This window comes from Onychomys torridus, chromosome 4, assembly GCF_903995425.1.
Source record: "Onychomys torridus chromosome 4, mOncTor1.1, whole genome shotgun sequence".
Classification (NCBI taxonomy): Eukaryota; Metazoa; Chordata; class Mammalia; order Rodentia; family Cricetidae; genus Onychomys; species Onychomys torridus.
The window spans coordinates 136,333,436-136,475,841 of NC_050446.1; the positions used below are offsets into that span (position 1 = coordinate 136,333,436).

The window sequence follows — 142,406 nt, forward strand, 5'->3', positions numbered from 1 at the left end:
CCCTGCTCCTGCATGCATGCCCCAGTTAACCCTGTGGACCCAGTCACACCCCTTCCTAGCCATGCCTCTGTAATGCTACCATGCTCTTTACTGGCCATGTCCAGCTTCCTCCTGTGTCCAGCCCAGGCCTTGGAGTCACCTATTTTGGGTGCTTTATGTGGAGTACCATGCAACAATACACTCCAATTTTTCATTCTCTTTTAGTCAAGCTGAGGATTAGACCTCGGGTCTCTCACATGCTGAGCTACTCTTTTATACCCAGCAAAGATAGCATCACTATATTTTATACCCAGTGTCTTAGAGTTTCTATTGCTGTGGTAAAACAACATGACCAAAATCAGCTTAAGGAGGAAAGAGTTTATTTCATCTTATACTTCTAGGTAACAATTCATCACTAAGGGAAATCAGAGCAGTAACTTAGGAAGCTGGGACCACCCACATCAATTGTCAATCAAGAAAGTGCACCACAGGCTTGCCCATAAAGTTAGTGTCATAATTGTATACCTAATGGAGATAGCATCACCTCATAATCCTATATCTAGCAAGGCTATCTTTTGAAAAGCAAAGATAAAGTAATCCTTTTCTATTTTTTGTTTCACTTTTTAAAACAAGATTCAAATTGTAGCCAGACTGACCTCAAACTGGGTATGATCCTCCTCATCCTCTGGATACTGGGATTGGAGGCATGTGCTACACTTGGCACAATGACGACTTTTTCTAATATTAAAAAATGTAAATAGGGCCGGAATAGAGTTCAGTGATAGATGTATGAGGGCACAGGTTTGATCTCCAGCATTGGAAGAAAAAGGTTAAATGACGATCTATTACTAGTAGACTTGTACTAAAGGAACAGTTAAGGCAATCCATCATATCATATACAGAGAAGGTATAAATTGGGATGTACACAACCCAAGGAAGACCTGAAAAGATTTGAAATGTTCACCAAAAGCCTTAAAGCAACCACTGACAAGAAAATGAAGGTGACAACATGGGATTGCAGTATAAAGAGGCAGAAGAGAAAACAGTAGAAAGGTGGGCACAGGGGACAAATGGGGAATAAACAGATGGAAGGTTGAAGTCTAACAAGATCACATATAGAAATGATTTAAATGTAGAAAAGCAGGCTGGAAAGATGGCTCAGGAGTTAAGAGCACTTGTTGCGGGCTACACAGTGAGACTCTGTGTCAAAAACAACCCCTCTAGTGACAAATATGGCTTACATCTGTAATCTCAGCTCTTAGGGTTGCAGCAAGGTGAACTTGAAGACAACCTGGGTTACAGAGAGAGTTCCAGGTATGCTGGGCTACACTTTTTCTCAAAAACAAAACAAATAAAGTAAATGTTTGTTCACTCCAATTAGAGAAGCATCAACAACAGACCTGTGAAACCACCCCTCTCTCCATGAGGGAATGCCCAATTTTGGTAGAATCTCATGTGGTTGTCATAGCTGCTCTGCATTTGGACAGGAATGGTCATGTCAAGCTTAGAGAAAATAGTTAAACTACACATTAAGATACAGGGTGGTAACAGCACCCTGATCTATGTAAACAGTCCCATGGAATCTGTTAAAGAAAAATACTCAGGAAATTCAACCAGGTTGCAGAATTCAAGACCATGGAAATAGCAGCGTATTTCTATATACCAACAAAAAACTTGTAGACATTTGCAACTATTCAAAACTGCACTTAGGGGCTGGAGAGATGATGGCTTAGAGGTTAGGAGTGCTGCTTGCTCTTCCAAAGGTCCTGAGTTCAATTCCCAGCAACCACGTGGTGGCTCACAACCATCTGTAATGAGATCTGGTGCCCTCTTCTGGCCTGCGGGGATATGTGCAGACAGAACACTGTATACATATAAACAAATAAATCATCTTTAAAAAAAAAACTGCACTTAGGTATAAATCTAAAAATATGCATTAAGAACATGGATGCTAGAAGTTATACTCTGTGGAAATTGAAGAGCTAGACATTTACTGCTGAAAAACCCAAGAGTAACCATATAGTCTATTAAAATCCAGGAAATTTTTGTTGTAGATACAAACTTAATCTACACTTAATGGAAAGACAAACTTGAATAGCTATGAGTTTGATAAGAGACTGTCAGCAGTAAAGGTGCCTGCCAGCTAGCCTGGTGACCTAAATTCAATCTCTAGTTTCCACTTGGTAGAAGGAGAAAACTGATTCCCACAAGTGTTCCTCTGTGCTCCATACATGCCCATGGTACATGCATATTGACATACACTCACACTAAATAAATATATTTTATTAGTTTGATAAGAGACTAAAATGGAAAGAATGTAGTATTAGGGAAGAAATAGTTATATAGATTAATGAAACAGAGCAGAGAGCTAAGACCAGTTCCACAAGCAAGGTCAGTGAACTACACAAAGGTGTAAAACCAACTCAGTGGAGATGACCCTTCCAACAATGGGCAGTGGAAGGGAATCACAACATAAACCTTGACTCTTCCATGAAGCTTCATTTATAGGACAGTGAAGGTAAGTCAGATGTAGAGTCTAAAGTCACAAGCCTTTTGGAGAAGGAGGAGAAAGGAGGAGGAGGAGGAGGAGAAATATAATAATAATAATAATAACAATAATAATAATAATAATAATAACAATAGTGAAGGCAAAACTCTTCAGAATCTAAGGTTAGGTTCTTCTTAGGTGTGATACTGATGTCCAGATTTACTTTTAAAAATGGTGAGCTGTCCAGGACAGGCTCCAAAGCTACACAGAGAAACCCTGTCTTAAGAAACGCCCCCCCCCCCAAAAAAAAAGGTTGAGCTGGGTAGCTATGTTTGTTGAAGGACATCAGCTGTGAAATGTGTGATTTGGGCAGAGATTGAAGTCATGGCTGGTCCAGAAACTGATGGCCAATTACAATTCACTGGTATTAAAAAGTATTTCAACTCTTAGAGTCTCACAGGTAGGATGAATTATGTGCTGGTCACATATGGAGGCATTTTTTGTTGGTCTTATACTTTAAGTTAAGGCCTAAAAAACTCCAGCTGTGAAAGCAACATAAATGGACTTTGAAATGTCTGACCTCATGTTAAGTCCCATGCCTGAAGAAGCTGATGTCAACTCACCATGTAATACTCAGTTTGTACAATAAATTATGAAGCTGGAAAAAATTGGTGAACCGGGGGACTTGAAGACATGGCTCAGTGCTTAAGAGCACGTATTGCTCTTCACAGCACCTGAGTTTGGATCCCAGTATCTATGTCAGGTGGCTGTCTCCCAACCACCTGTAACTCCAGCCTCAGGGGATCTGATGTCCTCTGGTCTCCACAGACAGGTACCACCATGTCTGGCTTTCTCCTAAAATGAGATGCACCAAGAGCAGTGGCTTTATTCTCAATGTGAGATGACTTTGAGAAGGTGAACAGCAGGATAGAAGGACAGGGAAATCATCTGGCATGAGAAGGAAAACCTCACTGCTGGGCTTCCTGTCTCAGCACTTGGGAAGCAAGTGGATCTCTGTGAATGTGAAGCTAGCCTGGTGTACATAGGGTGTTCCAGGCCATCCATAGCTACATAGTGAAACCCTGTCTAAAAAAAATAATAATAATAACAAAACTGATGACTGAGAATCAAGAATTCCAACATGATAAATCACATTTGCCATGAAAGCAGCCAACACAGGGTTAACATTCCTTTCAGATAAATACTATATGTTAAAGTAGTAATAACCCAGGCTTGAGGTCTAACTGTGCGTGACCTTGGGCAGCTCTTCATTCCTTTCCAGAGAATCTTAAACAAAACCTTCCTGTAGCTGAAGTTTTCCTGGTCCTGCCTGGCCCACAGTCAGAACAAATCTCTCTCACCCACCAGTCGTGTAGCTGCTCGGACCCAGTCAAACACACAGAGATTTATATTACTTATAAACTGTATGGTTGTGGCAGGCTGCTTGCTATCTGTTCTTATATGTTAAATTAACCCATTTTCTATAAATCTATACCTTGCCATGTGGCTTGTGGCTTACCAGTATTTTACATCATGCTTCTCTTTGTGGCGGCTGGCAGCGTCTCCTAACACAGCCTTCTTCCACCCAGCATTCTTGTCCTGCCTACACTATCCTTCCCCTGGCTACTGGCCAATCAGTGTTTAATTTATCAATCAATCATAGCAACATATATTCACAGCATACAGGACATCCCACAACACCTTCCTGTGTCCCTGTGGGGCTAGACTTTTACCTTATCAAATGTAATCCTGACAGGTACCCCTCAGAACCACCCAGCAATCTCACTTAGGTTTCCTAGCAACCCTTAAAAACAGTAACTTCAGGGTTGGGGATTTAGCTCAGTGGTAGAGCACTTGCCTAGCAAGCACAAGGCCCTGGGTTCAGTCCTCAGCTCCACAAACCCCCAGTAACTTCAAATCTAACAAAATCCTATGAATGGATTGTAACAACAACGAGCTGCAACCCCTCTTTTGATCACACCATACTCTCCTGTGTGTCTGTCTTCTGTGCCTCTCCTGTTCTCCTAACTAACCTGCTGAAGCCTACATTAAAACACCTTTTTGTTTTGTTTTGAATACATCCTGACCAAAGTTTCCCCTCCCTTCACTCCTCCCAAACCACCCCCCAATTCACTTCTCCTCTGCTTCCCTTCAGGAAAGAGGAGGCATCCCAGGATATCCATTGAACATGGCATAACAATATACAATTAATTAAGACTAGGCACAACCCTCATATCAAGGTTGGGCAAGGCAACTCAGGAGGAGGAAGCGGGTCCTACGAGCAGATGAAAGGGTCAGAGACACCCCACTCCCACTGTTAGGAGTCCCACAAAAACTCCAAGCTAACAACCCTAACATATATGCAGAGGACCTAGCTCAGACCCATGTAGGCTCCAGGATTGCACTTCATTGTTTGTGAGCCCCTATGAGCCCCTGCTTAGTTGATATCTATAGGCCTGTTCTCCTGGTGTCCTCAACTCTTCTGGATCCTATACTTCTTCATTCCCCTCTTCTGTGGGGTTCCCCAAGCTCCAAGGGGAGGGACCTGATGGAGATCTCCAATTTGGGCTCTCTCTATGCCTAATGTTTGATTGTGGGTCTTTGCATCTGCTCCCATCCATCAGCTGATGGCAGAAGCCTCTCTGATAATGATTGTGCTAGCCACTGATCTATAAGTCTCTAAGAATATCATAAGGAATCATTTTATTGGTTTTTTTTTTTCTATTATAGGTCTCTGGGCTATCCAGCCTCCTGTCCCTGGTTATCCAGGCAGTGTAGGGCATGGGCTCCCTCTTTCGGTGTGGGCCTCAAATTAGAGCAGTCATTGGTTGGCCACTCCTTTAAGTTCCGCACCGCCATTGCCCCAGCACATCTTGCAGGCGGGACAGATTGTAGGTCATAAGTTGAACCTGAAAGAGAGAAAGTGGGGAATAGCCAGCCTTGAATGCGTTGGCACAGGAGACAACTTTCTGAACAGAACACTGATAACACAGATGCTAAGATCAACAATTAGTAAATGGAATCTCACGAAACTGAAAAGCTTCTGTAAGATAAAGGACTTAGTCAAAAGGACAAAATGGAAGCCTGAACAATGGGGAAAGATTTTCACCAACCCCACATCTGACAGATGGCTAATATCCAAACTATATAAAGAACTCAAGAAACTAGATATCAAGAAAACAAATAATGCAATTTTTAAAATGGGGTACAGATCTAAACAGAATTCTCAATAGAGGAAACTCAAGTCGCTGAAAAACACTTAAATGTTCAACATCCTCAGCTATTAGAGAGATGCAAATCCAGACTACTTTAAAACACCTTTTAAGGGCCAGTGAGATGGCTCATCAGGTAACAGCCGCAAACATAACAACCTAAGTTTGATTCCTAGTACTCACACATGGGAGAAGAGGGGAATCAGTTCCCACAAGTTGTCCTCTGACCCTTCATAAACATAATGTGGCACATAAATTCCTGTAACACAAATATTCATCAATGTATGAGTAAGTGGATAAATAAGTACAATAAAAAAATTTTTTAAAATATATACAACCAGTCCTGAAATCCTTTTTAGCATTGAAGCCATCAATCCCAATATAGCCTCAGTTGAGGTCCCTGAAAATCTAGAACTCCTTACACTGCTGTGGAGAGCAGTGGGGAGATGTATCTCCTGACAAGTCAAATGAGCTTCTTCCTGTGTTGGGAGAATGGGCTGTGTTTCTAGGGTATCTATGTTGCATTGGTCTTGATTTGTTGCTGCCTATGGAGGTTTGGCTGTGCCTTCCCTGAACCTGCTCAGTTTCTCTGTTTGAGTGTATTGTGCCTGTGTGTGAACATGTGTGGGTATGTGTTCACTTGTTTGCATATACATGTGTATAGGAATTGGAACTCTACTCTGACCGAATGGCAACCATGGCTGCTTGACAAAGTTCTAGCATTTTGGCTTTGTGGATCAAAATTTTCCAGCACCCTTTTCTTTTCTTTTCTTTTCTTTCTTTTTTTGGGGGGAGCGGGGGGAGCTGAGCTGAGGATCGAACCCAGGGCAGCACTCTACCACTGAGCTAAATTCCCAGCCTATTTTCATTTTTAAATTAGTCTCACTAATAGGTTTTCTGTCTCCTGAAAATAGGTTTCTCTGCCAATGCAGTAAACCAGATCAAGCTGAATTGAAAAAGTATAACAGGGTTGGAGAGATGGCTCAGAGGTTAAGAGCACTGGCTGCTCTTCCAGAGGTCATGAGTTCAATTCCCAGCAACCATATGGTGGCTCACAACTATCTGTAATGAAATCTGGCGCCCTCTTCTGGTGTGTAGGCATATATGCAGACAGAACAGTGTATACATAATAAATAAATAAATCTTTAAGAAGAAAAAGTATAACAGCAGATTTATCTGAGCAAAGCAACTCCCAGGTGGGTTCTCCAGTCCCATAGATGGAGCCTGGAGAAGCCACATGCCCAAACTAAAGCAGGGATATTATATAGGTTGTAGGTGAGGGGTAATGACATGTCTACCACAAGCTGGGTTTGTGTCCAAGTATGGTCAAAAGCTGAATGCTTTAGGTGGGGACTTGGGTGGCTGGCAACTTCAGAGGAGGGGCTGCCACAGCCGCCAAGAATGTGGAACTGGGCTTTTTGGTTGTTGTAGTTTAGCAGCAGTGAGAATGAGTCACACTGTGCAACAAACCCACACTGAAGGTTTATTGAAAGGGTGGGAAGAGAGGAGGGCTCCTGGAGGCCTGCCTCTGAACAGGAAGTGGCAGAGAAGGGGGGGGGGGGATGGGCAAAGCTTGCTTTTAAAGGGGGCCTAGCACATGCCTTTAGAGACTGAACAACACGTGCACATAGATTATATAATGACGTACAGCTATATGACCCTGGGCTGGCTAGGCATCTGCCTGAATACTGATAACACATGTATGCAGGAGGTGTTCTTAGTGGCTACAGCTGGGGGGTAGGCCAGGTAATGCCAGGAAGTGATAACATGTCTCCTTTTGTTTACTATTTTAAAAAGTGAGTTAGGGATAACAAGTGGGGCAGGAAATGAGGGTGCTGGCTTCTTGAAACTGTTTCCTGTTGACTTTATGGGCACCAGTCATCTTTGGGGGACTTGAGAAAGCTGGGGCGCTGGCCACGTCCTGGGGTAGCTGGTTGTTTCACTGCTCTCTGGGCTTTATGGATCCAGTGTTGCTTGGACCTGGCAAGATGCTGTTCCAGGTGAATCCAAGATGACTCCCTGGAGCTCACAAGAATTCTTAAGTTTACAAAAAGAGATAAGTTTTAGACACATTAAAAAACAACCAAAGGGAATTTAAAATCCTGAGCTGTGGCTATGATAAAATAGTGGTATAGTATAATGGTAGTACTCTGCCAGAGCTAGATTAACAAACAGTTTGTCAGAATTCTGTCAGTTTGTTAGTGTTAAAGTTATGGACAGTAACATAGCAAGAAAGAGGGATCTGGAACATGTTTCATTCTTTTATATATTTTAAAACACGTTTTCCTTATCACCAATTAAGCTTTCCTATCTTCACATAAACAAATCTTAAAGCACCCATTCCTTTCCATCACCTCGGCATCACCCTGACACCCAGAAGACACAGGTGGTCGTTTGCTGAGGGCAGGCAGTAGTAAAAAAATTACATTGAAATCTATTCTGTGAGTCTCCTTTTTGAGTCTGCAGTGTGAGGTGTTTCTTACCACTGGGCACATTTGATAGTCTTTATGCTTCCAGCTCTGTGGCTAATGGTTGGTAGTCCTGTAACAACAGCTTGTAGCTGGAGTTTTCCTGCCTGCCCATAGTCAGGACAAACCTCTCTCACCTGCCAGTCCCGCAGCTGCTCAGACCCAACCAAGTAAACACACAAAGACTTATATTACTTATATACTGTATGGCCATGGCAGGCTTCTTGCTAACTGTTCTTATACCTTAAATCAACCCATTTCTGTTCATCTATAAGTTGCCACGTGGCTCGTGGCTTACCTGTATCTTAACATCTTCTCATGGCAGCGGCTGGCAGTGTCTCTCTGCCTCAGCCTTCTACTTCCCAGAATTCTCTTCTCTGTTTGTCCCACCTATACTTCCTGCCTGGATACTGGCCAGTCATCATTTTATTTATTTCCACAGCAATAGCTAATTAGTTTAATTACAGGTTTTAAATATGTCACTGGAGATACATAGAGAGGAGATGGAAGAAGCAGATTAGTAGAGATGGGAGAACAAAGAGAGGGGTCAGGAAGGAAAGTATATGAGGTTCCCAATCTGGTAAAGTTGAGTATGGTTGTAGGGTGAAGACTCATTCTTCTCGAATTGGAGACAATGTAGTTGATCTCTGGGTCCTTAAGGGAGCAGGACCCAGTTGGGGTTGCTGTGTATGAAGAAAATTTATCTTGAGGTGAGAGGGGAGGGTTTGAGGTAGAATAAGTGAATCCAATGAGGAAGGCCCTCAAGCTTAGCAGCTGTGGCGTTTACAAGAATTACCTTGAAGGGCCCTGCCATTTACAGGAAAGGGGTAAGAGGTGCTGGTCTGGAGGAGAGAGAAGGGCCTGATCCTTAATGTTGATTGGGGATGGACAGGGGTTGGCACATGGCTGGGGTAGGGAGTGGTCAGTAAAGTTCCACAGGAAAGGATGGAGATGATAGAGCAAGGGGATGAGTAGGTGATCAGGGAGAGGTGAGGGTTTGGATGGGAGGCCAGGAGTTAGAACTGGACTCCCATGCATGAGTTCGAATGGTGCAATTGAAAGGGTCGCTTGGGGAGAAAGAACTAGAGACAAGAGCTTTACCCAGTCAAGGTGAAGTTCCTCTGGCATTTTAACCTGTGTGTGTTTTTAAGGAGTGGTTAGTTCATCCTGTCTTTCCTGAGGACTGAGGGTGACATGGAATATGAAAATGACAAGGGATGCTGAGAGCTTTAGATAAGGTTTGGGAAATCTGGGAGGTGAATTCAGGACCGTTGTCTGACTAGAGGAGGCAGGGATTCCAGATCAGGGGATAATCTCCTGGAGAAGGAGGTCAGAGACTTGTTAGTGATTGGGAATACCTCCACCCAGCCTGAGAATATGTCCACTAAGACTGGAGGTACTTAACGCATCTGTCTGTCTGTGGGCATGTGGGTCAAGTTGCCAGTCAGTTCCTGAGAAGGAGCCCCTGGCATGGTGGGTGGGAAAAGGAGGGCCGTGATATCTGGAGTTAGGGTCTGACATTTGGCAAATTTTATAAGAGGCAAGTGCAAATTTTATAAGAAATGCAAGTGCTCAGGGGTGAGCTGCAGGTGGGCCTTGACAAAGTGTGACAGGGCTTGGCTATTAGGATGAAAGAGCTAGTGTAGACAGGATGGAATTTGTTGAGTGTCAGGGGGGTGATGGTGGAGATGTGGATTGTAGTGTATGGATTCCCTGCAGTGGGTGAGGTGAGTGTGGGCCTTGGAGGGCTGCTGCTCTAGCTGCCTCATTGACTCAGTTATTTCCCTTAGAGGTGATGGAGCTGTCAGTCTGATGAGACCAGCAGTGAATAATTCCTACAGCTTTGGGGAGATTGAAGGCTTTTGCATGGTCATAATTTGACCTGAGTTAGTTATGGATCCCTCTTTTGTTGTAAGAAGCCCACGCTCTTTCCAGATGGCAGTGTGGGACAGGAGGTTATGAAAAGCATATTTGGAGTCTGTGTAAACGTTTAGGGATTGTCCTTGTGCCAATTGGAAGGCACGGGTGAGGGCCATTAGCTCAGCCTGTTGGTTAGTAGTATGTGCAGGTTATGCCTGTGCTTCAACCACCCTAGTATCTGACACAATGGCATAGCCTGCTTTTCAGGCCCCCTCATGTAGAAAAAGAGCTGCCATCTGTGGACCAGGTGTAGATGGCCTGGGGAGTGTGCCCTCCTGTGTGTGTGAGGGGTGGGGCAGTAGTTCCTCTAGGGTTTCAGTGCAGGAATGAGATGGGGAGTGGTCAGTGTTGGATGGAGTAAGAAGATTTGGGAAACTGAGGGATGGGAAAGGTTGGAAGGTAAGTGTGGAGATTTGGGAAACTGAGGGCAGATTTGGGAAACTGAGGATGGGAAAGGTTGGAAGGTAAGTGTGGAGATTTGGGAAACTGAGGGAGGGAAAGATTGGAAGGTAAGTGTGGCATCTTCCACTCGTGCTGCCTGGAGAGAAGGAACCGGGAAGGAGGTAGAGTTGGTAAGACTTTATAAGTTAGGAAATGGGACAGGTTGTGGGAGGAGCAGACAGTGGTGGGTGACCCAAAGTGTAGTTTTTTTATTCACAAATGAAGAGCTCAGCAGCTGCTAAAGCATGTATGCAGGGTGCCCATTCCTGGGTGGTGAACTCTAGTTTCTTTGACACGTATGCTACAGGTGCAAAGGAAGGTCCCAGATGGTGACCTAAGAACCCAAGGGTGTATTCCTCTTCTTCTGTTACATGGAGGGAGAAGGGACAAGTTAGGTCTGGGAGATAAAGTGCTGGGGTCTAGAGGAGGGCCTGTTGGAGCTTCTGAAAGGGTTTAGTAATGGGACTGATGAGGGGTTCATGTTGGGGCCAAGGGCTGCCTCATATAGGGATGGGCAAGGAGGGTAAAAGAGGGGATCTGGAAAGGTAAGACGCCAGCTATTGCTAGAAACAGTAAAATCTCTTTAGTAGAGAGGACTGCAAGAGACTAGATTTGTGGGTTGGGATAATGTTTAGTCCCAAGTAGGTGGCCTGAGGAATGGACGGTTGGACCTTGGAAGGTGAAACTCTATAGCCCTGCTGGACAAGAAATTTAGAAGGGCAGAGGTGTTAGTTTGGCTAATTTGTAGGGACAGGTTACAAAGGAGATTTGGGGAGAGACAGAGAGTAGGTCAGAAGCTTGGGCCTGGAAAAATAAGTATGGAGAGGTGAGTGTCAGGGTCAGTCCAGGTGAAATCAAAGATATTTTGAGACTGAGTGCTGAGAGGGATAGAAAAGAAAGCATCCTAGAGATCCAGAACTAAGAAATGGGGGGTTCCTGAAGGGATAGTGAGGAGGAGTGTATAAGGGTTAGGTACCACAGGATAGAGGGTGACCACTGTACAATTAATGAGCCAGAGGTCTTGAATCAGGCGGTAGGTCCCATTAGGGTTTTTTGTTTGTTTGTTTGTTTGTTTGTTTTTTGGTTTTTTGAGACAGGGTTTCTCTGTGTAGCTTTGCTCCTTTTCTGGAGCTCACGTGGTAGCCCAGGTTGGCCTCGAACTCACGGAGATCTGCCTGGCTCTGCCTCCCGAGTGCTGGGATTAAAGGCGTGTGCCACTACCGCCCGGCCCCCATTAGGTTTCTTAACTGCAAATATAGGGATGTTAAAAGGAGAAGATGTAGGGCAAAGTAGTTTTTTTCTTAGAAGGTCAGAAATGGTAAGTCCCCTAAGGCTCTGGAGTAAGAGTAAGTACTGGGCTTGGGTAATGTACTGGGTAGGGTCCTATAATTGGACGATAATGGGGGAATGGTGTCTAGCAACAGAGAAGTTTTGGGTGTCCCAGACTTGGAGGTCCACCTGGGAGGCTGGTAGAGGAAATGATATGTTGGAACCAGTGGGTTGGGTGACTAGGAGGAGGAGGAGAGGGGCTGCTGGAGACTCTGGGGTCAGGCAAATAGGGGGAGCAAAAGAAATAGAAGCTCCCACTTTGGCTAAAAGGTCCCTTCCCAGTAAGGGCACAGGACAAGCTGATACAATCAAAAATGAATGGGTGAGAGGAATACTCCTAAAAATGCAATTGAGTGTGGGGATCTTGGATGAGCCCCCAAATGTTGTGCCCAGATTGCGACCCCCAGAAAGACCACCAAAGACGAGCATGCTGAAATGCAAAAGTTTAATTTGGGATATCCAAAAGCATATCTAAAAGCAGTAAAAGCCTAAGCAGGGACTTCATCCAATACATCCAACACTGTGGAAGCTGGAGGAAGTGCCCACCTCTCTGCAAGCTCAGTTTTTAAAGGCAAAACCCATAAGATTACATCATTTAGGGATGCTAGTATGGGTACAATTCTGATTGGCTTGCTTCTAGGGGCTTTCTAGAAATCATGGCTTAATCTTACTTCTAAGGGGTTGGTTACCCACCACCATTTCTCATTGGCTGTCCTCAGATGGGGACATTTCTATAGTCAATTACCCTGGAAACCAGGGAGGACATTCCATAGTCTGTCTGGCAGTCATTACCTCGTGACTACCTTGTGACTTTGTACTTTTTACACTTCCTGGTTTCTGGAATCTGGACTGACTGATTTCAGTAACTTGTGGCCTATTCCAGTAACTCATGGCCTGTACCTAAAAGGAGAAATTTTAGGCCTTAGTTTTAGGGTAAAAGCATTTTGGTCTTATTTCTAAGATGGCTCATTTTGGTCTCATAATTTAATAATCAAGATTTATAAATTTCTAATGTCTACTCAGGTTCACAGTAATATTTGTCTAGTTTTGTCTTTGCTTACTTTTAAGCTTTAGCTATTAGAAAAACTAAGCCATATAAGAAACTGCAATATTCTACAGTAGAATGATCCCCCAAGAAAGTACCTTTCCCAAGGTCAGGCATTTAGACAAAACCCCTCATTCTCTCAGGGGCTTGAAGAAAATTCCTGCTTGCTAAAAAGGGAGACATTCTTATCTCTGGCAAGAGGAACTTCTGGCCCTTCTACCATCATGACTGGTGCCCATTAGCTTGTCAAGGTCAATACTAGCTTCCTTAATTTCTGGTCACAAGCCGCACCCCAGTTCACATGCTCTCTTTCTCCCATTTAAGTCTTTGTGAAATTATAGAGTATAAAAAGGTGTAGCCTTTTTTCAATAAAGGGGCAGTCATCCTAATTTACCCTCAGATCATGCTGAAGAGCCCAGGAATATGGAAAATTGTTTGCCTATAGCCTATATGCATATTCTAGGGGTATTTGGGCTGATAGCTGCTTTAAACAAGCTACCCGTCCCTTTGCCCTACATTCTCCCCAGATACAGGAAAAGCAGTTAAAACAGGCTCATGGATTTGTAAACATCTTGAACACCCATCAGAGGTTGTAAATCCCAACTCCAATGGTGGAGGGGGGATGTACTCCCCAGTGATCATAAATCCTGACTCCAGGATGAACTTCCCAGAGGCTGTAAATCCTGACCCTATTAGGGTCCACGCATCACCCCACAAAAGACCACCACTTATGTCTGTAAAAGCAAGAATGTTTCTTTCTTGCTTATGGCCCCTTCTCAGGGTCACAGAGCCAGATACCTGCCTGTGGCCCTAACTAGTTAGATGTTTTTGTACCCTGCAGTGATGAAATAAAGTTGCTCTTGTTAATAGTCTTTGTTGGTCTGATTCCCATTATTTGCATAACCCCAAGACCTAACAGTGTCAGTCCCCTCCTTCCCCCACTGACTCCACATCTCCTGTTTGGGACCTGAACCCTGTTGGAACTGCCACCCACTAATAGATGGAGCCTCTTCCAAGTCTGGGTTCTTGAGGAATAAGTCTTGTTATCAAGATACAAAACAGTCCCAGTTCCCCAAGCTGTTCCATGTGCTGCCTCTTACCCTTGTCCCAGCCTGGCCACCCTGATCTTCCTTCTGTTCTCAGAGTATCACCTTACACAGCTACTCCATGACAGACTCTGGAGGGCCTGGCCTTACAAACATGGCTGTCACCCATATTGTGACCATGAACAGATGTAGTGACCTTGGGCCATTTCCTAGGCCGGGCAGTTCTGAATGAATCCACATCATTTCCTCATGACAGTGCTTCTCAGAGCGTACCTTATTGCTTTTTCCAATCCTCCAGCTTTTTGTTTTGTTTTGTTTTTATTTTTGTTTTTCAAGACAGGTTTCTCTGTGTAGCTTTGCTCCTTTCCTGAAACTCGCTTTGGAGACCAGGCTGGCCTCGAACTCACAGAGATCGGCCTGCCTCTGCCTCCCAAGTGCTGGGATTACAGGCGTGCGCCACCACCGCCCCGCCTCCTCCAGCTTTTTATAGCACTGGGAAACTGCTTGCTTAGGTGCTGGCCTGAGTAGGGCCACAAACCGCTTTGATAGCTCAATCTCTACTCTCAGGAGCCCATTACCCCCTCAGACAAAGCTAGCTCTGGCTGTTGCTGGGTGAGTGGTGTCTCTCTAGGTCATTTGAGAAGTGCTTGTTTTACTAAGTGGATCAGTGTTTTGTTTGCTGCCTGTTATGTCTTTGTGGCCCAGTTGCTCTGCATCCTGTTTCATCTGACATACAGCACTGGTATGTACTGAAGAACAACACACTACACTCAGTTTTCCTGTCCTCTTAGGCTCTGATTTGTTCAGGAATAAAGAACTCAGGCAGCTTTGCTTCTCTTGTATCCAGGTTATCAGGCTTCACAGGGCTAAGAGATGGCCACAAGTCTCTTGAGGGGCATAGGTGCAAGCATGCCTGTGAGGCCTGGTATCTTTTGTTAGCTTTGTCCAACAATGGTACAAAGCCTGGCAGCTATGAGGGCAGCAGTAGCCAGCCTGAGCAGTAATGAAGCCTGCACCCTGACAGAGGTCAGACCCTCTATTGCACCAGGCTTATGTGGAGGCACACACAAAGTCCTTTGTTCCCTGGAGCTTCATTTCTGGTAAGTAAATGTTTCTGTCCTGTCGTCCTCCCAACCAGTAGTCACATGGCAAAAGGGAGCAGAAGAGCCATGACATGGCTGTCCCAGGATGGTGTGCTGTAGCTCTGGGCTTTCATACACTTCCTTCATTTCTCATTTCCTCTACCATGAGCACCAAGGACTTCACAAACTTACAAGGAGCATTTATTTATTTATTTATTTATTTATTTAACTTGTTTCACTATGTAACCCTGCTAGTCTTGAATTCCTGTCTTCCTACCACACCCAGGCTCACAAGTGCTGGGATTATAGATAACACCACCACACCACACCTGGTGAGCTTGTATCCTATTAATTTTTCCTGGGAAGATATGGACATGTCTATTCACCCCAGATAGGGCACTTCTGACACAACAAAGAAACAGTCCCACCAAAGTCCAACCTCGTCAACTGATGAATTGATCAAGCCTACTTGGAGCATGAGTGACCCCAAAGCAGCCACATCACTGCAAAGTCTCGAATTGTGGATGGTGACCTCAAAGAAGCTACATTATGGAGTCCTACCTTCAGTTAACTTTCTACTTCCCATTTACTCTAGCATTACCCACTTGTAGCTGGGGGAGAGCAGGGACTATCAGCACCATGACCATGAAGCTGACTATCCTTGTATGATGTTCAGTTGCTATGGCTACCAGGCCAAGTTCATCTGTACTCTAAGATGGCATAATGTTATGCCCAGAAGAGAAAGTAGATACAAACTTTTCAAACAATCCAAAAATGCTAACAGTACTGTTTTTGAGACAGGCTTCACTATGCAACCTGGCCTGAAACTCAGGGACCTGCCTGCCTATGAAGCATGCGCCACCACACCCTCCTGTAAACAAGTTTTGGTGAATGTCTGATGCCTTTGGGAATCGTCCAGTTTACTAACAAGTAAAAAAACAAAACAAAGAACAACCAATAAATGTATTCTACTTAAAAGATAAGATTAAATATGGTTGGATCTGAAATGTCTCCCACAAGTTCAAGTGTTTGAATACTTGGTCCTCAGTTGGTGGTGCTGTTCTGGGAGCTAATAAAACCTTTAAAATAGGGGAACTAGCTGACTGACACCAGGCACCAAGTGGGGGAAGGTAGCTTTGAGGGTTACAGCCCAGCTGTGCTTCAGGTCCTGAGCAATGCTTCTTAATTTACTAAGATGTGAACAAGACATGTCACAAGCTCCCACTGTCAACAAGTGTTCCAGTCTCTGTAATGGACTGAATCCCCCTGAAACTGTTAAGCATTCTGTCACAACAATGAGAAAGGCAAATATGTAAGCGTATACCAAACATTACTAGCTGTCTTCTGGATGTAAAATTATGGCTGGACTCCATCCCCAACTTTTGCTAAGAGCCATATAGATGTGTGCTGCTGCAGGGAGCAGGTTTGAGGTCTAGTACTTACCAGCTGCTTTCCCAATGGTTGCTGTCCTTGATATGACTAGAGATCTGCCTTCTCTGCTTTACAGGTCATAGAGCCAGGCTAGAGCCAATGTCTACTGCTTTCCCTAGGACACAGGTACTATTGCTTGCTTGTTACGGGACTTGGTAATGCATGTCCTGGCTGCTGTTGTCAGGGCTCTAGAATGGGCAGAGGGCACCACTGTACACTGGGGGCCCTAACAGCTCTTTTCATTTCCTCTTAATCTGCCTTGTCAGGTGTGCCACATAACCCTGCAATAGGTTTCACAGTTTTGGGGTGGACACAAGTGACATAATGCAGTCACAGTACACATGTAGGATCAAGTTAAAATGGGAGCTGGGGTGATGGTACTGAGGCTGAAGAACTGCTGTGAATTTGAAGCTATATAGAGGGGATATCTCAAAACAAAAAGGTGACATGGCTTTCAGAGGCTTTTTTGGAGAGGGAGTTACTGTCAGCCTCCAAGTCCCAGCAAACACTGCACCAGCTGGGTCCAGGTCAGGATCTTCCTGCCAAGTTCTTGCTGCACTGGGTACCTATGTGGAGATATAGCAGCCGGATTTAGGTCCAAGTCTTACCAGCAGGTGGCAGTCAAGGGCATGGCTACATGCAGGCAACCTGGGCCACCAGAGTCGTCGCTCCGCAACCAGCTTTGTGAGCAAAAAAGGAAAAGCTTTTTCCTTTTAAAAAGCTAGCAGTGAAAGGCTGGACTCTACACCCAACACCTGTGCATTCCAAATCCACTACTTCCTGCTCCAACACAGGTTGCCTTCAGTAACACCCTCAGGCTTCCTGCAATCCCATACACATGCAGTCAGGGATCTACATACGTTGCCTGCCAGCACATTACTCTCTGGATCCAACACAGGGACTAGGGCTGCTAGTTCAGAAGAGGATGCTTTTGCCTGCACCTGTGACAACCAGGGGCAAGGCTGAGTGAAGAGAGAGACAAGAACTCTGTAGATATTTATTCTACTTCAAGTAACAAAACCTATGAAGTCCTGTGTTTAAATGGACAGTGATATAACACTCTGCAATACAAAATACAATGTACAGAAATTTCTATGAAGTAAACCTAAAGAAACACACTTGATTTTTATGCTTTTGCATTTAAGTTAGAAAATTTTACTTTATGTTAAAAAAAAAAAAAAAACCCTTCACATCTTATTAGATGTTGAAACTGACACTTTAATGTAATTTAACCTACTGGCATTTGGTTTATAATAGCAAATATCCCAAATTGCTATATTTTCCATGTCTTCTCAACTTAAAAAATTGTGCTATAAAGTGAAGGAAAAAATCTGTAATGTGAAAAAAAATCTGTAGTGATGTACAATGAAATAAGACTCCAAAGAACAAACGAAGCTCTCTAATTCTCTATCTGAAAAGGTAAGTTTATGAAAATATAAAAGGAACTATCAAACATATTTGCACAGTCAAATAAGTTAGCCGATCTTCTCAGCATCTTCAGAGGGGCTTTAGGACAGCAGCAGAGCAGCCTTTCATGAAGCAGTCTGTTTCACCATCCTCCTCCTCTCTTCCAGATTTGGTACAACGTTGCCCTGTCCCAGTGAGAAGCTTCCAAACCCATCCTGTCTGGGGTCTGTGACTCTGCAGAGAGCTACTCAGAGGACAGCATTGGGCAATGCTTTTTCGGATTGACTCCTGCCTCTTCCCTCTTAAGCTACTCTGAACTGCTTTGCTTCTTTCTTTAGGCTGATAAATTTGAACATTTAAAAATAAATTGTTATTTAAAATGTAACAATTTTCACTAGGATGGATTACTTCTAATTATGTTCTGAAAAAAACTTCTAAAGTGATGCATTGTGGGGAGCCAGGCCTAGGAAGACTGTTCTCCCACCATAGCAAGCATACCCCCAGCTCACCCCTCAACAGTGCTCTCTTTCCAGGACAGCACTGAGCCCCTGACAGGTCTGGGTATCTGGAAGCAGAGATGGCAGCACAGGAAAGCTAGCTCTACAGTCCACTGAAATTCCCTTAAAACTTACACCAGTCAAGTTATTGGAAAAGATAACTTTATAATCTGAAAAAAAGCAATATGCTTTTGTAGATATTTTCCCATTTCTGTAATTTTAAATGGAAATATTAAGTTATTAAAAAAAACATCAGAATTGTAAAGTTGGGAAATTTTGTAACAAACCATTATACACAAAATTACAGTAATTCCTGAAGTCCAGAATATTATATCCTGCATCTAAGTTCATAGCTATTTCAAAAACTCTTTGCTCAACACATTTTATGCACTTGGCTTTTAAAGGGGTCTTTGCCAGGCTGAGCCTATATTAACAATAGCTGACACGAGGTCTTTGTCCTCACCAGCCCCGAGTGCAATGGCCTCTAGGCCTGGGCTGCGGCAGGGCCCCCATCTGAGGTCCTGGCCTCAGACTTCAGGTCCCGAGGGCTCTCTCTGCTCTTGCTGCGATCCTTCCGGTCCCGGTCCCGGTCCCGGTCCCGGTCCCTGTCTCGGGCTCTCTCACGGTCCCTGTCTCGGTCTCTGCTCCGGGACCTGTCACGGTCTCGCCGCCTTTCCCGGTCACGGTCACGATTCCTGCTTCTCTCGCGGTTCCGGTCCCACTCCTTAGCCCGGTCGGTGTCTCGCTCCCTGTCCCTGTTGGAGCTCCTATCCCTGCCTTTGTCCCACTCCCGATGCCGGTCCCACTCCCGGCTCCTCTCCCAGTCTCTTTCTCGACTCCAGTTTCTGCCTCTCTCTCGCTCTCGCCTCCGATCCTCAAATGCCCGGCCCTGCCGATTCTCCAACCCTGGAGCTTCAGGCTCATCCAGAGGCTTTTCTTTAGGTCCTGCTTCAAACCGCTCCCTCTGTCTCCCTTCAAAAGCCAGGTTCCTATACTCATGGCCTTTGCCTTCTCGGAACTCCGATGTGGCCCACTGCCCGTCAGCCTCAGGGCCCTGCCCAGGCCCAGCACTGGAGGGCAGGCTAGTGGCTGGGCCTGCCTCATCCCATCGGTCCTTCCTATGCTGAGGAGGGTGGCTTGGTAGCTCCAGCAGGGGCCGAGGGGGAGGCTTCACAGGCTGTGAAGACGGGCCTTGAAAGTGAAATCGAGAAGGTGGCTGTTCATTTTTCTCAACAAAGGGTGCAGGCCCCCTTGGTCCTCCATATGGCAGAGGAGCCGCTGCCCTCTGACCTGCAAACCGTGGCGGTGAGTTCACCCTCTGCTCTTCGAACTGCTGGGGCTGAACACCCCGGGGGCCAGGCATGAAACCTGGTGCTTGGCCCCTTGGCCCTTCAAATTGGCCAGGGTGAGGGCCCCGGGAAGTTTCGAACTGACTAGGATGGGGCCCACGTGGGCCCACAAAATGGCCAGGAGGTGGTCCCCTTTGGCCCCCAAACTGAGATGGTGGAGGTCCTCCACGGGGCCCTTTCATCTGAGTCAGCAATGGCCGTCTCTGGCCTCCAAACTGGAAGGGTGCCCTGTTACCCATGAACTGGGCTTGATCTGGTCCTTCACATTGAGCAGGGGCACCTGTCATCTCGTTGTATGGAGTGTCCTGGAATTCCCTCTTCTCCCCATGTGGATCTTTGCGTTCTTCAAATTGAGCGGGTGCCCCTCCTCTGGGCCCACCAAGATAAGAAGGTGAGAGTCCCCTGTTGTCCCCATAGGGAGGTGGTCCATGTTGCCCAGAGAATAAGGAAGGGATTGGTGGCTTCTGAACCCCAAATCTGGCAGGTGGAGGGCCTCTTGGTCCATCATTGTTAGGAACAATAGTCTCTTCTGAAAATGGAGGGACTGGCCCCCTAGGTCCTGGGAAACTAGGGCCATGATGTCCTGACATCCCAAAATTGCGTGGTAAAGGTTCACGCTGGCCAGGAAACTGGGGCTGAGGGCCTCCGCCCCTCTGCCCAGGTTGGGGGAATGGAGTAGTGCCCTCACCAGGCCTGAGCTGTGGCTCTCTGCTGTCCTCAGTATCAGCTACTGGGCTATCACTCTTCCCAGCAGACTGAGCACCCCGAGGGTCCTCGTATTGGGATGAGCCAAGAGATGTTTCCTTAGACAGAAACACGGGCCCTGGAAAAGGCTCCCTGGCCCCAGAACTAAAATTCTGTGCTTCAGGTTGCAAAGGGAAGCTGGGTGAAAAGGTGGTGCTAGGGGGTGTGGGCAGCAGCACTCTGCGGGGTGCGGCTGGCCTGGCTGTGCCATCACCAGCAGTAAAGTGACTGCTGTCCAGGGGCAATGAGACAGGGTTACCAGGGTGCTCACACTTCTGGATATCATGTTCGGTTCTCAACACAGCATTTTCACCCGTAGCCCAGGGGTTAGCCACTGACTCCTTGGCTTCGGGAGTCAGCCCAGGGCCCTGGACTACTGCAGTCCCAGCAGCAGGAGTCTCCCTGGCAGGCAGGGTGCCTTGTGAGCCAGGTGTGCTTCCCGTGGAGGCCCTGGGAAGAGGTTCGTTCTCAATGTTCTCAGCAGCCAGCCTCCTGGCCTGCCTTGGATCCCTACTCTGTCTCGAGTCTAAATTGTGGTTGGCACCCAGGGCTCCATGACTTGGGTCAGGGGCCTGCTGCTCCTGAGAGAACAGGTCTGTCTTGGCCAGGGAAGACTTGGGAGGTGGTGACATCAATGCATCTGACACAGAGAAGTGTGCCATGGAGACACCAACAGCAGCCCTCTGCTGCCTAAGGGCTTCTTCTTGCTCCTCCAGCTGCCTCTTTTGCTCTTCAATCTGCTTATTTAGCTCTTCTAACATTTTCTGTTGCTCTACTAGAGAGGCATTAGTGGCATCGGTGGTAAAGTCAGCAGGCCTCTCCGTGGAGCTGACTTTCACACACATCCGATTGGGCAGGTCATCAATGGTCACTTTAGCTTCTTCTAAGATGGTCTCATCTTCTGGATCATAAGCCACCTCTTCCTTCTCAGCTGTCTCAGGGGCATTTTCCACGTCATGGTGCCTCCCTGGCTCTGTAAGCAGGGTATGAAAGGCACGTTCAGGGTTGTACTCTTCTTCTGGATCATAGGGCCTGTCATCTTCTTCCTCTTCCTCCACAGCCTTGTCTTTTGAGAACTGACCGAACTGTTGAACAATTGGATCCAACAAAGGAGCTGCTGACATGGCATCCTCCCCCTTGGCCTTGGAATCCTGATGTGGAGACAGGGTAGATCCAACAGATTCTTTGGTGGAGGGTTCAAATGATTTCTTTTTCCCAAACAGAGTCTGCAGAATGTGCTCCAGAGGCGAAGCTGTTTTTGAAGTAGCAGAAATGACAGGGGAAGCTGTAGTGGTGATCACTGCTGATGTGGTGGGTGCAGTGACAGTGCTGGTGGACCCTGGCTTGAGGGATGACAGTATTTTCAGTACTGGGGGTTCAGGAAGAGGAGGAGGGGGTGGAGGAGAACCAGGGGGTGTAGTGCTGTTGGCAGCTGTATCTGCAGAGTGCAGATGGTACTTGGGAGGCTTCTTCTCAGATGACAAAGCTGTAGTTACTTTGGGATAGACTGAAGTTTCTACTTCTTCCTGTTGGACTCGGATCCGCTTTTCATCTGTCTTGTCTAACTCTCCAGCACTTGAAGGACGTTTGACTTTCTGACATATTACTAGCCCAAGAATTATATTTGGACGTGGTGATTCAAGACCTAGAAAACAAAATTTTTTACAAATTTTAGAATCTAAGCCTAGCTTTCACCCTTCAGAGGTAACTTTCACTGATGGGGAACTTCAATAGGCAGAGGAAGAAACTCTGTGGTAAGATAAAATCCCAAGTTTAAGAAGCTTATTATAGAAGGCCAAGGGATTGGAGTCTTTGAATGTACCATCATACCCACCTAGTAGTCTGAAAGGGACCCATGACAGATTAGCACCCCATCAGAAACCACAAAACAAGAACTCAAGTCATGAGCAAACCTATCTCACATTAGAATTTATGCTATGTCTTTCCAGTTGCTAAAATGCCAAAGCTATAGAAGAGGTGAGAGAGACAGGCAGCTACTGGCTGTTGGAACATTTGACTGGGAGGGTTGGCAAACAATGTTTTTTTGAGATAGGGTTTTGTGTAGCCCTGGATGTCCTAGAACTCATTCTGTAGACCAGACTAGCCTTGAACTCACAAAGATCTGCCTATTCCTGCCTCCTGAGGGCAAAATGTTTTAAAAGTCTCAGCTATGCTCTCCCATTCACCTCCACTGCACATCAGGAGACAGCAGCCCCCTTTTAGCTTTAACATATGAGCTGCATATGTTAAATATACTAAGCTGGCATATAGTTAGGGACCAATTAAATTCAAGCTATAATAACCAATGACAGTGAATTTAGTGTTTGGTGTCAGAACTATAGTAATGAGAAAACAAAGCTCAATTTAAAACAAAATTCGTTGACATTCATGTATCACATTTCTACTAAGCTGTGAATGAATGGTAGGCACAGGGCATTTGCAAATGGTGGTAAAGCACATACCCCAGGGAGGAAGCCCTAGGGAGATTCGGGGCACACTGCTTTTAAAGGCAAGGACCTCTCTAAAACAGTGTGGCAAACCGTCTTGGGAGTGCAGGCAGTGTCCTAAGTGCTGCTTCCCACTCCTCAGTGTGGAACAAAGCAAGAATGGAAGTCCAGGTCACAAAACTTGTAACTTGGAGCAGCAGGAGAGAGTGACATGGCGTCAAGAGTACAAATGCAAAATGAAACAAGCTGTCTACTTGACCATACTGTTCAACTCACTGTTTTAAAAATACATTCATATTATAATCTTTATGCAATTAAATCACTATCAAAGATTTTACTTGTGTTTCAAGCTACTGTAAACAATTGCTTTTAGACAATGTAATGTTAGTTCTAAGGGTGTTATAATTCCTAAATTCCAGTAAGGCTTACTGGGCCAGCCACTGAGAGCTGGCTACCCAGCCCCCACACCTAGCCCTCCTCCCACCTCCAGGAATCTGAGCCATCCTACTGTTTCCTGGAGGGATATACAAAAACTGAGATAGGGCTGTAATTGCCTAGTGTATCAGAGAAAGAGCTAGGCAGTAGAAAAAAATAAAATAAACCCCCTAAAAAACCTAGAGAGCAGGCAGATCCTACTGAACACTCAGAATGTGTGAAGGCAAGTTCTTTATCTAAGAAGAAACTAAGAGAATTTTAAACTTAAAACAGGAGTTGCTATTTACTTCCTGGGTATTATATGGCTTGTTAAGATCTATAGTTTGGACTAATTGTTAAACCAATTTTTTTTTTTTTTTTTTTTTTTTAGCCTTCTGGACAAATCTGTATAAAATGGCTAGAGCTTACAAGTTTAAATTATGAAAACTTTTTGGAACATTTGGGCCTCAAGTTTTATTGGACAGCTCTGTAAGCCAGGCCTTTTCTAGAATCTGACACTAGGAGGCTGGCTGGGGATGTGAGGTTGTGGGTTGTGGAGGGACATGGTGCTAAGGGCTGGAGGCCCTGGTATGAAGGGGCAGGGTAGGCAGCTTAATGTGGACCACTAGTCCTCCAGAGGGGGTTATATCGCCTCATTCTAGGAAGGACTTCCAGACCACCAAGTGCAGGTGATGGGCCCTCCACTGCAACCAAGACTCAGAACAGGGTCCAGGGTATTCATTGGAATTAATATGTCCCACCACAGCAGGATGCTCCAGCAATCATAGTAAGCTGGTAGTTGTGTTAGTGTTTATGGTGGTTTTGAGCACAGCAGGCTGCCTAGAATGGCATCTTACCAGCAGCTGTTTCTAATCACCTGGCCATCCTGTATGCATACTGCAGGGCTCCACACACTGGTCCAATTTCTGGCTAACCTCCCCCAGAATGCACAGCCCTGTCCTGAAACAACCCCTATTGCCTGCTTCATGTATACCTACAACTACATAAAGACCCACAGGGAACGGTGGCTCATATGTATTATCTGCTCAGGAGTCTGAGAGCAGGAAGATCTCCATGAGTTCAAGGTCAACTTAGATTATATGGTGACTTCCAGGCCAGCCTGGGCCAAAACCAAACAAGAAAAAACAAACAAACAAAAAACAAAACCCAACCCAACTGGAAGCAGCAGCATCTTGTGAATAATCAAATTCAATTATCTGTCTTGGGCCTTGGAAATATCTTCACTGAGGAGTGAGGGCCATGTCCCAAAGTTAATGATGCTGCTCCATTATGTATACAAGATATGCCATAGAAGAGGAAATGTTAATGAAGGTCAAAGGCCCCAAGCCCCCATCTCTACCCCACACCTCCAGGAGGGGCAGTGGAGATCCAGGTTTCTTGGGGTTCAATTTCCAGGCTTGCTGCATTTCATCAGCCATTAGGTTAAGAATTCAGCTCCCCAGAGTGTGGGATGTATGGCCTGAGAAGCAATGGTCACCCCAGCTGAAGTGCAGATGGGGGGGGGGGTCCACAAAAGCCAGCACTAGACAGGATGGCAGTCACTTACTCATCACCCTCTTTGGGACTTTTATGAGGCTGTCAATTCACACAACTACACAAAACAAGCACTGGGAGACTGACATACCAGATGCAGTTAAAATGTGCTGTTCAACTAGAAGGGAAACATTGTTTAATGTGTATGAAAGCAAGCCCTTTAAGCTCCACATCTGTCCTTGTTTTCAAGGTGCAAATGTCTTTCTAGCCCTTGGACTCAGTGGTATCAGACAGGAAGAGAAACCAGACAAGGGTGCACCTGAAGAAGTGTGCTAGTTAATCTCTCAGGACCTGTATCTAGACGTGTTATCAACAGAGTCTGAAGATGTGGCTGAAGACAACCACCCGCTTCTACAGACAGTGGGGAGGTGGTGCATGTTAGTGTTCCCGTTTATTAACAGAATCACCCCAAAGTAGATTCCCACTGACCTCACACCTATCAAATTGACATCTCTATTCCCAAATCTAACAGTATGTTCAACATGTTCAAGATGAGAACCTTTTTATGGTTTGAATCTGTCAAAACAAAATGTGCACGCCTGCTGGATCAGAAACTGTGTATGACTTGGACACACTTGGCAAATATGAGGGGAACTGTATACTCCCCAACCCACCTGGCACACACACACTCACGCACATGTCCTCCCTCCTCGACAGACGCTGTAAGACCAGGGTAAAGCCACTGCACCCTGTGCATGCTTGGGGTAACAAGGTGCTGTCCATCTTCTTCCAGGTTCCCAAGTACAAAGGACACCACGGAGCATGCCAGTCTGCATGCTCTCTGCTGTGCACCATTTGGCAGGATACTGGGAGCCCTTGTACTACCAGAAGAGAGTTATGTTGGCTTACAAGGAGCAGAGGTAGACCTAGGGCAAGTGGCCTTAGCTACCACATGGTTCCAAGTCAAACAAACAATGACCAGTTTCCATGACATATTTTTATTGATTTAGATAGACAAAGTAGTACATTCCATTCAATACTGTATTTGACTTTGATTACAGTTTCTGTGCAAAGCTTTGATACACACACACAAGAAAACTGGAGTGCTTACCTGCTAATATTTCAAAGCATAAAACTTTTCCAGCTAATTGAACTGTTTAAAGAAAACACAAAGACACTGGTGTGTAACACTTCCTGAGGAATGTGTTCTATGTGTAGAGGCATGCCCTTCCCCTCAGAGCCCCTGAGGGTGATTTGGGGAGGAGACTGACTGCATGCTGAATACAACAGGGAGTACAACAGGCACCAACTGACACCAAACAAAGTGCCCTTGGTTTTCTCCAGCCTGGCAGTGGGCCCTGATGAATATATTGGTGGGTACATTGGTTTCAGACTCAGTGTTGTCAGGGCCAAGTAGAATGCAAGGGTTCCCTGTAACTAAACTAGTCTCACTCCCTTGACTAAGGCCACAAGCCATCTGAGAACCTGTTGGTGGCTTTAAGATAGCATCTAAACTAGTGTGGAGAAGATGGACAGCGGAGTCAGAGAGACCTAGGTTTTTTAGCTATCCTTTGAAATAATCAAAAGGTATAATCTAGGTATAAACATCAGTGTCTGATAGACTAAGACCAGACAGCATTCTTGTAGAAAACCATTAAAAAGCACAAGGACACTAGAGTCATTAAGAAACCCAGCAGCTCTGGATGTACTGACTGGGTATGTGAAACACATATGCTAGGCCAAGAACCAAATGCTGGCTGTAAGTGTTCTGAAGGTGTAGCCTAAGTACTTTTGAGGTCTCATCATCCTTCAAAGTAAGAACAGAGCTCAAGAAGCCAATGTCTGAAAATCTTTGGCTCTGAGTTCAGTTGGAGAGGACCACCTGTGGTTCCATGTGTAGAAAATGGGGTACATAGACAAGTGGGTCACTTTCCTGCAAGGCCATCTCTACTCCTATCATGATCAGATTCTGAACACACACTACATAGGGCTGACTCTGGTCATGAGGACATGTTAGCCCCTGCTATGAGGACAGCGCTGCACCATTCACAGTCAAGGCAAAGCCTTTGGATTGAAAGGCTTTGGGTATGCAGACCCAAGCCCCAGTAATTTCCTAGGTATGTGACCCCCAGCTTGCTGGGCAGCTGGTACTCAGACGGGGCCATTGGTCAGCTGAGGGGGACAGAGCTACTACCTGTAGATGGCCCAAAGTGTCCAGAGCTTCTAGGAAGATTACATGCTATAAGGACAGGGAAAAACAAGCCAGGAACAAGGCTCCAGCCCAGCTGCACACACATATAGAGCACACGCACACGTGTACACACACACACACACACACACACACACACACACACACACGCACACACGCACACACGTACACACCCCTACACCTAGAAAATGCCAAGTCAAGCCATCAGTACATAGGTCCAGCCACAAGCCTGGCCTAGGCCAAGGCTGTTTGCACTGACAGTGTGCAAATACCACACACATGTAACTGTGGCAATGGTATAATTAAAAACTATATTTCAGTCCTTAAGTTAAAAAAAAAAAAAAACTTTAGAAGTTTATGGGTAGTATTTTGTTACTTTTCTAAATTCTTATTTTAGCAAGACACATTTATGATGTACTGTGGAGGGAACCTATCTTTTGAGTGTGCCCTTCAGTGTCATGGCCTCAACAAGTGTGCCCTTCTACTTGGGCAGCCACTGAATGTGAGTCTGGGTGGTCAGTGTCCATCTCTTAATGGACCCGTCATCTTAGAAGCACAGTGTGGCCTTGCCCTGTCCCAGCTGGCTATTCTACAACTCTGAACCCAGATGACTGTGCAGCCACAATTGATGGTGCCATTCCTGTGGCAGTTTCCTCCTGGGAACCTTATCCAAGTTCTATTTGGTTAAGGGTCCCATGTACCCCAATGCCCACGTACTCTGCAAGCTCCATGTACTCCCAACAGTCTGTTCTCATTTGGCAATGCTGAGAAGGAGATGGGGTAGAGAGAATATAAATGATGAAGTGCTGCTTTTGTTTTTAAGTAAACTGGAGGTAAGAGATATAACTCACACTTCTGCAATAAATGGTGTACTTTTCCACCTGAGAGGAGGGTGTCCAGGGGCAATACCTACCCTCACTACAAACACCACCTGTGGACACTAACTCCTAACCGCCAGCTGAGACATCTAAGCAACCGGCCGCTCTTCAAACAGGTGCCAAGGGTCAGCAGCTTCTGGATCTTCACTTCCAGGAGAACTGGATACCTTTCCCCATGGTCATGGAATATGCTGGCCAGAGCTCTTCACATGGCTGTCATCGAACACTTCCAGGGCACTTCCTGCCATCCACAGTGGCAGTTTTGTTTTTTTGTTTTTTGTTTTTTAATCCCCAATATGGCTTCACAGAACACACTAAAACACTTTGCTTTTGAAATGTGCTGAGCACTAAAATCACCTATTGCATCGTGCCCATTAACATTTGACCCCTGAATTATGACACCGACCAATACCTTAATGTGCACATATTTTGAAACTGCAGGCACAGGAAACCCATGCCATGAACTAGGAACAGGCTGTAGTTGGCAGTGCTTTGGGCAATGGGCTTTGGCCTTTAGCATCCCAGCAAGTTTAGGTGTAGTGCAAGTAGTGTGGAATAACAGGGCTTTGGGCATGCATCAGCTACCTCTATGACAGTATTTTAAAGAATATTTAGCACATGTCAAACCCACTGGCTTTTAGGTTAAGACTAATCCTCTGGGGACATAATGACCAAAGAGACCAATTTAGGAACCTAGTGCAAATTCCCTAATTGAAGCCATGAAAACTCCTTGAAGGCACTTAGCAGAGTTGGACATCACTGGACCAGACCCCTCCATGTCATCTGAACCCCAGTTTGTGTTTCTTTATAGGTAATCTGCTAAGCAATGTTTCAATAGGAAAGAGCAAATCTAGATAGTTTGAAAAGATAAAAGAACTTACTATAATATGTGCAGTGACCGAAAAGCAGTCATTTTGAGATGCTTCTCTAATGATACTGTTACAGGACCCCTTAGGAATCAGGTCCTGTGGAGAAGCACCTTAGAATGGAAGAGGCCAGCTCACTTTGAGCATAGTGGCAACAGTAACAGCATCCCTCTTTCTAGAGTATAAGGCACCCTGGATCCAGGCAAGCCCTGTCTTTCCTCTGGGTCTGGTTCTTGATAGTGGCATTTGAACAGCTTCCTGGTCTGAGGCAGCAAACAATTTGGTTGTAAGTACTTAGTCAATTTTCACAAGAACTGAGATAAGTTTTAGAGCCATGTGCCCACATCTCAGAGAACAGATTCTCCTGCCATGCATGGTTTCACTGGTTGTCCTAATCTAGTTCCTTAGAGTTTAGGCCAGGTGGCAGATGTCCCTGTGACAACCTGATGTCAGTGTAGAGGACTATGTGAGGACTGGCTGTGCCTATACCTCCCAGAAACTGGGTGCTTACCTGGGCCCTCAAAGGGCAAGAGTTTGGATGGCACAGGGTCCTTAGCACTCAGTGGAATCAGGTACAGGTCCTTGACATGCCTGTTGTTATTAGCTACAACCCCAAAGCGGCCACGGCTGCTAAAATAGGAGTAGAGAGAGATGTAGGCAACTTCCTCCTCCTCTGTGGCGGGGTGGAAGCGGATCAGACAGAGCTCCTGTAAGGCAAACAGAGCACAGGGAAGCATGCACCTGAGCTGCCCTGAACAGCCCTCCTTCAGATGCAGACCCGAAGACACACTGCCTAGCAGTTCTGACTGTCAGATCTATTGCCTACACTTACATCAAGGGTAAAAAACAAAGGTTCTGGTTCGACTGGTGGGCTAAAACCACCTCCACTCCCAGGACCTTCAGTGAGCCACTGTGTATAGTTGTCAGCTTAGGTGTCTGACACCAAGTAAGCTTCCACTCTTCATGTGACGGGTTCACAGCACACAGGACACACCAGCAGCAGGAGCCATCTGGGTGTCTCCACACTAGAAAGCCAGTCTGAATGCTTTACCTCCTCTTGTGAGCACAGTCCAAACTACGGACCACTTTCAAAATAAACCTCACACACTTCACCTGCAGCTGACTTGAGGATTTTAGGAAGCCTAAGCCTGTGTATGAAGTAACACAGTGTGCCTGAGCCAGGACACCTCCAAGTTCTTACCTTCTTTTCCCTTAGTCATGAAAGAGGGAAGCAAAGCCTGTGTATTTACTAAAATTTGAATGCATTCACACCATTATGATCAATTAGAAACAAACTCCTATCGCTACTAGTCAAGTATACCTTTACATGTTTATGTACTTATAAACATTTTCAACATCTAGTAAGTTATAGGCTGATGTTTCAAGCCTTAGCCCAATAAAATGGGAAGTTAAAACAAAAATTAAGCAAACACAATTTCCCACTGTTGCAGAGACCACACTGTGAGCAGGTACCTTGGACACCGATGACTTGAGCTTGCCAACATAATCCCAAACTGTCTTTGGGGCAATCCTTCCACCGATGTGGATGGTGTCAGGCAAATCCTACAGAAGAAGAACACGAAGTCAACATCAGAAGCTGCAGTCTTTAGAGATTGACACAATTAATTCCAAAACACTAGATCACACAGTAAAGCCATCACTGTAGCTAGAGTTTTCCTGGTCCTGCCTGGCCCACGGTCAGAACAAATCTCTCTCACCCACCAGTCCCACAGCTGCTCAGACCCAACCAAGTAAACACACAGAGACTTATATTGCTTATATACAGAACATCCCACAGCACATCACCACTTTAGAAAGTGTCACCTAAAGCCAGAATAAGAGACAACTACTTCTTCCCAAGGATATTATGTTCCGAAACTGAGGCAGGTCACATATGTGGAAATAACCCACCTAAGCAGGGAACTGGGATGCCTGACTTCTGATCCACATTTATGTCTTTGGCCATACAATATAAGAGCAGCATGAATCTGATTTCTCCAAGACACACCAACATGCTCACATACCCAGAAGAGAAGGAGAAAGGGGAGAAGAAAGAGGGGGGTGGGGAATTTCTTGGTTCTAACCTCACTGAGATAATCCAAACACCCAGAGACAGGATATGCCTTAGTGACAAATTTTGCTACACTCTGCATATTAATAAATCCTTTCCAAATCGTGCTGAGTCGAGACAAGAAGAGGGTTGTATCTCCTTCTGGTGGGGATCGTGATTCTGAAATGCTGTGAAACCAAACCATAAAAAAAGGTCACTTTCTTTTTGTACAATGGATAATTCGAAGTATGGCAACTTAATACTTGGGAGCAAAAGAGATCCCCAAGGTTGGTGGCTTTCCTTACCAAGCAACTATTTAAGTCATAATGATTTAGAGATTTGGTCAAGAAAATAAGTTGATCAGGAACAAATAAGAATGGCCATAAGTTAAAAACTTCATACTCAAGACCTGAATGACCCCAAATTAATAATTAGGCATCCAAGAAATGGAGCATTTCTAAGATAATAAAGCCAGGTTTCTGATCAATGTAATCACTACCTTTCCTCGTCAGTCTAAAGCAAGAGTTTGAGGTTTTCTCAGACCCCATCCTAAAAACACACCTCGTATTTGGTGATGGTGGTATTGACAGGTATCTTGAGTCAGGAGAGGAGGATGGCTTAGCCAGTATGGACTTAGGCACCACTGCAGGAGTCAAAGCAGGCTTTAGTATGTCCAGTTTGGTTTCTGGTGTGTGGGAGTTGTCCAGGTGGGCTGCCATGGAGGCTGTGACTGTGCATGACCCACTCAGGGCGGTCCTGGGATCTCGGCCAGACACTGTGACTGTGGTAACCACCCCACTCCCACCAGAGGCAGAGCAGGAAGAGAGGCCATCCAGTGGGGAGGGCTCAGGATGGCCATCACCTGGAGGCCCAGGGAAACATTTTCTCTCCTGGTTCAGACTAGATATACTCTCCAGTTCTGGCTCAGAGGCATTTTCAGTCAGTGTCTCTGCAATTCCTTCATCAGCAGTGTTAGAAACTGGATCAGATGGAGGGCTGTCATGCCTGGGCTTCAAGTCTTCTTTCTTAGCAGAAGCTGAAAGCTTTTGCTTTTTAGGAGCTGGTTCATCCTCCGATGACGGAACCTGACCTGAAGAGTATGAGGTATGAGAAGGACGCATTCAAGAGCACAGCTCCATCACAAGTAGGGAATGGTTTCTTACATTAATCAAAAGCAACTGAGGCACAGCTACATACACACCAGAAAAGCACTCTGTCTAAATGTGGCTTGAATACTGCTACATTTAGAAGAGTAATTTTAAACAAAATCCAATTTAGTCTCATTTTCCAAAGTTTCAGGCCCTAGATTATGCTCACCTGTACATATTTTACAGTTTAAATCAAAAAGATGAGCCCGATGCTGACTTGTCGTATCCTTTAGCATGCTGCTGAAGACATCGAGAAGAGGCGTCATGCTCTTTTCAGGCGCAGCTCTTACTGATTCTTGTTGTTCCTACAATTGAAATCAAGTAGGTCTTGCTTTTGTCGTTTTCTTGAGACAATGTCTTGAAATGTATGTAGCAGATGATGACCCTGAAACTCCTGAACCTCCTGCTTCCATCCAGCGCAGTGTTCGCAGCCTTCCTTTATGCTGCCACCCGTTAATACCTTCTCTCCTGCTGTGGTGACCCTCAACTCTAAAGTTTTTTGTTGGTACTTAACTATAATTTTGTTACTGTTATGAATTCTAATGTAAATGTCTGATATGCAGGCCATTTGATATGTGATCCTTGTGAAAGGATCATTCTACCCTCAAAGAGCTCACAACCCACAGGTTGAGAACCACTGATCTTGAATAGAAAGTGCTGGGATTACAGGTTAAGTGCTAACATGCTTGGCTCAAATAGCTAATTTCCTTTCCAAAATCCAATCCATCTCTAAGTTAATAGCACAAATGGCAAAGAACCAATGGAGAGCCAAGTGTGCTGCCTGGAGGTGGAAGCAGGTGGATCTCTGAGTTCAGGGCCACCCAGGTCTACAGAATAAGTTCCAAAAAACAAAACAAAAAACAAGACAAAACAAGACAAAACAAAACAAAACAAAAAAAAAAAAAGGAGAAAAAGCCCACCAAGACAGGTCTATAATCCCCCCAATTCCAGAGGTAAAAGTTTTAGGCCAGACAGAAAAGTTGCATCAAAAACTAAAAGAACCCAAATTATCCCAACAAATAGCAGCACTTGGAAGACACTGCACCATGCATGCATATACACTTGTTTAAAGGTCAATGACTTGCTCAGCGTCTTAGGACACCTGAAAGCAGTTAAGAGATGTTAGTCTTAGTCTCCGTGCAAACACTGGACACCCCAAATGCTCACTTCTGAATCTGACACCGGTGGAGAATCTTCCATGTCAGGAATAGGTTCTGGCTTAGCAGTGTTCTTCTTGCTTTCATTAAGCAACTTAGTCCTGGACTCTATCACCTACAATAAGGAAGATAAAAATGAAGGCTTTAGCTGTTGGTTCCATGGAGAAATAATATCCATCCATCCTACGAATAGCTTATTAATGAGTCTAGAAAAATGAAACCTCCAGGGTCTCAGACAACCATCCTCAACACTCACCGATTTTGTAGGCTTCTCTGTCCACATGGAAAGTTCTTTAGACACAAGTTCTTCAGGCTTCATTCTGACAAGTTTTGCCAAGGAGATTTCTTCTCGAAGAACTCGATGGAAGAGCCCCTATTTTTTTAAAAAAAAAAAAAAAAAGCACGTTTTATTTCCTCATCCATAAACCTTTAGTGTTATCCTTTGCTCTGGATCAATATGAAGAAACAAAGCAGCACAACAGAAATCAGATGGACCCTGAATACTCCAAGAACTCAACCACACACCCTGCAGAGTGCTCTCTCCACCTACATGCAGCAGCCTCTTTGGAGTAGGCAATAGTAAATCTGAGAGAAGACTTCAAGGCCATCTGCAGATTCTATGCCTTCTCGGGATCACAACTCATATACACAACCTGGAATATAGGTTAAAAAGTTGGAAGCCAGGACAGAGAGGTGGCACATACCTGGGAAGCAGAAGCACAAGACTGCTTCAAAAATAGTATTTAGAAGGCCAGACTGTACACACCTTTAATCCTAGCACTGGGATTTGAGTTTGAGGCCAACCAGAGAGCTACATAGTGAGACCCTGCTCTACCCCCACCCCCTACCCCCTGCAAAAGTTAGAAATAAAGGCAGGAATATATCACTTCTACCATGGAATTGCAGACCATGGCAATGTAGCCAAGACACTTGATTCTTGTTCCAAAATACAGGGACTGTGTGTTCAGAGTCTAGAGATCATAAACAGCCCCAGCAGCAGAAAGCGAGTCACCATGCTAGGCAAGGCTGAGAACCGCAAGGGGTGGCCCATATCACGTGGCTGAGGAAGAAAGGTAAGGCAGAAAAGGTTGCCTGATCCCAGATGTGGCGGCACACACCTTTAATCCCAGCACTTCTTACGCAGAAGCAAGTGGATCTCTTAAGAGTTTGAGGCCAGCCTGGTCTACAAAGCAAGACCCAGGCCAGCTAAAGATACGGCAAGATGTTGTCCCAAAAACAAAAACAACAATAAAAAAACAACAAAGGTCCACCAGACATGCCTGAAAATTGGGATGAAAAACTTTAATCTTAGGGTGGTGGACATGTGATTTGGAGAGGGGTTATAAAATCTGTTTAACTCCAATTCTGGCAGAGAAAATGATGACCCACAAAGACAGAAAGGACACTCCAAATGCTATTTGGTATGTCACTGTAAAGCTAAAGAAATGAATGTAGGGCTCTGTTCTGGGTCAAGAAGTCTCAACACCTAGTTGGGGGCACACAGACCTGATTCTTAGGATCCTTAAGGTTGAACATGATGCTGCGATATTTGCTCTTATAACGATTATCAGTAACCTGGAACAAGTTAAACATCTCCTTCTCAATGTGGAGGGCAATTTTTCCTACTTCATTTTCTGTCATTATTAAGTCATCGCTGTCATTGACTCTGAATAGAATGAAAAGAGGAATTACATAAACTGGGGGCACTTGCCTAGTGAGGAAATCCAGAATACTATCATCAATGCTATATCTGCAAGAGTGACATGTACAATGGCCCACCTTTTCCACAAAATCTCTTTCAAGGAGCGTCTTATATTTTGCCGAATTTGTGAATTGGGCTGTGATGGGGCTGGGCTCACAGGCCCAAGACGTCCTGGGGCTGGAGAGGCTGCAGGGACATTGGCAGACATTGGCTTCCTGATAACTCCTACCACAGCAGGAGAGCCAGGCAACTTTTTGGAAGCAGCTATCACAGGTGATGGTCCTGTCTGCCTGGCAGAAGTGCCTGAAGGGGTAGCTGATGAGGGCCATGGCCTCTTGGGGATAGTACCCTTGAAGCCTGAGGGCAGCTTCTTAATGGCTGGTTTGGCTCCTGCCACATTAGCATAAGGAGGAAGCTTCTTTGGAACAAGATTTCTAGGTGAAGTCTGTCTGCCCATCAGGGAGCCTGGAGGAACCATCTTCTTTGGGACTGCAGCTGCTGCCACTGTTCTGTCCTCCATTCTCCTGTCTTCCTTCATGGCTAGAAAGCAGAATGCAGACACTGTGAAATACAGGCAACACATAAAAACTCCACGTTGACATTATGTCCACTCTGGAAATAGTCAGTCAACCTAGGCATTAGTCAGATACATTTGCAGGTTTTTAAGATCTTGAAACTCAGAAAGGTTTTCCATAGTATTTTATGGTGGTAATTATTCTTTATTTCAGAAAGAAAAGGCTTTAGTGTATTAAACCTTTCACTTCAAACAAACCAATTATCAAAGGTCCAACTAATCACTAGCTAAGCTGTAAAACTAAAAGATGAGCTTTCCATCAAAATAGGGCAGATTTTTATTAACAAGTCAAGGTGTTTCTGTATGAACTTGAATTCCTTCCCCCAACTCCCCCCCATGCACACACCCTGACAGAGTTTCTCTGTGTAGCTTGGAGCCTGTCCAGGAACTAGTTCTGTAGACCAGGCTGGCCTCAAACTCACAGAGATTTGCCTGCCTCTGCCTCGTGAGTGTGCCACCAATGCCAAGCTAAAAAAAAAACAAAAATCTTTTCAAGGGGAAAATCAAACTCTCCTCTATGAACAGCTAACTCTAAGGGTCCTGGAGGTTGATACCTTCCTGTCAGCACAGGGAATACACATTACTTCATGACTTTGCAGGAGTTCACTGGAGACAGTTGATAAAAATATAGACTGGTGATGTTTGCAATATAGGGAAGATCAGCCAACCTATTTGCATACAACTCGGATGCCAAAATAGAAGACTCCAGTGGCTGTCTATTCCTAAGGACTCTCAGCTCTCAGAGTATTTAGCATTTTACCTGCATGTCTGCACAGTTTATGTGAAAGGTAATTAGCACAGACTTTTTCTTCGGGGAAGGCCAGGGAAGCAATGAGCATCAGATGCCAAAAGTAGTGATACCCGTTTATACAGGTTTCCACCCCTAACACTGCCTTTAATTAGGTCAGCATGGTAAAATGACAACCTGGTGTTTTAAATGCTTCTTATATGCTAAGTCAAAGAGCTTTGGCTTGCACCAAAGCTTTTACACGTCAGTGGGCAATCAGCTTAATAATAAATACTGCATCAAGGGCTCACAAAATGTCTCAGCAAGTAAAGGTACTTGCTGTCAAGCCTTAGTTCAGTCCACAGAATAGTGAAAGGAATAGACACCCATCTCCTGCCAACACACACACTTTCCCCAAGTCCTGAGTTAGATCAGTGGATCAGTGCCACAGCCTGGGTCATAGAACTGCATGCTTGTCCAACACGATGACCAGCAGCCTAAGTGGTCAAACAAGGTAAGGAAATGTTTGTGAACATGTGGCTCAGGAGTGGCATCTTTCCATGCAAGGAACAAGCACCTTTGAGATGGCTCATTTAGACAGGCAATCAACACTGTGCTGGCAAAACCAACTTAAAGGGGGCAGTTCCAGCCATCCCTGAAGCATAATTTCAAGACCATAGATGATTACTTTCCACCTTCTGCTCCCAGTAACCATTTCCAATATATCAGGAAGCCCAGAGAGCTCAGGGAAGATCAGAGATCCCACATACAAAGAAAGCTCACTTCAACAAGCTCCTCCAGGTGTCAAGGGGTCCCACCAAACCCTGCCAGAACTGGCTGCCAATGTACCACAGCCATATGACTATTTACAAAGTGGCATTTAAAACCTAGAAGATGCAAGCCTTGCATTTCATGTGAAACCCTTCCAACTTCATCCCCAATGGCCCTTTGCTGCAAGTAATCTCTGTGCTCAGAAGAATGCCAAACCCTAGCCTTCAAAGCACTTTAGGGGCTTTGCAGAGTTGTCACATCTATCCAAAACTGCATCTCTTAACACTAGATGAGGATAGAAAATATCCACAGGCAGATTTGTACAAAACAGAAATTAGGAGCACACTCTGAACAATGGAATGTACTTTTTTTGTTGCTGTTTTGTTTTTGGAGATAGGGTTTCTCAGTGTAGTTTTGGTACCTGTCCTGGATCTCACCCTGTAGACCAAGCTGGCCTCGAACACAGAGAGATCCGCCTGGCTCTGCCTCCTGAGTGCTGGATTAAAGGTGTGTGCCACTACCACCTGGCTCAGAATATACTTTTTTTTAACTGTATTTTTACAATACAGTGTATAATTGTTTATTAGAAGAGAGCACATTCTGAGCCAAGAAGTACAACCATACTTCCCATAGATCAAAGTCAACATCCGAGGACTCTGCAGTGGTAGTCTTATTTCTAACTCTGAGCTCCAGGGATATTCAACAATTCACGTGTATGTCTGGTTGCTGGGTTATATGGAAGAAAAAAAGTAAGTACAGACTCCTTTGAGAAAGGGCCAATGAAGGAATGAGCACTCAGAAAAGTAAAGACCAAGTGCTACATGAAATGTTGACACTGGCCAGGGGTATAATAAATGTGTATTCGATTGCCAGCCCTTTAGGCCAGCTGCAAGAGTGAAGTGGTAACAAAAGCAAGATCTAAAACCAGCTGCAACACATTGCTAAAACCTCAACAAAGCCCCTCCACATAGCAGTAATATGGCCTGAAGCATTTCAGTGATGTTTTTGTTTCTGGTTACAAATGTGGTCTTCAAAGCCACGGTTCCACAACAGACCCAATCTCTCTTTTGGTCTGACTGCACTCTGGTTATTCTTAACACTCCCAGGACACACCTGATGACCTAAGAGCAGACAAATCTGAATACCATCCATCACTAAATGTAGTTCTCTAACCATCACTCTACAGTCTTGCAGCTCCAGTGGCTTTTGCCCATTAAAGGCCAAATCATCAGGACACTTTAGCAACACTTCCAGGAGTGTGTATAAGGTCATGTTATGTAATTATAAATTGGCAGATACATCTCATAAATGATGGATGTAACTAACCATTTGCCTACCAGCATCCTGACACACCAAGCCCTCTTCTATTCTGGAGGGTATAAGTAGGAAAGCAGTGGTGTTGACTTAGGAGTAGTAACTGCTGCAATGCCAACAACGGGGATTCACTTTCACTTTTGAATAAATGAATTTTTAAATCCTTACTCCATTCCCTTTCCTGACCCCTGGGTTCAAAACCAGTGCCTTGTATGTACTAGGCAAATATTCTATCATCAAGCCACTTCAGCCCCAGAATTCACTTTCAGCTTCATACTGTATACACTAAATAGCTGTAACCAAAGGGAGACCTATCTTACAAATTGTGTGCTTTCTTTGCTGGCTAACAAGAGCCATACCTGGTGCCACTAGGCAAAGGGCAATACGGGGTTCCCATCCACATGCCCACCCCACTAGCTGAGCCATTTTGCTAGTATCCTCCTCTGCCCTCTTGTGGGGTAAGAAGGTATTGACCAACATTGAGTAGGAGGGGAAGGCGTTTCCAGCGCTGTCGACCAGTATTCTAGGTGAACTGCTGCCAAGACCACTTCTTGTTTGTAATGGAAACTAAGCTGCTTCAAGTTTGATGGAGTATACAAGTAAACTGCTCTGCACGGATCACAACAGCTAAACTACTCGTCACACCATGGGTTCACTAGAAAGGATAAAGCACTTTTGGCCACCAGATGGCAGCAATGACCCACAAAGGAGGGAAGGAGAAAGAATTGGGGGACAAACCCTGTTCATGTGCTCACCAAGCAGAACCCTGAAACCGCATGGAAGTTGAAGCCTAACCACAGGAAGCAGGGTCCACACACAAGACAGGGGTCCAAATCTACAGAGTGCCAACCACCCCACTTTGCCTGTTGACTGCCCTTACAGGGGCTGCTATAGCTTGTCCCCAAGCAGGTATTTCACCTCCAGTACTCTAAAGGGAACTGCTGTGAGGAGTGACCATAACCAGCACCAAGTTTAATTATGCTCCTCAGATGTGGAAAACATAACACAGGGTTTCCCATTGTTTTGCTCACCTCTTCCCAGGGAAGAGGCAGTAGCAATGAAAATGTTTTGGGGGTTATCCCTAAACATGGTTAAGTATTTTCAAATAACCAAGGCCTCATACACATGCCTATAATCTCATGGTTCAGGAGGCTGAGGCAGGACTGTGGGAGAGGTAGCCAGGGCCATGGTATTGAGACCATTTAAAAAACAAGTTTTTTTAAACACAGGTAGTGATTTACTTTTATGTAAGAAAATGAGACCTGGACAAAAGCAGCACAGGCTATATCAGAGATGCTCCTCTGATGCCCACTGCGACTACAATGACCCTGTAGAGGTCCACATCCAACTGCTATGTTCTAAGGATGAAAACCAAGATTTTCTTACTGATGTCCAGTATTTGACTTCCATCTTAATGTAGAAACCAACTCTAAGAAACTTGCAAATTATCTTAACCATTTCACATAGTATCTTGAAAATTTTAACTTAAATCATGTTGGGTTGGTAATGTTAATTGCATACATTATGTTAGTGGCTGGAATGCAGTTGAAGGCCATGTGGGTGTGTTCTGTCTGCCCAGCTATGTGGGAGCTGAGCTGCCGTCTCTTGATTTCTCCAAACACAGGCGCTGATGACTTCAGCAAAGTTCATTTTTAACCATTATTTCTTTGTACCTAAATTGTTTACTGAAACTAACAAGGCAGGAACATGTTAAAACAATTCATGTGCCTTCCTTGGACCCACTAGACCTAAAGGGTCCAAAGCTGGAGGCACAGTGGAGAACCAGGCGAAGAGAATGCAACCAGTTACCTTAGGTTCTTGCTGAGCTCTTCCAGGTTTGTGGCAAATCAATGTTGCTCAGTAGCAAAGAATCTGATCTTCTACATTTACTAACTTTTGGACACTAAGTATGTTAACTATGTGCATGTTGGTGTGTAGCAAAAGCATTTTAACATTTTATGCAAATATACTAATGAGGAATCGTGGTAGGGCATCTTCAGAGGTGACCTTTGTACTCTTGACATCAGCAATGCAATCAAAAGGATTTTTCTTGGAGTGTTAACCCTTGGATCCACAGCTCCTTAAGTTTACAGGAATGTAATTCAGAGAGGTGAAGGACACACAGGGACAGCTGTAAGACAGACTGTAGTATTCTTAGGGGCTCACTTGGCAAGTTTGTGCTATGATCCAATTTTTAACAATAGTTTTTTTTTTTTTTTAAGATTTATACAATGCAAAATGATTTAAAGTACCAAAAAGATCTGACAACTCAGTCTCAGCTCTGTGTATATTAGAAAATAGCTGCCAAGTTTAACCCCTCAGTGCCAATTTTGTTTGGGAGAGGCTTGGTTTAAATGTGCAAAGCTGCTCCCTATCCCCATTTTATTGCCACTGACTCTGGAGACAAATAAACGGCTCATACCGCTGATAAAACACAGGCCCACCCTTAGGTTTATGTTTCTAGTATCTTCCACATACTACAGAGGATTGGTTCCTTCATGATCCCATGAAATGTGCTTCTGGAGCCCACACCTTGAGATAACCTGGTTAAAACCTATGTTCTCCCTGTTCCATCTACTACCCAACCTGGTTGCCTGTGCAGGATGCATCCATCAACAAGGAAAACATTTCCGCATGGGTAGGATGCAGTCAATCCCCAGGACTTGGGTTTATAGGACTTTGGGGTTTTCCATTAAATCCCCACAGCCAGATGCAGTGTTGTTATGTCAATATCTATTCAAACACCTAGTGTTTTAAGTCACTTGATGAGCCATTTAGTGAGTCCAAAATACTACTGTGCATACAAGTATAAATACAAAATTGTTTCAAAACTAAAACCAGGAATATTTTAGCCAAGTGTTCAGCCCCCTTCCCTCCCCTGACAATAGGAGGTATCAGTGGAAATAAAGAAACACAGAAGGAAACAAAAAAGGATAACAGCAATATTAGGATTTGGGGAACTTTAAAAATGACAATTGTTTCTACAATTTAAGGAAATTGTACAGATATTCTAGAAAAAAATTATCAGAGGAACAACTGTTCGTGAAATTGAATCACCTGCATGTAGAGGAATGGCTTCCTGTGCAGGGCAGCATGGTGCCTGCCTGTATCCACTCAAGAAGGCAGCAGCAGGTCACAGCTCTGCCATGCAGTCTTCTCACAGTGTACATGGTGAACATCCATTCAGAAGATTGTAGGAAGTGTTCCCAGCACTGGTTTCACTTTGAACCCCACCTCCCCACCCCCTCATTTGTGTTCTGCACACAGGCAGTGGGAGACAGGGCCAGAGTCCTTGGGTCAGTTGCACAGTACCTTCCCACTGTGCAGGGGAAGAGGGGTCAAAGGGGACAGGCCCTGTTTGGACAGCAAGAGGCAGAGAGGGACACTGTTCCTCATTGATGACACCACTCTCTTCTCAATGTTTGGAAGATAACATTTATGGGATAAAGAGAAAAAAACAGAAGCAACTGGTTCAGAAATATGTCCTGATGCATGCTGTATTTTGAATGCCGGTCAATTTTGAGATGCTGGTATGTTGGGGAGATTATAATCAGTTAACTTGACCCACGTTCCTGCTCCTGGAGCCCATCAGCTCCACTAAAGAGCCAATGTGTAAGACAAGAAAAAGAACCTCTGAGCATAGAAACTGGTCATCAGCCAGACAATAGCTGCACACACCTTTAGTCCCAGCACTCACGAGGCAAGTGGATCTCTGAGTTCAAGGCCAGCCTGGTCTACAGAGTGAGTTCCAGGACAGCCAAGGCTACACAGAGAAACCCTGTCTCAAAACAAAACAAAAATAAAAATAAACTAATCACCTTGTTGACCCCTGGGGAAGCCTTCCATCTCTCCCAATCTCATGGAAGGGATACAGAAGACAGTACTCAGATTTCAGGCCCACTATACTCCATCTTCCTCACCAATATCCTCTCGCCAGGGCACAGGACCGTCTATGACGCCACATACTTACCAGGGTCTGAAACTGAAACTAAGAAACTGCTTCTAAAGTGAGAGACCCTGAGTCAGAAGTTCAAGAGCAGCTTTTCCATCCTGGGCACACAAATAAGGATGAACCGAGTTGTAATCACTCTTCAGCCCCCAAGTTTCTATCCTTTCTTGTCAGGTCTACAGACACTTAAAGCACTTGAGCCCTACACTCGGTGGCCCCCCCTCTCTGAGAGGTGGTACTTGACTCTAAGTCTACTTATTAGTTCATTACGTTGCTGCTGTAGAGCTGCTGTGATGGAGAGAACCCCTGAGACATGTCATCTGCAAATATAAAGCTCACTACTCATAGTGCAGTGGGGTAGGCTAATTTACTCCTCCTCCTGGGTCTTTTACATTCCTTTCCCTCCCACCTACCCTACAGTCAGGTTCTCACTCTGCAATCCCAGCTAGCCTCAAACTCACAATCCTCACCTCAATTTCTCTTATGTTAGAACTCTAGGTCTACAACACCATGCATAACTGCATTCTCATTTTGTGAACCTACCTGCAAGAGGTCTCTCCCTTAGTTATCCTGCTGAAAGGCTAATAAGAAATGTACCATGGAGCCGGGTGGTGGTGGTGCACACCTTTAATCCCAGCACTCAGGAGGCAGAGGCAGGCGGATCTCTGTGAGTTCGAGGCCAGCCTGGGCTACAGAGCGAGTTCCAGGAAAGGCGCAAAGCCACCCAGAGAAACCCTGTCTCGAAAAACCAAAAAAAAAAAAAAAAAAAAAGAAAGAAAGAAATGTACCATGTTTATACTTATGGCATTCAGGGCTCTCTATCCTGACACTTTAAAAAGGGTACAAAATGCATTAATGGGGGTGACTTACAGAGTAGTGCTTACCTAGTTAGGCATGAAGTTCTGGGTTTGACCCCCAGCACCATATGCCTATAACCCCAGCACTCAGGAAGTGAAGATAGAAAGATCAGAAGTTGAAGATCATGAGCTAGAAATGCAGCTCAGTTGGTAGGTTACTTGACTATACGCCCTGAGTTCACACCCCAGAACATAAATCAAGTGCATGCCTGTAAATCACAACACTCTTTACAGGTAGAGGCAGCAGGATGATCACAAGTTCAAGGTCATCCTCAGCTTCAAAGCAAATTTAAGGCTAGCCTGGGCTATAAGAGCCCCCTATCTGGGGCTAAGGATGGGCACTATCAAGAAAATAACCAAAAATTCACTTGAAACCGTTTAAAGGGGAGCAGGGCTATGAGACAAGAATGGCTCCATATTTTGTGATCTATTCTGAGGTTTCAAAAATTTACTCAAACTACTGCCATTTCAATTATTTGAAATCTGGTCAGGCTAATAATCTAAACGTCTGAAAGTAATCTGGAAGCCACTAACCATAATTCTCCCCTTGATGAGGACACTGCCCTAGTGTAAAGGTCAACATGATTACTCACCATGGGGTCTGAGCTTCAAAATGTGAATTTGTTTATTATGTAGGTATGTGGTATGTGAAATAGACACAAGCAAATTATCTACCTGTCCTTTCTTAGTTCCTGAAAAATCAGTTTTGCTGTAGAAGAGCAGTGATGACTTCATGTGCAGAAAATAGGTAATGTGGAAATATTCCTCATGGTTTATGCATGGCTGTTCTGAGAAATTGGTGTCTGCACAGTGCTGAGCCTGGAGTCTGAACAGTGCACTGATGCAGTCCCGTCTTGAGAGCAGTGCAAATACTTACCAAAGCCTGAAACTGAAATAAGAAATTGCCTCCAACGTGAGACTCTCAGTATCGAGGCCTACTCAGCACTTTAGGAAACACCCACAGAAGCTCCACAGGCTAGGCAGGAACACCTGGGGTCCAGAGTCATCTTTGTATTTGTTTTGGTTTGGCGGTGAGCTGCTGCTGGCTACCAGCAGCACCAGAATACCCAGGACTCCAGTCCTAGATAGCCCCAGGCAGCCATCCAGATGATGGGAGGGGCCTGGGAAGCCAGCCTTGGGGTGATACGTACATTTACTCAATAGGGTGGGTGAGAGTGCAGTGGGCTTCTCAGGCTTCTCAGGCTTCACAGCATTGTAGTTGTGGTCACTTGCCCAGGACGGTGTGGTGCTTTCACAGGTTATCTCCTTCCCTGAAGTTTCACTCCTAGGAGCCACCATCACTTTCTTCACTGGGTTTTCTTTTTTCTCTGAAGCTAGTCTCTTGTGCACAGAAGAGATTTTAATCCCCGCCTGGATAATCAGTGAAATCCCAATTATTAAGGTCTGAAATGATACCTTTGCTTCACAGACCCATTAGAGATATGATACTGCATTTATTTTGATATCTGAAGACCCTTCACACAAGCTGAGCTGAATCTTGTGATCCCATATGGTTACGTCTACACATCCAATAACCCTCAGCATTCCAATGTAAGATCTGTCTGTAACCTAGTTGAGGCATGAACCAGCCAAGATAAAAGCAGCATGAACCCCTCTCAGCAAGACAATGAAACAAGCTAAAAACAAAATGAAAAGGGCCTGCATGTGGGCATTAGGACCTGTAGAGAACAAATGATATTTGCATTCCCTGTGGAAAATCTGCCCACTGGGAAACTGTGGCCAGATTCCAGGGCTCTGCACTATTACCCTCACACTATATAGAGCAACTACTTTTCTAGGAGTAAGATCTAAGATGACAGGCTTGGGAGGAAAAAAAAAAGTTATCTAGCCAGGCTTGATGGCATAGGTCTGTAATCCCAGCTGAGTGGGAGGCTAAAGGAAAAAAAAAAAAAAACCAAGTTCAAGGCCTGACCAGGCTACAGAACTTCCTTTAAAATAAAGGAAACACTCTCCCCAAGGCATATGTAGAAATCTAAGACTGGCCAGGTGGTGGCGGCACACATGCCTTTAATCCCAGCACTTGGGGAGGCTGAGGCAGGCAGGTATCTATGAGTTTGAGGCCAACCTGGTATACAGAGCAAGTTCCAGGACGGCCAAGGCTGTTACACAGAGAAACCCTGTCTCGAAAAAACCAAAAGACAGAAATCATAAGACTGTTTGCATGCTAGGCATTCTACCACTGTGTTATCCTATACAAGACACAGAGCCTTGCCCAGAACCCATGTCTTTTCTTTAAGTGCCAAGTGGACTTTGCACAAGGTTCTGTGCTGTACACATTCTAAGGTTTTGGTTGTTCAAAAAAAAGAGAAAAAAGCCACATAGGCCAGGCAGTGGTGGTGGTGCATGCCTTTAATCCCAGCACTCAGGAGGCTCTCTGTGAGTTTGAGACCAGCGTGGTCTACAGAACTAGTTCCAGGACAGCCAGAGCTATATAGTATGGGGGGGGGGGGGTGAGAAAAGGAAAAAAGCCACATGCTTACTTGTTTTACTGTATTCTAATCCCTCAGCAAATGAGGAAGAGATAAGGAAAATGTGATCTAGATTTTATTGACAACTGTTGTTCCCTGCACTTCTCATGCAAACAACAACAAATCTATATAGTACTTTCAAACATTTCCTGTTTCAATTGTCCTGAAAGTGACTTTGGTCAGCTTACCTGAACACTGCATTTTGGAAGATTGAACTTTTCTTGCTTCATCTTGACCTTTTCCTTGGGTTTTGGTTTTTGTTCTTTACCTGAACTTAGAAATCTCATGGTAGCTGCAGCATGTTTGAGAATGCAATCATTACTGCAGTACACTGAATCAGGCTGTGCTACACTGGAACACCCAGGGCCAATGCACTTCGCAGCACCAGGAGCCTCTACGACCTGCAGAATGAAACAGGTGACTTCAGACAATGTACACCCCGACACTAATAGTGAGTGCTGTGACAGCACAACTGACAGCATTGATGCGTCACTGTGACTGTGACACTAGCAGTATTTTTGTTTGTTTGTTTGGGTGGTTTTGAGAGGGTGCCTCACTATTAAATTCTGGCTGGCCTGAAATTTGCCATGCAGCCCTGGCTGGCCTTGAACTCAGAGATCTACCTGCTTATGCCTCCCCAGTGCTAGGACTAAAGGTGCAAATCACTATGGCTGGCTCTAACTATTTTTGATAAGAATAAAAATCTTTTTATTCGTTAGCTGTGCATGATGGCACATTCTTTAATACAATTAATTCTAGCACCTGGGAAAGGAAGGTTGAAGATTCCCAAGTTCTAGGCCAGCCTAGGCTACACAGTAAGACCCTGTCTTTGTTTATGTGAACTATACAAACCCATTTCCCCCTTTAACTGTCCTAGCAAGCTCTATATACATGAGAGCTTCAGATCAACATGCCCTCTACAGAAAACATGCGCAGGTCCCAAATGATATCAAGAGTCAGAGCAGGGCTGGAAATATGGCTCGCAATGCTTTTACAGAAGACCATGTCAGGGAGCTCATCACTGCCTGTAAGTTTAGACTTCTGACCTCTGAGCGCACCTGCACTGTATACATTACCTCCCTAGACATACACATTAAAAATAAAACATGAAAAAGTCAAAATGTTTATTTAATGAGGTACAAATTATGTTAAAATTTTTACTGTGTGTGTGTATGTGCACACATGTGTATAGTTGGGGTCAGGACAACTTTCAGGAGTCATCTCCTTCCTTTTTTCATGTGATAACTCAGGTCATCAGTTTGATGGCAGGCACCATTACTCAATGAGCCATCTCAGAGGCTCAGGTGAAAATTCCTTTATGTGTATAGGTGTTTTGCCTAGATGTATGTCTTTCTACATGTAGTGCCACAGAAGACAAAAGAGGGCATCCAATTCCCTAACATATGAGTTACAGATGGTAGTGAGTCACCATGTGGGTACTATGAATTGAACCCAGATCCTCTAGAAGAACAACTAGTGTTTCTTAATTACTGAGCTACTTTTCCAGGCACCCAAGGAAAAAATAAAGTCTCCTAATGTAGTCTTGGCTGGCCTGGAACTCACTATATAGACCAGGAAAGCCTTGAACTCATACTGCCTCCAGAATGTGGGCTCTGCCACACCCAGCCCTCAGATGAAAATTCTTAAAAGAAAAAATGTGCCATTCCGTAAAAGAGAACGAGATCCAGTTGGTTTTGAAGAAAGGCAGCCTTTTTTGGGGTGGTGGTAATACAGCCAAAAGACACAGGATACCCAATTAATCATGCATTTTGGATAAATAGTGACCACTTACACCATTAAGTTTGAAGTATGTTAGAAAGACTGAATGGAACATATGTCTAACAGTTTGAGAGCTCCCAGAGAGGGTCATCTCTAGCTACCTTCTAATGAGACCACAGCCCCAGCCAAGCTGAAGCCTTGGAAAAACTCTGTGCCCCTTAGGGGTCAGGGCTCTGTACCAGGATCTGATCCATGGAGTCTGGAAGTGGAATTTTACGCTAAGTCTGTAACACAGCAGCAGAAACAACACACTGGCAATACCACATATGGATGTCTCTGCTTACAACTTCTAATGTTATGTTGATGGAAAAGGTAAGTACACATTAACATGTCCCTTACACTGATACAGGCACAAAATGTCAGTTTTCAGGTTAAATATTTAACATAGTTGCTTTTCTTCTCCCAAATCTAAGTTTACACAGAATAAAATTCAGGCCATGTCTAACATACTGGCAATAAAAATACCAAACTGACAACTTCCTTTAGTAAACAGTGCTAACAGCACCACATTTTCATCTTGTAGCACCCAATGAATGCTACAGCAGTGACATTCTAGACTCTACACCTACTGGAGGGCAGGCTATGAAGGTTAAGGATCCAAAATGAAAATGCATATAATAGTGGCACCCCTCATGAGAAATGCAGTGCAGACATTGAAGGAAGAGATAGCTCTCCTTAGCAAAGACTGTTAGTTTTACTTAGTTTATGGGAAATGTGAACATCATGGCCTATAAAAAGATGCTAAGAGGGGAATTCAAGTCACCTTTCTCTCAATAATTCTGAGCACTCAAAACATGTAACACCAAGAACATGTCACCAGCACTCTGGAGAGATGGGTATTTTCCCCTTGAAAGCTCCATTAGAGCATGTTGGTGGTATATACCTAAGGCAGAGGGTCACAAACTGGAGGCCAACCTGAGTGGCAAAATGTGTGCAAAAGTGCCATTAAGCTGATACAAGGTGGAAGCGATAGCAGGAAAAACCTTCTCAGGGCTCAGACCTAAACGAGATATAGTATCTGTCCCCACAAAATACCTAACTATTCCAAAGGGAAGGCACCTTCCTAATCTTGGTGTTTTATCAGCAGTAAGCCTGACATTTGTGTCTACCACGGCAGACAGATACTTACAGGCTGAAATATCTTGAGTTTTTTCTTGCTGCTGGGGTTTGCCGCCTTTTCAATTCTACCCTTTATCCCCTGGTCTTCACCAGACTTCTGTTCTACTATCCCTATACTTGTACAGTCTGTGCCATCAACACCTATAGGTCTGCACCCAGGGTCCTGCTCATCAGAGGCACTGGCATTGGTCTCATCCTGCACTTGCAAAATGGTGCAATTTGGGCAGATGTAGTCTTCCCCATTCCTTTCCAGGAGCCGCCCTCGGGCCTCAGAAATACCCACACAGTCTCCATGGAACCACTCCTCACATCGATCACAGCAGATCATAAACCTGAAATGGGAAGATTATGTAGTTATGTCTAACATATTACCAAGTCAAAGTTTTAACATTTCATTATGAAAAACATGCAAATAAAGTAAAAAATGCAATCAGAATTAAAACATCCATGTGCCCTTCCTTTTGTTACTAGTATTCTAAATCTGCTTCATATTTTTTTCTTTTCTATTTACTTATTTTTTGAGACAGGGTTTCCCATGTCTCAAACTCTCTATGTAGCCAAGGATGATCTTGAATTTCTGATTCTCCTGCCTCTACTGAAAGCTGAGATTACAGGTATATACCACCTCACCATTTTATGAGGCACTGGAGATCAAACCCAGGGCTTCATGCATGGTAAGCAAGCACTCTATCTACTGAGCTACATCCTCAATCCTTCATCTTTTGGATGGACCACTTTAAGAGTGAACTAGAGGCTTCAGAGTATCCCTATGCAGCAGCAGTAGCAGCTTCATTTCCTATAACCCCACTGGATGGGATGCCCCATCACCACTTGGCAGCCAACTTAAGTAAAGGACCACACTGGATGCAGTCATATCCTGAGTAACACTCTTCCATTGGATCTTTGGGACAACAAATGGTTCTCACCTATCTACAGTGTCCATTGGTTGCACATGGCTTGAACGACTGAGGCAGTGAGCTTTTCATCCCATGCTGGGCACTCTGACTGTATACAAGTGATCACACGTGACTGCCACAGTGGAGGGTGCTCTATGCAGTCCACATGTATGCACTCCTTTGTTTTTTTTTTTCACAGGACTCACTCATTTTTCTCAATAAACCAATTGCTTGGCAAGTCCAGCTTTAAGCTCTTTGGCATCAAAGCAAAGGGGAGTCCTCTCTCTGTCTCCATCCCTGGGCTTTCTGTAAATGGGCACAAGTTCCCTCCCCCCACCTACCTGTTGTTATGAGGCTGGCGGCAGATGCAGTACAGGGCATTGGGGTCGTAAACCTCACACTCAGGCTTTGGTTTGCCCGCATCCCTGGGGCCTTCCTCTTTACTTCCCTGAGTTGATATCCCCTCTGACTGATTTTCTCTGTCATCTTTCTCTGACTGGGACACTGGTCCCTGACTAGCCTCAGGCTCCTGCTTACAGAGAGGTGTATTCTCATCAGCACTGCCCGTTAGGACACTCCCAGTTTCAGCAGGGTCCTCCTCTCGGCGCTTCTTCCGGAGGCGATTCTGAATGCCTCTCAGGGGCCTCTCCGCAGGTTCTTGTTCTCGCTTTCTTCGAAGACGGTTCTGAAGTTCCTTCAAAGTAAGGCCATCACTGTCACTGTCAGAGGTATCTTCTTCCTCATCACCTCTTTTTGCCTTTTCAGAAGAGGCAGGATGTTCCTTCCCTGAGGAGCCAGATGCAGGGCCACTTCTAATCTCAGAACTACTCTCCACGCTCCCCTCCGAGGCTGTTTCCACATCAGTGACCGTGGAGGATGTAGGTTCACTGGAATCCTCCAGGGAGACTGGCACACTCTTTCTTCCTCGGCGGCGAACTGTGGTAAGGAACTCTTCTACCCTCTCAGTACGCTTTGGCTGCCGTCCACTGCGGCGCAGGGAGAGGCTATGCTGTTGTGGTGGCTGCTCACTGGGGTCTACCTCGGTGTCTCCTGCACTTTCACGTTTGGCAATCGTGGTTCTTCGAAACCCCCAGGTTTTCTTAAACTCTTTACTGGTGGGTTTGATAGCCTTGGGTGCTTCATCATTGCTCAGGTGCCCTTTATCATCCATACCTAATGAGAAAAGGCAATCCCACTGTGACCAAAAAAACCACCAAGCCACCATACCATGTAGTCTTGGATGGCATACCAGGGACACCTAATGAGTGCCCCTTACCAACAGGGGCAAGATAGAACATTTCCTTAGAGGAGCAGAACTCCACATAAACTTAATGCTTCTGATCACTGTTTCCTGTGGTGTGTATGTGAGGTAACTATATTATAAAGGCCATACCATTCTCAAGGCACTCTGTGTAGCTCATGACCATCAATGAGCACAAGGCACATGGTGTGTGCTACTTCTGGGCCTGTCCACAGAAGTCTGGCCATGTCTGGCTGGGGGTTTGGCCCTGGCTTTTTTAGTCTCATCCAGGGCCTAGACTGGGAGGGACAGTGTCTGGAAAATAGAACCAACTGAGCATGGAGTAACCCTTGTGGACACCTAGTAAGAACAACTGCCTAGATTCCTGACCACAGTTTAGTCCGCCTGTACCTACTGATCTAAGTAAACAACAGCTTCAAGGTGTATTACTACCCAAGTATCCCCATGTCTGTATCCCTCCCTAAAGTCTTGACATTACTATGTGGCAAAGGTCTGCTTTAAACTTAAGGCGACCTTCATGCCTTAGCACCCTAAGTACTGAGAATATAACATGTACCACCACACACTCGGGTCTTTTATTTTCTCTCCAAAAAAATGAAATTTTCATTGTTGCTTAAAATGACAAAATTGAAAAAGGCATATACCTTGAGAATTCTTTTCCTAGCTGTCCAGGCTTTAATAGCATTTAAATGCTAGTGATGAATGATTTTATTGCACGTTCCATCTTAGGGAAAGGATTGGTAATAAATGAAAACCCTAAAAATGCAAAAAACAGAAAACTTAAAATTATTAGTACCCTGAATATTGTTTTCCTTCCTAGTAGTTTAGTAAATAGTTGTCACTCAGCTACAGAGGCTGCCTAGCACTGATCTTTATCACCTATCACACTCTAACCTTGACCTTTAAGTCATGTGAAGCTATTGAGTGAATAATCACTTCTTTAGTCCTTAGGTGACCTCCTTTAAAATGGTAAAAGTCAGAACTCAACTAAGTCAGCACAGCTCCTCAGACTGCCAAGACACCAAGGACAGAAATAATGGCATTAAACTGCTGTCACTCAAGAGGAGGGGCTGGCCTCATAAGCCTGAGGTGTGCTCCATTTTATCTTTTTGGAGATAAGAGTCTCATTATGTAACTGACTGGCCTAGAACTTGCTATGTAGACCAGGCTTGTGTTGATACTGTGTTCCCTAAAATATTGTGCACCCTAATAAACTTATCTGGGGTCAGAGAAAGAACAGCCACTAGATAGATATAGAGGCCAGAAAAGGGTGGCACACACGCGCCCCCCCCCCTTTTTTTGGCTTTTCGAGACAGGGTTTCTCTGTGTAGCTTTGCGACTTTCCTGGGGCACTCACTTGGTAGCCCAGGCTGGCCTCGAACTCACAGAGATCCCCCTGGCTCTGCCTCCCAGTGCTGGGATTAAAGGCGTGCGCCAAGATTCATTCTGAATTAGGAGTCAAAGGATTCCAGTTTAAGGAAACAGGATCAGCTGAGGAATTGGCGAGGTGAGGTTAGCTGTGGCTTGTTCTGCTTCTCTGATCTTCCAGCATTCACCCCAATACCTGGCTCCCGGTTTGTTTTTATTAATAAGACTCTTTAAGATGCATGCTACACAGGTTGGCCTTGAACTCAAAGATCCACCTGCCTCTGCCTCCCCATTGCTGAGATTAAAGACATCGCCACCTAGTATATTCCTTTTAAATACACATAGCTAGGAATGGAGAGATGTTCAGGAGCTAAGAGCACTGGCTACTCTTCAGGACCTGAGCTTGAATCCCAGCACCCACAAGAGAGCTAGTAACTTATTCTACCCTCAGCCCCTCTGGCCTCTGTTGGCACTGCATACACATGGTGCACAATCAGGCAAAATGTCCATACACATAAAAGTTAAAAATCCTAAAAATTAGAAAAAAAATAAATACACAGAGCTGAGTAAATACCAAACTGCTTCCTATAGTGGCTTGTTCATTTTAGTTAGAAAGTTTAGGGGAGAGAAGTATGGTCTTGCTGTTTATGCAAAACAAGTTTTGCACCAAAACATTTCTAAACTAAACTCTCCTATTTACCACTGAGCCATACTCCAGACACAGGCTGAAGCAAGACAGCTGCATCCTAACTTCATGCAATACTGCATCTCTACTCAAGAGTGCAGTCTAGGGGCCACCCTGTCCAGCCTTCCTAAGAAGTCCTCCAGCCCAGAACCCAAGAGGCAACTCCACTTTTCTTCTACAAAATTGTTTTCTCGTGCTGGGAGGTGGTGGCGCATGCCTTTAATCCCAGCACTCAGGAGGCAGAGGCAGGCCTGGACTACAGAGCAAGTTCTAGGACAGGCTCCAAACCTACACAAAGAAACCCTGTCTCGAAAAACAAAAACAAAAAACAAAAAAAAAAATTATTTTCTCATCAGACAGAAAACTACACAATTAAGGTTTACAAACTGATAACATAGCCTAAGTGAAAACAAAGAAATGAGTCAAATTCTTAACAATGGCCATTCATTAAACAAAGCTGTGCTCAAGTTAAAAAGTATAAAATCTGGTACTTTAGATTATTAAAAACACATATAATAAATGCTACATTATACTAATTTCTTCATACAAATAATGCCACTTACCTGTCCCTGAACTGAAAGCTTGGAAATCTTTGGCTGAAAATCCTACATATAACAATAAACCTGGGAACCAGGTCCAGCAGATAGCCAAGTCTCACCACACCTTTGTCAGTCTTAGCTCATCAGTGAGAAGATTCTGGAGCTTCCAACAACCAAAGGGACAGTGTGGACTGCTTCCTGAGCAAGCTCCTACAGGAAAGGAAAAACATGTTACAGATCTTAAGCAACTGTGATTAAACCACACACCAGCAACCAAGAAAAAGCAAAATCTACTCTGAGAGTGACCTACAAAGACGTCTGAAGACTAGGGAAGCAGTGACACTGGTACACTCTGAAAGAAGGGGCCACCCAGGCAAGAGTCAAAGGCAAGGTGAGAAGGCAGCACAGGGCATCAAGCACTTCTGAATTCAATTAAGAGTTGTCATGAAGCAGGCCCAGCACAAAGAAACACAACACTGAGAGAACAAAAAGTGGAAAGCCTGAATAACAAAATTATATAATTGTTTTTCTTTAATCTTAACAGTATAGAAGTATCATAAGTTAATTTAAAAATCTAAGAAATTTAGAGGACTAAATTTGTATTTACTAAACATCAATGTGATATGGTTATCTATGTGTATTTGAGAACCAGGCAGGGTAGTACCTATCTGTAATCCCATCACACAGAGGCTGAAGCAGACAGAAGATCATGAGTTACAGAGCTCTGGGCTACACAGCAGACTGTTTCAATCCAAAATAAGTAAGTAAATAATCATTTTAATTTTGCTCAATCTTCCTGGTAAGGTCCTAACTAATGACACTGTTTTCAGGCTCTATCTCAAAACAGCAGAATACCTTCCACCCACCCCCTACGCCCCCTAACTTCCAAACCAGCCCTCTCCTTTCCTCTTTCATACAATCATAATCTAAACACTCTCTCCAGATGCTCTTGTTTCTAGCCAGTCTTTTAAACTACAAGGGCCAAAGCCAGCAATTCTGAGCAGAACACACCTCTTAACTCCTCTCTCTGCCTGGCCCCAACTGCCTTCCAGCTAACTGTAGTCTCCCTAGTAACCCAAGACAAAGAGCAAACATTCCATGTGTGCTTAAAGTGACAATGACCTTTTAGACCTCATGTCCAATCCACGTAGCTATAGGAGGTGTCACTATAGCTTCTATCACATACAAGGCTAGCCAAAAAAAAAAAAAAAATCAACTTCCAGATTTCAGAAACTACTGGCTGGACTGGGCCACAGGACCTGGGTTGATTGAATCTACATAGCACCTCAAAAACTAAACAGATGCCAGGTGGGGGTGGCACCAAAGCCTTTAATCCCAGCACTCGGGAGGCAGAGGCCAGCCTGGTCTACAGAGTGAGTTCCAGGAAAGTCGCAAAGCTACACAGAGAAACCCTCTAAAAAAAAAAAACAAACAACAACAAAACAAGAAGTCAGACTCTGTTCCTTAGAGTAAAATGGAAACACCTTTATAATACCAATTACTTATAGAGACCAAAAACAAACAAACAAACAAAACCCACCATAATCTCAGGAATGAGAAGCATTTAAAAAGATTCAATTTATAGGGACTGGAGGGATGGTTCAGCAATTAAAAGCATTTGCTGCTTTTGTAGAGGACCTGGGTTTGGTCCCTAGTACCCACAATTCCAGTTCCAGAGTATCCCCAGAAAATCTAACACCCTCATTTGACTTCCATGGGCAACAGGCATATGTGGTGCACTGATACACTTGCAGACAAAACACTCATACACATAAAATAACTTTAAAAGAATCTCTTTTAAAAATTCAATTTATGCTGGGCGGTGGTGGTGCACGACTGTAATCCCAGCACTCGGGAGGCAGAGGCAGGTGGATCTCTATGAGTTTGAGGCCAGCCTGGGCTACAAAGCCAGTTCCAGGACAGCCTCCAAAGCTACAAAGAAACCCTGTCTCAAAAAAACCAAAAGATTCAATTTATACATGAGAGTGTCGATACATGATAGACATGACATGGCTGTCTATCATGGATTAGATGCCCAACATTGGAGTATAAAATACAGGTTAACCTGAAGAATAAACATGTTACTAAGTATTTAGAATACTCCTGAATATTAAGAAGCAAAAATGCAGTTATTTCTGCTAAGTAGATTAAGACAGAAGTCATTCATAATAGATTATTCTGTATTTAAAAATTTTTTTAATAACTCTGCCAATACAAAAAAATTACTAAAAAAGTATCAAGACAAAAGTACAAACAAAATGAAACATATCATAAGGTATAAGTAAAAAATAGTGTTGGCACCTTGCACCACAGCAACAGGCATGTGAATCTAAGTACTGAAGGGATAAGGGAGGACAGGAGGAAGGCTAGTTCAAGGCCAACCTCAGTTATATGCGGAGACCATTTTATGAAGCTAAGTAAGAGCTGCAGCTGTAGCACAGTAATGGACACTTGCCTAGCGAGCACAGGGCCCTAGGCACCAAGCCTAGCACCACTAACAAATAAGGAAAAACTTGTGTTACAATCTAACCCAAATTAGTATATAATTCTGCACACTACACAGCACAGTCCATATAAAAAGTGGCTATGAAACTGTAATCATATCATATTAAGTTTCTCCCCAAAGAAGAAAAAAAGTGACCATTTCTGAGTGTACTAAAGTTACAACTAATTTTCTACATTTCTAAGTGCATGCACAATCTGTCAGTCTCTTTCTGAACAGGGTCTGATTCTAGGCCAAGATGCCCTGGAGCTCATGGCAATCCTACTGTCTTTAGTCTTCCCCTGAATGCTAGAATTAAAGGTGTGAGCCACTAAACCAGATATTTATAAAGGGCATTTCCCCCACCTCTCAGCTAAAACCAACTGTTCCCTATTAACCAGAAGTACAGATTATACAATGAAATTACAGCATTAAAATTTTATGTAGAGGTTTAGGGGTGGCTCAGTGGGATACTTGCTTTGTAAGCATGAGGACCCTAGTTCAAATCTCCAGCACCCAAATATAAAGCTTGGTACGGCTGCGTGCACTACAATGGTAACCCCAACATTAGAAAATGCTCAGAAAGGCAGATCTTGAACACTTGATGGCCACAGTCTAGCTAAAATGCCAAGCTTCCAGTTCAGAGAGACTCTGTCTTAAAGAAATAATGTAGAAAGCAACAGAGTAAGACACAGAATGCCAGGCACACAGGCATGCACATTCACATGTACACACCATAAACATACAACACACACACACACACACACACACACACACACACACACACACACACACTCACTACTTAAAGCCAGGTGTGACAGCATACGCTTATAATCTCAGTACTCAAGGGGAGCAGATACGAGGACTGTAGCAAAATCAAGGACAACAATAGTGAGGTTCTTGTCCTCAAAAAAAAAAAAAAAAAGAGCTACCATGTCTCAACAGTGCTATTAGGGACAGAGCTTCAAAAGATTCAACGCCAACTACATGCTGAAGAGTGACAGCAGAAACAGGGTATATGGCTGACATTCTTAGATGGTAGGTTTCAAAGCTTTTGGTCTCAGCAAAATACACTCTGAGGACTCCAACAATCTTTTGTTTATGTGGAATGTGTTGCTATTTCTGAAAAGTCATTTATTAAAAGTCTATCATACTTAATTTTTCTGTTATTTCACACAAGCACTAAGAATGCTAGTATTATTTATTTTTGCAGCTCTCTGGCTTAACAAAAGATAACAGGATTTCCAAAAAAGTCTCACCTTACAGAGGCATGTCATTCATTTTACATAGTTGTGGATGTTCTTTGAAACCACACCAAATCAACAGCAGCAGTCTCAAAAATCAGCAGCCCTGTGGACTCTAAAGCCCAATCAAGGTCTCTTACTTTCTTGTATTAACCCACTGGCCTATCTGGCACTATGAGTCTTTTACCCAACTTGCATCTTCTGACTACATACACATGGGTCATTTAATAAGCACTAGAGCACAGAATTTCAGGCTGAGTTAGAGAAGAAAGGCATCTGTAACAGCTTGGATTGCCTCAGTAATGTTTATATTACTGGAAAGCTATCAAGCTCACAATGACAGAAAAATTCTAATTTTCTCTTGAAAGTGCAAATTTTATGTTTATCAAGAAATCTCAATTGTTTTTCTTAAGACTCACATCATTTGTATTGGAGACCATGCTTGCCAAACACTGAGTCTGACAGCTGCAGGAGACATCCCACAAGATGTACAACTTCCCCATAGTAAAGTGACATAGGCATGCACCTGAGAGCTAAGCCTAATAAAAGCAGCATGTACATTTTGTTCAAGGACATTAACAGTTTTTAATTACACCTATCTTCTCTGCTGCATGTGCATGCACATGTCTGCTATGGCGTGGGGATGTAGAGGTCAGAGGGCAACTGGCAGTAGTCACTTATCTCTTTTCACCATACAGGTTTGAAGGATCAAATTCAGGCTACTAGGCTTGGCAGCAAACACTCATCCACTGAGCCATCTTCCTTGGCTCCAAAGATATTCTAAAGGGAAATGTGTATTTTACAAACCCAGTCCTCAGTGGGAGCACAGGGTCCCTTATATATGGGTGCACAAATCAGCTGTCAGGAAAACTCATTATGTTGGTTTATTATTTCAGAAAGTTTTGACCACTCAATTTCAAGGCAGGTTTCAGGAATCCCATAGAAGCTCACAAAAAGAACTTTAGCTTTGTGCCATTTGTACTAGTTAAGATAATGGTGGATAGGACAAGACAGTCAGTAGCAGCATCCACAATCTTCCTTCCATCCTAGATGCTCCAAAACAACCTCCAAATTCCCTTCCCATTTCCCGACTCAGCAAAACATCATTACCATTGCAAAGGAGAAATTAAGCAAAACCCACTCTCCCCAAATATTAAAATATCGGAGTGTGGTACATGACCTTTTACCCACTCTCATCTGAAGATTCAACAACCACTATTCTAAGTACTATGCACTAAAGATGTCTACAGCCACAGCCATAGAACTAACTTCTTAGCTCTCAGTAGGGGCTACTTTGAAATGTGACATATGGCCATGATGAAGTTCCTGCACTCATGCCACAGCAAGTCAGAAAACCAGTCATGACTCTTAATACAAGTGCACATGCACATTTTGCCCTACTTGATGCACCCTGTTTCCAAACTTCAGTTTTCCTTGAAATAATATTCAAAACTATTTTATTTTAGACAGACTCTCATGTAGTCCAGACTGTCCTCCAGCTCCCTATGTAGCTAAGTATAACTCTGACTTCAAATACACCTGCCTCTGCCTCCTGAGTGTTGGGATGCTGAAAAGACTGGCATGCTTCACCTGATGCTTATACGATGCTGGGGGTGAGCCCAGGGCTTGAGCACTCTACTGAATACCAACAAGAGTCCTTTAGTGTCCCAAAATTTAATTTCAAAGTAATTCTAACTTGTTAGAAATTCTATCCAGTGCTGTAATAAAGAATATTTGGCTCTAACTCAGAATTTATTAATTCTGACAGGTTAGGCCAGTTTATCATAACTTATACTTTCTATTATTAAAGATCTTTTATATGGAAAATCTCTGTTAAGTAAATGGGACTTAAAAGATGCTAACCTTGTTTATAAAACATGAAAGATGCCAGGCAGTGGTGGTGCACACCTTTCATCCCAGCACTCAGGAGGCAGAGCCAGGCAGATCTCTGTGAGTTCGAGGCCAGCCTGGGCTACAGAGTGAGTTCCAGGAAAGTCGCAAAGCTACACAGAGAAACCCTGTCTTGAAAAACAAAACAAACAAACAAACAAACAAACAAACAAACAAACAAAAAACGCTGCAAGGCCTGGTGCTTGTCACTGAGCCCCAAAGTCTGCAACTGCCAAAACTTTCTATCACATGTGCTGATGCTTGGGCCCAGGAAAGAAAATTAAGAAACCCAGTTTTTATTTCTCTCAGTGTCTGCTGCTCAGCAATACAAATGTTATTTACCAAATTACATGTTATTAACTTATTCTGGTTAGGTGAAAGAAAACGAGAAAAAGTTATGAGGAAATCATACAAAAAGCCAGGAGGTGGTGGCACATGCCTCTAATCCCAGCAGTTGGAAGGCAGAAGCAGGCAGAACTCTGAGTTTGAGGTCAGCCTGGGTCTACAGAGTAAGTACTAGGGCAGCCAAGGCTACAGAGAAACCATGCCTCAAAAATCAACAAAACAAAATAACCAACAAAAATATCCTTTACAGTTCTTACTGTGGAGACCAAACACTTGTCAAGACAAAAACCACTTTGAGGACTGATGTGGCAGCTAGGTTCCAAGTGCCTCTCTGTATCCCACAGATTTGCTCCTTCCAGCTTCTAGTAAGAAAGTATAGGCTTTTAAGTTTGGTGGCAATTCAGGAAGGAAATTTCAACTCCTCTCATGGTAGCCAGGAACTAGAAACTGTAAGAGTAGCACTACCTTGTTTGGGGCAGGGCGCCAAGTCCTTAACAGGGTGGGCTCCCTCCTGCCTCTTTCACATTCCCAGAGACAGTGGGGCTCTGGATAGGTACCATTGCTCTAAGGGTACCACCAGATTACTCTGCATTTGCCATTCATTTCTTATGCTTATCAGGAAACCCAGTACCCACACTATATTCATAGACTGACTACTCAACAATATGTGCACATGCACAAGACTTAGAGAACACTTTTTTTTAGCCTACAAGCAAAGGACATGGGAGTCCCCAGGACCTGGAGCTAATATTCACTTCCACAGCCCCAGATAAAGGTAAGTTATACCACCTTATGTCCCACTGTCTACAATAAAAGTATATTACATCCTATGGTAAATGCAAAGGGCTGGTCAAACACAATCCTGGTGCCTTTCCCATGCAGACATCACTAGCTGAACGTGGCATTATCCTAAGTGTCATGGAAATGGCAATTCCTAACTCACTTCTCTTGGAGGAACATGAACTGAATGAAAGCACATTCAATGTCACAAGAAAATAATTTGTTCCATACCTTTCCCCAAAGCAAGAAACTGGTTGAGACAATAAAAATAGTTCAAACATACTGTCTCATAGTATAAAGGTGATCTGTTTTCTAGATGTTTAGAGTCAACTATACTTCCAACTCACTTCAACAATAAGAGCACCCTTTTCAAGACAGGGTCTCTGTGTAGTGCTGGCTGTCCGAGAACTTGCTCTGTAGTCCAGGCTGGCCCCGAACTCAAAAATCCACCTGACTCCACATCCTGAGAGCTGGGATCAAAGGCGTGTGCCGCCTCACCTGGCAATAAGAACACTCTTAAGGAGGCATAGGCAGGCTAGCTAGCCTAGTCTACATAGCGATTAACAGGATAGCCACATAGTGAGACCTTGTTGCAAAAAAAACAAAAACAAAAGAAACCAAAACGAGCATTTTTAATTGTCATGAACAATGGATAATTGGATCCACAGATTAAAGCTATTTGCACAGCACTAAGGTATCACATGCTCTTTTTATTGTCACTGAGAATTATATTCACACTTTTTCAGAAGCTAGGTGATAGTGATGTACCACTCAAAGTAGAAACAGATGGAAGAAACCAGTCATTGTGAGATAAACAAATTTACAAAAAGCATAAACATTACTTTTCTCACAAAGTGGTCTTAGACTTAGAAATTAGTTCCCACAAAATATTTGTTAACATAAGGGTAGATGAGTTTAAGTATTTTAAAAATGAATAAAAGGTTTAAATGTATCAGTTGTAAAATCAAACAATCAGAATCAACAAGCCTAAATCAAAAGTTCTTTCATGTCACCAGGGATTTTTGAGTATAAAGACCCCAGAGTTTGGTTTGAAAATGGCTGGTATGGGGACTGAGCACAGAGCTCCCATACTTGCTGTCTACCTGCACCCTTTCTATCTAGACTGGATTCACAAGGGCAATAACTGGACCCAATCTTTACCCCATCTCCTTCCCTCCTCATTGAGGTTCGGTTATTACTCTGAGGAGGCTGTAAGGTTTGGGAAACTCAAGTCAGAAGCGGTTACTTCAGCCGTAATCTTCCTTTCCTTCTTTGAGATTAGTAGGGGACAATGCATGTTTTTTTTCCCCCCTTTCTTTTTTTTTTAAATTGGGGGGGGTAAGGATAACAAAGTATGGCACTGATAAAGGAGTTCTAACAGTGTTTCCTGTATTATCTTTTACAGATCCACACACAGCTGAACTCCATTCTCAAGCCAGTTAAGAGCAACAACACCCAATACTTACTCAACATTAACACAAGTTAAAAAAAAAAAACAGGTAACAAGAAGGCTGTGTCTCCCTTTTTCTCTTTCCGCTCTCTTCCCTCCACTGCAGTTTCTGTCTCTCTGTCCCTCTGTCCCTCCCTCCCTCCCCCACTTTCTCTCCCAATAAAGTCTAAGAGGTTTAAAAAAAAAAAAAAAAAAGCTGTGTCGATCCAAAAGACATAATTTTCTTTAGTTACATTCTAATAAATCCTGATGGTCCCTGGCTATCAGGCTTCTCAGGGGATAGCTCTCTAGATATAGGCTCTGAATTCCTGCTCCAGTCCCAATAAACAGTATTTTCTATCCTCAACAATCAGAGCAAGGATTCCCTTGAAAGACATTTGGGTGTTAGAGTTAGCCAAGTAGGCTTAGGTAGAGGCTCAGGAAGAACCAACTATGAAAAGGAACCTTCAAGCCTTCAGTCCTGGCTGCAAATTGTGGACTTTGCACTGGGCTATTACCTCCTTTCTGAAGTGGGGCCGACACAGGCCAAGTTTCCTAAAATCCTTCCTGAAGCCCTACCTGGTCAGACATCAAATCAGCACCCCACTTGGCAAATGTGCAACAGATGGTCAATATCACACACCAAAATCCCAAGTGTCCACATTTCCTGTATGATTTAGGGTCATATTTAACCAAGAGCATCATATTGTGATGCCTGATCTCATGCCGGGGGAAACTGTTTCCCTTTGATTTAGCAGACTAATGTAAGAGTGTACACAGTCATTTTGTCACAAAAGGTAACTAGTATGAATTTCAAGACATCAACCTTTGAGCAGGTTCCACAATACTTGAAATGAACACTGACAAATAGCTACACAGTGAGTGCCACACACATCTGTGCTTCTCAACACTCAAAACAGCTATAACATGGGCTATTTGCAGTGTTTCTGTACTGTTTTACTTTGTTTTTCTGTACTGTTTCAAGATTTTTTTTCCTGTATAAATATTATCCTTAAAAAAAATTATGAGGCTGGAGAGATAGTAGTACTAAATGCTGTTCCAGAGAGTCAGGGTTTGATAACCAGCACCCACATGGCAACTCATAACCATCTGTAACTCCAGTTCCAGGGGATCAGTTACCCTCTTCTGACATCTGAGGGCACCAGGCGCACATGTGGCATACAGACATACATACAGGCAAAACAACCATAAGCATAAAATAAATTATTTAAAAATTTTTATCTATTTTTGTTTTTAATTTTGTGTATGTATATTTGTACGTGTACAAGTACAGGTGCCTGTGGAGGCCAGAGGTGTCAAATTCCTGAAGCTGAAGTTATATGCTGCTGTGAGCTGCCTGGCCTGGGTGCTGGGAACTGACTGAACTCAGGTCCTCTGGAAGAGCAGTACATGCTCTTAATATGAGACATCTCTCCAGCCCATTCTCTTGACCCAACCACAATAAAGCCACCTTCATTTTGGAAAAACCTGGCTTACCTTTTCATGGTATATTACATATCACTTAAGTTTCTATCAGCACATGAAAAACATATCCCTAGCACTTACACATTTGACACACAAGAAGTATATGTCCTACAAATAGTGCAGAAGATAATCAACACCTAGGGATAAATTGACACAAGCATAGAATCATTCTTTTTAAAAATGTATCTGCCACCTGTATGCAGGTGCCCAAAGGACCAGAAGAGGGCATAGACTTCTCCAGCTCTCATGGAGCTGGAGTTACAAGTGTTTGTGAGCCCTCCAGATGACACAGATGCTTGGGAACCAAACTCTGGTTCTCTAGAAGAGAAACAGAAGCTCTAGAACAATTTCTCTAGAAGACAAACAAAACAGCTGAGCCATCATCTCTCTAGCCTCCAGAATTATTCTTTAAAAGTATGTACAAATGCCTACTAACCTTCCCTTATCAACTTCTCAAACTGACTGCTCAGAAAATAAACTAAAGCCTGGTCAACATAGTCTGTCTCACAGGTGAGCTCGCACACTCAGAACAAATGAGCACACCTCAGACTTTGGGCTTTGACCTCCTCTTTCCTAAGAGCACACTATCACTGTTCATCATAACCTTTGTAACTGAATCAACACACATCATTTGATACAATCATAGGAACTAATGGGCTTTATCTATATAGGACCCAGTCATCTAAGTAAGGTTCAAAAAACACTCCGTTTCAGAATTTCTTAGTTGGGACTTAAGCATGAGAAGCATCCTAAGACATGGAACACTGTACAGGGATCTAAGAGCAACCAGAAACAGGCTGGTTTACATATCGAATCTTTGTTTTTCAAGAGCCAAACAGAAGCCACCTAGCATCGTAGTACAGGTGTACAACATGGTAAAACATGTCCTGCTGATAGATGTGTAAAGCCTGGCACAGTACCCATATGCTGAGAAATCATTCCTCGAGCTGCTCAGTACTGGCTCAGGAATTAAGACTCTTGAGCCTATTAAGGCAGTTCCTACCAGAGGTCCAGAGAGCTTTACTGACAATAGAAAATTCCTGCGAATGACCATTCCACAGGAAGACATATCTCCTCACCTTCAAGACCTATCTGGACTCTCGGCCCCCTCGCACATGTTCTCAGCAAGCCATTGTGATGCTACACATGCCCTGAGTGCCAAGGAGGAAAGTGCTGGTCATGGGTGCTGGCAGGGGTAATCAATTGCACAACCTTTTTTGTGTTCTGTTTCTCATCTGTACACAACTGAGTTTGCCGACAGAACCTCCAGTTAATCAAGTATAACAATGAGCCTCCTTTTGTGGAAAAATTAAACAATACATAGCACTCTGAATCAAAACCAGGGCCTCTTACTCAAGTCACTTAAGATCAAGCTACATTAACACGCACCTGGTCACCAACATTGGTAAAGAGGTAATAAGAGCCTGAGGCAACGCCCAGGCCCTAAGTCACACACGAGACTGGGGCTAGATCTTCACCCCAAACCCCCGCTCCCCAAGATATCTGCTCGTACACCCGCGAACCCACGCCCAGGCCCAGTCACGTCCCATCACAAGTGTTTTACCACAAGTGCCGAGGACGTGAGGCCGCGGCCGACTGGGCCAGCAAATCGGACTGCACTCAGAGGGTTTCACAGCCTCCCAGGCCCGGATCAGCCTGGACCACACAATTCAACCAGACGCAGACCGCCGCCCGCCCGGCCTCGCGCGCTCTTCCGCGACCCCTGTCCAGGGCCGGAAAGGGCCCAGCGGGCCGCGACGCCATTTTCTCGGAGCGATAACGCCGCTCGCAGGAATTGGGCTGCGGGCATAGCACCGCTCCGCCTAGTCCGGATTCCAAGCGCCTTTGAGGTCTACAAGGTTCCCGGCCTCCTTCGCTGCAGAGTCACTTACCGCGGCCAACCGGATCCCGCAGCCATTTCCAGAGCCGCCACGGAACTAGAGCGGAGGCCAGTGAGATTGCCGGCCTAGAGCGGCAGGCCGCACAGCAAGCGGAAGAAATCAACCGGCCACAGAGACGCAGCGAGGATAGAGCGGCTATGCCGTCCTGACCGCACGCATGCGCCACCGCTGCTACCCAGGTTCCCTGGAGCGCCCGCCTGGTCTGTGTCCTAGACACGCTTGACAGATTCCCGCGTCCGAACCAAGGGGCTAAACTGGAAGTCAATGCCACTAAGAGATTCCTCGGGCTATCCTGGGGCAGTACTCTGCCCGGCATTTCAAAAGCTTTAGAGAGCCGGGCTGTGGTGGCCCACACCTTTAATCCCAGCACTCAGGAGGCAGAGCTACACAGAGAAACCCTGTCTCGAGCCCCTCCCCGCCTGCCCGCAAAGCTTTAGAAACCCTCTGTATCAGCGGGGATAGGTGCTTCGGAGTGAACCTGCGTCCGATTCCGTTGGGGGAGGAGCCAAGAAGGAAAAGACCTCCAAAGCCCTTCCTCGGACGCACTGCTCACTTGGACTCTGGCAGGGTATGCGGGGCACAGAGGGGCGTCCGCCCAGCAGGAATTCCCTGGGACTTGACCCTGCTTCACTCAGAACTAGAAACACCCCTGTCCCGTGACCATTTCTTCCTAAATACCAAGGAGCCAGGACTCAATGCCTGGGTGTACGTGAATACGAGGGTCGGGGAACCCCCCACCAAAAAAAACATTAAGAATTTGCCCCTAGTGCTACCTAGAGTGACATTCCTTCACTGTGCCCTAAATACTTAAGGAAACCGGAGATGGGTCGCTACTCCCTTGCAGCACCATGAACACTAACTAGCCACTTGCCCTGAGAGCAGTTAGTAGAGCGCTCAGTTTTGCTCCATACAGCCAGGTTCTAATAATATACGTGTGCACATAGGCACATCACTTGGAAGCCAGTCTTCAGCTCCTAATTTCAGCCTCTTCTAATAACAAACACGTTCGTGCCGTCTAGTATAGCCTCACCCACACTGCGGAGACTTCTAATGCTCTATCCAGAAGCCCAGGGCTTAAGCAGGTTACATGCCAACTCCTGGGGCTTCCAGTGGAGTAGGAAGCTGCTTCTGCTTCCCTTGGTGAGATCCTTCATGACCACCTTTCTGACTCTTGTCCAGGAGTCTACTCTTGACTTCTCACCTCTGACCTTGAGTTGAAGGGGATTGCTCTACCCTCAGACACAGAACTAGACAGGGTTGAATCTAGGTTGAAATGGTGAGTGTGTGCAAGCTGCTGAATGGGGGTGCTCACATCACAGGCAAAAGTGGAAGGCCCAGGTATTAAAGAACAGGAAGGAAGCATGGAGAACTCACACCAAGAACCAAGAGGACAGAAAAACCAAGCTCATGTGGTGGCTGCAGGTTCAGTGAACCACCCTGCATTGTGCCAGAGTGGTCATCTATGGGACACTATGTGCTCACTGTCCTTTACTTGCTGGCATTTCCAATAGGAACACCTTCCTTGGTGAAAAAAATCTGTAGTTTGAGTGTTTTTAAGTTGGACTCTATTAACTGAATAATTCTTCCTGTTTTTTAAAAGTAAAAACCAGAAGACAGAAGAACAGTCACCAGTTAAGATCTTGTTCCCAATCTCAAGCATCCACATAACAAGCTGGCATCCTGGCAAATGTCTGTAACCCTGGCTCCAAGATGGGGGTTGGGGGGGTGAAGATGGGAGTATCCCACAGCTTGCTGGCTTCGAGCCTAAAAGGACAATGGACACCACCCATCACACATAAGCGTGTACACAAACTTAAAAAAGGGGGGGGGGGATTTAGCTCAGTGGTAGAGGGCTTGCCTAGCAAGCACAAGGCCCTCCCTAGGTTCGGTCCTCAGCTCAAAAAAAAAAAAAAAGGTTGGGGGGAGCCAGGGGGTTGGTGGCACACTCTCTTAATCCTAGCAGGTAGGCAGCAGAAGCAGGATCTCTGTAAGTTCCAGGACAGAGAAACCCTGGGGGGGGGGGGGGGGGAGATAGCAGGGCTATTACCAACACTGACTACCCGAGTTTGATCGATCCCCAGGGTCCACATGGCAAAAAGAGAGAACCACACTCCAAGATGTCCTCTGATAACATCCACAACAGATGCCATGGCAACACATACAATAAAGTGTAATACAAAAAGTTAAATAAAGTCCTTTGGATGATGCCACTTACAATTCTGCGCTGAAACTCCCGTCCAAAATTTCAAGACCCTGAAGATATTCAGCAGACACTAGAAACTTGGTAGGCAGGACCACTTTCCAACTCAGCCCATGCCTGTGACCAAATTCTCATATGGCTGAGGAGGCAGAAGGATGGCAAGTTTCAGACAAGCACAGACTACCCACCACAGCAAGATCTTGTCTCAAACAATATGAGAGCCAGACACAAGTGCCTGGACCCAAAGCACTGCTGGCCCTCCAGACGGGCACCTATAAACTGTTGAGGCGATGTGTGGACCCTGAAACTAGTCAGGGTTCAAAAGGAGGGATGAGGCAGGGGGAAGTAAGGTAAACCAAGCTGGTTTGGCCTGCTTCCTCTTGTCCCCTGCTCTCTGAACTACACCCTAGCTGACAGGTCATACACAAGGGCAGTGCTATGCATCTACACCTGTGGCACACTCTCATCACCAGTAGTCTAACTAAACAAGTGTACAGACCGGTAACTATGACAAAACTCCTATTCTAGAGACAGAATGCAGACTCCCAGAAGAGAAGCCTAGCACAGCCCTCCCTCACAGGAGGTATAGATAGGAGAGGGCTGGGTGCATGACTCCTACCCAGGATGCCAACATTCATAGATGCTCAAGTCCTTTATATAAATTGATTTATTTCCTTAGAACATACACACATAAGTCTCTGGATGACTTAGATATAACGTAAATGCCACATAAATGTTATGCTGCATTGTCTAGGGAATAAGGACAAGAAACAATACTGTAATTGTTCAGTGTAGATGTACAACCCCCTCCCCATGTGTGCATGTCTTTATATACATACACATGTACACACACACACACACACACACACACACACAATCTATCAATGTAGTCTAGTCATCCTTGAACTCAAGATTCTTCTGCTTCAGCCTCCCAAATGTTAACATTACAAGCTTGTACCGCCAAGCCTGGTTCCAGAGCATTTCTGATCCTAAGCTAGCTGAGTCTACAGGTACAGAATATGCAGATACACTGGTCACTAAGGGGAGGGATGAGGCATGCAAGGATGATGTGTTTTCTTATTTCTAAGAAAAGCTTAAATCACTGGGTGTTTTTTATTTTGCTTTTTGAGAAACTGATAAATCCTATATAAAACCAACTGGAGAGATAGTTCAGTGGTTATAAGATCACTTGCTGCTCTTACAGAGGACTTAAGTTCCCAGCATCCCAAAGGAGGCAAACTACCCTTAACTCCAATTCCGGGGATTCACTACCCTCTTGTGGGCACCAGGCACCCACTGCATGTACACATACATGCAAGCTGAACACTCACTCATACACAGGAAATAAAAATTTTTAAAAATCTAAAAAACAAAAACCAACAGTTAGTTCATTTTATTATCTGCAGTGCTGGGGATTGAACCCAGAGCCACACAGGACATGCTAGGCATGAGTGATCTGGCAGTCCCAACAGCTAAACTGAGATACATTTACTTGCACAGCAACAATCAAATCCCCAGGTGCTTGGCACAAAGCAGAACAGAGTAAGACAGAAGTCTCTGTTCCTCTTTAGAGAAAACAGCAGGTTCCAATTTGCAGCAGATCTTTACCTGGCAGTGCTACGTCCATACACAGCTGAGAACCAGCACCACCAGCCGCCATAGTACAGAGCATAGGGAAATGGGAGAACAGAAAAGCCCCCAAAAACAATCCAGACTTTGTAGTCAGGTCTGACATTCATATTATTAGCATTAAAGAGGCCGAGGCAGGAAGACAGAGAGTTCCAGGCTAACTTTAGTTACATAGTGAAGCACTGTCTTTAAACCAAAAAATCAGGGCTGGAGAGATGGCCCAGTGGTTAAGAGCACTGGCTGCTCTTCCAGAGGACCAGGGTTCAATTCCCAGCACCCACATGGCAGCTCAAAACTGTAATTCCAGTTCCAGGAGATCTGACACCTTCACCCCAATGCACATAAAATAAAGTTTAAAAATATTAAAAAAAAAAAAAATCAGACAGGCAGTGGTGGCACACGCCTTTAATCCCAGCATTGGGGAGGCAGAAGAAGGTGGATCTAAGTTCTAGGCCAACCTGGTCTACAGAGTGAGTTCCAGGACAGTCAGAGCTACAGAGAAACCCTGTCTCAAAAAAACCAAAAATAAATAAATATTAAAACAAACAAAACAAAAAACAGCAAAAAAAAGCTACAACAAAAGAAACACCAAAGCGTGCGCACGCATGCGTGCGTGCATTACAAACTAATGCGTCCATAGAACATAATCTGTGCAAATCCACCTATAGAAGGTAAAAGGTTAAAGATAATCTTTTTTTTTTTCAGATTTATTTTATGTATGTAAGTGTTCTGCCTGCATGTAGGTATGAGCACCATGTGTATTGCCTAGGACCCCAAATAAGTCAGAAGAAGGTGTCAGATCCCCTGGAACTGAAAGGAAAAGTGACACATACAAAAGTTACCTCCTTCCAACAGGGAAAAAAAATTTTTTTTTGAGGAGTAAATGTGAAGCTGTTTGTTTTGCAGATCTTATCTATAGAAGCCAAGGGCTCCCAGAATGCCAGGGTTTATATTTTTTTGTTGACAGTAAAAGAAAAGTATCCTCAGAAACAATGTGGTTCTGGCCACGCCTGGTGGTACATACCTTTAATTCCAGAATTTGGAAAGCAGAGGCAGGATGGTCTCTGAGTTCAAGGGTAGCCTGGTCTACACAGTTAGATCCTGTCTCAAAGCTGGCATCCTGGCATCTAAACATTCACCTACTGGAAGTATTCTGTATTCTAGCCACAAAATGCTTTTCCCTCTTTAAAACAACAACAAAAAACCCCAAAAAACAAAACTCTGTGATATTTGATTATTTATTCAGTGCTGGGGATTGAATCCACTATAGATGTGTCTGTGCTAGATGTACCACTGAGCTACCACCTCAGACCCTTGATAGTGTTCTTTCAAATTTTATTTAAGCATTTTTATTATTATGGTATGCATACATCACACCACCATCACAGGTGTGCAATCTTCTCTCCTTCCACCTTTACATGGTCCCAGGGTCTAGAACAAAGGCCATCAGGTTTACAGCATCATGCAGCAAGCACAAATACTTTTAGCCTGTTAGGCTACCTACCTCACCCACCAGTTCTTCCAACCCTTATACTTCTAGTTTCTCTCTCTAGAACTAACTACTACTCTCTGTAGACCAGGCTGACCTCGAACTCAGAGATCCTCCTGTCTCTGCCTCCTAAGTGCTGGGATTAAAGGTTTGTACCACCATTGCCAGGCTTGAGAACTGCTATTCTTTCACAGTGAAACAATTTCAAATCGCTGCCTTGGCTTGAAGAACAGTGGTACCTTTCACTACAGGGTAGCCCCTCCTACCTCAGGACCAAACCTTAAGGCATCCATCTCTCCCCCAGGTCCACCTCTTACATACAGGAAACTTGGCTAGTTAATGAATCCACCAGGCTGATGACATTTCTGTCAACTTGGCAACTGTCCCAGATTGTAGCCAGTGTGGCTGTCTCTGGACACACCCACTTATTTCCTACTCTCCTACATCCTTAGTACCATTGCACACAGGTCTTCACCGCTCTGCTCCACTATCCTATCTGTTCCACATACTGTAGAAACACACCTCTTCTCTGGATCTACTCTTTTCACCTGGTCCCCAGAACCTTCCCATACGTATCTCAAGTTCAAAAGTATTTCAAAGACTAACACACAGAGAGTGGCTCACAGGCACCAGAAGATAGCTCAGTGAGAGCATGTGAGGCTCCAAGCAGAGGCACCTGAGTTCTAATCCTACCACCTACACAAAAGTCAGTCATAAACATGTGCCTGTAACCTCAGCACTGTGTGTGGGTGGTAGTAAAGGGGTAGGATTGCTGGGGCTTGCTGGCTACCAGCCTAGCTTCAGGTTTAGTGAGGTCTTGTCTTGAAGAAATAAGGTAGAGTGACAGAAAACACAGGCCTTGTCCTCTGGCCTTTATGCACACCTGGGTGTACCCATCCCCAAAGAAATAACGAAATGAGTTACCGTGTTCAAACCCTCTCCCCTTTGCCAGTATTCATCCTGGGGAAGGACCTAAGTACTAGTCATGCATTTATTTCCACATCTACTCAACAGATTCATATAAAGTACCTAAAATGTGCTGAATATTTTTATTAACTGAGATGCCCAATACACAAGGAACCTTCCTTTCCTTTGTGTGTGTGTTCGTGTCTGTGTGAAGATGCATCTGTGAACTCAGGCAGGTAGAAAGCTAAAGGTTAATGTTGGGTCTTCCTCAATCTCTATCTTACTTTTGAGAATTACATGCCTCATTGAATCTGGATCTCACCAGTACAGGTAGGTGGGCTTGCCAGGAAGCCTCAGGGATTCTTATGTCTGCCTCCTAGCACTGGAGTTACCCACAGAAGCCCCAGTGTCTGTCTTTTTACCTAGGGTCAGCCTCAGGCCTCTATGTTTGTGCAGCGAGCGCTTTACCGACTGAGCCATCTCCCCAGCACAGTGAACCTTTATGTTTTCAGGGAATCATGATGTAAGGCATTGGCAACATGGAATAGAGTGTCGGAAGCCAAGGGGGAAAAAAAAGATACAGTTCATTTCTTTTTTCTTTGAGGCAAGGTCTCTCTATATAACCCTGGATGACCTAGAACTCACTATGTAGGGGGGTTGAGAGATGGTTCAGTGGTTAAGAGCACTGTTTTTCCTGAGGACCCAGATTCAATTCCCAGCACCCACATGGCAGCTCACACCTGTCTGGAACTCTAGTTCCAGGGCTTCTGACACCTTCACACAACAAAACACCAATGCACATAAAATAAAGAGAAATCTTTAAAAAAAAAAAAAGGTGAACTCACTATGTAGATTGGGCTGGCCTCAAATTCCTCTGCCTCCAAGAGCTAAGATTAAAGACATGCGCTACCATGCTTATGTGTGAGTGTTTTGCCTGCATCTGTATGTATGCGTACCATATGCATGAATAGTGCTCATGAGGGTCAAAAGAGGGAGCCCCGAGCCGGGCGGTGGTGGCACACACCTTTAATCTCAGCACTCGGATCTCTGAGTTCAAGGCCAGCCTAGTCTACAAAGCAAGTTCCAGGACAGCCAGGACTCTGTTACACAGAGAAACCTTCTCTCAGGAGGGGCCAGGGTGGGGCCCAATCCCCTGAAATGGGAGTTACAGGCAGTTAAGTGCCCTTAACTGCTGAGCCACCTTTCTAGCTCCAGAACCCAGTTTCTCAAACTGTGAGTTGCAGTCCTATATGGGGTTGCATAACTGAAATGGGGAGATAGATCATGAAAAATTTGGCAACAGTTATGGGTTTCTACGCATATAACAAATAAATCAAAATCAAACACATAATGGCCCTGAGGTATTTCTAGCAAGGTCTACCTATGTTGCACTGATCAACTGCTGTCTTGGTTCTTTTTAAAAGATTTATCACCGGGGCGGTGGTGGCACACACCTTTAATCCCAGCACTCAGGAGGCAGAACCAGGCGGATCTCTGTGAGTTCGAGGCCAGCCTGGGCTACAGAGTGAATTCCAGAACAGGCTCCAAAGCTACACAGAGAAACCCTGTCTCGAGAAAAACGAAAGATTTATCATTATTTTTAAATTATATGCATGTGTCTGTGCACATGGGTGCAGATACCTGCAGAGTTTAGAAGAGGATGTCAGATCCCCTAAAGCTGGAGTTACATGTGGTTATAAGCCACCAGATGTGGGGGCTGGGAATCAAACTATCCAGCAACAGCAGCAAGAACTGAGCTATTTCTCTGGGCCCTGAAGTCTTGGTTCTGAATATAAAACATGCATACTTTATATGCCATTAAACACCTATAAATGCACCTTGCTCATATTTAAGACTACTGCTTTTTATGAAATGCAGGGTTTTTGCTTTCTTTCTTTTTTCTTTTTCTTTTTTTTTGGTTTTTCAAGATAGGGTTTCTCGATGTTGTTTTGGTGCCTGTCCTGAATCTCACTCACTCTGTATACCAGGCTGGCCTCGAACTCAGAGATCCATCTGCCTCTGCCTGCCTCCCCAGTCTGGGATTAAAGGTGTGTGCCACCACCAACCAGCTGCAGTGTTTTTGCTTTGCGGTTCGCTTATGCTCTTACAAAAAGATAACAGAACCCAGATGTAGCACTGTACACCTTTAATCCTAGTACTTGGGAGACAGAGGCAGGCAGATTTCAAGCCTGTCTAAAAAACAAAACAAAACAAATGTAATAGTTTTTAATTTTGAAAACACTCTCCTCCAGTCATTCTTCAGCATTTGAGTTTGCATGTCCAACTAGTAACTTTGGATGGTGTTTTAGGATATCAATTTTAAAAATTGCTGTTGGTTGGATTTACTGACTTGAGTTTTGCCAATAAATAGATCAGGACTGAGATGTAGTTAGCTGGCAGACTGCTTGCCTAGTATGCACTAAGCTCTGAGTTCAATCTCCAGCACCTCATAAACTGAATGTAGTGGCATAAATCTATGTTGTGGAATAGAATATTTATTTAACTATGTAAAGATGTGTTGCTATTTTACCTTGCCTGACTAAGAAACCTTATTGGACTAATAAAGAAGCTGAACAGCAATAGGTAGGCAGAAGGGGAATAGGCAGAGCTGGCGGGTAGAAAGGGGAGGCCATCCAGACATGGAAGAAGCAGGAAAGTAGGCTGGACAGTATGCAGATGAGGTAAATGAGACTCGGGGCAGCACACAGATTAATACAAATGAGTTAATTTAAGTTTTTTAAAAAAAAAAAAAAAATCTATCTAGAAACAAGCCTAAGCTAAGGCCATGCATTCACAATTAATAAATCTTGGTGTCATGGATTGGGAGCTGGTGATCCAAGAAAGCCTGCTACTAATCTATAATTCCGGCACTTGAGGTAGAGGCAGGAGATCATAAATTCACTGTCATTCTTGCCTACACATAAATTTAAAGTCAGCACAGACTACAACAAGACCTTGTCTTCCAAAAAATAAAATTCCAGGCTGGACTAAGGGGCTCAGGACACTTATTCTTCTTTCAGAAGAGGTGTTTGGCTCTTACAACCTCTGCTCCAAGGGTTCTGACAACCTCTTCTGTCATGCTCAGGCATGCACACACAAAAATAAATCGCGCCAGGCAGTGGTGGCACATGCCTGTAATCCCAGCACTGGAGAGGCAGAGGCAGGTGGATCTCTGTGAGTTCGAGGCCAGCCTGGGCTACAGAGCTAGTTCCAGGACAGCCTCCAAAGCTACAGAGAAACCCTGTCTCAAAAAAAAAAAAAAAAAAAAAGAAAGAAAGAAAGAAAGAAAGAAAAGAAAAAGAAAATAAATCATGGGGGAATATTCATTCAGATTTTTTTGATACAGGGTTTCTCTAGGTAGCCCTGGCTGACCTTGAACTTAAGCACTGAGACTAAAAGCCTGTTGTTCCACCTCACCCAGCCAAATTGCTTTGTATTTTTTTAAAAAGACTTGCCAGGCGTAGTGGGATGTCTCTTTAATTCAGCACTCAAAATCAAAAGGCAGAGGCAGGCAGGCAGATCTCTGTCAGTTCCTGACCATCCTGGTCTACAGAACAAGTCCTTGAGTTCCAAAACAACCAGGGATACACAGAGAAACTCTATCTGGAAAATAATTATAAAAATAAAATTAAAAAAAAAAAAAAAAAAACCACAAACAAACTGCCAGGCGGTGGTGGCGCACTCCTTTAATCCCAGCACTCGGGAGGCAGAGCCAGGCAGATCTCTGTGAGTTCGAGGCCAGCCTGGGCAACAGAGTGAGTTCCAGGAAAAGCACAAAGCTACAAAAAGAAACCCTGTCTCGAACCCCTCCCCGCCCCCCAAAAAAGTTACTTTCCCTAGACTCCTTTCTTTTTTCCTGTTTAAAGTCACAGCTTGTTGTGCTCTGTCTTCTTTGTTTTTGCGAGACAAGGTTTCTCTGTGTAACAGCCCTGGTAACTGTCTGGGAACTCACTTTGTAGACCAGGCTGGCCTCGAACTCAGAGATGGACCTGCCTCTGCCTCCCAAGTGCTGGGACTAAAGGTTTGTGCCACCATCACCTGGCTAACTCAGTTTAATTTTAAGCAAGCAAACTCAACTACCTCAACGCAAGCTGCCCAACATTCCTCCCAGAAACTTTCCAGAATTATTTACATTGCAATGACTCAATTCACATTCTCCTCTGGTGGACAATAAACACATTAACATGCAAATACCTATTTACCAACTACAGCCAGACAGTTTTCTAGGGCCTCCAGCTACCCCCAGCATTTACCGCAAGCTCTTAGGACCCATCCCAAGGCAAGTAGTTACCACAATTCCCAGCACTTGAGGATCCCTTCTCCAGCGGCAGGGATCCCCTCCGCTGGCGTCTCGAGCAGGGCCCCCCACCGTACGCAGCTAAGAGTGGGGACACTCTGTGAGCGCCTACAAGTAGGAAGCCCCTCTGTGCCCGGGGGTAGGGAGTCCCCACCGTGAGCGCTTCTGAAGCATGGATCCGCTCCGTTCCGTGAGTGCCTTAGAAGCAGGGAGTCACTTCCGTGCATGCTCCCATCCCTGAGAGCCCCAACACTAAGGAGTCACCTTCGAGAGTGCCCAGAAACGAGGCGTCCCTGCCCAGGGAACAGGAGTCTCGGATGTCCGCTCTCGAGCTCTAGGCAGCGCTGTTCTGACGCTGATCTGGCCTCGATTATAACGTCCGCCGAGCAAAATCCTAGGCGCTCGCTTACGTCCGGAGGCCTTGCCTTTGGGACTAGAGCCCGGAAGACTGCAAGACGGAGAATGCCCTCCCTTTCTCGCGCATCCCTACGTTCCCACACACCTGAATCCCTCCCCCAGCTTCGCACACACACAAAAAGAAAAGAGCTAAGACCTTTGCCTCGAACTCAGTCTACACGTCTCCATCCCCGTGCTAGCACTCAGTACGCAGACGCCCCCGCAGCAGCCATCTTGCGCAGAAAATACATAGGCCTTTTGACTCTCGCGCCAACCCGTAGAGCTAGGGCGAAGAGTTATGCGCAAGAGCGGAAGTCGAAGTCCAAATGTCCGGTGACCGCCCATCCAGCCCCTTCTCGAGAGGATTCCATTGGTTGCCCGTTCGCATCGCGAGATCACAAGCTCTCGCGAGAGGTGTCTGAGGCGGACGCCGGTGTGTCTACCTCCGCTTCGCGCCCCGCCCCCGCCTCCGCCTCCGCCGCCGCCTCCGCCTCCGTCTCCACCTCTATCTCCCGCCGTCGCTGCCGCCCCTCCCCGGCTACGGGAGCGGCCGCGGAGCCGCCGCCCAGACCCTGTCGCGCGGGAGGCGGGATCCGCACGGTAAGATGGCCGCAGCGGGCCCCGGCGGCGGTGCCGAGCGTCCTCACGGGGCTCCGGGGTGGGCCGAGGCGCGGAGGTCAAAGGTTGGGGGCCTGTGCCCGCCAGGCTGACCTGCCTCAGGTATCCGAAGCCTGCAGTGGGAGCCGGGATCGGGGAAGTCGGTCCTGCCCTTCACGGCCCTGCCCCGGAGCGGGAGGTCTGGAGGATGCTTCACTTGGGGTGCTGCCGGGACCGGAATAGTTTGCAAATGTTCCCATGTCTCTGATGAAAGCCGCAGTACAGCGGAGACGGGAAGGTGAAGATGCAGTCAGGTGCTTCGTTGAAAGCCTATCGACTGGGTGATCGCTGGATTTGGGCTCACAGAATCCTACAGGAACTATCGCCGGGTCTCTGTCCGCAGTCTTGCTTGGTAACTGCTTCGGGCTGCCGAGTGGAAATCGAGAGGAAGGGGCCTAATTGGGGCACATTTTCCCAGACTAATTTTTCCCTTCCCTGTGTATCCAGAATAAAAGTTGAATCGGTAAATTCTGCTGTTATCCTGTGGCTGTGGAGAGGCACCGTCCTGTGACAACCCCGTTGAGTTTCACTTCCCGCCTCCCTGGCTACCTTTCAGGCGCTGGGGCCTCCAAGTCCTCCAGAACGAGAAGTCCTATATGCCTCAAATTCTAAGCCCCTCTGCATTCTCTGCCCACGTTCTCCGAAAGTGGGCTTTGAAGCTTTAATATCTTATGTTTTTAAAACACTCTTGCTTAAATAACTTTCCTCCCAGTGTGTGTAAATGTGTTTCCCTGATTACTGTTTCCAGCGTGGGTCCCAGGACCTGTAATCCAGAGGACTACCACACCTCTCCAGCTGCCAGAGTTCGCTGCACCCAGACTTGCCCTGCTCCTCCAACCTGTTCTACTCGAATCCCTCCCACGTTGTTGTCCCATTTCTAAGACCTGGCACTTGAAACCTGCAGCCTCTGGTTGCCCATGCTTCTTCCTTTTCTCTTGTTCCTTCTCACTTAGTCCAGCAACAGCCGCCATTGATTTGGAGACCAAAACTTGATCTTGAGTGTCTGTTCTCTTCTGCTATCCCCTATGACAGCACTAGGATGTCTCTTTGTTGGACTGCTTAGCTCTCCCCACTCGGTATGCACTCCCTTGTCATCCCAGAAACCAAAGCTATCTTTCAACTTTATGATTTATTAAAGCAAAGTAGCTTATCATTTGCAGTGTGCAAAATAATATCCATGAGGTATATGTTAGTGACAAAGTATGAAAATGTTCCAGCTGGTGCTCCCAAGCTACCCCAGCTGCCTTCCTGTGGCTCTGCCATCCTGCCTTCCTCCCACATGAAACAATTCCTGTCAGATTCCATGTCTTTGCTTAAAAGTACTCGATATTTTGTGCTAAAGACGTTCATTTCCTGTTTGATTTTGCAAAACTCAGGTCACACTTGGACTTCTGTTTAACTTTTTTTTCCCTATTCAGTGTTGTTTTAAAGTGATGCACTACCATATTTCCTTCTAAAGTCTAAATACTCTGAATGTAAAAGCAGTATTTTAATTTTAGTTATTTTTGATATAGAGTCTCACCATGTAACTCTTGCTGGCCCAGAACTTGATCTGTAGACCAGGCTCAGACTAGCTATGAATTTAGAGAGAACTACCTGGCTCTACCTCATAAATGCTGAGATTAAAATTGTGTGTCACCCAGCCAAAACATTTTTTTTTTTTACCTATTTGTTGGCAAGACTTGATAACATCTTTTAGCTTTCTTTACACTGAGTGTGAATAAGCGTGTTTCACTGAATACATGATGTGTACTTGGACCGTGCTCCCTAGTCTCTGGAGAGGCTGTCATATATAAAGCAGACCAGAACTTGGGCCATATTATCTATGTGCAAGCTGCAGAATTCCAGATTCAGAACATACCTGCCCAAGGGTTTGCTCATGTCATCTATATAACTGCCTTCTTTATTCAGGCAGTTGAATGAACATTTTGAGTGGTGTCCGCATTTTTTGCATTGGTGTGCATTAGTGAACAGCACATCTTTGTTGCGTGTTGGAACCTTTCTAGGAAGCAGGGATACAATTGCTGCACTGCAGGAGGCATCATGTGCCACCTTATAAGGAGTGTTAAGTTGCTTTCACCACATGTGTGTTCCAACAGAAGAGTTGGAGAAGTTCTATCCTTCACTAAGACTTGTCTGCATTTTGTCTGATTGGTGCCTCCTTTTTTTACATCATGGCATATAATTTTTAGTATATAGCTCTCCAATGACTGCCCTATCATTCAAATCTAACCACCTCCTTCAAAGTATGATGATTTTTCTATCTGACCCAACCAATCTGATGTCTTGATCTCTTCATTTCATTAACTATACTTCCCACCCTTGACCTTCTTGATTTTACTCAGACATGTATTTTCCTCAGGCCTTTTTTTGCTTGTCTCAAGATTAAAAGTATCCTCCTACTCTTCCACTTCTTATTACATTGCTGTGTTTATTTTCTGAAATGATTACAGTGGGCATATAATTCTTCCTCAGTTGTTGTATCTTTTTCCTGTAGAAATAAATCATGAGTTATGCAGAAAAACCTGACGAAATAACCAAAGATGAATGGATGGAAAAGCTCAATAACTTACATGTTCAACGAGCAGATATGAACCGTCTCATCATGAACTACTTAGTCACAGGTAAAGGCTGGCTGTGAGGGTGCCACCACTTGGCCATAGCTCTCTCTTTTTAAAATAAGTAGCCCTTTACACCTGAAGCATAATGATATTAGGTTATGCTGAGACGTCATAAAAACACAATGTTAACTTGATATTTGTAAATCAAATGGACATGGCCTTTTCTAGCCCTAAGTGGTATAGGTCACATCCATAATCCCAGCACTTGGAAGACTGAGGCAGGATTGTGAGTTCAAGGCCAGCCTGTGCTGTAATGTGAGACCTTTTCTCAGCTTCCCTACTCCCTAAAAAATAAAAATAAAAAATACTTTTCCTGTCAATAAAATAATTGCTCCAGATCTCTGAGACCTTAAAGGAACATCCTTTTTTGGCTCTTGACAATTTTATAGTTAAGCCTTCAGGTTATTAAGAGTATTCTGGCTCAGAAGGCTGAAGCAGGAGGATTCTGAATTCTAGGCCAGCCTGGACTGCACAGCAAGACCCTGTCTAAGAATTTTTTTTATAAAGTTTGAGTAGATTTAAAGCCCAAATAATTGATATCTTCCGGCCAGCTTGAAAAAAATATTCTGGCCTGTTTCTAGGTGTGCCCAACTCAGAACAGTGAAGGTAAGGGAAATGGTGGAATGTGCAGAAAAACAGCACTTTGATGCTCCTGTTTAAGGGAAAGTTACTGTCAACTGGGGTGAAAAGAGTCAGCTATCCTGCCCTGTTTTCAAAAGCAAAGAGTGGAAGTCTTCCAGTAATCCTTATCTTCCTGCACCCCTCCAATTAATTTCTGCTAAAATTTCTTAGAAAGTGGCTATAGAAATCTTGGCCTACCGTTTCACCAGGCTTCTGTGGGTAAAGTGGCACCAAAGCACAGTGGCCCTGTAAAGATCCAACCAGGTGTCTGCCTCACCCGCAGTTGGCTCTGTTGCTCTGGCATCCTGACTTATAATCCCTGCCCTGAAGGTGTCACAGCACACAATGGCTAACAGTCTGTAACCTCCAGATGGAGGCTAGAGTTTTGGAAAGCTGCAAAAGAATAACAGCATTGATTATTAATCACAAAAAACGAAAACCCAAGTCCCTAGGAAAGTGGGATTATATGTAGGATCATTTTAATGGTGGTTGGGTTCTCTAGAGGTACAAAGTCTTAATTCCTGGTTATCTTTCCTAGCAGTGAAGATAGTTTTCTTTTCAGAGGGCTTTAAGGAAGCAGCAGAGAAATTTCGAATGGAGTCTGGGATCGAACCAAGTGTGGACCTAGAAACACTTGATGAGCGAATCAAGATTCGGGAGATGATTCTGAAGGGTCAGATCCAGGAGGCCATCGCCCTGATCAACAGCCTCCACCCAGAGCTCCTGGACACCAACCGCTATCTTTACTTTCACCTTCAGGTGAGCTTTAGAGTCTGATGTGGATGCTTGGTAAGTTACGTTTGTTTGCAAAGGCTCAGAAAGACATTGGCTGTTGGGTGTTAGTAGAGCATTGCTTAGTGTTGAGAAGGGGCAGGCTTTGAGATAACTGCTGCTTTGTGTACTAATATAGAAACTAACTACTTTTTAAAGATGTGTGTAGGAGGACCATCCTGGGAGTCCTTTCTTACTCTTACCCAGGTTCTGGGAGTCAGACCGAGACCAGCTTGACACAACAAGTGCTTCCACTGCAGCAGCTCGCCAGCCTCTCTTTTTGCTTTTAAAATGGAAACGTACTAACTTGGAGATGCTAGAAAAGTCTTTCCTTTGAAATGTCTTTTTTTTTTTCTTTTTGTGGTGTTGTGTGTAGAACCCAGGCCTTGACTGCATGCTAAACAAGTGCGTTAACACTGAGTTACACCCTCAGCCCCGTGAGATAGACTTTGGACCATGTGTGCACCAGCCAAAATTGGCTGTCTTTGCTGTTGACCATATTGGGTATCACCTACAAGGCTGTGTGCTAGCTCAGCGTGTCTGTCTTTGTTACTGACCAGCAACAGCACTTGATTGAGCTTATTCGTCAGCGTGAGACAGAAGCAGCGTTGGAGTTTGCCCAAACGCAGCTCGCAGAACAGGGTGAGGAAAGCAGAGAGTGCCTCACAGAAATGGAGCGTACATTGGCTTTACTGGCCTTCGATAGCCCTGAGGAGTCACCTTTTGGAGACCTTCTCCACATGATGCAAAGGCAAAAGGTAAAAGGCTGGTAAGGGAGAGCTCTGTTTGTGGACACTCAGGGGACTTGTGGAAAGATGGTACACATGCTGCATTTGTGATGGGGGTGAAACACATAGCCCTGGGCTAGGGTACTCCAGTAGGACACTAGCAGCTCCTCTCATCTGTACCCCTTTATCTTGTAAAACTAGGAGCAGCAGCATTGTGACTGTTAGTATCCAAAACCCTTTGTCAATTTTTTTCCTCTTAACCTTCTTTCTGTCAATTTAGAAATGAGTATCCTAAGTATTTTCAACTTAAGATCTGTTTATTCTTCTGAAACTTTTTCTTGTTCCTTCTGTGTACTGCAAACATAACAGTTCATTGCTTCCCAAGACCCATGTCTTCCTTTCCCCATGTGCTGGATCCCTCTCTCCTAGGGCTCTATCCTCTCCATACCATATTAGAAGGACTGCCCATCCTTGAAGATCTTGAGATGTCTCTTTAAGGCTTGCCTGCAGGGAGCTCACGTGACCATTGTGCCGCTCTTCTCTCTCAAAGTCCTTACAACACTTTTGTTTAAAAGGGTTAGGGCACTTGCTGACCTCATTGTGTCATTGCTGACCAAAGTGTAAGACCCCTTCAGATGAGGACCATTCAGGGTCCCTGCAGTGGCTTATAGCCACATGGTTAATGTGTTTTTAAATGAATAACAAGCTTCTTGGGTGTGAACAGTATCCAAATGGGCTGGAATATAGCTTAATGATAGAGTGCTTGCTTAATGTGCTTAAGGACCTGGATTCTATCCCTAGCACTACAAAAAGATGTCTTTAAGTATATATCAGACTTGCTGGTAGTACATGTATGCAGCCGTCTCTATTGGATGTGTTTCTTTTCTAGGTGTGGAGTGAAGTTAACCAGGCTGTTCTGGATTACGAAAATCGAGAGTCCACACCCAAGCTGGCAAAATTACTGAAACTGCTACTTTGGGCTCAGAATGAGCTAGATCAGAAGAAAGTAAAATATCCCAAAATGACAGACCTCAGCAAAGGTGTGATTGAGGAGCCCAAGTAGAGCCTGTGTGCGGACCCAGCACTGTCAACCAGCACAGGACTCATTCCCTTCTGTCTGTGACTGGCAGATTTGTCACTGCAGTAGAGAACCTTTCCCCCTGTCATTTTCTTTGGCTCTTACTGTTTAAAAAGGGGAAATGGCCTTTTTAAACACTGGCAAACCCATGATGGAAGACACCACCTCTGCCATGCCCTGCATCCTGAGCACTGCACACTGCAGTTGACTGTCCCAGTACTTCTGGTATTGCTGGCTCTGGAAGATCTGGTTTGCTGAGTGTGTGCTGCACTGCTAGGGAGTGTCATTTCAGCTGAAGGCCTCACACTCACAGCATATGAAAAGCACTGACGTTCTTTTGCTTTCTGCTAACTAGTGCAGGCAGGCAGTGTTTTATTTTCCTAGGTCTTATCAGGCCTTCTTCAAGTTTTTCCTTACCCCTTTTCTTCTTTTCTTTTCCTCCTCTTTGTGTTCCTTCATAGGAAAGAATATATAAATTTGTAAATCTTAATTCAAAGATAACTTGTGTGCGGGTATTGAGTTTGATTTAGTTCTTTACCTTTTGGTTTGGGCTGTGTGGCTTTTGGGAGGGGATGTGTGTGTGTGAGGGATGAGGCTGTGTTTTCTTAATTTTTTTAAATATATTTTTTGGTGCTGTATGTGATGAGAGATTCGTTCATAGTGGACCAATGAACCATCTCTTGTAGGCAACTTTGTTGAAAATAAAGATTTCTCTTTACTTCCAAATTGACCACAATGGCTTCTAAAAAATTGTCATCCACACAGCCCTCCTTTATTTGGGTGTCCTGTCTCTGATGGCATAGGGACAGCACCTTTACCCATAGCTGAAGGCCTAATTGAAAAGTCCATGTGCCTAGGGAATGCCCTCTGTGACAGCAAGGCAACCTGGTGTTGGTGGGGATGGCTGGGTGGTCTCAGGCTTCACAGGACTGGGTGTTCATGCTAGCTAGTTTGAACTTCTGCTTGGCAAAGTAGTTTCTCATCTTTTGCTTCTATGTCGGCAGTGCTAGTGTCCTGATTCTCAAGAGCTATTTGTTACCTACTCAGTGGAAGGCAGGAGGGCTATTCCTATGAGGCGTGATGTGCATGTGTAGATCAGTGATCTGAGTGTTGAGCATATATATATGTCATGCCAGGTACAGATGTGTTTGGTTGATTCTTGGCAGTGGCCCAGGCCTGATTGCGCCTTATTAGAGCAATGCTGAAGGCTGGGATGGGGATGCACAGATCCGCAGAGCCCTCAGCCAGTTATCCATGGATATGGATGGTAGAGATGACATGGGCACTGTCCATTGGTAGAAGCTCTTGCCTGACTGACATTAGAGCAAGGAGTTCTGGTGCTTATTGCTGACAAGCAGTGTCCTTAGTAACTACTGAATTTGGATTGTTTACCTTGTTCTTGAGAAGTACAGAGCATACTGAACAGCTAGGTCAGACTGGGTTTGTTCAGCATGCTGGCACCTAAGCTGCTCAGGTAGCACAACTAACCAGCTGCCTCTATCATGTCCATACTTCAGTATTCATTGGTATCTATTTTTCTCCCACAGGATACTTTCCTTGTTGGGATGGAATGAAGTGTCTTCCATCTCTCTGCTTTTACTACAGAAGGCAGGTGCTTTGGCAATATTCTTAGGATCACATTAACAACAGGCTCAAGGATGAAGTTGTTGCTGTCATTACGACCCCTCCCTGCCCCCCCCCCCCCCCCCCACTGCTCTTTTGGTCTGTGAGTAAGGAGTAAGCAGACTTCCTTCTCCTTACTTCCTAAACAGGTGGCTTTCAACATCATCTTCAGATGTAGCCTCATTAGGTTTGAGGATAAGAATAAGATAGAAGGAGTTACTGGAGAGATGGGTCATTGGTTAAGAGGACTTGACGGATAATCAGAGGGCCAAGAGTCCAGCACCACATAACAAGTCAGGTGTTCCCCAGATGCCTGCAACTAAAGCTCCCAGGGATCTGATGCTCTCCTTGGCCTCCACACACCCAGACATGCAGGTGCATGTCTGTACGTTCACACACAGACGATTTTCTTGTTGTTTGAGACAGGGTTTCTCTGTACCTTTGGAGCCTGTCCTGGAACTCACTCTGTAGACCAGGCTAGCCTCGAACTCACAGAGATCTGCCTGCCTCTACCTCCCAAGTGCTGGGATTAAAGGCATGTGCCACCACTGCCCAGCAATTTTTTTTTTTAAGGTAGAGGGAAAGGAAGTTTTTATTTTCAGGTAACTAGTAAGTTAAATGAAGCAGAAGTTGGAGGGGGAGAGGGGTATCAAGATACTGTGTCTGTTTTTAAAGAACTGTATAAAGCTAGGTGTGGTTGCTCTTGCCTGTAAATGACAGCATTCATGAGGCTGAGGAAGGATTTTTCCAGTCCAGCCTAGGCTATATTATATATGAGATCCTTAAACAAAATAGTACCAGATAGCCAGCATATTTGTATCTTTTTGTTCGTATAGCAAATCAGTTTGATATGTTCTTAAAACTAGAGGGCATGAAATGTATAGTAATGGGAAGTTCCCTCAGTAGATTATCCACAAATACATAAAAGAGGCTTGTTGCATGCATGAAATGTTACATGTCTATAAGACAAGGTGTTGACATCTTACCACTTCAGCCAGTCACCTAATCAGCCAACACCACAGATATCAGCAAGGCTGGAGGACTTCAAATAGAACTGCTTATTTATCCATGATCTGCTAGTGCCTAAACATCCCCTCCCAAGGGAGTACGTGTAGACTTCTGTTGCAACAGACAAATGAAGTTAAGCTACTTGAACATGCAGGATAGATTAGTTTTTCTGCTTGCCTCTTGAGTCTCACTCAAAAAAGTTGTTTATGGCTTTTTACAAAGTAGCTTTATTTCCTTTTTGCACCTTTTAATGGACAGTGCCTTGAAATAAATGAAATAAGAATATTCTGGCCAGGCAGTGGTGGCGCATGCCTGTAATCCCTGCACTCGGGAGGCAGAGGCAGGTGGATCTCTGTGAGTTTGAGGCCAGCCTGGTCTACAGAGCTAGTCTAGGACAGGCTCCAAAGCTACAGAGAAACCCTGTCTCAGGAAAAAAAAAAAAAAAAAAGAATATTCTGATACTCTGTTCCAACATCATAGAGCTGTATAAGGAGTAACCCCAGTTTGAAATTTTCTAAAGCAGGTGATTTTTACACACTAAAGATGAGGATTTATTAGTTTTGTCACTTGAATTATGGTTTGGAGTTGGTGTTTGAGACCTCTATAAGTGTATATAGCTGAAGAATAGTGTCTTGGAGATCAGGCCTGTAAATCTGAGGTGGGCAGTGTGATATCTTTATTTTCTCCTGTGCTATTAGTTTTAGAGAGGAAGAACCAGGGTTCCAGAAGGACTCTTACATGTTCAATAATAAAGACACTGATGTCATCAAGAGAATGAAATGGGATTCCCTTACAGGTTGTTGCTGTCCAGTCTCAGAATGAACAAAAGACCAAATTCCAAGTGTCAAGTGAACAGAGTGGTCTGTGTACACCCCTGCATCTAACACACTGAATTGTGTGCAGTGGACAACATGCACGGGTACAGTCTGATCACCAGCCTTCACTCACTGTTGCTTTGTTAACGTGTCTTGTTCTGACATCATGTGTATAGTTTTGTTTCACAAATGTGTTGCTTTTTTCTGATGCTTAGTAAGCTGGTTTGACAGCAATAGATGTGTAGAGTCTGTATAAATCCTTAGCTTGCTAGAGTACTCGTGCATACTTAACTGTAATTCTTCATTTGAGGGCATTTGTGACCCAGCCACACATCATCTGAGAAGTACAGATGAGTAGCTTCTGGCTTCCTGCTGTGATTTGTTATACAAGTTTTCATGTTTTTCCCTGAATGGTTATCTGAAAACTCTGCCGCCGCCCCGCAACTCTACCCCACCCCCCATTTCCCTGGAAAGGTACCCATGCAAGTCAGTGTAGAATTGGAAGAGCAGGAAGATGTATCTGCACTTTGGTTTTGCTCTGTCCCCACTTCAGCAGTGTTTACCTTATTGCAAGAAAGCTTCCAGACATCAAAAATACAAGCACTACCATGCCACAGCACAGTACCAGTCTACTCAGCTGACAGCTGCAGCATTCCTGGGCCTCAGGATGAGATGGCTGTGGGTGCCCTGTGCAGTATGCAGTGGCGTCCATGCTGCTGGCCAGTGTGGACCTCTCCATTGCCATTTTCTCAATCAGGCTTGAGGGAAATGCAGGGAGAAGAAACCTCCAAGGGCACCAAGCAGCACACTACAAAGGTATCCTGCACTGGGTGTGGGTGGTGATTGTATACAGGAAAGGGCCTGTACCATCCGTGAGCCCTTCATGGGAAGACCATCACTCACAGTTCCCTCATGCTTCCAGAGAATGATGCTAAACTTCCCAGTGGTAGTATCTCTTGTATGCTTGAATGTGAACTCTTGCATGTTGACTCTGAGGAGTTGGGACCATCTACCTATCATGAATGCTTTCCCTCAATTTGGGGATACTATCCTGACTTAAGACTTTATACTTACATGAAAGAACACAGAATTTGAATGGCCCCTGGTGTCATTACCTATCATGGACTCTGACACAGTTCTTTGTACTATGGGTAATATGTCCTAAAATAGTCTGCCTGTTCTGGAAGCAGACTATCTCCAGTGGTATTAAGTCCTGGGCAACTACTCATCAATGGGGTTACATGTAAATCTGGTGGACTGGTAGGGCAGGAATGTGTGGCCTCAGGCGGGTATGGTTGTTTAAAGGGCTGTAGAAGTCTGCTGTATCTGCATCTCATCCATGCCTCTAGATGAAGACCAAGTTAAGGGCCCAGTGTGACCCTAATACAGAAGAAAACTGCAGAACTGTTTGTGTCCAACTGTAATCAAGAGATGTGACTACAGGATGCTGCCTGTGTATAACTTCTTTTTTTTTTTTCCTTTAGATTTTTAAAAAAGTTATATGTATATACATAGAGTGTTCTGGCCGGATGCATATCCATGCACCATATGTGTGCCTAGTGCCCACAGAAGTCAGAAGAGTGCATCAGATCCCTTGGAATTGGAATTATGGACAGTTGTGAGCTGTAATGTGGGTTCTAGAAATCAAACTGAGGTCCTCTGTCAGAACAAGGGCTCTTAATCACTGAGCCATCTCTCTAGCCATTTGCATGTGACTTCAAGGGAGTTTTCTCTTGCCTGGCTTCTCTGAAAGTTTGATGGAGACTCTCGATTGCAGGGTTTTGGAAGATAGCTGCTACACTATATCCTGTACTACACTACTATCGTGCATGTGACTGTCCACTTCTTGAGTCTACTATGCCATGCATGACTGCCAATCTCCTAAAGTGGGACCTGCAATGCCTGGTAGATAGGTTCTAAACAGCTCTGACTTCCCCTTTCCTGTAAACATCTACAGGTTTCACCCATATGCATGCACACATGTACACACAGGAATTATCCCTTTTATAGGTCAGATATCTGACAACCTCTCTCCAGCTGGTTCTCAAAAGTAAAACAGGCCGACCTGTCACCTGGAACTCTGTTGTTAAGAGAGTGAGGGAGTAGTGGAGGTGGTACTGGTGTTTTTCAGCACTTTTGGTGTTTACAAGGTTTGGCTGAAGGCACCAGCACCCAAAAAAAAGCTGTTCCAGAGCCCCAGAGATCATTTTGTGAATGGAACTGGCCACGCACAAACATCTTTAGTCATCGTGATGTCGCTGTCTGGCTTCCCGTAGACTCAGACCTAGCTGCTTGAACTCTTCTCTACCATGTACACATTTGGCTTAGAAGGTGGATACAAATTATGTTCAGTACCAGAAGCTTTTTTTCTTCTTTTCAGATCTTAATTTTGTAGCCCAGTCTGGCTATATCTGTGCTGCAGACATGCAACACTACATCTGGCTCCTGAAGTCTTGTAGCTGGAGAGCTCTCCAGCTACAAAGTCTTATTTGTTACAGATGCCTGTCAATAACAGTGGAGTAAAATCTAATTATTTAGACTTCTCATCTTTAGAACTGTGTATGTTGGGTTACAGAAGAGACTTAGGCCCAGGGTAGTGTCTGGGAGTTGCTTTTATTCATGAACCCAGTCATCTGGACCCAGACTGCTTCCTCAGTAGAAATAAGCAAAGATCTAAGAAAGCCAGGATGACAGTATAAGCAGCAAGGAATGAGTTGCTCAGCTCAAGGAACTGTGCCATGGCTCCACGTGCCAGATTTGTATAACAAAACATGATGACATGGGGCAGGCAGATGCTCTCAAAAGGCACAGCCATTGCTCCAGAGCAAGAAGCCTGTGCTTGGTGGACTATGACAGATGTTACCTATCTAATGTCTCCACAAGGAATTTTCCAACTTGAACTGCAAAGATGGCTTTGTCAGTTGTGTGTAGGGCAGCTCATAGTATTAAGTAGAGAATGTCCACCCCAGCTACTACCAACTGCTGGTGTTGCTCACCTCCCAGGTAGATGTGATCTTCTTTCAGGCAATTCTGGCTGTACCCATGCCTTCTGCTTTAGTGACTGGAAGCCTGGAGAAGAATGCCCCCAATCCCTATCCACAGCCCAAGAACTCAGACCTCTCTTGCCCCAGGGCCTGGGTGATGCTGGGGTCTGTGCCACACCCCCAGCCCCTTGGGTACTCAACTGTTCACATGGCAGCCAGGATATCCCAAGGCTGAGGGGTGGGGACTCTGTCCTCACAATTTACTAGTTAAGTCTCCCTGTACCGTGGCCTCACCTGTCCTGTTAGCTCTGGCAGGGTAGCTATGCACTCTGTTGTTGAGACTCTGGCCTGATGTCTACCCAACAACACCCTGTGGCTGCTCCTGCAGACCTCATGTATCTTGCAGGTCCCTCCTCCATTCAGCCTACTTAAGGTAACACCCCTTCTCTACTGTTGTTCACCTGTCCCCAGAACAGTGACCCCCGTCAAGAAAAAATGCTAAACAGCTGCCCTGTTCTGTGATTCTGGATCTTTCATATACAGTGTCTGAAGAGAGTCACATAATAAAATGGATAACTAGAAGAGAAAAACTTCTAGTACTGTACACTAACAAAACAATCCTTGGGCTGCTAGGGAAGCAAGCCTTTCTTCCATCATCTTTGTGTCCTAGTGGATAACTAATGATGGAAGACTGACCTTGCTTTTAGGTCCTGATTGTTTTCCCCAGTACTGGAGATTGAATCCAGGGCCTCACATATGCTGAGCACACCCTAGCCTCAGGTCCTAATCCCTCCACCCCCCCAGGATTTCTCTGTGTAGCTTCGTGCCTTTCCTGGACCTTGCTCTGTAGACCGCCTGCCTCTGCCCCTAATATTTTTTTTAATACAAATGTATACTATGGTGAAGATCTGTTGTGGGCTGAGCTGTTGAAGGCTCATAAGGCATTCTGTGGAGGGTGGAAAGAAAGTGGAGATTCTGAGTGCCACGGGAAGCCTTTAGTGGGTGTGTCCCAGTTTGCCTGCAGCTGTGTGGGGGAGGGGTTTATTTAGAATAGCTAGAAATAAAGGAGTGATGAGCCATTGTAAGGAAGGAGCCTCAGAAGCCTGCAGGTGAGGTGCAGCTGGGACCCACCCTAGTGCCTAGCTGGTGGTCATTGCTTAAATCCTTTGCCCAGGATTTCAAGGTCAGTGACCACCTTCACTGCCCCTAGTGCTATCACCAGCTCAGTTCTGCTCCAAAGATCCATTTTAAAGTTGACTGCCCTAAAGTTTTACTGTCTTTGCATTTGGTTATAGATTGATCCCTAATTTTTACTAGACCATTTCACAGCCCTATGAGGTCTTTCATCACTATCCCCCAGGACTTTGTAGCAAGGACCAGAGACCCCATACGTACTGCTCTGAAAGTTACTAAAGGCAGGTCTGGGACCACAATCCCCCAGGGAATTCTCTCACCCAGCCGGAAGTCCCAGTGGTAAGCCTGGGGCTGCGGAGCTGGAAGGTCCCTGGCCCTGCCTCCCCAGACATCAGTAGGGCGGGACTCAATTCCGGGGGCGACACGTCCTAGGAGAGCTAGACGGAAGCACTGGGACTGACACGTGGACTTGGGCGGTGCTGCCCTGTGGGTTGGCCTAGGCCTGAAGGGAGGGCACGGTACTGGGGCACAACGGTGCCCATGCCATCTCAGCGCTCCAGCCTGATGCAGTCAACACCAGAGGAGGCCGGCAAGACCCCATCTGCGGCAGCAGAGGATACACAATGGTCCAGGTGAATAGGGATGTGGGTGGTGCTGGGGGCAAGGAGGACATTTACATTTAGGGAGACACAACTTTACGGGACCAGAGTTCAGGGAGCACCAGACTCTAGGGGCGCCTCCCAGGCTCTCTGTATGTAACCTGCCACCCTCACTTCTGGAACTGGCATGCTCCTCTTAGCTGCCCAAGAAGAGGGACAACATAGATGCTCAACCATGCCAAGTAAAGGGACCCTCCTCTTCTAATCAAATACCAAAATCTGGCAAATTGCTCCTTCGCCCCTCTCCCTGCCAGTATTCTGAGGTCAGGGACACTTGGTGGATGCAATGGGCTAAACAGATGCTCACAGCCTAGGGATCCAAGCAGCACCTATGTGTCAGAGAGGCAGGTCCTGAGTTCACAAGGCTTCTAAACTAAGAAGGGAAACAGCAGTTACCATCTTCATTCATACTCCATTCCTACTGTTTCCATTGCCCTCCAGACAAGTAGCCTCACAGAAACCAGGTGTAAGAGGGTGGCATCTGGCTACAGGACCACAGTGAGAGGGTTCAAATGGGAGCCCAAAAGAGGAGATTCAGAGTACAAAAAGCTCACACCCTGCTCCGGTTCCTGAGGTCCCCAGGTAGAGGTGCTGGACCCAGGGCCTTGGCATCTACCAGTCACCTCAGGTGAGAGCCCTGCATCTACTGGGAGGAATTTCAGGGTCCTTCTAGAGCAGCTGAAAGGCACAGTAGGAGGTTATGGAGAGGCACAGAACGAACCAGATCTCAATCCTGCCAGTGGCAATTAGGGGAGGGCCGGAAGAGGAGCATTGTGTGCCTGCTCTTACTAGCGCTCTCTCGCTCTCTGGTTTGCTACCTCCCACCCTACCCCATGTTTATCCCAATGACTCTGCTTCACCTGGCCCCTGGAGGCAACACGGCCTTCTGAGAACTCTGAACTGTTCTGCCAATTTTGCTGTAGGTTACAATTTAATGGCTCTGGTTGGCCCTTGTCTTTACTGCTCTCCCTGTGTGCATGCTCCAGTCACCTTTGGCAGAGGTAGTGGCTGAGAATTCTGGGGGATTTTGCAGGGTCAAGGTCACTCTCAACTTAAGTGAGGGTAACAGTAACAGCAATAAGTACTCTGTCTGCCTCCCATCTCTTCCAGTCCTCTTTGTGACTTGGGAGGCAATGCTCTCCTCAGCAAATTTTGGGGTGTGGGGAGGTTGGTGGAGGCTGTTAGGAAGATATGGTACCAGGGTACACTTTGGTCTGTCTGGTGCCCTGGCCACTGGTGCCAGCACATTCCCCCTTTCTGAACTAAGGGCCATGTGACCACCTGTTTGCTCAACCCCGGATGCTCTGCACAGGCCATCTACAGGAAGCCAAGGCTGCAGAAGTCAAGGAGGAAGTATAATGCCTGTTGAGAGTGCCAGCCTGAGCTCTGGCTCCAATCGGGCAGGTGGAGCTTTTCAGGCAATCCTGACCCAAGCTCCTGGTCCTAAAGAGCTCTCAGCAAGATGAGGGATCTTGGACCTGAGGTTCTAATTAGTCTTCAGCAGCTGGCCTGGTAGGACCTCACCAGGAGGACTTTGATGTTGCCTAGGCTTTTTCTGAACTCTCATTGCCATCAGGAAGCTAGAGACACCTCTCATTTGGAAGGTGTGGGTCTAACTGGCTTTGTGCTTCTAACTAGTTTCTAGCAATAACAGGGCTGGGCAACCATAAGTGTACCTAGGGAAGAGTAGCATATTGGGTGGGTCTCTCGAGCACAGTGACTCTGCTGCTTTAGTCACATAAAGGAATAAAGCTCCTTTTTAAAGACACCTTTGGATTGTGTGGGTGAGTTAGTGTTGCTCCCGTGCTCCTGCTGTGATCCTTGTGCCTCCAGTCAGCTGAAACAAGCTACCTGTATTGCATATAGAGTCCTCACCTAGGAGTGGGCTTCTACAAATGGGACAACACTTTAGGGCAAGCAGGACACTTTCTAGGGCAGCTTTAATGCTTGACTGTTCACCTGTGTTTTCAATAATCCAGTAGCAATATTTGCTCAGGACACTGTCCTGACCAGAAATGAAAATACAATTGGGAAGTGGGGGTTGCTGTGTTCTGGGCTCTTACTGGGAAGAAGAGCAGACTCTTGAGGAGATAGGAGGGGAAGACTCAGAAACCCAGCTCCCAGAGGCCTGAGAAAGAACCAAGCTACACTATGCCATGTACCTGTGGCACCAGCTAATGGGGACAACACCTTTCTTGAACCAACTGCTGGCAGTTTCCCCAACTAATAAGCTTCATACCCACTGAATTCACATGGAGTCTTGCCAGATGATGACCCCCTCCTGCCTGTTAGCCTATCCACGCCTTGTCTTCTCTATGAAAAAAAGTAGTATCTGGGGATCCCAGCCTGAAAGTAGCTTGAGCTCTTGAGTCTTCCCCCTCAACCAGCAGGGAACTTGTTGACATCATGTTGGGTAAGCTCCCAGCTTGCTGCCCTCCTCAGTGCCTAGGGTCCCCAGATGGGTGGCAGAGGACTCAGCTCTTCTTGGACCTACTCAAGCAGTCCCTTCCTGACTCAGGTCCAGAGGTCCTTGCCGCACAGTGGACACCACATTGGCCATTACTAGAGCAGACCTCAGAAGTATCCACCTCCCTCGACCTCTGTGGAAGATGCTTGGCACTCTAGCCTGGGGACTGCTGCTGGTCCCCAGGCCGCCACACATCTTTTGGGGAGTACAGGGTATAACACCCCCAGGAGCCCATCTCGCCTGCTGCCTGTCTCACTGTTAGCCTTACCCTACCCTTTGAGGCCCATGCTACCTACTTCCCCTGCTAGACACTGATCACACAATTTGGGTTCCTGGCTTATGGCTCTAAGTCTTCTCTCTGCTGTTTTATTTTTACTTTGCTGCTCCCATGAGCTGTCCATTCTGCCTTCTGGCCCTCACCTTTGATTCTGCTCCTGTTTGCCTGTGACTCTGTCTAGCACTTAACCTATGGGTTCTGAACCTAGCCCAGCTGCAACCTTGGGTCCCCCAAACCTAGTGCTCTAGCTGGATATCTGCTAGTTTGTCTCTTCCCTGCTCTATTTGTGCCTGTATTGAAGGGGTGGCTAGTGTCAGTCATTTGCCTCAAGACTGTAGCCCACTTCCAAAGGACTTGTGTCCAGTTATGCCACTCTCCCGTCTGCCCCCTCACAGAAAAGGTGTCCTCCCTCAAGCCCTCCCTCTTTCTTCTTATTGAGCACCCACTTCCCTAGACCTCAAACCCATTTCATATTTTAAAAATCAACTGTAGTTTTCTTCTAGAATCCTCGTGAGGATAGTTATGCAGAATCCCCAAACATCCTAACCCACATTCTCCATTGCTGTCCTAGATGGAGGGTGTGCTCATCACTATTCATGAGTCATTGTGGATATTCTAGTGGCTGATGACAGGCTGGCCAGTGCTGTGTAGAGTATTCATGTTGATATTTGTTGTGCAGGGTGTCTTTAAGAGGAGGTTCACATGTGCCAAGGGCCATTTTCCACTGTCCTGCTTTGGCAGTATCAGGTCAAGTTTGCCTACTCAAACAATAAACTCTTACAAAAAAGAATCTGCTTGCCAGGTCACCATACACAGAGACAGGAAAGCAAGTCTCAAATCCACCTCCCACTAGTGACATGGCTCAGTGATTGAGTACTTGCCCAGCAAGAGTGAGATCTTAGGTTTGATTTGAAGAAGGAGAAGGAGAAATTAAGTAGCAGCAGATAGCAGCACACACCTTTAAAAACATGGCAGAAGGATCTCTGTGAGTTGAGGCCAGCCTGGTCTACATAGTGAGCTCTGGGACAAAATAGAGAGACTTGTCTTTAAAAAGGAGAAGCACCAGCAAGCTAGTTAGTAGCTTAGACCTGTAAATCTAGCACTCAGAAGGTTGAAGCAAGGGGATTGCTTTGAGTCTGAAGTCACCCTAAGCTTCATCATTCTAGGCTAGTCTGCACAGTAAGATGGAGGCTGGGCAGGGAGAGAGAGAGCACTTTGCTTGCTACCCTTCCATCCAGCTAAGCCCACCAGCCTACCATGTGACCTTAAATATACCAGGAAGTTAATTATCTTCAAAGCTCTTCTCAGGAAGCATGTACTTGGCCCCATATTTGGGTCACATATCTCTCAAGAGATCCTTTCTTAGTTGGAAGCCTAGCCAGGGTCTGTTCCCCCGCTGAGGCTGTTTGCCTTCCCACTCTCTGATGTACAACAAACCCCACACAAGTGGGAGCCCTGAGCTCCCAGTTGCACTGCTGTGTGGAATCTCACTGCCCATAAACCTTGCTCTGCCCGAATTCCTCCAGTGTAAATTACCCCACAGTTTTATATGCCTCCCTTTCTGGGAAGGCTCAAGAGCTTTCCTGGGGACCTTTGAGGGCTGACTGTACTGGGAGTCTTCTGCTCCCCCTGAACCTTACCTTCTTTGAGTTCCCCTACTTAGCGCATTGCCCTGAAGGTTGTTAGCTCTCTGCTAGTTCTGGATCCCTTTCTGAATCCCTGTGGTCAATAAGAGGCTTGAGAATATGGGTAATGCTAGTGTCTGGTCCTCAACTTGGGATCCTGGTGTGGTCCTGGCAGCCAGAAGTATGGACCCAGGCTCTGAGCCTTGTGAATGTGCTGTCATGTATTTAAGAGCCCACGTCCTGGGGGCTCTTGTACTATTTTTAGCCCCTGTGTTTAGTATTGGCCTTATCTTCTAGAAGTCAGTGCCAAACTCCCCACCAAAGAGGTTATCTTAATTCCCAACCTTACTATATGCATGACTCCATTCTGGAAGGTATCTGAGTGATCAAAACTGTCTTTGGGCTCTCTTCAGTTCCTGACCTCTCTCTGTGTCTCACAGGCCTGAGTGCCAGGCATGGACAGGGATGCTACTCCTGGGCACCTGTCTGCTGTACTGCGCTCGAGTTACCATGCCCATCTGCACTGTTGCCATGAGCCAGGACTTCGGCTGGAACAAGAAGGAGGCTGGTATCGTGCTCAGCAGCTTCTTCTGGGGCTACTGCCTGACTCAGGTGGTGGGCGGCCACCTTGGGGATCGGTAACCAACCCCCCTCTTCCCACTGCTCAGGCTTGAAGGGGGGCCATCACCTGGGTGCCTCAGAGAGGCAGTATGGTCAGTTCCGCCCTTGCACACAGGAGAGGAGAGGCCAGTGGGGGAGGAGCTCAACAAATATTTGGGAAGAGGCTTAACCTTTAGGAATAGGAGGTCAGGTGTGGCAGCCCTAAGGCAGTGGGTACAGAAACATGAAACAGACAGGCTAAACTCAGTCCCGTACACAGCACTCAGCCCCTCCTTTATAGGACAGGTCGCTGCAGTACCCACCACAAGGCTCTGTACAGTGGTTAGTGATGATGCTCCCTCAGCCCTCTCAAAAGGTACTTCATCCTGTCCCCATGTCTCCTCCAGCATCGGAGGTGAGAAGGTCATCTTGCTGTCAGCTTCCACCTGGGGCTTCATTACTGCTGTCACACCACTGCTTGCCCACCTTGGCAGTGGCCACCTGGCCTTCATGACATTCTCTCGAATCCTTACTGGTCTGCTCCAAGGTAAGGGCCATCTCCAGCTTCCTCCTTCTGATGGTGCCATTCAACCTTGCCAGGAAAGGGTGGAGAGAGCACTGTGCATACCTGTGTGCCTATATCCTTTGCTCAAAAGTCTGTTCTAGGGGTTGGGGATTTAGCTCAGTGGTAGAGCGCTTGCCTAGCAAGCGCAAGGCCCTGGGTTCAATCCTTAGCTCCACAAAAAAAAAAAAAAAAAAGTCTGTTCTATATAACTAAGATATTTATTTGAATGACAGCCTGTGACTATTCACTCAGGACAGGGATGGGGGGAGGGTGTTGCCATATCTTAGTTACCTGTGGACGGGGAGAGAGAGAGAGAGAGAGAGAGAGAGAGAGAGAGAGAGAGAGAGATGATGGAGTTACCCAACTCCATGGCTCTCCTACCCGAGGTGGTGGGTCTTTGGCCTCTGGTGAGGTCCCAGGTCTCATGCTCTCAAGGAACAAGAACTGCCTTCTAAGGAGCCCCATTTTCTGACATAGTGATAAAAAGTTCCAAAGGGGAAGCAGGCTGGTAGTACCTGCCTCCCCATTGTGAGTAATAACAACAGGGAAGCTATAGATGCCTATTACCACAGCCACAAAGGGACCTTTCTAGGAGTCTCTCCAGACTGGGATTTAAAACCCTCTAGAATGAAGAGAATACTCAAGCTTTTTTATTTATTTTGAGACAAGGTCTCACTATGTGTAGCTCTGGCTGGCCCAGAACTCACTATGTAAACCAGACTGGCCTCAAAGTTTTAAAGATCTGCCTGCCTCTGCCTCCTGAGTGCTGGGATTGGAGTTGTGTATCCTTCTATTTCCAAGCTTTTAAGCTGTCTATAAACAAAAGGAGAAACTCTCCAAAGAAGAGTGGGTAGAGGTGCTTTCCTGGAAAGGCACATTGTATACGTGGCACACACATGGAAGTGTCTGAGGGTGCCAGAGCATAGGTGAGAATCTTCTGTGTAGTCTGTGTGTGCACACATAAATATGTTAGTGGGAGGGCTAACAAGTGTCTCTGGGGAGCCGATGTGGGGCATATAAGTGTGTGTACATGCACAATAGCCTGAGGACCGGGTAGTATGCCTGGGGCAGAGGTATTTTGAAGTAGAGTGTTCTCCAAGGGATGTTTTACACCACTCTGTAGAACTCTCACCCTGAATTAATTTGGTTACTTACCTAAATGTTGCCAAAAGCCCAGCCCTGCTGGTCCCTTACAGCCCAGTGAGGTAATGGAAAGGAGACATGGACGTCCTCTGGATTCACAGCCTGAACTCAAGTGGTGTCCTGACCCTCACCAGTTCTCTCTGGGCACCTGGTGACAGCATTCTCTGCTTGTTTTAGGTGTTTACTTCCCGGCCCTGACTAGCCTGCTGTCCCAGAGAGTTCAGGAGAGTGAAAGGGCCTTTACGTATAGCACCGTGGGTGCTGGCTCCCAGTTCGGGTAAGGCCCCACCTTCCAGGGGTTCAGGAAGTTTCCACCTGAGCCCTCAAGGTCCATTCCTCAAGTCCAGCCGAGATGGTCAGTGTAGAGGTGCTTGAAAACTCTGTTGGCTAGTGCTAGGTTCCAATGGCTGGTTGCTGTCCCTCAATTCTCTGAGAAGTGCTACATTTGTTGCCGCCACAAAACAACTGACAAGAAGCAAATAAGGAGACAAGATTTACTTTAGCTCGAAGTTTTGAGGGTACAGTCTATCATGCAGGGAAATCATGACAGCAGGAATATGAGGCAGCTGGACACATTGCATCACTGTCAGAGCTGAGAGATACATGTTGATACTCAGTTCCCTTTTGGAGGGGGGGTTGGTTTTTGTTTGGTTTGAGACAAAGTTTCACTGTGTGTCCTGGCTGGCCTGGAACTCACAGAGACATCCCTTGCCTCTGCCTCCTGAGACCTGGCATTAAAGGTGTCTGCCACCACAACAGCTCCGGCTAGGACCTCAGCCTATGGTTTGGTGCTGCCAACACTCAGGATAGTTCTTCCTTCCTCTCCAAGTTTAACCTTTCTGGAAATACCTTTATAGACACATCCAGAGGTGTGTTTCTATGATGATTCTAAATCTTGTCAAGTTGACAATAAAGGTTAACCATCACAGCATGTCTCTGCCTTTCTGGATGCTGTAAGCTAGGGCTCTGGCATGTGGACTGGGTGAGCACTTGCTTTACCCTAGGGGAGCCAGAGGCTGCCTCACCCTCTGTGAGATATCCCTATGTAAGCATGCATGGAGGAAGGGCCACTAACTGGTATGTTGGGTGGGCTCCTGGGAGGTTAATGGGGACTTTCTGAAACATCCAGGCTTGGATCTACTGTTGCTGAATTCAGGATAGGGAGTGGGGAAAGTGGGAACACAGAGGCCACCTGTGTGAGGGGCCAACTCTGCTGATTAGGGTGGCCTGATTTAACACTAAGAGCACAGTTCACATTGTGAAGTGTGAATGTCAAAGAAACAATAGGGCTCAAATTCTACAGAGGGGTCCAGCATACATCTTCAATCCCAGTTCTGGTGTCTTGCACAGCAGACAGGGTTCTATGCATGGCCAGGAGGGATGGGGATAGAAAGTGCTGCCCCACCAGGGTAGAGTCCTGCCCCAGGTGCTGTGCCTGGGGCACAGATGAACACACAGGAGGAAGAAAGACAGCTCAGCCTCACACCAGAGCCCAGTGTGCTCTCTCTCTTGGATGAGTGCACAGGGTGAAAGGTGGAGGGTGGAGGGTGAGGCAAAAGTACCATTTATTGCATCTGGGACCATAGTACCCTGGAGCCAAAGGGAAAGGGAAAGCTGTGGGCTTGGTGCTAGCAATCATGCTTTTGTACTTAGAAGTTATTCTGGAATATTATCCTTTATAACACATGGAGAAAAAGAAAGAAGGAAGGAGTATTTTCATATTTTCATTTCAGTGTTTCCTAAACTATCCTTTTTTTTTTTTTTTTTTAAGCTGAGAACCAAACCCAGGGCCTTGTGCTTGCTAGGCAAGTGCTCTACCACTGAGCTAAATCCCCAACCCCTAAGCTATCCTTTTATCATTACCTTTTTTCTCCCAAGCATTCACATGACAAATTGTACCCCAATTTGAAGGTCTAGAAGAAAGAAATGAGAAACGAAGCAGCAGTAGCTCCTGTGCTGAGTCTCCTTAGCTGCTCCCAGATTCCCTTTGCCCCAACTGTCCCACCTCCAGTCTCTCTGAAGAGCAAAATAGATGAGGCAGGCCATCTGAATAGCTTCTTGCCCTCAGGGCTTAACTCATTTGTGGACAGCCACCGGGGTCACTACAGCACTCCTCTGTATCTCCCAGGACCCTGGTGACTGGGGGCGTGGGCTCAGTGCTCCTGGACTGGTGTGGATGGCAGAGTGTCTTCTACTTCTCCGGTGGTCTCACCTTGCTCTGGGTGTACTGTGTGTACAGGTACCTGCTGAATGAGAAAGGTAACTGCAGCCATGCAGGCCAGTCCTTGTGCCTCCTCCCTCCCAACAGTGCTGCAAACATCTGTTGCATGAACTTTTTCTGGGAAGAGTGAATAAATATGTACTTCTCCCAGACAGAGCACCACCACCAACAGATCAAAGAAATGATTTCACTCAAGTCTAGCTTGGTTTTACCCCAGCATGGGTGGAGTCCCCTTCTTACCTTAATCCCCCCAAGCCACTTGTAGCTGGGGCAATACTACAAAAAGCACAGGCGAGTGGGTGGTGGTAGTGCATGCCTACAATCCCAGCACTTGGGAGGCAGAAACAGGCATATCTCTGAGTTTGAGGCCAGCCTGGTCTACATGATGGCCAGGGCTACACAGAGGGTAGGGGGTGAGGGTGGGAGTAAGGGGGGAGCATAGGCAAGCGTGGCTGGAATCTCAGGTTAGGATCTAGTATCAGTAGGCTCCATATTGAAGGTATCTTTGTGGGTAATCATAGCTGCCTGGTGAAGAGAGTAATGACCAGCTCAAAAACCTAAGTACTGATCCCTTAGCTGGCCCCAGCCCTGGATTCTCATCATATTGTTCCATCGAGGCTAAGGCTGACATAGGGAATCTAGCAGGTGAAAGCAGGTGGTAGGATTAGGCTGAGTCTTCAGGTAGCAAGAAGAGGCCTCAGAGGGACTTCAGGCACAGGTACAAGTTAGACATAGAACTGTACTCTCATGGGTGGTGCCTCCTGATAGCCACTTCTTAGAAGGGTGTTGCCTCCTGATAGTCACTCCTTAGAAGGGATGGTAAGATGCACCCTGACTCCTCTGCCTAGCAGCTCCTAAATGGCTGCTGTGTTAGGGACAGACATGGGCTGCCTGGTTCCTGAGAGCTTTCACTGTGAAATCATTTGTTCCCCTAGACCTTGTTCTGGCCCTGGGTGTCCTGGCACAAGGCCTGCCTATGGCCAAGCCCTCCAAAGTGCCCTGGAGACAACTCTTCCGGAAGCCCTCTGTCTGGTGAGCTAGGGTTGGCATGGCCAGGTAGAGCATGGGTGAGGACAGGGCATGGGGCAAAGCAACCACTGTTGCATGGAGCTAGCTATGCTTGGCAAGACCCAGTCCTGACACTCCAGCAAATGCCCCATGTTTCAGAGGGTAGGGCCTTGGTGTCCTGGGGGAAGGACTGGGTCCCACATGGAATCAGTGTCAGGAGTGACTGGCAGTTGGGTAGAACCCTGAGCCTGGTGTCCCACACAGGGCGGCAGTCTGCTCCCAGCTGTCCTCGGCTTGCTCCTTCTTCATTCTACTCTCCTGGCTACCCACCTTCTTCGAGGAGACCTTCCCCCACTCCAAGGTGGGTAATGATGCCTGGGTCCTCACAGGGTAAAGAGGGCAAAGCTTGGGCTGTAAAGGCCCTTGTGTGTGGGGGTGGTAACACCCTTTGCTTGGTAACTCATCACTGTATGGGCTTCAGGCCTTGAGATGACAGTCCATTGGGAACAGACATTTGTTCAAGGCTATGAGAGTTACACCTTGTAATAGCTGTAGCTACCTCAGCCCAAGAGAGCTCTCTCAGGGCTGGCTAGTTAATCTGCTGATGGCACATCTAAGTGAGACCTGTGAACACCAGAGTTCTTGGACTATAAACTCCCAGGCAGACTGGCCTGGCTCTAGCCCTATAACAAAAAGGAGAGCATGTGGGGAATATGGCTTCTGGAGTTAGCCATTAGAGGACTCAATACTTGCCCAGGGGGCTGGTAATGGGCTGTTAAGGCCTGTCCTCCTGGGAACCTCTGCTCTTAGGCCCAGCCTATGGGTGGGCAGAGCTCCACTGACACGGTGAACCTGGGGTGGTCCTCTTGCCTGGGTGTCATCCAGAGGCTAGGTGCCACCCTGGCCACCGTTGAGTTGCACCTCTCCCTGCAGGGCTGGGTCTTCAATGTAGTGCCCTGGCTGCTGGCAATTCCTGCTAGTCTATTCAGTGGCTTCCTATCTGATCGCCTCATCAGTCAGGGTGAGTGTTGGGGAAAATTGTCACGGGTAATCCACAGCCTCAGGGATCTCACTCCCCTCTGGCAATGCAGCTGCATCACTGGGGAAAGGCCATACCACCATCCTGTGTCAGACAGACAGACCATCCTTTAGAGTCAGCTCAAGGAATGGGGCTGAGGAGCCATTGTATCTTCTGAGGTGTCCTCTTTAATGGGTAGGGTTGGGGACAGCAAGAGAATCCTAGTGAACATAATCCTGAACCCTCTTCAGGGAAAGGAAGGCATCTGGTGCGTCAACTGTCACAGGTACCCAGCTCTGCTCTTGAATCTTCCAGAGCTCAAGGGGCCATATTGCATGGCATCGGGCAGTGCCCTCACAGACTCAGGTGTAGAGGGCTTGCACATGTGTGCTCATTTTCAGGATACAGGTTTTCCTAATAGAAAGTAGCACATGTTCATTGTGGTAAGATAAGGTAATTTGAAGGAACTCAGAGAAACTGGACTAAGCTTGCCTGATAGCTGACACTTTTTGTAATGGCCCATGGGGCTGTCCTTCCATATTGCTACCCAAACTGCACCCCAGGAAACCCTCTGACACACATACTGAACATGGGAGGGTTCAAACCATGAAAGGGAGTCTCCTATCTTGAGCCCTGAGGTATTGCCCTGGGCACCCATATTCCTCTTCTGTGATTTTTGGCGGGACCCCATTGAGGACACATTTAAGAGTCACCCAGACAAGCTGATAGAAACTCATCTTGCGTCTTTCTCCTTGCTCAGGTTACAGAGTCATCACAGTGCGTAAGTTCATGCAGGTAGGAAAATCATTTGAATCCCTTGTCCTATTTTTCTATTATTATGATAAGGCACTGTGACTAAAGCAACTTATAGAAGAAAGAGTTTATTTGGAGCTTCTGGTTTCAGAGGGTTAGAGTCCAAGACCATCATGGTGAGGAGCATGGAAGCAGACAGGCATGGCCCTAGAGCAGAAGCTGAGAGCTCACATTTTGAGACACAACCACAAAGCAGAGAAGGAAACATGGTGTGGTTTTTTGAAACCTTAAAGCCCACCTCCTAGTGACATGCCTCCTCCAACAAGGCCACATCTAATCCTTCCCAAACAGTTCCACCAACTGGAGGCCAAGTATTCAAATATATGAATCTATGGGGCCATTCTAATTCAAATAACCACATCCTTCTAAGGACATCCCTACTTTGTTCTGGTCTCCTGGGACCTGAGGGTCCCAGATATGAGCTGGGAAAACTGTACCAAGTTTCATAGTCCCAGAAGCAGCACTTGCTCTTAGGCATTGGCAGGGTCAGCTCAGATTCAAAAGTCTGTGGGATATCAAACGATCAGAGGTCAATCCACATCAATAGGACCCAGAAAGGGGTTTCTGTAGATGGCCCCTGGAAGCTGCTCTGGGGTCAGTATTGGCTGATCTGAGAACCTTCTCTGAGTTCTGAACATGGTCTCCATTCTATGTGTTTAGGGCACATAGAGTAGGGAAGCCCCAGCCTAGGAGGAATTTTTAGGTAGAACCATCCTGATCTTGTTCAGAACACTAGGGATCCTTTGGGTGGAGCCAAGACAGGATGAGTCATATTGGCCAGCATGGCTCCTGGCCCCTCACCAGTCCTGTCCTGCAGGTGATGGGCCTTGGTCTATCGAGCATTTTTGCCTTGTGTCTGGGTCATACCACAAGCTTCCTCAAGGCTATTGTCTTTGCATCAGCTTCCGTTGGTTTCCAGACCTTCAATCACAGGTAAGAGTCCACGGGCTGCCGGGTTTTAGAGCATTCTGGCTCGGGCTTATGAAGGTGGAGTTAGGGAAAGCTTACCTTAATCTGTCACAGTGAGCAGATCTGAGTACTGAGCTAGGGTCATTCAAGAAAATAGGGATGCCCCCCCCCAGTACTGGGAGGAGGCCAGGAAGAGGGACGAACATAAACACCAGCTTGATGTCCCTCTGCAGTCTGTTCTTTTCTTTTTGCATATTTCCCCTTATTCCGAGCAATAGCAATCTTAATTAAGCATCTTTGGGTGCATTAGGAACCCAGTTCAAAGCTGTTTCAAATTAACGGACAGCAAGCCTCTTGAAGCATGCTTTTCTGGCCTTGTGTACACTCTCAGGAGCAGCTTCTGGTGTTGTATCAACAAGAGAGTGGGAGAGCTGGGGTGTGGGGTAGATGGTGTCAGCAGGCCTAGCAGCACCTGGCAGGTAGGGGCAGGGGCAGGTCTGAGTATCTTTTGGTGACTTATAACCCTCATTATGTGCTAGTAGCCCTTCAGGCCAAGCAGAGGTGGCCAAGCCTGTGGCCACTCACATGCCTTCCTTCCTGTTTCCTACAGTGGTATTTCAGTCAATATTCAGGACCTGGCCCCATCCTGTGCTGGTTTTCTGTTTGGTGAGCCACTTGCTTATCCCTATTTCATTCCCTACCCTTGCCAGTGGGCTATCCCGGGTGGTTGGGCTGTAGAGCAATAGGGGGTCTTCTCATGGTGTCTCTCCCCACAATTTCCTGTTTGCAGGTGTGGCCAACACTGCAGGGGCCTTGGCAGGTAAGGGGTGGCTCCAGGCCCAGGCCTAGAGGTTCTCTTGTTCTTTGGTTGGGTCAATTAGGACGTGAGCTTGGAGTTAAGGTAGAGCACAAACCCCAAGATGGCCCAGGGGGATCACAGCTGTGCCAGCTGAGGTGCCACTTGACTTGGGTAATGGTGGGAGACTCCCAAACCATTATCCCCTGACTGGTCCCTCCACTGAGTACCTGGGCTGACAGAGGCTCATTCTCTACCTTCTGCTTTGTTTCTCTTGGGTGGGACGTGGTGTGGGGGACACCATCAATATGTAATTTGTAATGGCCTGTGAGGTCTTTGTCCTCTGAGACTCCTGAGACTGAGTCTCCTGTGGCCTACAGCTCAGATTTTGAAACTTATCTCAGGGTCTTTGGGGTGTCTATAGTTTGCCCTGCTCTGCCCCTAGAGCTTACTGATATGTGGGGCCAGCTTCCCTGGAGCATCCGTCAGTCTCTGCCTCTCTTGTCCAGGTGTGATAGGCGTGTGTCTGGGTGGCTACCTGATTGAGGCCACTGGCTCCTGGACGTGTGTTTTCAACTTGGTGGCAATCATCAGCAACCTGGGACTGGGCACCTTTCTGGTGTTTGGGAAGGCCCAGAGGGTGGACCTGACCCCTACTCATGAGGACCTCTAGCTCCCTGACTATCCACTCCCACCCAGGACCCTGATGTCAGCAGCCTAAGGACAGCAACTCTGTTGATGAAACTCTGAATCTGCATCTCAGATGTATGAGCAGACAACAAAGACCATGGTCTCCTGGGGAACCCTAAAGGTGGAGACAGACACATGAACCCACACAGGCCCATGTCAGGAGTAGGGTCATGGCCTCTCTGAGCTTCAGTGTTCCCATCTGCTCGTCAGGACCATCCTGCCCTCCTCTCAGATGCAGTGGGACTGCTGCCTGCCTGCTATAATGAAAGCTGCATTACTGATGGGAGTCTTTCCCAGCTCCATTCCATGTGGGTTGTTTCTCTGATAAGTTTTCTCTGTGTTGAAGATATTTTGTGTGCTGGAAGATGTTCAGGAGCAGCTCTGACCCCCACCTATGCAAGCATCTTCCAACCTCCATCTTTCCAGTAGTGATAACCCAAGATGTCTATTGACATTCAACCATGTACCCATGATAAGACAGTCCCACAAGAACCACAGTGCTAGAGAAGCCATGGTTTCTGCTTCTCCCAGAAGTCAGGCTGCCACTCTAGCTGGACCAGTGTGCAGTAGGCCAGAGGTCCTTGCTTTCCTCGGCAGTCCCTCCATAGCCCCCATTTCCCTTCCTGTGAATCCCTCAGCACTACTGATGTGTCCTGGGTAGGTAGGTGCCTGACACTCCTTGGGCTCTGGCTGGACACTCCAGCTATCACAGACCCCAGAACATGGTGAAACCTTCCCCACTTTCTGGCCTTGTTTTTCTACCTCCCCTTTTATACTTGTGGAGCTGGTGGTTTGATGAACTGATAGTGAATTCTCCAAGATGCCTGTTTATATAGAGATTATCTTTATATATGGTGAATCTCACCAAAGCCTTATTTAAGTGAAAACTATTAAACTCTTTCAAAGAAGATTGTTATTTTATTCACCACCTTCTGTTGCATGACCTTTTACTGGGGAGACAAACAAACTTCTGTTCACCCATAGTAAGATCACTGATCACACACAAAATGATTCTACATAGCCAGGCACAGTGGCACACACCATTAATCCTAGCACTTGGGAGGCTGGTAGATCTCTGTATGAGTTGGAGGTCAGTCTGGTCTATGTAGTGAGTTTCAGGACAGCGAGGGCTATGTAGAGAGACCCTGTCTCAAAACAAAGCACAAACAAAAAGTGGTTCCACCCAAGTCTAACTTGGTTAAACTAATGAGTTTGTTTTTTGTTGTTTGTTGTTGTTGTTTTGTTTTGTTTTTGAGACAGAGTCTCACTGGGTAGCTCTGGCTGTCCTGGGAACTCATTATGTAGACCAGGCTGGCCTAGAACTCACAGAGATCCTCCTGCCTCTGCCTCTCAAGTGCTGGGGTTAAAGTCTTGTGCCACCCTGCCCGGTTTACCAATGAGTTTAATTGGATTTATTTACAGGAACATGGGCAACTTACAGACAGCTATACCACCAAGAAAAGTCTTCCTCACCAAGCCATCAGGGGAAGGGTCTTGCATGGCTAAACTGCCTCATGATCTCTCCCTCTCCTCTGTAAGGGCATGCTAATGGACTCAGTCTTGTGAAGGTCTTGTGCCAGTAATCAGCTGTTCTCATTTCAAAATGACCTCAATATACCTGTATTTCTAAGAATGAACATGTGGAGACTGGATAGAAGGCATTGAACAAGTATGAGAACCTGAGTTTGGATTTTCAGAACCTACATATAAAAGCCAGATACTGTGGTGTGCACATGTAACCCCAACAAATCCTGAGGAATCACTGACCAGCCAGTCAAGCTTAAATGGTGAACTCCAGGTATAATAAGAGAGCTTGTCTCAGAAAATAGAGAACTATAGAAGAAAACACCCAGTGCCCACCTCCACATGCACAAACATGGGCAAGCACACACACACACATGCAATTAATTTTTTAAGGAATGAACATGTGTTGAGGATGCTTTATGATCCACTCACAAGGAAAACAGTAAGGTGCCAGCCAGTCAGAGGAGCTCCTCAGAGCAGAGACCTCTGTGGGCGGGCCAGGAGCACTGATGTAAGGCCCAAACTGCTTTACTTAGTAGCCAGCAGTGCTTGCTCACCTTCTAATACAACTGTCAGTAGTGTGCACAAATTTCCAGAGTGAGATGCCCTGAACCATACCACCAGATGTGCCGTAAAGTGGCATATGAGCATAAATGTTCCCCCATGGTCTCCCAATTTTGATTAAAAAAAATCTTTTAAGACTTTTATTTACTTATTTATTTGGTTTTTCAAGACAGGGTTTCTTTGTGTAGTTTTGGTGCCTGTCCTGGATCTCACTCTGTGGATCAGGCTGGCCTTGAACTCACAGAGATCCACCTGGCTCTGCCTCTCGAGTGCTGGGATTAGAGGTGTGCACCATCGCCATCCTGCTTATTTTTATTTTTATGCATTTGTGTATGAATGTATGCCACACGTGTGGGGGTGCCCATAGAGGCCAGAAGAGAACATCTGGTCCTCCAGAGCTGGTGTTATAGGCAGTTATAAGATACCTAGAGTGGGAGAACAAAACTCAGGTGTGGTGATGTGTTGTGTACCCTAATAAACTTGCTGAGGACCAGAGGACAGAGTCAGCCATGAGATCAGACACAGAAGTCAGGCAGTAGTGGCACACACCTTTAATCCCAGTACTGGGAAGCATACACCCTCAATCCCAGGAAGTGGCATGGCAGAACAGAGAAAGGTATATAAGGCATGAGGAAACAGGAACTCGCTCTCTTTAGGCTGAAGATTTCATAGAGGTAAGAACTAACGGCTGGCTGCTCTGCTTCTCTGATCTTTCAGCTTTCACCCTGATATCTGGCTTTGGGTTTTTTATTATAAGACCATCTAAGATTCGAACAACACTTGGGTCTCCTGAAAAAGCACGCGCTTAGCCAATGAGCTATCTCTCTAGCCTGGCCCTGTAGGATGGGGCCTGATCATTCCATCAGTGGGAGCTTCCTAAGAGCCTCAGTCTGTGCCTCCAGAAGCCTTCATAGTTGAATTCCTGAGGCTGGGGAGCCATATCCAAGAAGGCCCCTGTGCTGGCTGTTGTTTTTAATTTAACACAAGTGAGAGTCATTTGGGGAGAAGGAACCTCAATTGAGAAAATGCCTACAAGCGATCTGGACGGGCCCTGTGGAGTCATTTTCTTCATTAGCGGTTGATATGGGAGGGCCCAGCCCATTGGGGGTGATACCACCCCTGGGCAAATGATCCTGAGTTGTATAAGAAAGTAGATTAAACAAGTAAGTCATGAAGAATAAGCTAGTAACTCTTCTTCAATTCCTGCCTTCAGGTTTCTGCCTTGGGTTCCTGCCCCAATTCCCCTCAGTGATGCCGTGTGACCTGAAAGTTGTAAGCTGAAATATCCCTTTCTTCCTGAATTTGCTCTTGGTCATGATGTTTAATAACAGCAATGAAAACTCTAAGAAAGGACCGAGGAGTGGAGCCTGCCTCTTCAGTCTCCTCTCCTTCCTCATCCTCCTGTTTAAGGTAATGTAAAATTTATTATCTTGCATTTTTAAAAATGTAGTGGGGCAGTATTAAACCGATTGCATTGTGCAATCATCACACCATCATCTAAGAACCTCGTTAACTTGCAAAATAAACTGTCCCTGTCAAATATTAACGCCCTTTCCTTACCCTTAGCTCCTAGCACCCATCAGTCTACTTTTTGTGAATGAATTTGACTCCTTTGTTGTGAAGAAATTATTTCTTCAACACAATGCTCTCAGGAGTCACTTATGGTGAGGTAAGCACCAACATTCCCTGCCTTAGCCAGGTGGTGGTGATGCACACTTTTAACCCCAACACTTGGGAGGTAGGGGCAGGTGGATCTTTGAGGCCAGTCTGGTCTACAGAGTGAGTTCCAGGACAGACAGGACTACATACAGGAACCCTGTTTTGGTTTTTGTTTGTTTGTCTAAGTTTCCTACCTTTCCAAGGCTGAATAATACTCTATTGTCTGGATCTAGGATGGAGTTCAGTACTCAACCTCTTGCTTCATATGTGAGAGTTACCTGGGTTCAGTCAATTTCATTACCACAGGGGTGGGGGGAAAGCCAACTTCTGTAAACAGAGGTTTCTGTCCTTCCAGCTACTCCCAAATACCCAGCATCTGCTTCCCAAATTACCACACAGAGGCTTATATTAATTATAAATGCTCAGCTGGTAGCTCAGGTTTATTACTAACTAGATCTTACACTTAAATTAACCCATAATTCTTACCTATGTTTAGCCACATGCTTGGCACCTCTTCTCAGTTTGGCGTTCTCATCTTGCTTCCTCTGTGTCTGGCTGGCGACTCTGCTCTTCTTTCTAGCATTCTTAATTTGGTTGCTCTGCCTGTACTTCCTGCCTGGATACTGCCCTAAAAGCATGTCATTAAACTAATTTGAGTAACAAATCTTTACAGTGTACAAGATTGAATGAAAATGGCCCCCATAGGCCCACAGGAAGCAGCATTATTGAAGGTGTGGCCTTGTTGAAGGAAGTGTGTTATTGGGGGTGGACTTTGAGGTTTCAGAAGCTCAAGCCAGGCCCAGTGGCTCACTCTCTCTTCCTGCTGCCTACAGATCCAGATGAAGAACTCTCAGCTCCTCTCCAGCACCATGTCTGCCTGCATGCTACCATGCTTTCTGACATGCTGATAATGGACTAAGCCTCTGAACTGTAAGCCAGACAATGAAATGCTTTCCTTTATAAGAGTTGCTGTGGTCATGATGTCTCTTCACAGCAATATAAAACCATAGCTAAGACAGTTGAGGGAAAAGAACCTTACTGTGTTGTCTCTTGACTACTGGGCTCAGTCAAACTGCCTCAGCCTCCTGTTAGCTGGGACTGCAGGGATGGGTTCCACTGTACTCCTCTGTTCATCTGCCTGTTGATAGATGATGGGTTGCTTCTGTCCTTGTGTGAACCATGCTGCAGCCCATGTGTGAGTAAAATGAGCACTTCAGGACTTTATCCACAGCTAGCTGGGCAATCTTTGCCTGTGGGGGAAAGTTCCCTTCTCCTGGAGGCCCTGAACTATCTGGCCTTCCAGTTCCTTGAAGCCCCCTACAGTGATGCAGTTCATACCATTGGTCAGGTCCTGCTGGATCCTCTAAGGGCATCACATTCCAGAGTAAACTAGTGGTTTATATCTGGTTCCTAGATGCATCTGTCACATTCTGTCATTTCTTTAAAGGGTAGATGGTAAGCAGAGGCTGCTGCATGAGCTTCAGGGGCATCACCTCCCCTCAGCTGCTTTACCTGAGCCATTGTCTCAGGGTTCTGCCACTCTCGGGCTGTGTCTGGTGGAAGGAGCCTACTGGAGTTACAGCAAGGTGGGGCTGCATGCCTGTAATCTGGTAGGCAGGCATGTCATGGTCAGGGTAGGGTAGGCGTGCTTCTACCACAGACTAGGATGAGATGGGCTGTGAGAGGATGAGCATGCAGTAGGTAACTGAGTACCAGTGGAGTCAACTGGCTAATTGTTTGCTGGTAAATTCTTGCCTTTGTGGGTTCATTCGGCAAAATCCGATAACCTGCCTCTCACAGTTCCACTGGGATGTGGAGGTCCTTTGGCTATCTTAAGGAGTTCTGGGTAAAGGTCTTGACCATGGTGGGCAGCAAGCTTTTTATAGGCATTTTGAAGGGGTAAGAGGGAACCTTCCTGGGGAGGGCTAGTAGAGGCATTAGGACCCTACAGTGAGAATGTACAAGCTGCATTTAGAGAGAGGTCTTCACATGAAGGGCAGTGGTGCAGGAGCTCTGAAGAGGCTATAGAGACACTAGAGTGAGTGGTGAGGAGAAGCTTGACTCCCTTCCTTCTCTCCTCACTTGCCAGATTCTCTTATCATCTCCTGTAGCCCAGCTGGGTCCACCTCCCCAGCCCTGCACCATGCACATAGCTAGTCTGGCTTTGTTTGGAGGAAGAGCCACAGTCATCAGGTTCTCAGACCCTTAGATTGATGCCAGAGCCTTCCTCCTGCTTCAATGTCTAGAAAATGTTTTTAGAGCTTCCAGGGAAGTCCAGGGCTCTGGTTGGCATCTGTGGGGTCTTTCTCCTGTAGGACTGGAACCCTGAGGACATTCCAGAAACAGAGTCTGTGTAAGTGAGTATGAGTATGAGTGTGTGTGAGTGTCTATAACTGGGTGGCTGTGGTGGTTTGTTCAGCTCACAGCCTTGCATACAGCCGTTGACATTCCACCTCTGGCCAACAGAGGGCACTGCCAGACCTCAGGATTCTGTGGGGACTGGTGCCACCTAGCGTCGTCCCCAGTACACAAAGGGGAAGAGAGGCCCGTGTTCTGCCGTGTTGAAGAGAAGAGGAAGGGTGAACATTGAAGATGGTAGGGGTGAAGTCAAGCCCAGTTCACACATAGTGAGGCAAAGATGGATATGAAACCAAGGAGGAACCTTCTCTAGGCCTTCAATCCTTCCCCAGGGCTGGGATGGGCATGTTGGATGCTGGGTAGGAGCCTGATGTATGACAGGTGAGAACCTTTCCACCAGTCCCTCCCACCCTCAGTCTGGGACATCTGCAGTGGGTACCTCCTGCTGGCCAGCAGAGCTGAACATGTGGTTCCTGACTTCATCTTTGATGAGAAGACACAGAACGCTGGAGCTGAGAGGTTGCAGGTCCAAACTCCCAATGATGCAGCAGTATGGTACTCCAGTGCCTGCCCTCCCACATCCTCCTCTTCATATCCTAGGCCTTTGCTACCCCTGGGAACCTGTTCTCATCCCCTCTCAGAGCAAGAGTGACTGTGAGATTTTGGGCTCAGTATTGGTGGTGAGAGCTGCCCTCTGCCTGGGCACATGTGGGGCCTCAGTAGACTGCACTGGAGACCTTCAATGTCTCCCTCAGGGGATAATCCTTCGTGGAAAAAGAGGCTCATTTCCCCACACTGGGGCCCATCGAGGATGAGCCATCCTGAGAACCCAGTCTAAGGCAGGAGTGGAAGGCAACAATGAACCCCACTTTGTACATGGTTTGTCCCTCATGACGATTCTGGGATTGAGCATATTTGTGACCATTGTTAGATTATTCATAGGGGAGTTTGTAGGGGTAGACACATCTCCTGCAGCCTGGGGTCCTGCTGTGGCCCTGGAGGCCTACCCTGGTCATGCCTAGTGTCTCCCTGAACTACCTACCTTGAGTCCTCCTACCTCTTTCTGCCTAAATGTCCCTCCAGCTGAGGCTGTGCCTAATCAAGCTACTGGCCTGTCCACAGGCTCCAGAAGCCCTGTGCAGACTCCCTAGGGGTCCCCCACCCTCCAGCTCTAGCTCGGTATAGAGCTGCCCCTTCCTGGTTACATTAAGTGAGACTTTCCTGTCATTTTTTCAAAGCAGAGTCTTTAATGGCTGTTTAATATTCATAATTAGTATGTTAATGTCCCTTCCACATCTCTGAGTTCTCCCTATGACTGGGCTATTGTCCTTCAGCTATAGGATAACAATGCCTTGAGGTGCCCACTCGCTCCCTTGGGAACTCCTGGACATCAGCCTTCTGGGTGAAGCCACCAGACCTGGGATGTGCTCTGGGCTGAGGAGCCTCCCAAGTCCCCAGTGTACTCTATTCACCTGTCCGCCTGCCCTTCCCCCATCCATTGGCTCCTGATAAGTGAGGTAGTAAAAGGAGATGGCTTGTGAGTTAGAAATACACTTTTGATGGGATTTACTTTATTATGTTTAATTGAAAAGCACTGAAGTTGGGTCATGAATATTCAGGTTGGAGTCTCTGGGAAGAAGCCAGTTGTTGGTGATTCAGGGACTCACCTCAGCGTGGGGCCTGTCCAAGGGGGAGTAGTGGTGGAGAAGTTATTAATTGAAATAGCTTCATTAATTAGTAATTAACAGCAGGGTAATGACTATGTCACACGTCGTATTTCAGTGATGCCCTTCATGTGTTATGGGGCTTTTAATTAAAGGATGTGCATTTTAATTAAAGGCAAGCCTGGCCCTTTGGCCTTTGGAATACAAAAGACACCCTTGATTCAGTGAAGTTGGGGGAGGCTAGAGGCTATGAGGGTCACAGGCCAGTGCAGGAGAGGACCTTGGCCCAAGGCTACAAAAGTGAAAGAGACTGAGATGCTGCACCTAGTGCCCACTGATTCCCCAAGGGCCCAGTGTCCTGGAGGGGAGGCTTGGGGAGCTGTCTTTAGGGACATAAAACCCCTGATGCCAGCTTTATTCCCCTTCATCATGAGCAGGTGGTTGGTGAAGCTATGATTACTCATCCATCTCAGCAACAAGCAGAAGGGCTTCAGCTCCTAACACCCATAGAAAGAGTCTTTTTACACAAGGGTTCCAAGGGCTTTAAGGCACAGCTGTAAAGTGACATTCTGAAGCCCAGCAGGCAGAGCCCTGGCCCCTGGCAGTGGCCCTGGAAGGAAGCAGAAACAGGAGACAGAAGTTCTGCTACTTGCTTTGGTGAACAAGGTTGCCTCTTGAGGCTAGTGCTGTGTCTAGCTTCCTTCTTCCTGCTGGATCAACCCAGACATCCCTGAAGCAGGGGCCAAGCTGCTCACTGCATGGAGAAAGTGACTATGGCCAGTAAGGAGGGACTTCCTGCTCAACCTTGACACACAGCAGCAGAAACTGCTGCCAGCTTCAAGGCTAACAGGGTCCTTTCACTACCCCAGCTCCTGCTGGACAAACACTTGAGCAGAAAGCTGCGAGCCCCTCCCCTCTCCAGGCCCGCTCTCTCTTTGCCATGCCCACCTTTCTGACTCTACCTGTCTTTGTCTCTTTTCTGCTTTGTTTCTGTCTTACACAGAACACTTTCACACATTTCATACACACCAGTCAATATTCACTTACTTATGTGTAACATGACACAACTCATACACCCATACAAACACACACATACACGTATTCCAAATACATGGACGTATCAATACACCACTATATATATCTGTATACACACACATGCACACTGACATAAATGTATTTGTGATTGTGTGGACTCAGGTCTTAGAGGCAAGCAAGAGTTCACAGGTTTTGTAGCAGCTTGGCACACATGCACTTTCCATCCTAAGGCACCCTAAGAGGTCCATAGTTGGGGTCCCTGTTTCCTGGAGTTCATAGTTGCCCCAGTTGGCAGGGGTTATTGACTGAAGAAAATTCAAGAGCCCCTTGCCTGGCCTGGGAAGCATGGCCTCCTCCTCATTTGACTGCCAGATGGATGGAAGCAGACTGCTGCAGGAGGTACCTGGGAATCCTTGTCTCCTGTGAGAGGGCAGGAGTTCAAGTTTTATACCCCTCTCTGGCTAAAGTAGGCAAAGATGCAGATTGTGCATAGGATGCTGAGGCCATTGAAAATGTGGCTGTGGATCTCTCCCCCTGACTTTGGTGGCTTTAGAAGCTAGGCTGAGGTTTCTGCAGCTTCCCTGCCCTGCATGTTTCTGGGACACTTAGTATTGGGATCCAGCTGCCATGCTGTGCAAAGACTCCATGCAGGAGCTACCTAGAAAAGCTGGCTCAGGCCTGAGTTCCTGACTGAGAGACCACAGGGTCTGGAAGAGGTCTATTTTTTTTTTTTTTTTTTTATCCCTAGCTGTTCTGGAACTCACTCTGTAGACCAGGCTAGCCTTGAACTGACAAAGATCAATCGAAATTTTCCCAGGGGCCTGCCCTGAGAAGATTTCTCCCAGAGTCTTGGGGAAGATGCTACAGCTGGTGTGGGGTAATCTGAGGGAAAAGAATCTATATACACTGTGCTCTTTCATCTGTCCATTTTATTTATCTAAGACAACAGCCTCAGTTCTGTTCTCACACTCAGTTCCTGTTCTCACACTCAGTTCCTCTCTGTCCCTTCTCTTCCCATCCTCTCGTCCTCTCGTAGCAGCCCTAACTAAGCTCTTCTGCTATAGATCTCATCTTTGTCCTCCATTCCTCTGTCTCCCATCTTTCCTTCCTCTCCTACTCTCTTGACCTGATTCAAATCCACCTACAATCTGCAAAACCTTTTTCTTCCTCCCTTCTCCTCAGGCTGAGCCACTCTAGCCCTCACCCAAGCCACTCTCCCTATCTTCACTCCACCTGGATATGCAAAAAATCCTTTTGTCCTGAGTCAATAGCCCTGCAACACCACTAGGCCTGAGAGAAAGGGGTAGTCTGAACTTCATTTGCACAAGAAACAAAGCTGTGCATCTACACATCCACCTAGGCCTAGAAGACAGGTGTTGTCTCTGTAGGGGTATTACCTAGTTCTTAGGTCTGAGAAACCTATACTGTTTGTCCTTATGGCCTAGGAGTTATAGGCATACAAGAAATTGATAGTAAGAAACAGCTGATACATTAAAAGCCGAATAACAAAATATTCCTTGATATTTGACTTCTCCTCTAGAAGGATTCCTTGATCTTTCTGGTTATAGCTTTATCATATACATCTGAATCTCTATTTCATATTCTTGTGGCCTGCAGCAAAGATCCACCTGCCTCTGCCTCCCAAGTGCTGGGATTAAAGGTGTGTGCCACCACCACCTGGCACTTTTTTAAAAATTTTACCTATTTTTATGTGTATGAGTGTTTTGCCTGCTAACCCTAGCCCATAGAGGCCAGAAGAGGGTATCAGACCCCCTGGGACTAGAGTTTCAAATGGTTGTGAGCAGCTAGCTATGTGGGTGCTGAGAATTGAAACCTTGTCCTCTGGGAGATAGCCAGTGCCCTTAACCACTGAGATAACTCTTCAGCCTAAGGGGTTTGGTGGCTTTGTTTGTTTGTTTATTTGTTTTTGAGACAAGTTCTCTGTATACAGTCTTGGCTATCCTAGAAATCACTATGTAGACCAGGCTGGCCTTGAACTCAGAGATCTGCCTGCCTCTGCCTCCCAGGTGCTGGGAATAAAGGCTTGCGCCACCACACTCAGCTTTTCAAGGTGGTTGCTTCTTAAATAGCAGTTACTTCCACTATAGCTTAGGAGGAGAAAAGAGCCCACAGGAAAGGAAGGGCCATGACCAGCATCCTGGTGCCAGACCAGGTGCTGGGATTCTGAACTGAGATCACAGGCTGCAGAAGGTAAGGAGTGTGTAGGACCAGGTAAGGCACTGGGAAGAGGGTGTCTGAGCGGGGACAGTGACACACTGTGGAAAAAGGACAAGGGCTGCTTTATAGAAGTGAACATTTCCGGGGGAGGAGCCCAGTGGCTAGAAGCTTAGCATGTACATTAGGCAGTGTTGCCTGAGCCTCAGGTTTGGCCCAGTGGCCACCACCAAGAGCCTCTGCTGCTTCATGCCTTAGTCTGCTCACAGCTGTGGCTTGGAGAGAATTTGACTAACACTGATATAGCCTACTTTATCTCAATACTGTGCCCCATATTATCAGAGCAGGCATCCAGACCTCAGAGCTACTTCAGGAAAAAGCCTTTAGCTGAGTCTGTCAAGGTCATGCTGGTGGAGACACCACTAAGCATGCAAGATATGTGACATAAAACATAGCCTGTCCAATTAAATTATTTAATGCATTTAATATTAATTACCATCCTCCAAATGCATGAGTGGTTCCCATGCTCTCATCTTTTTTGGGCCAGAATGCAGGCTGGAAACATATTCTAGTATTTCTCTGGGCTCATCAAGAAGAGCAAGACTGTACCCTGCCCTGAATAGGGCCACAGGGAACCTTGTATCTGACTACAGAGGTATCAGTGTCTACACAGACCAGCTTACATCTCAGCTCTGGCTGTACACAGCAGGGGCATTCTGGGATTTTTCTGGTTGTCTAGTCACCCCATCTAAGGGCCATGTGACTATTCTATAAACAGAGTTGAGAACTTTCCTGTGGACACCCCCAGCACATAGCATCCTCAGTCTGTGGAGTTGACTTCAGTCAGAGTTTTTGTAATCAGCAAGCCAACCTTCCAAGTCTTTGAGATTAGAGCCTATGCCTCCATTGTCACTCAGCTGACCTAAGCTCAGGCCTGACTTCCTTTTCCCTGAACAATTTCCTGTTCCTCCAGCCCAAAGCTAATGTGGGAAGTTAGGGAAAAACTCCCAAAACTCTGGAGTCCTCTTCTGTCTGGATCAGGTGGCGTGTGTCACTTTTGTCCTCTGTAAGAGCTGAGCTTGGTTAAGGCACTGGAGAAGTGACTGCCTCTGTGGGCTGCTGGAGGGCTGGGGTCTTTTCTGTGGACCCTCAGCTTCCTTCTAACTGTTCTTATATGGGGCTTCCAACATTTTCCCCTCATCATGTTTAATTGGCTAATGGGACTTTCACCATGGTTAATTTCTCTGTGACAAACATAACTGCATTGGTTACTTGGTTGGGTCGGAGTTGACCTGCCATCTCTTCCACCCTCTCATAGTCAACACATTCTCCAGTCTGAGATCCTAGTTGATTTGGAGTCTGTTATCTTACAGTTTGTTCATCTATCTGCCTTTAGTGGACAGCAAATGACCCTCCAGGCAAGTGCAAGGACCAGGTAACCAAGAGCAGGCAATAATCTTAGCTAAGGCTGGGTGGTGGTGGTGCACAGATGGATAAACATTAATCTTCCAGCAAAGGAGACACTCTGCCTCCTTAATTAGTTCTCCTGCTTGTCTCCCTGACCTCACCCTGGGCCTGTGAGTGTCTGTCATGAGGCATCTTTGGAATTGGCCTTAATCGGCAGCTTCTTGCACTCTTACAGAGATGGAGGGGCTGAAGCTGCCTCCAGGTGGGTTGAGAACCTGCCTGCCCATGTTGGTGTGGACAGGATCACATAGAAGCACTAGGGACAGCCTTTTCCCAACCCTGTGGGATTAGCTGCTCTCTAGAACTGGCCATGAACATGGCAGGGAAAAGACTCTGAGCATGTCCACAATCACTGTATTTGTGGTCCTGTTCAGAGTAGTGGCCCCAGGAAGCAATGGCCATGCTCCCACGCCCATACGTGGCCCACTAGGTCTTGCTCCAGGAGACTCTGGCTTCCTCTCATAGCCTTGTCTTGCTATTCACAAAACCCCTGCATCTTCATCTTACAAAGACAGGGCCGGTGTCTGTTTGCTTGCGGGCGGGATTCAAAGGGGTTTGAAGAATAAATGTTTTCCTAAGTTTTAGCTGACATTTAATTTTAATGACTTTCTAAACAAAGTAACTACGGGTTGAGTGCCTTTTCATGGTTTGCTGATGTCTGACAGGTGTTTTGCCCATGTGGGAAGCAGCTGTGGAAAGCGTTTTCTAATAGCTCATAAATAACAAGCACTTAGCATCTCTCTTTGTAGGTGGCGCTGCCAATGGCCAATTTGTTCCTCAGAAGTGCCCACGTTGGCCTGTCAATCAGTTTTTGCCGTAGGCACTTTTTGGTGATTAGAAGCCCCTTGGAGAGTGAGGACTCCAAATTAGTTTTAAATAAAAAATAAGAATATTCATGTTGCTGAACATCTAAAGGCAGAGGAAGAGCAGAACTGGGCCAGTGGCTCTGGTCCCAGTGCCATGGGGGAGAGGCTGTGGGCCCAGACCCACTGGGGTCCCCAGGGACCAGATGCAAGCAGGTGACACAAAAAGCCACCAAAGTGGGGGTAACAGGCTCAGGACTCTCTCAAATGGAAGGAACATCATGGGCAGTACATTGCTGTTTTGAAACACAGCCGCCACAGGAGAGGGCACCACTGTGTCTCAGGACAGGACATAATTGGCAGGCTCCAGGCAGGAGTGTTTCATGTCACTGAGCCTTTGCTGGGACATGAAAGCTCATTTGAGGAGCAGTGAGGGAGCAGCCCTGTCTCCTTGAAAGAAGAACAAATGTTCCTTTTGAAGAAGTTAGCTCCTGCAACATGATAGGTGCTGTCCCTTTGGAACCCAATTCCTGATGCAGAGGCTAAGGCTCAGAGGAGGCTGACCTCTGGCCAAGTCTGCAGCTTCTAAGTTTGGATCCAGACCCTCTGCAGGACTGCAGTGAGCCACCGCTGAGGGCAGTCAGAGGGGAAGTAGCTCTGCAGCTCCAGAGTGGGTCCCAGAGAGAGGAGACAGGGGGCAGCATGAGCCAGTCCTGAGAAACCAGCTCAGGAGCTGCTGGGTCCCAGGAGGCCAAGGGCCTGCAGCTTCAGGGTCCAGGTCCAGGCCCAGGTGGTTTGACTGTGCCTGCTACTCTTCACTTGGATTAAGTCTTCTTTGTTTTTGTTCCTTTTGCAGATGAGAGCAGTGACCAGCATGGCTCCCCACTGCCTCTCAGCTGTCAGCTCAGGAACACAGGAATCCCTATGCAGTGTGGAATGATGGCTGCCTATGTTTAAAGAGATCAGGACAACTTCTCCAAGAAGATAACATTGAGGATGGATTGGGGATGGGGTGAAGAGTACTAGAGCTTAGATTTATAGGTGCAAAGGCTTGGTGTGTATGGAGGCTCTAACTATGTTAGCTGTGGAGAAGCTTCTAGAATTCCCTGATCCTTTTTGGTTCTCTGCAAGGTTGGCTTGGGAGCTAAGTATGGATTATGGGAAAACAGAGGCCCACCTACTATGGGGTTGTCAAAGACTACTGTTCTTCCTCCCCCAGTGCCCATGGATAGTGGGTACAGACAGGTGAGAAGCCGGGAAGGCAAGACTGATGAGGACTGGCATGCTTGGCAGTAGTTGGCCTGAGATTCCACTTGGTACAGTGAACAGGCCCTGACAATCTGGGAGGTAGCAAAGGGTCAGGTCTCAGGAGAATGGGACAGGTTGAGAGAGGAGGAAACAGGGCAGTGGGAGCTGGCCAGGCTCACAAGGCCTGGAGGCAGGGAGAGTTTGGGTACAGGGATATTGGCTGTTAGGTACTATCTGGCAGACATAATGTGCTCTATCACAGAGCAGCCTCTCTGAGAATGGGACATATGGATACATGGCAGACCCAAATACCTACAGTCTTAGCCCAAATGCCCCCTCAACATGCTCTAGGTTCCTCCCCATCTCTGCTTCCTTTCAGAAACTTTCAGTACCACAGTCACCAAACCTCCTGAGGATTCTACTTCCCTTGGAGTCCAGTCTGCCCTCATGGTGTCACCTGTATTCCTGAGATGAGAGGTAGATTCTCCAACGCTGGAGCTGAAGGTTCTTGCTATCTATCCCAAGTCTTGGAGCAGTGGTCCTGGGGCCTGGGAAATGCTTAAGAATGTTCAGCATCAGATTCTGTAGCCCTTGCCCCTCTACTATATAATTTTTTGCCTTCCCCAGCTTTCCATCTTACACACTGTTAATGGACAGAGATAATCCACATTATAGCCATTTTGTGCTGACTTAGAGGCCCAGTGGGGGTGGAAGGCTGGTGGCCCAGGCCTACTCTAAATGAATAGTTTATGAGATGATCAAGCCTTATGACACACAGTGAAGCCCAGTGGTAGTCTCCAACCTGTCAGCTCTGAGCACTGAGGAATCAACCCTGAAGCTGCAGGCCCTTGGCCTCCTGGGACCCAGCAGCTCCTGAGCTGGTTTCTCAGGACTGGCTCATGCTGCCCCCTGTCTCCTCTCTCTGGGACCCACTCTGGAGCTGCAGAGCTACTTCCCCTCTGACTGCCCTCAGCGGTGGCTCACTGCAGTCCTGCGGAGGGTCTGGATCCAAACTTAGAAGCTGCAGACTTGGCCAGGGGTCAGCCTCCTCTGAGCCTTAGCCTCCACATCAGGAATTGGGTTCTGACAGGCAAACGCTCTTCAGAAAGTGGGTAGGTTGAGGCAGGCAGGTGTTCTGTCAGGAGGATGATAGGGTCCCAGTAAGCAGATGAAGGCCAGTGTTGCTATGTGAGTCCATACCAGGCATCTGCTGGCATAGCTGCCTCCTGGGACATGTTTACAGACTAGGTTTCCAATCACAGTGATGCCAGCTGCCTCAATTTCCCCTTCTTTCCTATAGCAGTGCTCTGCTGGGCAAAACTCAGGCTTCAGTCCGCATCCTCAGAGCCCCTCTTGACTCCACTCTCGCCAGGGCTCCTTCACACCATCCTCCATTTCCTGTGCCTCCCTGAAATGTCCTCTTCTCCTCCCCCATGTGCCACTGTGCTGCCTCAGCCCCTCCCACACCCTCTTCCTTACCTGGTGAGCCTCTTGATTCTACCAGGGTTTGGCCAGGGTGTGCTGTCTGTGGGACACAGATCAGTGCAGTGACCTTTGCCCTCCAGTAGGTTGCAGCTCCTGTAGTCAGTATCTCACTATCTTTACTTTGAAATTACTTTTTTTAAAAAAGTACAGATTTTTTTAAATTTTTCTGAGATTACAATATAATTGTGTTATTTCTTCCTTCTCTTTACCCCCTCCTAATTTTTATTTATTTATTTATTTATTTATTTTTTGTTTATTTATTTATTTTTTTTGAAACAGGGTTTCTCTGTGTAGCTTTGTGCCTTTCCTGGATCTCGCTCTGTAGACCAGGCTGGCCTCGAACTCACAGAGATCCGCCTGCCTCTGCCTCCCAAGTGCTGGGATTAATGGCGTGTGCTACCACTGTCTGGCATCCCTTCTAAATTTTTTTAAAGCTTTTTTTTTTTTTTTTTTTAAAGATTTATTTATTTGTTATGTTTACTGTGTTGTTTACATGTATTTCTTCAGGCCAGAAGAGGGCACCAGATCTCATTACAGATGGTTGTGAGCCACCATGTGGTTGCTGGGAATTGAACTCAGGACCTCTGGAAGAACAGTCAGTGCTCTTAACCTCTGAGCCATCTCTCCAGCCCCCCTCCTAAATTTTTAAAAAGATTTCATTTTGTATGTATGCATGTTTACCTGCATATGTATATGTCAGATCACTTTCAACTGGAATCATGGACAGTTGTGAGCTGTGGATGCTGTGCTGGGGATTCTCTGTAATAAGAGCAAGTGCTCTTAAACTAAGCCATTTCTCCAGCCCTGTTGTTTGGATTTTTGAAAGAAAACCTTTCTACGTATCTCTGGTTGTCATGTAACCCACTATATATATATATATATATATATATATATATATATATATATATATATATATATATATATATATATATATATATCAGGCTGGCCTCGAACTCACAGAGGTCCACTTGCCTCTGACACCTGAGTGCTGGGATTAAAGGCATGTGCCCAGCTGGTTTTTTGCTTTTTTTAAAATTTGTGTGTGTGTGTGTGTAATAATAAAACAAGCCAAACCATTTGAGTGTTGGTAAGGCTCATTTCAGCTGCACCAAATGCATTATAAATGTGCAACTAGCACATTTGTCTCCAGATCTTTTTCACCTTGCCCAAAATACCAATCACTCCCAAATCCCCCCTTTTAACACCCTAGCAGTCCCTGGTGGCCCCTAGTGACCATTCTTAGTCACTGTGGGTTCATTATTCTCTGCATTTCATAGAAATGAAACAATGGAGGACTTACATGGCCTTTGTGTCTGGCTTCTCCTCCAACCACATTTCAGGTCTCATCTGTGTGGTATGTCAGTGCTCCAAGCTTTCCATGACAAAACAGTAGTCCACCATGTGACATGGCTTGTCTGTCTAGACATAAGCTGGTATGCATTTGAGTCAGTTGTTCCTGTTGAGGCCTGTGTAGTGCTAAGTGCACCGAGGAATGCTGTTGTGTGTGTCCAGCATTTGTCTCAGTCTGTTTCTAGTTGTGACCTTTGAGCACACAGATTCTCCCAGGATCTTCGACTATTTGCTGGTATAGAAAGAAGGCACAGAGGACCATCCATCTTGCCTCAAGATGCAACAGATCCTGATAGGCAGATAATAACAGGCTCCTACCAGGCCAGGGCTTGGTGATCATAGTGTACTCCTCTAATCTGGGGTCCCCAGTTGCTAGTGTGTACTTGTGTTTTGCTGGGTGTGAGTGTCTATATGACAGCCAGAGTCTCCAGCTAGGCCTCTGCTACACCACTAAATATTTTAGCAAAGGAACATTTTTTTAACTGAGTGGCCAGATGTCCAAGTTGACAAAGTGCTTAAGGCGTTTGCCTGATAAAAAGCCTGAGCCCCCGCTAGATGGAGATTGAAAACTCGCCTGAGGCAAGTGTGTGATATTAAAAACATCCCCAGATCCTTTGTGCGGGCTCTGTGCATGGAGGTTTGAAGTGGGCATCCATCTGTCGCCACAGCGTGGCCTGATACTCAACAAAGCCTGATCGATCTTGGAGCAGGGCACTCTGCAGCAGTCCGAATAGGACCATGAGGCCAAGAGCTGGCTCCACACTGAGGGAGCATCATCAATATGTATGAGCTGGGCTGTGGCTGGCGGAGCTGAGCTGGCTTATGAAGAGGATGTAGACTGGTCTGTGGAAGCACCACCAAGCCTCTCCCCAGCTTTGTCTCCCAACTCTGCTTGCTGGAGATATTTGCTTCTTGGAAAACTACCTCTGGCCTCCAAAGAACAGGAAGGATCCAATGGAGGCCACAGTTCTCTCCTGTGCAGAGGTGGACATCAGCCCAGGGACTGAGCAAAACCAGATGTCTACCCAGACCATAAGGGAGAGGGAAGAGAGAAGGCCCTGGGAGGGGCTAGGGTAACTGAGGTTTCCCAGGAGCTAGGCACAGCCCACCCTAGCACATGGTACAAAAAAGGAGCTAAGAATTCCTGTGGGGATGAGTGGAGCTTTCAACCCCAGCTGTGATTTGGCACCCAGGGGGTTGGCGTTTAAGCTACTGTGTACATGGGACTACATGGAGGTCCCTGGTACTGACATGGATCTAGGATGGGTAGCATTATTGACATGGAAGACATTCTATAGTAGGTCTGGCCTATACAACCTGATTTTGTTTGCAACCACTAGCACCATGGCTATTATGAAGCTAGTGGCCATTTGTGGAGCTTTCTATGGGCAGCAGCCTGTTATTCCACTTGACTCTAACAGACCCTCAAGATGAGATAAAGCTGGACAGGAAATGGACTTTGCCTCTGTGTCCTGGCTCTGCTCTGGGAAAATGTGGCTATGTATGCTTTCTTCTTGGTCACTGTACAGACTCAGTGGGCACATTTAGCTCTGTGGGAGTCTGGTGATCACACAAGGATCTAGTGTAAATTCCAGAGCCTGGCCATGTGTGTAGACTCAATCTGGCTGCTCAGCCTGCACATGTCCCATGGTCATGAGTTCTCTGCTCAGCTCATTTTGATGTGGGTGAATATATCCTTCCTTGACTTCTGAGCATTAAGTCTGATAGATTCCTGGACCTGAGGGGAGGCAGCTGCCACTCAGGTAAGGGACACAAGTAAGGTGCTAATGTGAGGCAGACCTGATCAGAAAAGGTGCTTAGGTGAGTATCCTGGGTTCCTTTAGCTTTAGTTCCAATGCAGTGATACAACATTGACCAAAAGTATCTTGGGAGAAAAGGATTAACTTGGCTTATAGTTCCAGATTACAATCCATCATTGAGGGAAGTCAGGTAGGAACTCAAGCAGGACCCTGGTGTAGAAATCATTGCTGGCTTGTTCTCATGATTATTCATTCCAGGGTTATACTTACCTAGCTTTCTTTTTTTTCTTTAGATTATTTACTTTATGTATATAAGTGTTTTGCCTGTATGCATGTATACATACTATATATGTGCCTGGTGTCTGTGGGGTCCTGAAGAGATTATCAGATCCCCTGGAATTGGAGTTATAGCCACCATGTGGGTACTGGGAACCAAACCCAGGTCCTCTACAAGACTGTCAAGTGTCCATCTCTCCAGACTATTTGCTAGGTTTCTTTTCTTCCTTCCTCCCTCCCTCCCTCCCTCCCTCCCTCCCTCCCTTCTTTCCTTCCTTCTTTCCTCCTTTCCTTTCCTTCCTTCCTTCCTTCCTTCCTTTCTTTTCATTCTTTTATGGGGGCTTTTTCAAGACAGGTTTTCCTTTGTGTAGCCTTGACTATCTGAGAACTAACTCTGTAGACAAGGCTGTCCTTCAACTCGCAGAGATCTGCCTTCCTCTGTCTCTCAAGTGCTGAGATTAAAGGCATGCACTATCACTGCCCAGCTTGCTAGCTTTCTTATATAGTCCATAAACAATGCCTAGGGAAGGTACTTCCACAGTGGACTTGTGCATCAATTAATAATTAAGACAATCCCTCACAGACATGTCCACAGACTTAGCTGATAAACACAATTACTCCTTTGTAGGTGACTCTAGGATGTATCAGCTAGGACAGGTGAAGTGTACAGGTAAGGCAGTCAGATGAGGCATACAGGTGAAACAGTCACTGCTCAGTTGGGCTGCACAGGGGACTCACCACTAGGCCAGCTCGCCTTTAATCTCAGCACTCAGGAGGCAGAGCCAGGCAGATCTCTGTGAGTTTGAGGGCAGCCTGGTCTACAGAGCAAGATCAAGGACAGGCACCAAAAAAAAAAACAAAAACAAAAACAAAAACAAAAACAAACAAACCAAAATGAAACTCATTAGTCCTGGCACCATTTAGCCCAGCATATTCAAAGCCCTCTCTTTCAGTCTTTTCCAGGAAGGTAGTGCTGTCCATGCCTCCAAAGTTCCCTTCATGGGGCACCTTTGGTCATCACACAGAATCTGTGTGAGAGGTGGACATGCAACATATACTCAGCTTTTTGATGGGATTTGTTCTACCTTGAAGATATTTCTGAGCCTGAAAATTATAGATAAGCAGGAAACTGGCCAATCAGGCTGGTTAGAAACAAGGGAAGGGTGCAGGTGGGAAGGGTGCAGTGGGAAGGCTGCAGTGAGAAGGGTGCAGTGGGAAGGTACAGTGAGAAGGGTGCAGGTGGGAAGGTGCAGTGGGAAGGGTACAGTGGGAAGGGTGCAGTGAGAAGGGTGCAGGTGGGAAGGTGCAGTGGGAAGGGTACAGTGGGAAGGGTGCAGTGAGAAGGTACAGTGAGAAGGGTGCAGGTGGGAAGGTGCAGTGAGAAGGGTGCAGGTGGGAAGGTGCAGTGAGAAGGGTGCAGGTGGGAAGGTGCAGTGAGAAGGTGCAGTGAGAAGGGTGCAGTGGGAAGGGTGCAGTGAGAAGGGTGCAGGTGGGAAGGTACAGTGAGGAGGGTGCAGGTGGGAAGGTGCAGTGAGAAGGGTGCAGTGAGAAGGTGCAGTGAGAAGGGTGCAGGTGGGAAGGTGCAGTGAGAAGGGTGCAGTGGGAAGGTACAGTGAGAAGGGTGCAGGTGGGAAGGTGCAGTGGGAAGGTACAGTGAGAAGGGTGCAGGTGGGAAGGTGCAGTGAGAAGGGTGCAGTGAGAAGGGTGCAGTGGGAAGGTACAGTGAGAAGGGTGCAGGTGGGAAGGTGCAGTGGGAAGGTACAGTGAGAAGGGTGCAGTGAGAAGGGTGCAGTGGGAAGGGTACAGTGAGAAGGGTGCAGGTGGGAAGGTACAGTGAGAAGGTACAGTGAGAAGGGTGCAGTGGGAAGGGTGCAGTGAGAAGGGTGCAGGTGGGAAGGGTGCAGGTGGGAAGGTGCAGTGAGAAGGTGCAGTGAGAAGGGTGCAGTGGGAAGGTACAGTGAGAAGGGTGCAGGTGGGAAGGCTGCAGGTGGGAAGGTGCAGTGAGAAGGTGCAGTGAGAAGGGTGCAGTGGGAAGGTACAGTGAGAAGGGTGCAGGTGGGAAGGTGCAGTGGGAAGGGTACAGTGGGAAGGGTGCAGTGAGAAGGTGCAGTGAGAAGGCTGCAGTGGGAAGGTACAGTGGGAAGGCTGCAGGTGGGAAGGTGCAGTGGGAAGGGTGCAGTGGGAAGGTACAGTGAGAAGGGTGCAGGTGGGAAGGTGCAGTGGGAAGGTACAGTGAGAAGGGTGCAGGTGGGAAGGTGCAGTGAGAAGGGTGCAGTGAGAAGGTGCAGTGAGAAGGGTGCAGGTGGGAAGGTGCAGTGAGAAGGGTGCAGTGGGAAGGTACAGTGAGAAGGGTGCAGGTGGGAAGGTGCAGTGAGAAGGGTGCAGTGAGAAGGTGCAGTGAGAAGGGTGCAGGTGGGAAGGTGCAGTGAGAAGGTGCAGTGAGAAGGGTGCAGGTGGGAAGGTGCAGTGAGAAGGGTGCAGTGGGAAGGTACAGTGAGAAGGGTGCAGGTGGGAAGGTGCAGTGGGAAGGTACAGTGAGAAGGGTGCAGGTGGGAAGGTGCAGTGAGAAGGGTGCAGTGAGAAGGGTGCAGTGGGAAGGGTACAGTGGGAAGGGTGCAGGTGGGAAGGTACAGTGAGAAGGTACAGTGAGAAGGGTGCAGTGGGAAGGGTGCAGGTGGGAAGGGTGCAGGTGGGAAGGTGCAGTGAGAAGGGTGCAGTGGGAAGGTACAGTGAGAAGGGTGCAGGTGGGAAGGCTGCAGGTGGGAAGGTGCAGTGAGAAGGTGCAGTGAGAAGGCTGCAGTGGGAAGGTACAGTGAGAAGGGTGCAGGTGGGAAGGTGCAGTGGGAAGGGTACAGTGGGAAGGGTGCAGTGAGAAGGCTGCAGTGGGAAGGTACAGTGGGAAGGGTGCAGGTGGGAAGGTACAGTGAGAAGGTGCAGTGAGAAGGGTGCAGTGGGAAGGTGCAGTGGGAAGGGTACAGTGGGAAGGGTGCAGTGAGAAGGTGCAGTGAGAAGGCTGCAGTGGGAAGGTACAGTGGGAAGGGTGCAGGTGGGAAGGTGCAGTGGGAAGGGTGCAGTGGGAAGGGTGCAGGTGGGAAGGTACAGTGGGAAGGGTGCAGTGGGAAGGGTGCAGGTGGGAAGGTGCTACTCAGTATCTCCAACCCTCTTTTCTTCCCTCCCATCCTCTACTCTTTATTTGCCTCCTCCTCTCCTCTCTCCTTTCTTTCCCTCCTTCCACTGATGTCTCCCTTCCATCGGACCAGGCACTGTTTCCTGAGGCTACTGAGGGCTGAGGCCACCCTCCTGACTACTGGGATTCAGCTTGATGCAGAAAGCCTGGCTACTATAGTTTCTTTCTTAGGATGCCCCTCTACATTCTTAGCAATCTTAGTGTGGTTCCCTACATACCTGTAACTTCTGGTAGAGCTCCATATTGTGTGGCTAGGATGTCTTAAAGTGAGAGCCTAGAAAACCAGAATACAAAAAAAAAAAAAAAAAAAAAAAAAAGAAAGAAAGAAAGAAAGAAAGAAAGAAAGAAAGAAAGAAAAGAAAACCAGAATACAGGGAAGTTTGCAAGGAATCCCTTTCCAGAAACCTTCCAAGGTGGCACCCCAACCCTGACTGGACTAGGTGGGACATGGGTCTTCTGTGGGTGAGGTTGAGTCAGAGACCTTGGATCATGTTCTGGTACCTGTAGGCAACAACTGAAGGACCTGAGATGAACCCCCTCACCTCCTTCTCCTGTCTCCCACCTGTGAGGTGGGAGTAACAAGATACATAATTCTTCTCACTAATTCATGTATTTCCAGAGCATGTGGCATGCATAGCAGTAGCACTGAGCCCACATGGCCCTAAGATAGCCCTACAGTGTAGCTTCTGGGCAGAGAACTAAGGGGCTGCTGGGTTGGCAGGCATCTCTGCTGAATAGTTTCTGGGATCAGGTAGTTTCCCTGTAATGTGTGCACAAGTGTGCAACCTTTGACCCTCACATGTATTGCATGCCAGGGTTAGGGACACACAGCTGGCTAGCTCTGAGCCTCTGATTCCTCTAGCAGAATAAAGTCAGAGGTAAGACTTGAATGTGCCCAAAGGAGGAACTGTAAACCCGGTGGTACCTGGTGTGGGCCTAAGGCATGGCTGGGTGACTCTGACTTCTCACAGAATTGAATGATCTTCTATGGCTGCTACCAGAGGCCTTGGATCTCCACAACTAGCAGTAACTAGAATCAGTGGCAGCAGTCCTCCTACCTGCCTCTCTCCGCTCCATCCTTACGTTCTGTCTCTGAGCTCCTGCCTTGGTTCTCATCAGATTGCACAGAACAGGACAATAGGGGATATCACCTGCTCTCCAGACTTGTAGCTTTATCACTTTTCATCAGATAGATCATGGTCACAGACCTGGAAACAGGATAGTGGCCTGTTTTGGACTGATGAAGTCCCGTGTATGAGGATTTAACAGAGGTGCAGTGATACCAGGAGAGGCAAGCAAGTCCAGGACTGTGCAGAGATGGAGCTCAGTTTGCTGGGGACTCACTGGGTGTCCTTTTTCCTGAATGGCAGCAGGCCCAGTGGGTTCCATGTTTGGACAGGAGGGGTATGAACACAAGACAAAGCAATAGCTTTATTCACTGGACTGTGCTGGTTTATCTCGAGCTCACCTCAGTCTAGCACATCCTTGCATGGCGCTGACTGGGGGAGCTATATGCACCACTGTAGTGTATTTTTTTTTTTCAATTATAGTTTTCTGGGAATTTATGCAAAACAGCCAACTAGAGTCACTTAGGGCCCTTCATCAAGTTACTGCTCATGGTGGCTAAGATCATGCCACGCTGGGACCATATATAACCTTTGAGGATCGTCACTCAGCCCATAAAAATATCCACAAGGGGTGGAGGATAATTCAGGGAGTAGAAGCATGTAGGGGAGAAGGCTCCCCTTGTCCCATTTGCCATTCTGAGAACCTTCCCTAGAGGCCCACGGTGGCCTGTTCACATGTCCCGCCAAGCTAACATGGTGGCACAAGCATTTAATCCCAGCACTCAGGGGGCAGAGGTGGATGGATCTCTACAAATACAACACTAGCCTGGCCTTCCTAGTGAGTTCAAAGCCAGCCAAGGTTACAAAACAGAGCCCTGCCTCAAACAACAAGAACAAACCAAAATGGAGGCTGTCTATGCCGCCAACAGTTCTTCTGCTCATGTGTTCCCTTGGGTCCCGGAACTGTCTGCATCAGAGGGACTAGGTAGATGGATGCTATTAGTGGGTGGCTGCATAGTATTCTCTCAGTGAGTGGCCAAGTCATTTCTTGGTCCTGGTTGACAGAATGGAAGTTACTGGCCTCAGGTCACCTGGCTGCTTGGGCCTCATGCCAGGGTCTGGCAGTGCTGGGGGTGACAGTTATCACTCTGTATTAGATCTCTACATCAAAACCAAATGGGTTTCATCCCTCTGAGCAAAGCAAGGGTAAAAGCGGCAGGCACATTTGCTACCACTTCCTAAGTGGCATTAATGTCCAGAGAATTGTATGCAAGGCATTCATATGCAAGTGTGGTGAACACACGTGTACAAGTGTGTGAGTGAGTATGCATATGTATGTGCAAGCATAAGTGTGTACCTGTCTAGACATGTGTAGGTATGTGTGGGTGTGTACATGTGGCTGTGGCTTTTGGGTCCTGGCTATGCAGGGAGAAGGAAGAAGATCATAAATTTGATGTAAGCTAGTTTCGGGTGCAAGGGACTCCCTAGGCATGGGTGGCTTATGGCTTTATGATCTGGGTATTGTCCAGGGCCTGGTGACTGTAAAGGGATCTAAGCATGATTCAAGACTCTGCTGTTATCCTCCTAAAATCCTTAATGGTTTTGGAATAAAGGCCCTATTTCATCCTGTGCTTAGAATGCAAACTCCCAGCCCTGTTCCCAGCAGCCCAGGGAGCAGGAATATCTGTCATCTTTCAGAAGAGACAGCAGAGCATTTTCTCTGGGGGCCCTTGCTGTGTGAGTTCTCCTGAATTTTTGGTCTTATTTAATATGTGTAATGTGCAGAGAAGCAGGTCAGCATTTCAGATCAGCGCCCAGCACGTAACGAGGGCAGCTGCTTCTGTCCATCTGGAGCCTGCCTGCCCTGGTATTCCCATCCCAGGCTCAGCCACAGGTCTTGCCCACCGACGTCTGCTGGTCTCTTCTTAATGAGCGATTTTTGGATTAAAGTGGGAGTCGGCAACAAGGGCACCGATCTATATTAATTCTCAGCAAAATGAAAATTGCAAAGATTTACTTAGGGTTGTTACAGGAGGAAATTTAATCACAGCTTCATCCCTAGCATCCATTGGCTGGATGCATAACTGTTACCACTGGGGGATTTTGAATCCCCGTGTGTGCCCTGCATCAACCCAGGAAGTGGCCCTGGATAACCCTCCAGGGCTTGGGGTGGGGGCTGTCACCTGAACAGTGAGTGACTCAACCTTGATTAACTTATTAAAGATATCACCTGATCAAAGAAGTACAAAAAGGGAAATTGGGAGATGACATGTGAGTTGGGAACCCCCACCCCCTTTTCTGTCTCTGGGAGGCAGCCAGGGTTCAGTGGTGTCTTTCCTTGGCACTTATTAGGGGTGGTTTCAATGTATCCAGGGCTTTCTTCCTTGCTGTTCATGGAAACTTTCCCTCATAAGATCTGTCACAGCTGGTTTAATGTCTGTGGCTTCCTAGGTTTCCAGCCATGAGAACCAAGTGCTCAGCTGCATCCCTGGGTGATGAGCTCTGGACGCACTGTGGCCTCCTCCTAGATTACCATCTCTGCTTAGTTAGCACTTGTGGAGACTCCTCACTCAAGATGCTCGGGCTGACTTGGGATAGATTAGTGGGATTTCTTTTTCAGCAAGATTAAGTTCTAACTAGAATCTTTATTCCCAAATGTCTCTCACCCCAGCGGCTCCCTCAAGGTCACACCTATAGAAATCAGGGGTGGGGACAGCCACAGTAGCTGCAGGCAGACAATGCATGCCTAAGGGCAAGGCCAAGCTTCCAGTGTTGCCCTGTTTTCTCAAGGCCAGATTAGACCTGTTCTTACCTTTGTGATGGGTTGAGGCCCAGTAAGGAATCTGGGTTGTCTGTGCTGAGCAAAGCCTCCCTTTCAACTGCTGAACTGAAGCAACACTCTGGAGTCATCACCTGCGCAAAGGAAGATCAGAGACACAGGGTCAGGGTGCTTCGTGGGGTTGGAGTAGGTAATGGCAATATGTTATAGCTTGTCATGGTAGTGGGCACATGTATTGACTGTGTATCATCAGCATCCACAGAACTGTACATCTCAGAAGGGGGGCATTTTACTGTATAGGCATAATACCTCAATAACAGTGGCTTAAAAATAAAATTGTGAGCTGTAAAACTGTTTTGGAAAAAGATGGGGGTTGCCTGATGTTGTGAACAACTTTAGTATTGTTGGATGAGACATCTAAAAGTGATTAAAATTGGACTGGGGTGTAGCTCAGTGAGAGAATGCTTATTTAGCACATACAAGACCCAGGTTTATTCCTAGTACTACACAAGAAAATATTTAAGTGATATATATGTTATTCATATTTTACCATGATTAAAGAAGAAGGAGAAAGAGAAAGGGGAAGAGGTGGAGGAAGAGAAAGAGAAGGAGGAGGAGTAGGAGAAGGATGAGGGAGAGGATGAGGAGGAGAAGGAGGAGGAGGAGGGGAGGAGGAGGAGGAAGGGAAGGAGGAGGAGGGGAGGAGGAGGAGGAGGAGGAGGGAGAGGAGGAGGAGGAGGAGAGGAAAGGGGCTGGAGAGATGTTAGTAGTTAAGTACACTGACTGTTCTTCCAGAGGAACCCAGGCTTGATTCCCAGCATCCACATGGCAGTTCACAACCGTTTGTTACTCCAGTTCCAGGGGATATGATACCCTCTTCTGATATCATTGGGCAAAACACCCATATGCATAAAATAAATTAACTTAGAAAAAGAAAAAGGAAAGAATCATACCGCGGGAGGCTGATCAATTCCCTGAAGAGCAGTCATACATTCTCCCACCTCCAGGCCTTTCAGAACAATGATCATGTATGTCTTGGCCACAGCATTCTTTTGGTGGGAGACCAGGTCCTGGTTATGTGTGAACCTCCCTGACCAGAAACTTTTACCAAAGAGCCACAAAGCTGTCACTGAAGTTTTTAGCAGAAGCCAAGCTGCCTGGACAATGAGCTTGAGTGAGTGCCTACAAGAACCTGGAGAATGTGACTCTGTCGTGTAACCTTCAGTGCAGAAGGCCTCTTCACTGTCACCCCAGAGAAGGGAGGGCCCTGGTGTGATTACAGGGAGGCCTGAGTGCCCATCTCAAGCCTGGTCTCTGGGGACAGGATCTGAGAAAAGAGTTCACAGTGCCAGAGAGAACTCCTTGTTCACTTGTGTGGTGGGGCAGAGGTGCACGGTAGGAACAGTTGAAACTCGGCATCCTCTTGTGGGCCTGTTCATTTTATGGGTGTGTTCAGAGGACCACAAGTTGTATCAAGGTTTACTAATAAAGTGTCTTTGGAGTCTTTCCATTCCTGTCATCCGTTAGCATAGCCATTTTACAGTTAGATATTACACTATGTCCCTCTTCCTTGTAGTGCGGGAAGCATGTCCTCCAATGTTAATGAGTAGGCACCACATCTCTTCAAACCAGAAGCCACCTGGCCCCACACAGCCATTTCCTGGGCTGATAGATCCCTTTCTGCCCTTTGCAGAGCTGGATAACCAAGAGTCTCTCAGAGCCAGATGAGATCTGAAGCTGGCTTGGTGATCCAAAGAGCTGGGAATGTTCTGCTTCAAGACTGGAACCTAGGGCTAATGAGATTGCTCAGTGGTTAAGAGCACTGGCTGCTCTTCCAGAGGACATGAGTTCAATTTCCAGCAACCACATGGTAGCTCACAACCATCCATAATAGGATCTAATGCCTTCTTTATATAGAGCACTCATAAATACATAAAATAATAAATCAATATTAAAAAGAAGAAGACTAGAACCTAGAACTCAGGAGCCTCAAGGGGGAGAAAGCTGTGTGTACTTCCACAAGTATGCACACACATGTACACATAGGCATGTTGCATTACATAGGAATGCACACAACACATACATATTCTTGCCACTCATTCATGTGCACATACAATCACAACCCACACATATGAAACTTAAGTACATGTGCACATGTCACATGGACATGTGTATATTTCACATATATACATATATTCAATAGTGTTTAGAATACTGTGCTCACCTGTCGTTCACGTGGTTCCAGACAGGACTGAGGACAGCTGGTCAGTTGTTCTTTGCCATTCAAGGTTTCCTGTCTAGGGAAACCAGGCCTTTCCAAAACCAGATCCATTAGTACCTCATCTGTGGGCAGTAAACATGGCCTGGAACCCAAAAATGCATGTGGGATACTTTGAGGAGAACTCCTTGATGGTTGGGGGAAAAGGCTACACACAGAGAGGCATGGATGTGGGCAGGACCCATGTTTAGTCCCAAACTGCAGGTGGTGGTATGGTTCAGAGAGGAAGTTAGAGGAGTGAGCCTAGCATTTTCCAGGAATGGACACGGACAGGACCCTGCTTTGGGTGCAGGCCCTCCAGGAGTAGGTTTTGTCCATTCTGGTTAATGTTTTTCCTTCTTCTGGTCCTCTGAGTCACCGAGGTAGAACAGACTAGAAAGTTCTAAATTAATATCATTGTATTTGTCCTAAACATTGGATAGCATTCTGATTCCCTGGCCTCCTCTGTGGAGTGCATGAGGACACATTGGGTGGGAATAGCTCTGTCCAGAGGCTACTTGAGGAGTGTACTTGTCTCCACAGTCCTTATGCATCAACCTGTTGCTGAGGTCCTGGCACTAACTGGCTCATTGATGGTGTATTTGTACATTTCTGACACTGTGGGCTATTCCCACTTGGATATATTAAACATGGAATCCAGCATGCAGTTCACGGACAGTGTTCCACTACTCTACACACAGCATAAGCACAAGGTCGGTGGACTTTGAAGTCCTGGTTCCCACCCACACCACGACAGTCAGACAGATAGGTCATGAAGTGCTCCTCTGGGGTTGTCTTTGACCCTCATCATACCATGGCACCACAGCATTGGCCAAGGAAGACTGAGGACCACTGGATGCCGCAGGGTCTGCTGGGGCTGTATAAAATGGAATTTTCCCTGTGTGAAACACAGAGACCATTTGTTTGCAGGGGTGTTAGAACATATAGTAGTCAGAAAGTAGGAAGTGCTGAGAGGGCTTGGCACAGCTGCAGATGCTGCAAGCCTGCCGTGGCAGCAGAGGACAGCATCAAACATATATCCTGTCAGATGCCTTGTGGCTATCAAGATCATCATAGATCTCATGTGTGTCTTAGCATTTTGGCCAAAAGTCCTGGCTGGGCAAGCTCTCTTGAGGACAGTAGAAGTGGTCCTTTTAGAGCTAGAGAGACTAGCCTCATGTCAGGCTAAATCAGAGGCCTTGGGAAGGTGACGACTGGGTGTTCATTGCTTTGGACAAAGTGGGACTCAGCGGTAGAATGGACAGAAAGATACATTAGGTAGGTATCCTCTGATGTGCTGGCTGTTTTTCTGAGCCCTAAGTTAGTAGCCCAGGGTGGAGTGGGCATGCCAGGTGACCTGAGAGTCTTGAGAACACAGGCCACCCAAGGGTCACACCTGGCTCAACATTACATTGTGATGGCCATGCCTCCCTTTATTCAGTCTCTGGCTGCTTGAGCCCCAGAAGTTTACAAACGTAATCTTGGAGAACAGAGATACCAGTGACCCAGGGCAATGCTGGCCAGTGACACTCAGAGACTCTCTTCCCTGTGTGCAGCCCACAACTGTCACCCTCCTTCCTGGTAGTCACTCAAAAGCAGCTTTTCTACATGACATAAGTAAATACCCCCGGGGGAGCTTCAGGCCAGCAAAGCATCAACCTGAGTCACTTTTACTGAAGGGACAATACTGGCTTTGAAGGTCAGTTAGCTAATCCTTTGAACCTTTCTGTGCTCATGGCAACATGGGTTTTGTTCCTCTGGGGGTGTGTTTGCATTCATGCCATATCTTCCCAGTTTTCCAGAACAGACTGTTGTTGAGGTGTTGCTGGTTACAAAGAGGCAATTGTTAGAGAAATGGTTTAATACATTGCAAATCCCTCCATCTCCATCCCTTCAAAAGAGAATAAAGACCAAAAACAGATCACAAACAAATTTACATTATAAAATTGCTGTCATCATTCTCTGCCGGATTAACCCAGGCTTAGGAGCCTCTGCTCAGCAATTGCACTCCGGGTTCTTTCCTTTGACAGAGCAGACGGTGTGGCCCAAGTGATTTTGGGGATGAGATGGTGGTTTTTCACTTCCTACAGAAAATGAGAAAAATAGTGTTTCTCCTTTGTGAAGAAGTACCTCGTGTGCTGGCAGCATGGAAAGGCACCTGCCACCAAGGGTGGCAAACTCAAGACTTGAGTTTGGGCCCATATGGTAGAAGGAAAGAACCGACTCCTGAAAGTTGTTCTCTGCTCTCCACATGCGTGCTATGCATGCGCCCCCCCACCCCCACACATACAAAGTAAGTAAAAATGTAAAAGTAAAAACATTTTCTAAAAGTGCCTCTCAAGGCTGGAGAGATGGCTTAAAGATTAAGAACACTGGCTGCTCGTCCAAAGGACCCAAGTTTGTTTCCCAGCACCCACACCAGGCAGTTCATAACTACCTGTAACTTTCAACTCCAGGAGGATCCAATATCTCAGGTCTCTGAGGGCATCTGCACTTGTGTGCTTATACCCACACACAGATACACACAGTTAAAAATAAAATAAGTATTTTTAAAAGTCCCTCCTGTTAATATTTTCATCTGGGCTGGGTACACTTCTACTTGATGAGTTGGGTAAATCTTCACGAGAAGGGGTGTGAATTCAACTCTGAGCTAAAATTAACAAAATGAAACATCTGAAGAGTTGCAGAGAGTTGGAGGGGATGCTGGGAAGGGGGTGCCTTGGGCCACCTCTACTTTTCTGGGGTTGGAGCTGAACTTTAAGTAGCATTCAGAGTTGTTGGATGCCCCCACAGCCTGGCTCTGGTGTGTGTGTGTGTGTGTGTGTGTGTGTGTGTGTGTGTGTGTGTGTGTGTGTTTCAGACCAAGTTTTCTTAACTTGGGAGAAACAAAGGCCTTTGTGTAGATGGAACCCTGAGGTCTGTGGGGACTGAATATACCACAAGCCGCAGGTGTTGATGGGAGAACCTCAGCAACCCTCAGCTTGGTTCTGTGGCTAGATGCAGTGTTCCAGTTACAGGAAGCACAAAGCATGGAAGCGTTTGCGTGGCTCTAGAATCTGTTCCCTAGATTGGTGGCATTTCTTGGTAATTATTAGACAAAGGGGAGAAGCAAAGGGCATTTCAGTGCTCTATATAGACACAGCTGGAGCTGCCCCAAGGCCACTGTGGCCATGAGCCACCAATGAGTGTACTGGAAACATCTCTGGTAGGAAGAGGTGAGCTCCGTGAGCAAAATGACAACTTGAAGGCTGCCACGATTACATATGGAGACATCACCAATAAAAATGATTTTACCCATCTCTGTTCATGTTTCAGACAGCCTCTAAGAAAATGTAAGCTTCACATACCACCCACTTCCCTGTGTGGAATACACTGACTCAGCATAGAGGGAAGATCCCAGGTCTGGGGACTCTGCCTTGCACCTTAACACAACCACACCCACTTTCCTAAAAAACAAAACAAAAAACACAAGCAAAACAAAAACAACCACAACAAGAAACAATGAGCTCTGCAGAATGCTGGTTCAAAGAAGTGCTTCCCCAATGACTCACAGTGATTCTCAACCCTTTACTCCCAGGGAAGAAACAACCAGAGCCCCCATGCACTGCTTCAAAGAGCCACACTTACAACTGGTACCCTTGCTGGCTGAACTTTGATGTTCAGCGCTGAGGTTATAAAGGGTGGCCTCAAAATCACAGCTTGCTGTGCAAGTCCAAGGATGCTTTATTAATGGCCATAATTGTTTTTATTAATATCACATTGCTTTATTAATGGTCACAATGAAGAAAGCGATGGAGTTTCACTTTGAAAACCCCCACTTTACTCATTCATTCCAGTGGAAGTTTTGCTGATATTTGGAGAACAACTTGCAGTTTTAAAATGTTCTGATTTAATTTGAACTTTTACTTAAGATTAGTAATTGGGGATATTTTTATTAGTAAAATGGTTAAAAGTTGTTTTTGGGGGGGTTGTTATTGTTTTATTTAGACAAGGTCTTGTAGTTCAGACTGAAGTTGAATTGAAATAGTTCTCCCATTTCCATTTCCCAAGTCAACGTTGAGGTGGCTTATGAACTACAACCAAACCCAGCTCTTTAAACGCTGTTTCTTTTCCAAAGGTTTTTTTTTTGTTTTGTTTTGTTTTTGTTTTTTTTCCTGAGAGGGTCTCACTAAGGCTGACCTCAAAATTTCCATCCCCCTGCTCCAGTCTCCTGCAGGTTAGGGATCACTGGTGTGTGTCACCCCACTTCTCCCTTCTCATATATCTGTTAATGGCCTACGGGTCCATTTTAAAAGCTCAAAGATTTCTTGGGCCTCTAGAAGAAGGATCCGAAGTCAATGCCATTGTCTGAAGATTGAATTATAAATCCGGTCATAGCACTTAATTTGATATTAAATTTTAATAATATTACTTTTGTAAAAATAAGCTGAAATCAAATACTTTATTCTGCACATCATTACTGGCCTTAACAGAGAAATACAGGACTTTTTCAAATAACTATGGGTAAGGACCCCAGAACTAACAACACTTGAGTTTCCAGTTTTCCCTGTTCATCTTAAGAGAACTTGAAAAACAGTCTATTCTGAAATGTGCAAAGCAGACTAATTTAGGGAAGGGGGAAAGACAATTAAGAAATAAAAAATGGAAATGAGCAGAAACCAGTATTAAGCATACGTCTTTATGAATAAGACTTAATCACACACGTCATTTTGCAAATACAAAAGGGCCTTTTCAAATGCATTAATTGAAGTTAAGCGCTATAGACAAGCGCTTTGTAGGGCCGCAGCACTCTCCGGATTGGCTTTGAGTCTACAAAGGCCAAGATAAATGGGTAAACAGAGGCGGAAACTGCCGACCCACCGAGCGAAAACCAGCAAGCATCTCGGGCTCCAGGGCTAAGGCTCCGACTAGGGTACAGTGGCAGGATTCTGGGTTGCAGTCCGACTTTGCGAACGACCAGTCCAGCGGCCGGGTACTCACCGGTAGCCCGGCTTCTTTTAGAAGTTCCCGAACTGGCGCAGAGGGTTTTGGTTGGCCCTGAATCTAGACATCTAGACGAGAGGCCTTGGCTGACCCTCCAGGGTCAAGTAGCCCCGTGCAAATTGTGAGGACCTGTATTCCACCCCTTGGAACATGCAGAACGAAATGACGTCCATCCCAGCCCTCAGGAGGCAGGCGCTGGAGATCCGGGCATATTTAGGGATGAGTTCACAGACTTTGAGGCCAAAGTCGGTTTCCTGAGCCTTTGGGCAGGAAAGAACGTTAAGAGAACAAGCTCAGACTTGGGAAATGCTGCAAATCTCAGCTCCTGGATTCTTCCTATGTCTGCCCTCATGTCCTTTGCAAAGGACTGCGGGGGAATCTCGCTCAGCGGCGGGTCCGGAGTCTTGGAGCTGTTAGAGGTCCCGGGTGAGGCTCCACCCGTTCTGCGGAGCAAGGCCCTGAAGGTTGGCTTAGAAGGGATTGGGGCAGAAGACAATATCTAGTGCTAGAAGTGGTCAAGTAATGCTCTGTGCCTGAGCTCCAGAGCCTTGGGCAGAGTCACCTGTCAGAAGTGGGACCAGCCACTACCTGTTCCCTCCCAGTGGCTTTCTTTTGGCGCACGGCTGGTAATTTGTAGTTACCACCTCTAGAGCGCTGACAATGCTCAGCGGACGCCGAGAGAGCTCTGTGGATGTGGCGGGGTCTTGAGTACAGTCTCAGACTCTGCCAGGACCGACTTCGCGTTCTGCACCCAACAGTTCGGCAAGCAGGGTCGGTCTGGGGTCCGGCTGGCTTCTCCCCATCGGGTCCTGCCAGTGAGGACAGTGAATAGTCTAAATAAGCGGCTGCGGAGGGGCTCAGAACCGTCAGGGCTTCTCGCCGCAGTGCTTGCAAAGCGCCGAGGCCGATCCGGAGAAGGCGGCACACTTGTCTGGGCAGGGCCCGAGCGCCGCGCCCGCCGAGAACGGGTAGACTGCTGCCTGGCCAAAGGGAGTCAGTGGCGTGGCGGCCACAGACGCAGCGAGGCCGTGGCCTTGGTTGAGGTAGGCCACCAGGCGCCGCATCTCCTCCAGGGCCTGAGCCTGCATGAGGATGTAGTTCTTGGCCAGCAGCAGCGTGGCGATCTTGGAGAGCTTGCGCACCGACGGGCTGTGTGCATAGGGGATGACTGCGCGCAGTCCGTCCAGCGCGTCGTTCAGGTCGTGCATTCGCCGCCGTTCGCGTGCGTTAATGCTCAGCCGTAGCGAGCGCTGCTCCCGGGGCCGCCGCCGTGCATCCACCGAGACCCCGGGCCCTCGCCGCCGCCGCCGCCTCTCGAAGGCGTCGTCCTCATCGCCGCTCTGCTCCCCACTGCTCTCGACCGTCGCGGCAGGGACGCGGGAAGCAGGCACAGCCGGGAGGTCGCCACCTGGACTGGACGCACCAAAGCCTCGTGTAGTTTCTGGTATGCACGCCGCTGCGTAGGCGTGGCCCGTCGCTGTGTAGCCGTGGCTCAGTGCCAGGTACGTGTCCCCAGACAGCGATTTGAGCTCGGCCATGACCCTCTGGAGCCTGCTATCTCAGTGCAGCTTTCTGCCCAGCGGGCGCGTCCGGCTGCCCGGCTGTCTGTCGGTCCCTGGGCCTTCGCGTGGCCTCTCCGGCCGCCACCCCTTCTGCACCTCCTCGCCAAGGCGCATGGCCGGCCGGGGCCGCTCTAGCTCCTTCTCGCCCGGGCTTCGTTTTTTAAGCTGCGGAGGTGCCCGCTGGGACTTCGCGTCCTCCAATCAGAGGGGACCAGCTGCCCTCGTCTTCCCAGCCCCACTCCACTCCACTCCACTCGCTATGCAGACCTACAAGCCGGGAGATGGGAACCGCGGGACCTGGGAGCGCCTTGCCTGCTTCTTGGTGCCACAACTGCCATCTCTTGTTTTCTTGGTGGGGAGGGTCACCGCCTCAAATGTTCTGGTCCTGGAGCACCAGCTTCAGTCTTGTCTTGTTTTGGGTCCTCGCCCGCAGGAGCCAGCCAAGCGGGAGTTCTCAGCGGAGTTCTCCTCTGGGTCTCGGGCTGACATACAGGCATAGCCTGTACTAGGTGATCAGAGGTATGACCCTACGAGTTATCACCTTCCCAAAGGCGTCTAGTCCCTTAGCCAAGTCTGTCGCTTCACCACCAAGTGCATCCCAGTGTGGCTCCCGTGCTCTCAAGTTTTGGTTTGAGGTGAGGACCGGCATTTAGGATGAAACACCGTTTGCTTAGGACGGACAGCCTTGACTTCTCAGGTGAGAGATCTCCAGTCTTGTCCTGGGGAAGAATAGGATGGATTTTCTCAGTTTTGTCTGGGGAGAGGAGGAGCTAGACTTTGAGGACAGACCAGAGATCACTGGAGAAGAGAAGTGTCCAGACTCCTTGTTGGTGAGCGACTGGGGCCTTAGTCTCAGCTCAGACACATCCCCACGCAAGAGGTAGCCTAGATCTGAGTGTTTCATGTGCCCCAACTGGTCCAGAACGTCTGCTTCCAAAATTGTCGCCCTATTCAGGAGCAGGGGCTGTGCAGGGCACTGGTTCATCTTTCCTCTAGGGGTGGGAGTCTTGGAGCCGAAGTCCCTGCTCTGGGTACTGGAGGCTCAGACGGTCTGGTGCTGGGAGGGCAGAGCAGGTGGAGTTTCTGATACTACACGAGGTAGGAGGCTGGCACCCAAGGATCCCTTTCTACCTACAGAACATGAGTAGCTGCTGATTGGCCTTCCTCCAAGTTTGTTAACTAAAGCCCCAACTGTGAAGGTTGCTGAGGGGCTTAGTTCTTTGCCCAGAGCCCCTGAAGGAGTGAACCTGCCAGGGCTCTGTGGTTCCAGCAAGAGGTGGATTTTCTTCACTAAGGTGAGAGATGGGGTCACTCTGGCTTCCAGCATAAGGCAGAATTACTCATAAGGTCATGCTCTGTGACCTTGGCAGAGTCAGTTAACCTCTCTGTTCTGAGTTTCACTGTGAAGAGAAGATGATTCAATTGTTGAACACTCTCCAAGAGTGCATAGATGCCTGATTCACATTTGTGAAGTGAATGGGCGAGAGTCATGTTTTCTGGAAGATTCTGGGGGTACTATATCATTACCAGTATGCTAGAACACAGATGAGCCAGGCGTGGTGGCACATGCTTTTAATCCTAGCACTCAGGAGGCAGAGGCAGGTGGATCTCTGAGTTTGAGGCCAGCCTGGTCTATAAAGATAGTTACAGGACAGCCAGGGCTGTTAGAGAAATCCTGTCTCGATCCCCTTCCCCAAAGAACACAGATATAAATATGTGGATACATGCTTAAGGAACATTAGGCTTTGCTCTGGGCCTGGAAAAGAAAGGGGCCAGACAACAGCTTCTTGACTGCTCTGAACTGGCTCACCATGTGGCCAGCTATGTTGCAGAGGGCAGGCATCACCTAGAAGGACATCTTGGCCCAAAGGAAGAGGTGTCTCTGTGAGGCTTTTTCCAAGTGCCTGTCCCTGGGCTGATGGCAGGTGTGGGTGGGAGTTGGTGGAGAATCCAGTATGATTGAGCTCAGATCTGAAAGTGAGGCATGGGTTATGCCCAGGGGCTGGGATGTGGAGCACATCAGGCAATGAGAAGGGGCAAGGCCCACAAGATGAGCAGCAGAGGCCATTGGGGTCCAGAGATGGAGAGGCATGCTGCAGCACCACTGATGATGTCCAGAGGGGTCTTCTTGGAAGACAGGGAGGTTAGCCTTCAGGGAGACATCCCAGGGGAGTATTTTTAAGACCACTCCCATGGCCACAGCTGCATAGGTGGTAAGGAGAAGGGGAACCTTTGCCTGTGTCTACTGCAGTCCAGTAAAGCTGTCCAGGGCTTGACCAAAGCAGTGTGGGAAGCTGGGGAGAGTGCACTGTTTGGTTGGGGTCTAGCCTGTGTATAGAGCATGGTCTCCGTGGACATGTTGAATGTGAGGCCCTTGGGTGATGTTGAGTGGACATTGTAAGGACGTGGAAATGTTATATGGGGGTGTCAGCAGGAAGCACTAGAGTCTAGGCCACAGCTGTGGATGAGGTGGGTCTTCAAGCGTTGCCCAGGGTAAGGCTTTAACATTGACATTGCCAGGGAGATTGCATTAAAGAATGACCTGGGTCTGTGATGGGATGGACAACAGACATGTCGACTAGTTAGATGGTTAATGTTCATGGTCTGCTTGACAGAACTAAAACCACCAGGGAGATGGAACTGTGGGTGTCCTGTGGGGGTTGATTATGACAGTAGAAGTGGGAAGGCAGGCACATCCCCTGGCTGCATAAAATGACAGTGATGTCAGCATGCATCAGTTGCTCTCTTATTCTGACTGGATATGATGT

At 46.4% G+C, this 142,406-nt stretch overlaps 4 protein-coding genes and 1 pseudogene across 10 annotated transcripts; 3 read left to right on the forward strand and 2 right to left on the reverse strand.

Moving 5' to 3' along the window:
- Nucleotides 1-2,851: 2,851 nt before the first annotated feature.
- On the forward strand, nt 2,852-3,026 carry LOC118581495 (annotated as a pseudogene).
- Nucleotides 3,027-18,183: 15,157 nt separating this feature from the next.
- Dido1 (death inducer-obliterator 1) lies at nt 18,184-75,904 on the reverse strand. 6 transcript variants are annotated; one of them, XM_036184837.1, is made up of 17 exons: nt 75,762-75,904; nt 53,156-53,341; nt 51,184-51,295; nt 49,620-50,451; nt 48,393-48,714; nt 45,673-45,885; nt 44,147-44,366; nt 34,881-35,343; nt 34,608-34,767; nt 33,358-33,474; nt 33,112-33,216; nt 32,114-32,249; nt 31,358-31,886; nt 30,831-30,984; nt 30,220-30,309; nt 29,258-29,453; nt 18,184-22,083 (listed from the first exon to the last, which is right to left on the reverse strand). In XM_036184837.1, exons 4-17 carry the CDS (start codon nt 50,447-50,449, stop codon nt 18,830-18,832), a joined length of 6,789 nt encoding a protein of 2,262 aa, XP_036040730.1. In that variant the 5' UTR covers nt 50,450-50,451; nt 51,184-51,295; nt 53,156-53,341; nt 75,762-75,904; the 3' UTR covers nt 18,184-18,829. The 6 variants fall into 6 exon arrangements, with proteins under 6 accessions (XP_036040730.1, XP_036040732.1, XP_036040733.1 ...); XM_036184839.1 differs by lacking the exon at nt 75,762-75,904 and adding an exon at nt 75,473-75,746; XM_036184840.1 differs by lacking the exon at nt 75,762-75,904 and adding an exon at nt 64,679-64,795 and having other exon boundaries at nt 53,256-53,341.
- An 86-nt stretch (nt 75,905-75,990) lies between these two features.
- On the forward strand, nt 75,991-82,811 carry Gid8 (GID complex subunit 8 homolog). 2 transcript variants are annotated; one of them, XM_036184843.1, is made up of 5 exons: nt 75,991-76,204; nt 78,759-78,885; nt 80,066-80,262; nt 80,835-81,032; nt 81,892-82,811. In XM_036184843.1, the coding sequence occupies exons 2-5, from the start codon at nt 78,768-78,770 to the stop codon at nt 82,063-82,065; spliced, it is 687 nt and encodes a 228-aa protein (XP_036040736.1). In that variant the 5' UTR covers nt 75,991-76,204; nt 78,759-78,767; the 3' UTR covers nt 82,066-82,811. The 2 variants fall into 2 exon arrangements, with proteins under 2 accessions (XP_036040736.1, XP_036040737.1); XM_036184844.1 differs by lacking the exon at nt 75,991-76,204 and adding an exon at nt 76,260-76,613.
- A 7,286-nt stretch (nt 82,812-90,097) lies between these two features.
- On the forward strand, nt 90,098-105,294 carry Slc17a9 (solute carrier family 17 member 9). The gene is made up of 13 exons (XM_036185808.1): nt 90,098-90,276; nt 95,113-95,310; nt 95,680-95,819; nt 97,158-97,257; nt 99,109-99,239; nt 100,137-100,233; nt 100,474-100,570; nt 101,143-101,230; nt 101,988-102,022; nt 102,858-102,973; nt 103,560-103,615; nt 103,740-103,769; nt 104,255-105,294. Exons 1-13 carry the CDS (start codon nt 90,185-90,187, stop codon nt 104,416-104,418), a joined length of 1,344 nt encoding a protein of 447 aa, XP_036041701.1. The 5' UTR covers nt 90,098-90,184; the 3' UTR covers nt 104,419-105,294.
- Nucleotides 105,295-138,942: 33,648 nt separating this feature from the next.
- On the reverse strand, nt 138,943-139,614 carry Bhlhe23 (basic helix-loop-helix family member e23). The gene has a single exon (XM_036183392.1). The coding sequence runs from the start codon at nt 139,612-139,614 to the stop codon at nt 138,943-138,945; it is 672 nt and encodes a 223-aa protein (XP_036039285.1).
- Nucleotides 139,615-142,406: the final 2,792 nt, after the last annotated feature.

What these genes read in the sequence shown, in the direction of transcription:
- Dido1 (XM_036184837.1), bottom strand. Translation starts at nt 50,449, where the DNA reads ATGGATGATAAAGGGCACCTGAGCAATGATGAAGCACCCAAGGCTATC. An exon ending in ACCCACCCTATTGAGTAAAT is followed by an intron (nt 35,344 to 44,146) that starts GTACGTATCACC and finishes TCTGCTTTCTAG; the next exon opens with CCATGAAGGAAGACAGGAGA. An exon ending in CAGAGAAGCCTACAAAATCG is followed by an intron (nt 33,217 to 33,357) that starts GTGAGTGTTGAG and finishes TCCTTATTGTAG; the next exon opens with GTGATAGAGTCCAGGACTAA.
- Gid8 (XM_036184843.1), top strand. Translation starts at nt 78,768, where the DNA reads ATGAGTTATGCAGAAAAACCTGACGAAATAACCAAAGATGAATGGATG. An exon ending in CATGAACTACTTAGTCACAG is followed by an intron (nt 78,886 to 80,065) that starts GTAAAGGCTGGC and finishes TTTTCTTTTCAG; the next exon opens with AGGGCTTTAAGGAAGCAGCA. An exon ending in ACATGATGCAAAGGCAAAAG is followed by an intron (nt 81,033 to 81,891) that starts GTAAAAGGCTGG and finishes TTTCTTTTCTAG; the next exon opens with GTGTGGAGTGAAGTTAACCA.
- Slc17a9 (XM_036185808.1), top strand. Translation starts at nt 90,185, where the DNA reads ATGCCATCTCAGCGCTCCAGCCTGATGCAGTCAACACCAGAGGAGGCC. An exon ending in AGACCTTCCCCCACTCCAAG is followed by an intron (nt 100,571 to 101,142) that starts GTGGGTAATGAT and finishes CTCTCCCTGCAG; the next exon opens with GGCTGGGTCTTCAATGTAGT. An exon ending in CTGTGCTGGTTTTCTGTTTG is followed by an intron (nt 103,616 to 103,739) that starts GTGAGCCACTTG and finishes TCCTGTTTGCAG; the next exon opens with GTGTGGCCAACACTGCAGGG.
- Bhlhe23 (XM_036183392.1), bottom strand. Translation starts at nt 139,614, where the DNA reads ATGGCCGAGCTCAAATCGCTGTCTGGGGACACGTACCTGGCACTGAGC.